The following is a 144179-nucleotide window of genomic DNA, read 5'->3' as shown; positions in this document are numbered from 1 at the left end:
ATCATTTCTTACAGCACAGTAATGTTCCATTACATTCATGTACCACAATTTATTCAGCCCCCAATTGATGAGCATTTACTTTATTTTCAATTCTTAGGTACAAAGAGTGCTGCTTATAAACATTTTTGAAGTATATAGGGGGCATTTTTTTCTCTTATTAATGGCTTCTTGGGTACATAATGAAAATGAAGCTTTTTATTCAAAGAGTATAAATATTTTAGTCAACTTTATTTGAATAATTCCAAATCAACTTTCCAAAATGGTTGGATCACTTCACAGTTCCATCACATAGGAAGTCAGAGCTAGAATTTGAACCAGATTTTCTTGACTCTACATGCAGGAGCTATTCCTTTTACTATATTGATGTTTGATTATGTTTAATTGTAAAGGAATTCTTTTTGTCTCTTTTAATATGTGCTTCCAGTACTTACTGTATTTTTTGTATCTAGTGTAGGTTCATTAAATACTTACATGACTGACATAAAAAGTGATAATTCTGTAAAAAGATAATATAATCCATAATATAAAAACTCCCTAAATAATTAAATAATTGGTTTAAATTATAAATGATTCATGTTCTTAATTAGCAACAATCAATAATGCCTATTGGTAGTTGGAATTTTCAAAGATGCTTTTTTCTTTAAAAAAAAATAGGGATCTCATTAGTTCTTCTAATTTCTTCTCTAGTTAACTGAGGTATGATTTTATTTTCCCTAAAAAACTTTGAATTATCTAAAAAAAGAGGTAGAATTTCCAGATTTCATAGAACATTTTCTGTGAAAATCCATTGGCTTATGATTAAATTATTTAATTTTGTAGGAGTTCATTTTTAGGTTTTTCATATTTGCTTTGTTCTATCAAATCTGGAAATTAAATTACTGGAAGCACATATACTCCAAGAGCTTAAGCTTGCCTTTTCTGGCTTGTGAATCTACTCGACTGAATCCTCGCCGAGGCTCCAAAAGCTTCTAGTGGGCTTCTCCTTTCTGGCCTTGAGACCTCCAAGACTACAGAAGGCCTCCAGAAAAATTCCTGGTTCCAACATACCTCTTAGAACAACTTTAAACTTGAAAGAGAGAAATAAAACATTAAGTTATTAACACCAAGTAAGTATAGGCTATTCCTTTAAACAATATAAGCAATTAGTATTTCGACCAGCAAGGGGGAGGGGAGCAAAGAGTTGCAGTTTGTTAAAAAGCAGTTGCACCACACCTAGTGGGGAGAGAAGGAAATTAGATTGTCACCTGACAAGATCCTCTTATGCTTCCTCCATTCCACATGGCATTTCTCCCAATTCCACTATTCTTCTTGACCCCCCACTTCTCACAGCTAACTTTTTTTAGGGTACCAAGTTTCCCAGGATCCAACCTGCCAGCCAGACATGCCCCAGCCTCATGGGGTGTCTTCTTTCCTCCTGGCAAAATGGCAGGTTCCACTAGGAGCTTTCACCTTTTCTGTCCAACCTAATTCTTTTGCCCCTCTTTCCAACACACCATTTTCCTCTTTCTTCCTCCTTTTTCTCTCTCACACCATCTCTTCCCCCTGTAACTCATCCCATCTCTCCTCCCAATTCCAACATATTCTCTCCTCCAACATGCTATCTCCCTTTCTCTAACATGCTCCCAAACTATATATCCTTTTTAAGTAGATTACTCCATTTAAACTATTAATTGCTTTTGCAAATCAATCTCTTGTCCCTTGTCTTTAGATCACCTTTTTTTTTTTTTTAAACTTAAAACTTTGATTCACAACTAAATAATTTTGGACCAAATTTCATAAAACTTATACATATATCCAGCAGAGCTGACAAAATTTAATTAGGGGGATACAAACATTACCTCCCCTAAGGTAAGCTATTGGAACTTTGTTTTAATAACCTATATTTTAACTTAAAATCAAATAATTGAAAACTGCTTTTACTATTGTATCTCAAATAACAAATTTCACTGAACTAATTGAGTATAGTTTCTTTCTCTTTTGGATCCACATGTCCCTGCTGTAGTCAAGGAATGGGTTAAAGGGGAAGAAAGAGACTCTTATGTATTATCTTCTTCCAGGAAGCCCCAATTTAATTGAATTGCTTTGGAATCTTGAAATCATCAATTGCCAAATTCCCCAATGATTACTCAATGGACTTGTCCTGCAGTTCCAACTTTGAGTTGGAGTCTACAGGAAAGTCAGCCCTTTCTCTTTTTAATAAATTCTAGCTCACAGAACAGACATGACAAGGACACAAACACAGGCAAAAATTACATGAAAGAGGACCATCCCTTCTCCCCACATACAACAGAAATACCCAATCAAGTGCACTTTTTTTTCTTTTTTGCTCTGAAGATTTGAGTTGAACTGCCTCCTCTCTACAGAGCATCCAATCTCACAGCCTGATCTCTTGTAATACACAAAGTTAATCCCTTGGTGAATTGGCAGACCAAGGCTCAGAAGGAGTTTCCTATCTTCTTGGCCAACCATACAGCACTACTGTCTTGTGTCGTTAACAGAACCTCCTTCCTGGCTCACTCCTTTCCAAGGGCCCATGCTACCTAAGGACAGCCCAAGGACATTAACAGACATTGCCCCTGTGGATTATGCATGCATAAGTTACCTGGCTTACTCTTACCCAGGCTTCCTCATCTTTGGAGGCTTGTGTGCTTCTTTTATATCTGAGTGTCTTTACTAGGCCCATTCTTCACAGAGAGGGAGGCTGAGAGTCTGACCTTAAGGACTGTCAGAGAAAACCCAATCTGGCACCTATCTTGAAGCAGGATCCCAGCCTCTCTCACTGGGAAATCACAGATCCTAGATGAGCCCCCATAAACTTGTGAGACAGGTGCTAGACTCCCTTTCCAAATTAATCAGAAATATTTTCAGGAACAAAAACATTTATTTAATCCCTGCAGGGAAAGGCCTACACACACCTGGGGGTCATCCCAGCTCCCACCATGTGCTGGTGGAACCTGACCAGCTTCTGACTTATTGGGATTTAAATAGTAAAAGATTCAAGCCTTTTTATTGGATTGACTAAAAGGATGTAATCATCCTTGACTAATGGTCACCTATGTTGTTTGCTTCCTGTGGGTCACATTACTTCCTATAATTTCCTGTGGGTCTGACCTTTAGAGATCATGTGACTTTCTTCAGTCTAGGTCCAAGACCTGACCTTCTAGTTCTAGGAATAGGAATCGTGTAACTTCGTCTCAACTGAAAAAACTTCATCCTGTCAGTCTCATTCAAAATGAAGCAGGGATCATAAATAGCTGCTCATGTGGCTTCATCAAGAATAGCTCATGCCAGACTTCATTCACATTTATTCTTTTGACATAGTAAGTTGATTTATTAGGGAAACACTAGAGTTATCATTTATCTAGTACAGTTAGATGGATTTGGAACTAAATGAATGATTGGATTCTTAGATTTGTTATTTTTGGTTCTGTCATCTTGAAAGTTTTCCATTTGAGTCGCTCAGTTATTTGTGCTTAACCATTTTGGGGGGGTACTAACATTCTTATCAATAAAAAGCATACTTGGCATGTTTATCAAGTTTGCAGATAACACAAAGTTAGGAGAGATAGTGAATACTGGATGAGATCCAAAAAGTTCTTGACAATCTCATTGGGTTCAATCTAATAAAAATGTTACTAAGGACCAGGGTACGATCTTGGATTTAAAAAAAAAAAAAATCAGTTTTGCAAGTATGTTTTGGGAGAAGGATGTTTAAAATTTTCAAATTAAGTTTTATTGAAACCTTTAAGAATAACACCTTCATTTCCAAATGTGTTCCTGAAGGAGTCTTCCTTTGCAACAGAGACTTTTAAAAATAAACAGAATAACAAAATGAACCAATGCAGTTAGACATATCTAATATCACAGACCAATATTCTACACCATGGTGTGTCCCACTTCAAGGGAAATAGGGAAGTGTCTTTTTTTTTTTTTTAAAAACACTTCTTTGGGGTTAAGGTTATTTATTACAGGAAGTAGAGTTTCATTTTTTTAGTTGTTGTTTATACTTAAATCATTGCATGTTTACATTTCCTGGGTCTGCTTACTTTACTGGCTCATCTGTTCTAGTCTCATCACTTTATAGATGAAAAAAATTAAGAGCTGAGGTGATTTGTTTATAATCACATTGGTAGTAAGTAGCAGAACTAAGATTTCCACCTAGGTTGTTTGACTTCCAAATCAGTGTTATTTCCGCTGTATCATGATGTCTCCATGTTTCTCTGAATTCCTCATATTTGTAGTCTCTTATAGAATAACATTATTCCATAATATCCCTGTACCAAAATGTCTTCATCAGTTATTCAAGCAATACTTTTTTTTTCTTTTTTCTTTTTTTTTTCAACTACCACAGAAATACTGCTTAAAATATTTTGGTACTTAAAAGACCTCTTCTCCCTTCAGTCTTTAACCTCATTGGCATATTCTCAGTAGTGGAATCTCTGTCAGAAGTTACAAATGTTTCAGTTACTTAGTCAATAAGCATTTATTAAGTAAGACTGGCACTATTCTAAGACATGGGAATACAAATACAAGGTAAAAAAAACCAATTTTTCGTTCAAGGAGCTTAATTACAATGAGGAAGAAAACATAAAAAGAAGTTGAAAAGGTGAGAGGGAAGTTAAATTCAGTAACAGTAATATTCTAACAATCAACTATAACTGTGAAAGACTGAGCTACATTAATCAATACAGTGATCCAAAACAATTTCAAAGGACTTACGATGAAAAATACTGTCTACTTTCAGCAAGAGAACTGATGAACTCTTAAGTGCAAATTGAAGTACAGTTATCCCTGCAACTTTCTCCATCTTATTTTCAATATATCATGGGTCAGCATAAGAAATTAAATGGGAATTTCTGGGGAGTTTTGCAGGAGCTGCATTCAAAAGTCAGCACGCAACACAGAGCTTAGAAACTCAAAAATGCATGAAATGTACATATAGTATTGAATAATATCAACCCACATTTTACCATAAGGTACAATTCCCTCCATCACCATCCCCATTCTTTTGCTCCCTCTCTTCCTTTTTTTTTTTTTTTTTTTTTTTTTTAACATAGCTAATGTGGAAGTATGTTTTATATAATTTCACATGTATAATTAATATGTTGCTTATCTTCTCAAAGGATGAGGGAGAGGGTAAGGGAAGAAAGAGAATTTGGAATTCAATAAAAGAATGCTAAAAACACACAAATAATAATAATTTTTTTGTGGGGGGAGGTGTTTTCAGGAGGAACTGTCCAATTAGAGAAAAGGGCTATATGTGTAGAGGCATTTTTCTTAATACTCTGGCAGAGTTGTATAATCACTGTTTTGTTTTTGTTTTTGTTTTTTTTCCCCTGAGGCTGGGGTTAAGTGACTTGCCCAGGGTCACACAGCTAGGAAGTGTTAAGTGTCTGAGACCAGATTTGAACTTGGGTCCTCCTGAATTCAAGGCTGGTGCTCTATCCACGGCGCCACCTAGCTGCCCCATCACTTTTTTTAAAAAGCATGATTTCCTATTTTCCAAAATCATTAGAATTATAGCTTAGTGTGTTAGCATGCTTTTCTTTCCACAACCTTTCCATCTTTGAGTATTTTCATTTTTTTTGTCACCTTTGCTAATTTGCTGACTGTGAGATGAAATGACTTATTTTAATTTGTATTCATCTTACTAATGATTTGCAATCATCTTTCATGTGATCATTAGCAGTTAGCAATTCATCTTCTGAGAACTCTTTGTTCAAATTTCTTGACCACTTATCTGTTTGGAACTGACTATAGCTAATGTGTAGTACATTAAGCAGCCTTGAAGAACAGTTTATTTGAAAGGCAAGAACCTTATCTTATTTGCTGCCATAAAATGGTCAAATCTTTTTCTTTCATTTCTTGACTTCACTTCAGTAAATCAACAAACACTTATCATTTATCTACTGTATGCCAGGATCTAAGTATAAGAAATACAAGACTGAATATACAAAGCAAAATATACGAAGCAGTTCTTGTTCTTAGGAAGCTTACAGTTGAGTCAAGTGAAACAACATGTAAAAAATATGAGTTTACTTACTAAACAGATACTAGATAGGAGGGGTGGAGGAGACACTAGCACTCATGTATATTGGTATTCTGGGCTTTTGCTAATCAAGAATAGCAATTCATAATAAACTTTTCCATATTTTTTCTGAATTTTATGCATTATTTCTCATAGAATAATTCTATTCCATTATATTCATATACTGCAAATTTTTTTTTAGCTATCCCTCAGTCATTGGATAGACACATAAATTGTTTCCAGTTTTTTGCTATGAAAAATAGTACTGTTAGAAATATTTTGCCACACTTTGGATTTGTCTGTCATTCACCTCCTTGTTGTATAAACCCAATAATGGAATCATTGACTCAATTTAGGAACTCTTATTTGTCTAATTCTAGCTTGTTTTCTAGGATGGTTAAACTGATTCACAATCCTGCTGGTAGTAAATTAGTATTCTTGAATGAAGGAATGAGAAAGTATTTATTAAAACACTTTATTAAAGTACTGTATTAAGTATTAGAGATACAAATAAAAGCACATAAGATAATCTGTCTTCAAGTAGCTTAGATTCTAACAGGAAAGAACAAAACAAAGTTGTGGTCAATTGGATATACAATTCTGATTTTGCTATTTCACTTTCTATATTTCATATAGCAGGTTTTTCTGTATTTCATAGTATTTGTTTTTCTTAAATTATCAGTTGAAACTTGTCACTTTAACTTATTTTTGAATTTAATACTTTATCCCATAATCTTTTAATTTGACTCTGGATAATTAAATTTATTAATTAAATCCTGATGATCTATGTGATTATATGTATTCATTTTCATTGCAGAGGGTGAATCTAGAAATTGGATGTGCAGGATAACATGTCCAATGTTTCTGAGGACAGAAGAAACAGGCAACAGGATATTAAGAAAGGACTGCAGTTTATACAGTAAGATTTTAAGCCTTAACATTATTTTGAAAGGCAACATATGATACATATGCTATAATTATAATGCTTCCAATAACATACACTTGTATTTCTTCATAAAAAGAAAAGGTAGGAGCAGCTAGATGGTGCAGTGAATAGAGCACCAGCCTTAAAGTCAGGACTCCCTGAGTTAAAATCTGGCCTCAGACACTTAACACTTCCCAGCTGTGTGACCCTGGGAAAATCACTTAACCCCAATTGCCTCAGCCAAAAAAAAACCCCAAACATACAAACAACTGATTAAGAATTAAAGGTAAAATCTGGTTTTATTCTGTGATTTCATATTAAAAATGGTCAGTGACTGACATTTGCAATTTCCTTTTCCTTTTCATCTCTATTATAGGAAATCATAAGATTTAAAAGGCCTTAAAGATCAATTATCGTTTAACCTTACCATTTTACAAATAAGGAAACTAAAGTCCAGAGAACATTAAATAGCTTCCCTAACATTGTACCAGGTAGTAAGTAGCAGAGCAGGATTTGAACTCACTTCCTCTGATTCTTTAATACATTTTCCTGTACATTTTATATAATCACTTTCATGACTTTAGTGTCCATATTTATGAACCTCCTAACACTTCGGCTTTATGATTCATAAATTCTAGTTATATCTTAATTTATTCTACTTTAGTAGACAATTACTAAAAAAAGCTTTGCATTAGACCTTATTTGTTATCTCTTGGTTTTCCATCCCCTCAAATGCTGAAATTCATTAGTCTTAGTCATAGTCTTCTAGTCTACTTTTTCTATGTTGTGACTGCTACTGAACCTCCTCATCTTCTTCATCATGATCACAAAATACTTAATTTTTCTCTATTTTCTAGATCATCACCCCTATCCTGGTTTTACTTGTTTCCTTACTAAATTGATTCAATTGTCAGACTTCAAAAGACAAAAATTGCTTTAGTTCATAGTCCTTTAATGCTTTTCTATGTCCTAGTTGCTAATCCCCACATTAGAATAGCCTTCACCATTAGTCTTATCCAGTCCTGCTACCTGACTATTGAAGTTTAACTTTGCTTATTACAGATTCATGTTTTCCCACTTTAGTAGGTCTCTTATTAGGTGTCAGAGCAGTCTTTTTTAGTTCCCTATTTATTGCATTCTCTACAACTACTTTTCCAAACCTCTAACTCCAACTTTGGTAATCTTCCTGCAAAACTCTCTCCTTGATGTTTTCTTCTTTATATTTTTTTTTGGCAATTTCATCTCTTTTCAAAGCATCAACAATTGCCCAGGCAGATGACTCAGTTCTGTATATAGCTCCACCCCTTTCCTGGTCTCCAGGTGTACATTTGAAACTGTTCTATGGCCTTCTCTAAATTGAACATGCCCTTTTCTCATATCTTCTCTTATCCTTACTTCACTATTTCTGCTAATGGTCCTTCAGTTCTTCTAGGCAGGCACCCAACTTCAGAACTTTATAGTTATCTTTGATTTCTCCTTCACTATTATCCTCCATATCTAATCAGTTGCCAAGGCCTGTTAAATCTTTCATGGTGTCATTTGCATCCATCCCCTCCTAGTTTCATTCTTGCTGTTAGCACCTTAATTTAGATGCTCATTACTCTTTGCTCTAGTCTCTCTTCTTCAGTCCTTTTTAAATTTTACAACTGGAGTAATTTTCCAAAAAGCCAGCTCTGATTATGTTGTCTGTCTGAAACAATTCATTGGCTTCTCTAGCACTGTTTCATAGATTTGTGAAATCTTAATATTAGAAGGGATGTCAGATGTCTTTAGGTCCATCTTTTTATCCGAGATATGAATCCCTTTTAGTGTCCGTCATAAATGGACATAGGACCTTGGTTCAGTCATTGTTAGTGAAAACTCATTATGTCACAAAGGAGAGAGGGAAGAGAATAAGCATTTATATAGCACCTACTAAGTGTTTTTTAAAACAAATAACTCATTTCAGAAGGTGCCTTATTCCATTTTTTTAACAATTGTAGAAAAAAAAAAAACAACAATTGTGGGAAGTTCTTTTACTATGCTCAAATTTGCCTTCCTGTAATTTCTGTTTATTGATTCTAGTTTTGTTCTCCAGTACCACATTTAAATATCTCATTTGTAAATGCTTCTCAAATATCCAATATGATACTCAAAACAGTCTTGACTCTAGGCTCTCTGCTCTATCTACTGTACCACCTAATGTTTTCAATAATAAATGCCTTTGTTATGAGTTCTAACTACTTATTTTGGAAATTAAAGACTCTGTATTCTGGATCCCATCCTATATTTCCAGACTTGTTTCACATTATATTTCACATATGCAGTTCTCTAGACAAAGTGGATTAGCCATTGCCCAAACTTATCTTGTCCTCTCCTATCTCTCTGTGTTTGCTTATATCATCTGTCACCTAGTATTCTAACTTATGTCATATTTTTTTATATGACTTATGACATATGAAACTTACCCATCTGGATTGTAAAGAACTTGAGGACAAGAAGTATCTTTTTTATTAAAATATCTTGCATGTGGTAGATGCTTAACATCTTGAATTGGGTTTGTACATTTATAAATTCTACTTTTAGATATCATTGTTTTTCCATTATTTAGTTTCTGTAATCTTGTCAGTTTTAAATTGAAGTAGATCTTTCTTTCCCTATTTTAGTTGTTAGTTTTTCTTTTTGTATTTTCTAAAACACTGGATTGAAGAATGTAAATATGCTCTAGTAACTCATGAAAAGTTTTACTGATTAAGCTGTAATGAAGAAATTGTTTTTGAGAGTATTTTCATTTAGTTTCTTTTCACTTATTAGATCATAAGGCTTTATTCATATAATGATACTTGTCAAAACATACGCAATTGATTTATTCTTTGAAAGCAACCAGATGAATAGATCATTGTTAATGTAATGAATAATAGACTGACCAACTGTTACTTGGAGTCTTCTAAAGTTAAAATCTCAGAAGAAATAATTTAAAAACCTGTTGCTACCAAACATTGGATCAAATAAAATAAATGTATGATTTTATGCTGTTTATAATTTTTTTTTTAATTTAAAACTAGGTTTTTAATAGTTGCTTCTGGCATAATTTGAGACATACAAATTCTACATTTTTAGAGTCTTTGTTGAAATGTGAATGGTGATTGAAAAAATTAGCATAATTATATTCTTAATGTAGAAATAAATTTAGTAACTTTAGTGTGAAATTGAAGAACAGCCAAATAAATGCTGGAACAGACTGGTAATGAAACCTTTGGGGAAATTAATTTTTGTTTCTCATTCTTAGGTCACCTTTGCCATACCGAGGAACACAAGAACAGTATGAGGTAACAGATGCTTTAAAGTTTCATTACTTTATATTTCATTGTTGATGTGTGGAGATAAAATACCAAATACTTTTTATATTCCTATATTTACTCTTTTCTAATGTGTTATTTCTTTTTATGAAATCTTTGGAAACTAAGTTAAAGATTATCACATTTACCATTTAATTTTTCCCTAAAGACAAATGTGATAGCATTTTAAAATACCTTTTTAGAAATAGGGTAGTATATTTTTTCTTTGTTTTATTCAGATATAAACTGAGAGGTAAGTTGAAAATATCACAGTTACAAAAAGAAAACAGTGATATAAGGGAGTTCAATCCGCATACATATTTCCTTTGAAGTCTGGTCCAAATATGGATTTTTAAATTTTTAAATTTTTTTGATCTTTTAATGTATTTTTGTACATGTATTTTTTGACTGTAGAAGTTCTTCATAATAGTGTATTGATATTAGTAGACTCTTAGGGCTCATTGCTAAAACAATGATAATTTGTTTCCAATTTATTCATTTTGCAAGTTTCAGAATAGGCTTGTAGAAGTTGAGTAACCATAGTCTCACTGAAAGCCAGATTTCCTTGTCCATGTTGTGATCAATAATTCACTCAGTCTTGATCTCTTTGATTGTTAATAAAGTTCCTATAATAAATTTTGTATAAATATTTGATTTTGTCAAGTTGGGCCCCTAAAATGTTAGTCATTTCATAATTTTGCCATTTAAAATTTTTTCTCTTTCTTAGGTGTTTTTATGGACACTTATAAAAAATCTCTTTAATGAAGGAAATGATATATATCAAGATTGTGACTGGAATGGCTCATTAAGTCAGTATACAGAAGCTTTAAACATAGCTGATTATGCAAGATCTGAAGAAATTGCAATTTCTAATGAAATATTAGAAAAACTGCATATAAATCGTATTGCATGTTATTCAAATATGGTAAGTTGTTGAATTTTTTTTAAGGTGAGAAAAAACACATCCTGTGAAAGCTGATACAGTATTAAATACTTTCAGAACTAATACAGGAGCTATCAAAAGTAAACCAATTTCTTCTCTTTTCCTTATTTACTCTCTTAAGGCAATCATACTTGCTTTTGTAGGTAAACAAAAAAAAAAGTTTTGGCCTAATGTTGAAAGATTTTCTATTATAAATGTCTCTTAACTATTAATTTCACCTTAGAAATGGCCCATATAAAGGGATTCTAAGGATGTATATGTATGGAGAGAAACATTATGGGAACATGTTCCTTGTTAAGCATTAATTTTTGTTTTATTTTGTACCTGATTGAAATGTCATTTAACTTAATGATGTTTGATCAACTCTCCTCACCAGGAGCTCTTAACATATCAACAAAGGTACTAGAAAAAAAATAAAGGAACAATTAATCTGAAATTAAACTATCACAGTACAAAGGACAATTTTAGTCTTGTAAAATGTCACCATTTTGTTTTTTAATTAACTAAATCATTGTTTAACAGTTCTGTTATACAGTGTAGAATGTTAGACTTGTAATAAGGAAGATATGAGTCTGAATCTTCTCTTAGATATGTTCTATGTGTGTGACCCTCAGCAAGTCATTAAGCTTGTTTCCATTTCCTTATCAGTAAAATAGGATTAATAATAGCCTCTCTGTAAGAGGGCTGTTTTGGGAATCATGTGAAACAATATACACACACACACACACACACACACACACACACATATACACACACATATATGTATATATACATATATATACACACATATATACATATACATGTATATATACACATATACACACATATATACATAAACGTGTATATATGTGTGTGTGTATATATGTATATATGTGTGTATATATATTTATATATATATGTATATATGTGTGTGTGTGTATGTAAGGCAATTTTCAAATCTAGAAGTAATATAAGTTTTATAAATCAATATGATTCTGGTGTTAATAGACATTGATCAGTAGATGAAAGATATTTAGTATAATGGAAAAAGCACTAAATTAGAATCTTAGAACCATTATTAAAATTCTTCTATCTCTCTGATTTTTGCAAAGTGCCTTTACCTTCTTGACCCTTAGTTTGCTCATCTATAAGTTGTGAGAAAGTTGGCCTTTTATTCCTTCGAGCTCCAAATCTATGATTCTGTATTTGGTAGTGAAATATATACTTAATACTTTTGACTTCATAAATCGATCAGCAAGGGAGTCTATCATATTTGTTTTTTGTTTTGATATTCAGTTCTTTCAAAGAATAGAAAATAACTTTGAAGGAAAATAATCATGTAGAAGATTCAGATATTTAAAAAATGTAAATGGCTTTTTAAGGCTTAGTAATTTAGCATTTTATAAGTTTTATGTTTTGGCATTATATAAGTTCATTGTTAATTTTAAATACTCTTTTTTTATCTTGTCACTTAGGGATTGAATGATAAAGTTCTAGAAGACTGTGATAAAGTTTTAAGTTTAAATCTTAATAACTGTAGAGCTCTCTATCGGAAAGCTAAAGCCTTAAGTGATTTAGGAAGATATAAAGAAGCTTATGATGCAATAGCAAAATGTTCCTTGGCAGTACCTCAGGTATGGAATTCAAAAGAAATTTTTTTTTTTTTTTTAATATTAGAAAGATTCATTTCTCATAAAAACGTTTGTCGTACTAAGACTACTTAAATAATTTAAATGTTAAGAGTTCATCTAGTTTTAGTTGGTTATAAGGATTAAAAAAAAACATTGCTGGAAAATGATTTCTAGTTTTTCATATTTGTCATCATCTTATATTGTTTCCACTCCTTTCTTTCTTTTCTCAGTTTAATTCTTGTCTTTTCAGGATGAGTGTGTAATAAAACTAACTCAAGAACTAGCCCAGAAATTAGGATTTAAAATAAGAAAAGCATATGTCAGAGCAAAGGTAACATAAGGCTTCTACTTTTAATATCTTGATTTTCATTTTGTAACTTTAAGTCAATTTTGTTTTAAATGTGGTATATTTAATTTATTTCAGTTCTCAAATTCAGTTCCGGGGGAAGTAGCAACTAAGGTAAAGTTAAAGCTTATTCCAAAAATTAAATGATAAAATTTTCCTTTAATTTGAAATAAGCAATTAATATTTTCACCTGTTATATATTGTCTTTTTTTATAACATCTTATTCCACAATTTTATTTTTTAATTGTTTTCCTATAACTAATTCATTAAATTATTCCTAATATCATATGTAGAAAATAGTTTAAGTAATAAATTAATACTTTTAAAAATATTAACATATTGTTTGCTTTATTTTTCAGGGTTTAAAGAGCTCTATAGAAGACATAGAGTTAGGTAAGCTTTGAGCTATACCACCAAACTAAAAGAAAATATAAATTTTATAAATTTTACAAGTTATATTTATTATAAAGTATTATCAAATTAAATTTCTGTATTTATCCATATATAAGCGCTATAAATAAATTATATTTATTTTAAGTGTCCTAATCAACTCTAGTCTAATAGGATTGACCCTCCCTTTAGTAGTTGTACTAGCAAACAGTTAATATGGCCAACAGTTTGGTCATTCACAAGTGAAATAATCAATCTTTGAATGATTAAAAATCATCTTTTTAATTGTACTTTTCCCCCTTGTTAGTCCATTTGTCTTCTGGTAGTTGTTTATTAGGATGAATGGTATATAATATTAGGAATATTTATTAAGAAACAGAAAATGAGATGAAATTTAAAAAACTTCTATTCTTTTATAGATTTATCAGATCCAAAGCAAGAAGATGCTCCTGTTATTTCTCTTCTCCCTCCTGACTTTGCTCCTGAATTATCAAATGAATTAGCTTCACTTCCTATTACATCTTTAACTCCTGTTTTACCATTACAAATGGAAAAGAGTCCTCTGCCTTCTGCAATGCTGGCAAATGGGGGAAAGATTTCCTTTACTTTGCCTGAAGCATACTTAGATGATGGAGATATTGTCCTTGGTGATGAAATAGATGAACTACTTGATTCTGCACCAGAAGCTGATGAAACTCTTTTGGTAAATTTTAAAATTTTGTTTACTTTGTTTCTCTAAAGGGAGGATTAGTGACAGTTATTTTTTGGTAATACAAATTAGCAAAAATCTGTACATTGTAGCTTAAGCCTTAGGTTTCTTCTCTTTAAAATTACTTACCTTTAATAATAACACCTGGATAATTTCAGTATTTTTAGACTTTTACAAAAGCCACATTATCTATTGTAATAATGTTTTCAAGCCATGTGATATTTGGTGGGGTCCTACTGGTGGAAAGGTAAGGATCAAAACAACATGAATACCACTGAAAATACAAATTGATCTTGTCTATTGTACTTCCATGTTTATAAAATGTAATTCTTTTATCTCATCAAAATCTTTGTCTTAAAATACTTCATCATGTTCTTCAGATTTACTGTTGATTTTTAATCCTTCTATCCCTTAAGTCTTTCTTAGACTATCATCTCTTTACTGACTACACTCTCTTCCTTCTCTGTATCAATCCCTTGGTAAATCTTTTTAACTCTATAGTATCCTTTACTTAGAATGACTAGGTTCACTTTAAATATGTTAATATAATCTCACCTGGGCTCTCAGTGCAATAAGGACATACTTTTAGACCTCCCCGATCAATTTGATATCATATTCACTTATGATAGCTGTTTCAAACATTCTCTCTCCTTATTTTATCCATATTATGTCCTTTATCTGCCTTCTCAGCTGAGGAACTCATCATATTTCACTGGAAAAGCTCCCTCTTCTTCCTCCTTCCTTACATCACATTACTCATCTTCATCCTGGTCTCACATGAAGAAGTGGCTCTTTTCTTTGCCAGTGTTCTAAACTGTCTAAGCAGATAGGTGGCATAATAGATAAAATACTGATCAGGAAGACCGAAGTGCAAATGCAGTCTCTAACACTTGGTAACTGTGTGATTCTTGGCAAGTCATATGACTTCTTTTGGTCTGTGTAAAATGTATTAATAGCACTTACTTCCTAGAATTGTTCTGAGATTCAAATGCAATAGTATTTGTAAAACACTTTGTTGAATCTTCATCCAACTGATGTCTACTAATTGTGGTTATTCCTTGAGGTTCTGTCCTAGTATCTGTGAACTAGTTTTTTAAAAATGCTTTTGATTTCAATATAATAGATTTCCTTTGCAATCCTATGTATTTTATATTTTATGCACCTAAAAATATCATTTTGAGAAGGGGTCCATACGTTTTATTAGACTGTCACAGATTCCATGACAGAAAAAAAAGGTTAAGAATTCCTTTTCATTAGTGATCTTGGTGACTCCTGTGGGTTCAATGAGTATCTTTATATATATTTCCTTTAGCTGTATATCCAGCCCTGTTCTCTCTTGAGCTAATCTTGCATTACCACCTGCTTTTTGCACATTTTTTTTCCCGAGATAATTGAGGTTATGTGACTTGCCCAGGGTCACACGGCTAGAATGTGTTAAGTGTTTGAGGCCAGATTTGAACTCAGGTCCTCCTGACTTCTGTGCTGGTGTTCTATCCACTATGCCACCTAGCTGCCCTCTTTTTGCACATTCTTTTTGGACATTAGGAAATCTTGTTGCCTTCTTAAACTTGCCATATCCCAAACAGTGCTTTAATTTTCTCCCCTAAACTTTCTCCTCTTTATAGCTTGTCTTTTAATTCTGAGGGTAAAACCATTCTCATTCTCAGTTTTTGACTTGTGTGGCCTCCACATGTCTAGTCATTTATTTTTTGTAATTTTACAACATTTTTAATATATGATCCATTCTCTACACCGACAAAGTTATCACTCTGATTCATATGCTTATCACTACACTTTTAAGTCTCTCCCCATTCCAGTTCATCTTCCACTCAGCTGCTGTGTTGATCTTCTTAAAATGCCAGTCTGATCATGTCTCTATTACTCCCTCATTCATAACTCTAGTAGATGTTTATTATTTCTAAGATCAGATATAAAATTCATTGCTTAGCATTTAAAGTTTTGGTATTCCTTGAATATGACACTTCATTTGCTGACTTCAAGTGTTTTCATTCATTCTCCTTCATGCCTAGAATGTCTTCCATACTCATTTTAATTTCCTGTTTTTTTTTCCGGCTTCTTTCAAGACTAAGCTGAACTACTAATTTCTGCAAGAAGTCTTTCTTCACTGCTAACACTTTCCTGCTGGGATTAACTTTCTTTTAGACTGTACAAATTATGTTTGTATATTGTAATTTATATATAGTCTCCCCATTAGAATGTGAGTGCTTTGAAGATAAGGACTTCATTCTTGCTTTCTTATATTTCTAGTGCTTGGATCATAACTTAGGAAATGTTGTTAAACATTTGCTCATCCCAAACTGGCTAGGCAAATAGCTCTTATTTCCAGAGTTCATAGTCTTATATGTGTCCATATCATCTGCATTTACATTTTAAATGAGCAAAGCTTTCTTAGTCTTAAATATATATTAGGATTAAAATCCATGTGTGTTAGGGAAGGATGCCATGGAGGCCTGTAGAAAACAAAAGGAAAAACATTGGGTCTCTTGAGAAAGAGAGTTTTAAAGGACTTTTGTTTTATCTCTTTTTCCTAGGGCCTTGTTTAGGGAATGGCATATTGTTTAGAATTCTAATGTCTAGAGTTACAGGAGTTTTATCTAGAATTTCCATACAAAGCATAGACTTTTACAATTAAATTCATCTGAATGGGTATGTTCCTGAAATATTGCTTCTTTATATCACAGAGTTTGGTTCTGCATGTTGTTAGTACTTTTGTGTCCTTATGGGCCTTCTTCAACTTCATAAAACTATTCCCATAAGACTTTTTTCCACACATGAACACTTCGGGAATATATAAATAACCCTACATAAATATTGTTGTTAATACAGACAGAAATGAACTTAACTTTTGGACAAGATAACATTTGCATTCCATTAGATATTAACACAAATCTTCTTGTATCTTACCTATAAATTTAATTTAAATCAAATTAAAAAAAAAACAAACCTCAAACTGGGCAAAGTGATCTCTAGTTGTTGGTCTTTGATTTAAGCTTTGTAGCTTGTATCCTTAATCTAATGACTTGTCTAAATGTTATCCTTTTCATATAAAAAATTATATTCTATAAATTATATGTAAGCACATAAACATAATAATTTAATTCCCTTTAAAAATCCTTTTCTGATCTTCTTGGATAAAGTATCTCAGAATATTCTTGTAGAGAAAATGGAGATAAAAGAATTAGACAATGGTACAATTAGACATACTCAGAACTGGTTAAATGACAGCACTCAAAAAATAATTGTTAATAATTCAGTGTCATTGTGACAATAGGTCTCCATTGGAATGCCTTAAGGATCTGTGCTTGACTTTGTTCTGTTTTGTATTTTTATTGATTATTTAGATAAATGCAGTTTGCAGATGACAGAAAATTGGATGAGATAGTATAACATATTGGATAAGAATCAGAATCCAAAAATATCTTGGCATCAGGTGGAATTTAATAAGATAAAATTAAATGATGGATAAATGTAGAATTTTCCACTTGGGTACAAAAAAAATTTTATACAAGGTGGAGAAGGCATGGTTAGATAGCAATTACATATTTGGGGTTTTATGAACTGCAAACTCTGTGGATCAGCAGTATTATGTGGTAGCCAAAAAAGTTAAAGTGGTCTTCCTATACTGTGGTAGGTAACTCAGGTTTCAGAAATCGAAAGATAATATTGTACTTTGGCCTCATTATGTTTAGTTCTGGCTTCAACAGTTTTAGAAAAACATTAACTATATGTATGTGTATAGTTTAGTATTATAGAATTGTCATGTGTCTTTCTCATTTTTTTTTTTTTTTTTGCTTCACGTTATTCCACACATACCCCCAAATTTCTTGATATTTCTCATTTGTCATGCTTAATAGAGATATAGAACTCTATTATATCCATCTTCCACAGTTCAGTCATTTCCTTTCTGTTGTGTAGGAAACAAATAGACTACAGATAAACAACTTTTCTGTTTAGATAAAACAACTTTAGGCAGATTTCCTTTGTAATTATATCTGTGGGATATTTCTTATAGTGAGATTAGTGGTACAAATATGTGATCAGTTTGGTAACTCTTGTTCTGTTACCAGGTTGATGAAAGTCAGTGTAATCTTTTTGTAGAGCAATGTATGGCATCTGATTCTCTCATAACCTTGCCACCATTGAGTTTTGTCATTTTTATTTGATTTTGTCAATTTTATTGGTATTAAGTATTATTTCCATGATAATTTAAATGTGCATTTCTTTCTTTTTGTGAAGGTGAACACTTTTATGTGTTGTATATCATATTTCAAACAGTTAAGTCTTAAATATTTTTCTTTGTAGATACTTTGTAAAAATACTTTTTTTCTTTTGGTTTTCTTCTTTAGACAGCCACAGTAGTCAGAGGATCCATTCCAACGTCTAGTGTTACTCCTAGTATACCTTTTTCTGCACCTTTATTAGGAACGTGTGCAGGGTATGTTCCTGCATCTTCCTTTTCAGAAATATATCCACAGCCTTTGACTTCATCATTGGAAGATTTTTGTTCTTCTTTAAATACATTTTCAATGACTGATTCCAAAAGAGGTAAACAAAGAGTCATATTTGAAATATTTCAAATTTATTTTTGAAACAATAAAATTGTTGTTTGGTAGCTTTTTAAAAAACAATTTTCCTCCTAATAGTAGATAGTAGGAAGATTTCATTATTCAATTTTAAAGTATAGAAACATAGATTTAAATTTAAGTTAAAACTTTTTTTTGAAAAAAGATTTTTGCTTGAAATACTAATTTTCAATTGTAGTTGCCAGAATTAAATTATTGTCTAGTTAATATTTTATTTTTGTCTTTTCTGCCTCATTTATCCAGAACATTGTATTCTGAAAAGTGAAGTGATTTAATAATTTACATATAATGATTTGAATTAATCCCTACAATAACTAATTTTAAATTTATTTAAAGAAAAGGAGTGAGGCAAATAAACTCTAGAAAAATCAGAGTAAAGGAATTAAAGGTTTGTTCCACTTATTGAGGAAAGAAAAATTTGGAAGCTTTTTTGTATTGTGTTAAGAAAAACTCAACTTTTAGATTTTTCCCTTCAAGCAAAACACTTTAGTGAGTTATAGAAATATCTACATGTATTCTAGCCAATTTTATAAGTTGCCATATTAGATTACTACATTAGATATCAGTAGTAGAGAGAAACTTATTAAATGAAAACAGTGTATTTTAGGCTTCATTTGTATTTAGCCAGAAACCATGAAATTAGTTACTGTATTTTAACTACTGTATTAGGAATTAGCTGTTTGTATTTTCAAGGGCCCACTTAGTGTTTGTTCTGACTGGGATAGTATAAATTTAGAATTTAGAACTGGAAGGAACCTTAATGATCATCATCTTATCCAGTCCCCTTATTTTATAGAAGAAACCAAGTGGATTCCTTTAAAAAAAAACAAAATTGAATTATAGTATATTTTTATATACATAGATTCATGGCAAAATTTAAATGACCAGGTAATAGATGGGAGAGGGGAGAAAGAGAATAGGGCTTCGCTGTTAATGAGAGAAAGAAAAGGAAAACAACTATGAACTTTATGCATTGTTTGTCATAAAATACTTTCATGCTTAATGGTTTATAGAGAGGCCCTTTTGTACTTTCCACTTTTGCCATTTGGGGATTATAGTTCTTGGTGATATATCTGGTACATCCTGTAGTTTTTGAAAGTATGTCAAATACATCTGGAAATTGCGACTCATTCATAAATTATCGGCATGATTTGTATATGATTGGGTTCCAGAAGAAAGGATATATCCATTAAAACCAGAGGGTTTAATAACTTAGAAACCTGTAAAATTCAGTATGCCTTGGAATTGAGCTATAAGAAGGCAATTGTGAAAAGAAATACCTGCACTGAATTACTAAATCACTGTGTTCTAATTGCATATTAGGAATAAAAAAGTCCATTGAAGCTTTTTTTATTGTTATTTTTAGATCTGCCCACATCAACATCTAGAGAGGGAGCACTGCTTAACAACAATAATTCTTCCATTTTACTTGTAAGTGACTTTTATAAATGTGTTTATTGTAAAATAGAAGGAGCTTAAATATTTGAATAAGTTTTTAAACACACTGGTGTTTGTTTATGATGTGGATAATGTTAAAATAACTTTCTTTGGGGATTTTTGTAGTAAACTCTTCAAGTGTGGGATATGCCTATCATAATTGAATTACGTACTTTACTAGACAGAATTGTTTAAACATACACTTTAAAAATACATAAGGATTTTGCTATTGATATAAAATATACTTTATTTTAAAGAGAGAATGTAAAAGTTAAATGAAATAATTGTTCTTTAAAAAGAAACCAAAAAATTCCAAACCCCTAGAAATGGGAGTTTGAAATCTAATTTTATACATTTAAGGGGCTTAGTAGTAGTTCAGCATGAAGCATTAACAAATGCACTATTTATAGGGAATTTGTTTTATTTTGGTGTTTTTTGCAGTGATATTGAAACTATAAGTTGGTGACAACATATCCTTAAATCCTTTATTTCTGTCACAGATGAATGGACCAACTAGTTTGTTTGCTTCTGAGAGTTTCCTGGGAATTTCAAGTCAACCTAGAAATGATTTTGGAAATGTTTTTAATAGTGGGTCTCCTAAAATAACTTCAACTGTAGCTGGAAGAAATCCACTTGAAGGAACTCATGAATTACGGCAAGCGTGTCAGCTCTGCTTTTTAAAATCAGGTAAGGATCAGACTGTGGAAGAGATTGTATTTTCTTGGATAAATTAAAACTTGCTGTTGAAAACTGAGTTGATTTGATAAATACATAGTACAAAGCACTGAAAATGCATTCTCCATAGTTAACAGTGACCCTTTAATTTCCAAATTCAATGACTTTTTTTTGTCTGTCCTCATTCTACTTGACCTCCCTGTCCTTTGACACTATTGATCACTCTTTTTTTTTTTTTTTTTTTTTTTTTTTTTTTTGGTTACTCTGTTTTTCTTGATACTTTTATCTTTAATTTTTTTTTTTTTTTTTTTTTTTTTTTTTTTGATACTACTCTGTCCTGGTCCTCCTCCTACCTATCATAGACTATTTCTTTTTAGTTTCTTTTCCTTGGTTTTCATCCAGTTCAGGACCTCTAATACTAGTCCCACGGTTCTGTCATGGATCCTCTTCTATACCATTTCATTTGGTAATCTCATCAATTCCTGTGAACTTAATTCACCTTAATGAAGATGATTCTCAGATCCACTTTTCCTGCCCCAGTCTCTATTGACCAATTTAGATTCTCCAAACTGCCTTTCAGACATCTCAAGCTGGATATTTAGTACACATCTTAAATTCAACTTGTCCAAAGCAGAAATAATTATCTTTTCTTCTATTCCTTCTAACTTTCCTATTACAAAAGAGAATAGCACCATTCTTAAAGTCTCAGACTGGTGACCTGGCTGTCATCATTGACTCCTCATTATCTCTCCCTGTTTCCAATCTTTTATAAAGGCTTGTTGATTTTATCTTTGCAATATCTCCTAACTGTGCCTCTTTCTCTCCTGTGACATTGCTATCACTCCGTTCCATGCTACTGCTACGTCTGCTGTTCAAGTCTTTCTCCCCCCATTCCAGTACATCCTCCATTCAGCTACCAAAATGATTTTCCCAAAGTGTAGGTCTGCCTGCTCATTGGCTCCAATGGCTCTTTTTGCCTCTAGGGTCAAATATAAAATCCTCTCTTTGGCATTCAAAACTCTTCTTAATGTAGACTCCCTTATGCTTTTATTCTTCCTGTACCATAGTCACAAACTTTTCAGTATAGTGATACTGCCGTTTTTGCTGTTTCATGAAGAAGACATGTCATTTCCTGCTCTGAGCATTTTTGATGGCTGTCTCCCATGCCTATAATGCTCTCCTTTGTCAACTCATTCTCCAAATTTCTCTAGCTTTTTTCCAAGCCCCAATTAAAATCCCATGTTTTACAGGAAACTTTGTTCACTGCTTCTCAATTCTAATGCTTTCCCATTTTTCCTGAACATAGCTTGTTTGTGCATATTTGTTTGCTTGCTGCCCCAGATATTAAACTTCTTGAGTGGCAGGACTGTCTTTTACCTCTTTTTGTATCCTGAACCCTTAGCTAATAAATGTTTATTGATTGACTGTAGAATAATTTGTAATAACCAGTAATCTTTTCATGCCAAATGTTTATTGTATTTTTTTCAAATCAATTCTAGATAATTACTAGGCTTTTTGACTGAAACAACCATTATTTACTTTCATCTTTAAGTCTTCTTTACTTTGGCTTTTTTGTTTTAATCTGAGTTTGAGATGCTAGCTGTGAAAATTACTGTTTTTATTTGATAAAATATATATATATATATATATATATATATATATATATATATATATATATATATTGTTCTTTGTTTAAGCACTGTCAAAGTATCTCTTATTTTGAAATGCTTTTTATTTTAGATATATCAGTTTTTTGTTTTTTTTTTTTTGTTTTTTCCCCTGAGGCTGGGGTTAAGTAACTTACCTAGGGTCACACAGCTAGGAAGTGTTAAGTATCTGAGACCAGATTTGAACTCGGGTCCTCCTGAATTCAAAGCTGGTGCTCTATCCACTGTGCCACCTAGCTGCCCCCTAGATATATCAGTGATCCAATATTTGTTAAGTTCATCATGTCTAGCATGATAGAAATTTTAGGGAGGAAAGAACAAAAGTAAAACAGTCCTTACTCCTAAAGAGCTTATATTCTCTCAGGAGTGGTGTATGTGTGTGTGTGTGTGTGTGTGTGTGTGTGTGTGTGTGTGTGTGTTCAAAATATTTACAAATAAAAGCAAGATAATTTGGAACCTGTAATCAGGAAAGGCTTCATGTAGAAGGAAACACTTCAGCTGAAAGTTGAAGAAAGTTAGGGATCCTAAGAGTTGGAAGTGAGGAAGGAGTGCATTCCAGGTTTGGAAGAAAGACTGTACTAAGCCAGAAATGGGGGGGGGGGGGTGTATTGGTGTTTGTAATGAAGTTCAGAAAGGTAGTATTAACTAGAGCAAAACTGGAAACGTAGGTTGAGGCAAGGTTTTGAGTATCTTTAAATACCAAACAGGGGACTTTATATTTGACACGGGAGGCAATGGGAAGCCATTTGGGTTGATTTATTATCGGTCATATGGTTATTCCAAAACTTTAAGAAATTCACTTCAGTAGCTCTGTAGAAGATGAATTAGAGTGCCACAGCTATAAAGAAGAGAGATCACTTAGGAAACTATAACAATAGTGATGAGGTGTGGTAATTTATGTGTGTACAGAAAAGGGGATGGATCCAAGAGAAGCTGTGTGGGTAGAAACAAAAATATTTGGGAGCTCATTGTACATATACAGTGAGAAATTGAAGATAATGTCAAGATTGTGAGTTTGGGTGACCAGAAAGATGGTAGAAGATAGAAATAGCGAAATTTAGAAGATGGTACAATTTGCAAAAATGATTTGAGTTGTTTTGGCCATGTCAATGCTTACTAAGATCCAATAGGTAGTTGGAGATGTGCAGTTGAAATTCAGGAGAGAAATTTGGTCTGGATGTGTGTATGTGTGTGTGTGCACACTCACATATGTGCACATAAATTTTGTAATCATATAGAGATAAACTTTATGATAGCTGATGAAAACACTAAATGAATGCTAAATGGAGAGAAAAGAAAGAAAAAAGAGCTTATGACAGACATATGCTAATTGTATGTCAAACCATACAAAATAAAAACAAAGTAATTGTGGCAGGCACTAGCAATTGAAGGTATGTCATCAGAATAGGTTTCATTGTAGACAGTAGTACTGGAATTGGGACTTCAAGGAAGCTAGAGATTCCAGGTATGGTGAAAAGTCTGCAGTATAAAAGGATATGTCCACAGTGGGGTGCAACATGAGTGATATAGTAAAAGGCCCTTCATAGGACTGTCAGTAAGGTGAAAGGAGAATTGAGAAATACTGTTATGAACATTTAGAGAAGAGAATGATCAACAAGATTGAATGCTGTGGAAAGTTTGAGACAGATGAAGATTTGGGAAAAAAAAAGTCATATTTGGCATATATAAAACGAGAATGATGTCCCTAGTTATTTTAAAATAAAAAATAATGTAAAAAGCAGTCTAGGCACTAAAGGGCAGTCCTGGATATATAACTGGTCTCTTGTCATAACCATATTACATAATGTTTTGAACTTCTTTTCTCTACATTTTTCTGGAATAAGTTGATATAGTGACTATCTTTCCTGAATTGGAAGTTTTAATCACCAAGAAAAAAATGGGTAGATGATATTTTATTTTATTTGTCCCTTATTGTATTATATCAAATGTGTGAATTACTTGTTAATTTTTCATTTCATAGGATCATATATTTAGAGCTAGAAGGGACCTGAAAGGCCATCTACATCTAGTCCAGCCTCCTTCATTTTACAGATGAGGAAACTGAGGCCCAGAAGAGTTTAAGTGACTTGCTGAAGTTCATATAGTAAGTGGTAGTGCAGGATTTATGGCTAGATTATGAAGTGCCGATCAGCAAATTTACCTTGTTTAAAGAAGTGAATTTGAAGTGATATGAGCAGAATTTTAAAATATACTTTGATAATGTTCCATAATCCAGTCTAATACAGACATATCACTTGAAAGAATTATTTTACCAAAGTTTTGTACCAGATCTAGTTTCATAGCCATTGTACAAAATATAATCCATATTGTTCATAATCAAATTTAAGACCTATGTGACAGTTTTCAAATTTAGTTTTTTTAATCATCTAACAAAAACTTTGTTTTTTCTCCTTTCCACCTTCTTTGCCCTTCAATCCCTCTATCAAAAACTCTTGTAACAAATATGCACAATCTAGTAAAATGAATTCTCATCATTTTCCCAAAATGCCTCAATCTGTATCATTATTCATTGACACCTTTGTCAGAAGATGGGTAGCATATTTCATCTTGTTTCCTCTAGAATTGTTAGTAACAATGTGCCCATTTTCCTATTTTCATAAAGTTTAAACTCAATCTGTGAACTAAGTTAATGTGAAAAGCACTTGTGCACTTTGCCAATAACCTGATAAATTAAGAATTTTAACAATAGGTTGATCATATCAGTTGATTCACATATTTGGCAAGTTCAGTGAAAATATCAAAATTTGGTTGAATTTGAATTGAATTCAGAATAGTTCATTTAAAATACTTGCACTGTCCGTGTACTTTTTTTTTTTTTTTTTTTTTTTTTTTTTTAAACTTTAGAGAGTAGATCTTTTTATAGAAACCTTTTCTAATAGTATATATTTTGGTTATGTTTTAATGACATACTTCTCATACTTCTCTAGTATGCTGTGTTTAGGAATAAAATGAAAGGATTAGAATGTTGAATTGTTTACTTCATCTATATGAATATGAATTCTTTTGATCTAATTCAGCAAACATTGATTAGCTGTCTGTTATATACAATTCATTATGTTGGGCCCTGGGCAAAGGCACAAAGGTTAGGTAAATCAACTTCTTGCCCTCATGGATCTTACCACCTACCAGGTGCTTATGACCCTTAATTACTTTATATGGTAGTTATTCCATCATGTGTTTATTAATAAGTAAACACGTGGATTCTGATGTGAATATGACAATAACTGGAGAAATTAGAAAAACAGCGCTGGCAGAGCTGGCATTTGACTTGGGTTTTAAAGGAGAATGGTTAAAAATAAAAGTTAGATTCTTATCCTGGGATCTGTGAATTTATCCCAAAAATTGGTAATTGTGTATCAGTATAATTTTGTATTATCCTTTGTAAATAGTATGTGTTTTATTTTATGCATTTAAAAACATTTACTAGACTGCTAATAGGGCCCATGACACATTAAAGGTTAAGTAATCCTCTATTAGGCTGAGAGTGGGAGATTAAAACAAAAGTACAGTCAGGAAAATGCAGGCTGTTTTAGTATGGGGATCAGGTGTTTTAGTTTTACTGGAACATGGAAAGGAAATAATTATAAAGAAGTCTAAAAATTCATGGTGCTATCAGACTGAGAAAAAAATTGATTGCCAAGCTAAGAAATTTATATTCACTTGGCAGGCAATAAGAAGCCATTGTAGGGATTTGAGCTGAGGAATTACATAACCAGATAATGGATGAATTGAGGAAGCCTATTTGTTAAAGAAAAGCATAAAAAAGTGGATAGAGAAGCGGGAGGTTCTTAGTAGAGAATATTTAATATACAGTTATGATTTTACATAGCAGTTTTTTTTTTTTGTTTAGAGGGATATCTGGAAACAAAAAGATGCCATTTAACTTCATTTTATTTATTTTTTTAGGAAGAGTAAGCAAGTAAGCATCAGGGTGACAGCACCTCCAGGGGTCCTGTCAGGTACTGATAATGGTCTAATAATTTAATTTTTACCCTTAGTATGTATACTGTGAAAGAGAATTACAGAGTAAAATATGCCTCCCCAAGCCCAGAGGAAAAAGCAAGTGAGTAGCAGCTTGGTGAGGATCAAGTAAAGGGAGCTGTGTGGCACCAGAATTGAGCAGAGAGAAAAGTGACAAGTACACTGTGAGAATATATTTAGGAAACAGAATCCAAATTAAGAGTAGAAGGTGATTGGTTCTAAGCAATCAGGGACTATATTTAAGAAGTTTTGTGAATACTTTCTTATGTCATTGATATAAGATATTGTTTTTTATCAAAATAAGATTATACTTAGATCTTTCTCCAAAAGAATATTGAAAATAAAACACAAACTATCCTTGTTTAAAACAGGCTGTGGGAAATGCAATGTAATTGAAGAAAATTAAAAGGATTATTAAAATAATTGAGATGGTGGTACTATTGTGTAAAGACAAACTTGGATTCTTAGATAACAGATTCATATTGAACCTTATTTTTAAAATTTTTGAGTTTTATAAACCATGAACATTTAAATTGGTTCTTTCCTTATACAGAAGATGGAATGATAGAATGATGTCTGGTATAATCTAATATATATTTACATTGTGACACTTTAGCATGAGAGCTGTTTTTTTTTGTTTGTTTGTTTGTTTTTTAAATTTGGGTATTTTCAGTGAGAATTTCATAATTCATATGAATTCTGCTTTCATATCATCTTGTGATTGCAACTGGCTTAAAACATTTATGTTTTATATTTTTTTTGTTTCTTTAGGTCCTAAATTAATGGATTATACCTACCTTCCTACTTTAGATCATAAATGTAAGAAGGACATTTTAATTGGTAGAATAAAGAATGTTGAAGATAAATCATGGAAAAAAATACGTCCACGACCAACAAAGACAAATTATGAAGGGCCTTATTATATATGTAAAGGTATTTTATTAAGTTAATATTATTCATTTAGCTGAATAAAGATAAGTATTCAGTTATTGATGAAAATTAAAAGCAGCTGTGAAGTAGTACAGATAGGAAGACCTGTTCAAGTTTAGCTTATTACCTGTGACTGGAGCTAAATTCATTTAGCGTCATTGACATGATTGAGGCATTGGTGAAATAGTAGCTTTGAGACCTTTGTTGTCCATTATTTAGAGACGAACACTCCTTTCAGAGTGTTTATTTCAGATATAACTTTTGCTTATTAGATCTCTTGAAATGTATTGTTCCTTCATATCAAATAACCCTAAATAACTATTTGCTTAGGACCAGCAAGATTTAGGCTTATAGAGGCTTTCTTCTGTGACTTAACTTAAAATGTAAAAACTTGATTCTATTATAGACAGCATTTTTTTTTTTTTTTTTTTTTTTACTGAGGCAATTGGGGTTAAATGACTTGCTTAGAGTCACACAGCTAGGAAGTGTTAAGTGTCTGAGACATATTTGAACTCAGGTCCTCCTGTTTTAAGGGCTGGTGCTCTAACCACTATACTACCCAGCTGCCCCCATGGATAGCATTTTTAAAAACTTGTTAAAATCATGCCTAAAGAAGTGTGTGTACATGTACTATTCCATAAAGTTAAAAGGATATTGATGTTGTATTGGAAGTTCATCCTAAATTATGTTAAACTTTATAAGTTGTTTTTTTAAAACTTGACAAAATGCCTTAAGTTCTTTAAATTCAATAGATGTTGCTGCTGAGGAAGAGTGTAGATATCCAGGTCACTGCACTTTTGCCTATTGCCAAGAAGAGATTGATGTGTGGACACTGGAACGAAAAGGTGCATTTAGTCGAGAGGCTCTTTTTGGTGGCAGTGGAAAGATAAATTTCACAGTGTTCAAACTTCTTCAAGAACATCATGGAGAATTTATATTCCTTTGTGAGGTACATTTTCCAAGTTTTTCTTCTGCTGACTTTGATTAGCTTTTTGGCAGTCATCAGTTTAAAATGCACATTTTCTTTGCAAGCTTTTATGAAATTGAATCTTTCTTTAAAAAAAACAACTTTATTTTGAATGGAAAAATTAGTGAATGTCTACTGTGAGTCATTAGAAATACTGTAATGATAGAAAAAAATTCTAAGTAGTTTTATATTTTATCTTTATGATAAACCTTACTATCTTATCTGTTTCAGAAATGTTTTGATCATAAGCCTCGAATAATAAGCAGGAGAAACAAAGACGTTTCTTCTTCTTGCTCTCATCCAGTTACAAAGCATGAATTTGATGACAACAAGTATGTTGCTAGTTTTTCTTCTCATTTCTATCATGGAAAAGTAGAAAAGTTTCTTTGCTAATACTAAATAGGAGCAGTGATATTGTCATTTTTTTTGTTCTTCTTTGGCATTATTTTGAAAAATAGTCAATAGAAAGGAATTTTTAGGGGCCTTTCCAGGTGAAGAAAAAAATTAAAGTGATATTTTATTACTGCAAAAAAATCTTGTTATAAATATAAGAAGTGGGATATATACTGTGAGTCAGATCACATTCTTTAACCTAATTATTGTATAATATGAAAACATATGACAGATTACTTCTAACTGTTTAACAAATAATATAAATAATAAGAGGTTCATCAATTTTTAAGGTTACTATTTATTTTTATATGACTTAAAATATATTTTCAATAAAGATCTTTAATTTTGTTGATTTTTTTTCAAATATATACTTTTGTAAAAATTGAAATATTGTCTCCATTTTCACTCCAGATGCCTTGTTCACATTTTACGAGAAACTTCAGTTAAGTATTCTAAAATCCGTGCTTTCCATAGTCAGTGTCAACTTGATCTGTGTCGGCATGAAGTTCGCTATGGCTGTCTAAGGGAAGATGAGTGTTACTATGCACACAGTCTTGTGGAATTAAAAGTCTGGATAATACAAAAAGAAACAGGTGAGTTAGAACTGGAAATGTGCTTCACTAGAAACAGTAAGGGAGCCTTATAAAGCATAACTGTATACTTGTAGCTTAAAATTTAAGAACTGTGAAAGCTGTCATTAAGATAAGGTTAGTATACCTTGGGTTAACTTAAAATTTTTTTTCTTTTTGCATTGAGCCTGATTTAAAGTTGTTGCTACAAATTAGTTTAATATCCATTTCTTGGAAGGAAACGTTTCTTAGGAATTCAGAATGATTGTTGTTTTTCCTCCAAATACCTTATCCATTTAGCATTAGATAAAGAAGTAAATTTAATTGAACATTTAGTTGGTGTTGATATATTGGATTTCTGTTGTAACAGAAAAATGGGGTTATTATGGAAATAATTAAAATGTAGGCTTTTGTACTTCCTAGGTATAACACATGATGCCATTGCTCAGGAATCTAAGCAATATTGGCAAAACGTGGAAGCAAAAGCACATGGAGCACAGGTATTTTCATTTGAATGCTCTGCATTTGACATCCTATTTGGGACTAATATGACAAATCATTTAAGTTGGATTCAGTATAGGATAAAAGGAGAGACAGGATGGAAAGAGCATTGACTTTGGAGTTGGCAGGACTTGCCTCTTCTGATGCTTACTACCTGTGTGATCTTGGGCAATGAACGAATGAATGAGGAATCATTTTTTAGCACTTACTATTTACTAATAAGCAGGGGACATAGAAATACATGCAAACAAGGCAGTTTCTTGGGGAAGAATATTTGTAAGAAAACTAGAGTTGGAAAAGTAGGCAGCAAATTGTTAGGAAGGACTGCAGGTAGTAATTTCCTCATTTGTAAAATGTGGCAGTGGGACAAGATAGTTTGCATTATCCATCTGGCTCTGGAGCTAGATGCACATCCTGCATATGGTACCATTCTATTTCATATTTAAGTCAGGTCAAAAAACTCACGTGAAAAATGATGTTTTTAGTTCATTATCAGAGTATTTTTTTGAACATTTGCTTCTGTTTGTTGCATTGGTAGTTACTGCAATAGTTATATTTCCTTATACATGCCACTACATTTTCTGTACCTCGGAGATGTGGGAAAGAATTGTAACTTTGCTTTCTTTGGAAATTGATTTTACTTTGATAATAGGCAGCTAGGTAGCAGTGGTTAGATTGTTGGATCTGGAGCCAGGACGACTTAAAATCTAGTCTTATTAAATTAGTAGTTATATAGCTTTGGGAAAGTCATATAAATTCTTTGCTTTAATTTCTTTAATTGTAAAATGGATACAATAGCATCTATCTCTCAGGATTGCTGTAAAGACAAAATGAAAAAATATTTATCAAGTGCTTAGCACAAGGTCTGGGATAAAGTAGGTACTAGATAAATACTAGCCATTTTTACTGATTATTATTATTATTATATAGAGTTTTGTCATAGCTAAACATTTTTCTTTATTTTAGAGTGAGTTATAGATGTTATCAAAATTATTTAAAACAAATGCATTATTTAGTTTGCATGTATTCATAATTGTACTTTTTTGATTTGGGGAAAAATCTTGATGGATTTTCTATAATTTTGCTCTTGTTTTTTTCTCATTTAAGGTCCCTGGAAACCAAATAAAATATGGATCTCTTAATTTAAAGATAAAATTTGTATGTGCCCAGTGTTTGAGAAATGGTCAAGTCATCGAACCAGATAAAAACAGAAAATATTGTAGTGCTAAAGCAAGGCATTCGTAAGTAACATGAACAAAGCACATGTCAGTTTTATTATTATCCTCTTTATAGGTTGGAAGATATGTTAAGAAATTATACATTATACAGCTACAATATAGAAAGAAAAGTTAAAGCATGGAAGAGGGCAAGGGGAAAATAATTTAGGAAGTCAGAAGCAAAGAATTTTTAGAATTATCACTTTAAAATTCTTAAATTTGATTTTTTTGAGACTAATCTTTGTTTTTTCTTTAATTTTAAATGCAACAGCAAAAGTTTTAATGTAAATATCAGTATAAAATGAGGTATTATTGCTAACATTTTGAAATAAAATATCTTATGGTCCTTGAGGTACAAACTTTGTATCTATTTCTATATGTTGTACCTATTGCCAGTGTGTCTTTGTTTTTCTGAACTCCATTTTTCTTAGGTGGACCAAAGACCGTCGAGCGATGAGAGTGATGTCTAATGAACGTAAGAAGTGGATGAACATCCGTCCTCTTCCCACAAAGAAACAAATGCCTTTACAGTTTGATGTACATACGTAATTTTTAAGCCACTTTTTTTTTATTAGGCACCTCAAATAATTGCAAAATGACATTAGAGGGAAACAAACCTTTTGTTATTAGTGAATTTACAGTGAAATTGAAAATATTTGTTCTATGATATTAAAAAATGTCTTTAATATCTTAAATGTTAAAAATAGCTTAATTTAATAAGTAATATTTATATTTTCATAAAGTATACTTTGACATCATATTTGGTAACAATCAAGCCACTGGCTGAAAAAATTATCTTGGTTAGTAACCTACAAATAACTCTTAAGATGTGTATAAGAACATTTTGTTTCCTTTATAAAGAAGCAGCATAGTATAAGTAAGACTGGCCTCAGGCTTGGTTTCAAGTTCTTTGTTTGTCGCACTGGCTATGTGACCATGAGCAAGTCACTTAACTTCTCAGTGCCCCAGGTAAACTGATATTATAGATTTGTACCTATCCACTTCTCCCTAGCTTTCTCCCTTTCTCTCCCTACCTCCCCCAGTTATGCAAAAAACAAATTTTTGAGGGGGATTATTGAGAGAGGCAGTATAACATAGTGGCTGGAGAGCTCAGCTTACAAATCATGACATCTTCTATGTACCCCAGTTAGCTATCTGCAAAATTGGTAGAGAATTTTTTCACTGTGAGTTCACTATAACAATGAAGTCTCAGGTCTGGTTCCCTCTCTTTGACTTATGCTCCCCATCAAAGAAAGACAGATGGAAAGAAATATAAAAGTTTTGGAGGCAAAGTTATCAGATAGCCTTCCCATATTAACTGGCTAACTTGCTAAGAGATACTGCACATTAAGACTTTGCAACTTATCCTTTGTGTTTTGTGTTATTATTATTATTTTTTTAAATTTCAAACATAGTTATCTAAAAACTATTATAAAGAGAAAACCAGATTGGTCTAAATAGAACTACTTTAATATTTCATTCAGATTATTGCTACTTTCAACCTAAAAACTCTTTTAAGATCTTATTCTTTGTTGTTTTAATGCACCAATGCTGTATCTTTTAGATAAGAACTATTTGTCTTTAGGATATTAAAAAAATTTTTTTCTTTTGGCAGGATAGTCAAAATCAGATTTCAAGTATTGTTTATGATTAAATTTGGCTATTTGAGATGTATATTTTTTAATCTAACAAGATTAAGCATGATCCGATTTTGTCACAATCTATGTAGATTAGAAAATAATTTCTAGTAATAAAAGAGGAATATTGTTTGTCAGAAGAGAGTATGAGAAAATTTACTGTGGATTAAGATGTTATCTGTAGGATTGTAGGTTCATAATTTACATTTGAAAGGGAACTTGGAAATCATCTAATACAACACCTTCATTTTATCAATGAGCAACCTGGACCCATCAACTTTAGAAGGGTTAAGGAACTTGCCTAATATCAGGTAGATGATAGTGTACCTTCACCTGTTATTTGAACCCAGGTCTTCTAACTCCAAATGCAGTGCCCTCTCTGTGTCACCACGCTGCACACAAATCTCAATTTAGTTTGGAAGTAGCAAGAACTGTTCAGGTAGTACAGATGAAGTGGAGATTTTGTTAGCAAACTAAGCTGTAGTCTTTGTTTAAATAGTCCATAGATGTTTAAAAAGATATAGAATAATTTCATTTTATAGAACTGAAGTTCTGCAAAATTTATACTTTGCAGATTTTGATATGAATCATTTTTCATTGTAAATCAAAAATTTAGATTTTTATCGAGTTTTTTTGGTGTTTTACCTAGAACTAATCTATGTCTATAGCCACCTTATGAATGACTGCTGAATTAATGAACATTGGCAGTTTGAGATATTCACTGAATTATACTTAAGTGTGGTAGGAAAAATCCTAAACATTTGCTTGTATTTAATAGTTATCCCATAGCTATTATCCTTTTTAAGCAAAAAAAAAAAAAAAAAAAGTTCTTTAATAGGACTTATAACTGTCTTAAGTTCCTATGATAACTAATTGGAAGACTAGTTACTCTTAATCTTAGGAAGGTGTTCCCTCATCCCACATTTATTACTAATCTTTCCTTCTTGTATAATTAACAGAAGGTTCACCATTCCAATTGGAATAGAAATAATTCTGTTTGTGTATGTATGTGTTCATAGACACAAATACATAATATACTAGTATGTGTGTATATGTATATGTAGAAATATAATGTGTGTAAATAATGAAAATTATTTACATATGTGTTTATACATACACAATTATGATAAAACAGTACATTATAGTTCAAAGTCTGATCTTTTTGTATATACATTTTGATTTATTTTATTAATCAGATACATCTATTATTAGAGGTTATAGAATTGAATGTCTTATCTGCCTGGCTGTATAACAAAGGAAAAGAGAGATAAGACAAGTGGACAGATGTTAAAAGCACACTTGTATTTGTCACCATGTTCTGTCTCTTTTAGACACAATCTATGGCAAGAGGTGTTGAAAGGCAGTTTATCTTTAGTGGTACTCTGTTACAGAAGGGCTTGAAGTTAATTAACTTGTTTTCTCCTATACTATGGACTTGTTCAATTTCAGTCCATAATCGTTGAGGTAATTAAGTTTGTAAGTGACCAGTGTATAGTCTTCAATGACAGAAATATGGCTAATAATACCTTGTCTGCAGGAAGGTAGGAGATTGAACTGATTGCTTGAGGGCCTGTCCAACTCTACTTAATATTTACTTAGAACTCTTTATTTATTCCTCTGAATATCACCATATTTGGAGTGCTTTTTTTTTTCCTCTTTGTTATTCTTGGTAATCTCAAAAACAAATTATTAAAACATATTTCTTTGTGGCATCTGACCATTTTGCTTTATTTATAACCAATTACAGAATATAATATGGCACATGAAAATGATGTTACTCTGCATGGAAAAGTAATTTTTTTTCCTGTTGAATAATGTGTCCATTTAACTATTACTTATTAATTGCCCTTGATTCAAATGAGTGGACACATAGAGTTAAGAGTTTGAATACTGAAAGCACTTTTAAAATTCCATATAAGCAGTAATATATTTTAAAAATTACATAGGTTAATAATACATAGATAAATAATGATGTGGATCTGATGTTACTCAAATAAAATATAAATTGGCATAAACTGAACCAGTAGTTGTACTGGAGTATATGATATAGAAAAATGACTACAGTTATTTGATAGAGATTTAATACAGGTTTTTAAATAATGCCAAATGTTTTCTTGTTTCTTGGCAGACATGATTCTAAGGCAAGTCTTTAGATTTGTACCTATCAGTATAACACCTATATTTTCTACAAAATAACAGGAAATGGCATTATAGGAAAGCTGTAATGTCCTAATTAATGTAATAATTATCTTCAGATAATGTACATCTAGTGAGATAGAGGTAATCTGCTATCATTTTAAGTAAGTTAATGGTAAGGGTTTAGTGATGTCTTATTATTTAGTAATTTTGGGGATAGTATGTATATTTAATATTTCTTCAATACCCCGATATATCCAGTTTATATACTAACAAGCTGAATCTTCTCATTTTTCAAATAAAAGTCCAAAAAGTTGTTTGTCCTAAATTGGAGACTTGGAACTATAAAACCCAAAAGACCAGATTGTATTAATTGTTAAAGTGATCTGCTATGTGGAAAACTAAAACAACAAATTTGAGTATTTAAATATTTGTATGTAAGAATAAGGTCTTCCGTTTATGACAGTTTCTTTTAAAAAGCTGGAGACTTAGGGCAGCTAGGTGGCGCAGTGGATAGAGCACCAGCCCTAAAGTCAGGAGGACCTGAGTTCAAATGTGACCTCAGCCACTTAACACTTCCTAGCTGTGTGACCTTGGGCAAGTCACTTAACCCCAATTGCTTTAGCCAAAAAAAAAAAAAAAAAAAAAAAAAGAAGCTGGAGACTTAATTGTATATTTTAGATTACTATTTAAAGTAAAAACTTCATCTAAAAATTTTTATTTTTAAAATGTTATTTCTCATTCTTGAGTAAAATATAGTCATTCTATTCTTATTAAATGTAAAAAATTAAGTAGTTTCACTTAAAGCTTTAAACTTCAGGCTTAAGGAATATTTTTTCTTTCATATAGTTGTGCAATCATATTGCCTCTGGCAAGAAATGCCAGTATGTTGGAAATTGTTCATTTGCACATAGTCCTGAGGAGCGAGAAGTTTGGACTTATATGAAAGAGAATGGAAGTGAGTAAAAATGAATTTTTTTCTTAAATTTGACCTTAGAATTAAGTTTTCATTTCATCTGAGTTTTTCTCCTCTTTATAATGTTGTTGTTTATTTTCTTTTACATATAGCAAGTTACTCTTGGTTTTTTTTTTTTTTTCCAACTATTTTTTTTTTTTCTTGTGAGGTCATACATTAAAGGCATTAGTGAAACTCACTATCTAAATGATACCTGCAGTGATTTTTTCAGTAAATCAAGGGATCTAATATATTTTGTAAACTTTGAATTTTTATATATAGGGTTTCTTAAATCAATGCATTCTTTTAATATATCAAGCTAAGTTTTTTAAAGATATCATTTGTCTCTAATAGTCACAATTTAGTTTTCATAGTTAAATTTAGCATATTTACTAAGTACTTATAAAGACATTGTGTTAAGCCCTGATACAGTGCCAAAAAGCGATCCTTCTCTTGGGGATAAGAATGAGAGAAATATTTGAATATTTAACTAATGTAATACTTGATGTAATTAAGTTGCAACAATGAGGTACATTGAATCATTAAGAAGAAGAAATAAGTGGATAGAATTATATTCAATACTAGAGATCAGCAGTCTATAGGCCATCATGTTCACCTCACTTAACAAATATTAACTATTCCATTTATAACTTTCTGAAGGCAAGAAAGTATTGAAATCGTACCACCTTTTTTTGTAGTAGAAAGTGCATTCTTATCTCTCTCGTGCTTATAAGTATTTACTGAGTAATTGAAGACAGAAATAGAATTCTAGATCTCATAAAAGAAAGACCTTTCTTCATATATTTAAGTAAATCTTATAATACTTTTCTGTTTTTGAGAAAAGAAAAAAAAAACTATTCTCAGGTTGCCTATGGGCAGTTAGGTGTTGAAGTGGATAGAGCACAAGACCTTAAGTCAGCAAAATCTGAGTTCAAATATGGTCTCAGACACTAGTTCTGTGACCCTGGACAAGTCACTTGACATGTATTTGCCTAAGTTCATCTATAAAAGAGGGACATACCAGAAAAGAAAATGGCAAATTATTTAGCATCTTTGCTAAGAAAATCACATACACAAGTCTTTGGAGTCATGTAGAGTCGAACACAGCTGAACCACTGAACAGCAATAAGAATGACTTCATGAAACTATCAACTCATCACCAGATTGTATAGCATTTGGCAATAATACCAAATATATGCATTTTTACCAGAGAAAGCAACTCTCAGCTACTATCCAAGATCATTATTCTTGGCAATATTACTTTCATATGCATTCTAGCTTTTGGTCTCTTGTAGGAGTATGTTTGATTCTAGGATTTCAGGCAAATTAAAAATCTTGATCATAATTGTAATCTTTATGAGTAAAGTAACAAATTTCAAACCATCCATGTTAAGTAAATTTACAGGAGTATGGTGGTGATAAGACCTTTTAAATTAAAAAAAAAAAAAGCAATATAGACTTGAAATTGTCGCTTAATGGTAATATCTGGTGATATTTTCTGGCTTTAAGACTAATTATAGGAAAGTATCTTGCAAATGCAAATAAAATCCATAACACAGAAAGCTCACTTTTGAAGTTCTGACAGCCTCACATTTAGCCTTTAAACCTTTTTTTTTTTTTTAACTACTTTCTTCTAAAAATTGAATCCATTATCAATTCTTATGCTTTTCTATTTTCATATGCTTATGCTTAAAGTTGCATGTATTTCCACTGTTGTCTGATGACTGTTTTTTTTTTTTTTTTTCCCAGTACAAGATATGGAGCAATTTTATGATATTTGGCTCAAGAGTCAAAAACCTGAAAAAACTGATGATGTAGCTGGCCAGTCAAATAAGGAAAATGGGAAACAAATTCACATGCCAACAGATTATGCTGAAGTTACTGTAAGAACAACTTAATTATAAACTTTTTAAGTATGTGGGTGGGATCTGATTCTGATTTTATCTGTATAGAAAACTTCTAGTATGACAACTCTTTAACCAATAAAAAATCCTCAGTTAATCTATAACTTAAGAGTCTTAAGAGTGCTACCTGGGGATGTTAAAAGGTGAATGCTTCATCCATGTTCACATCCACAATCATTCTTTTTATCAGAGAAATGACTGAAACCAAGTCTCCTCTCCCTATATTCCCTTATGCCATGCTTCTCTTCGGTGGTACATATATTAAAAAAAACATTCCTTCAACTTAATTATGGCTTCAACTTGTATTTGTATTAGTTTAAAATTGAAATCTAGTGTTAGAGGAATTGGAAGTTGACTTTGGCTTCTAGTACTAATGTAATTATCTCAGTTTCCAATTTCAGGTCAATCACTCTCTGATCCTGAGAGTTTCTTTAATTGTAAAAATGTAGACAAACCGAATGTGTTACATGCCTATGACTTTTCCAGTAAAGTCTTATTAGATGCCACATTGTAGCAAGGAAGTAACCCTAGATTTTCAAAAACTTTGCTTAAAATACACAAACTTGGCAGCTGGAAAGTGTTCAAACATGGGTCCAATAATGACTCAGCTAAGAACAATTAAGTTTTCAGAAGCTCATCCTCGGGGAGTTGGCCAAAAGGGGACCATTTTTAAAAAGCCTTTTTAAACACAGAAGGGTTGTTTGTAGCGTGCATCATTGTGTCTGCATTGATAAAAATATAAGTCCTTGAAGCATTGAATTATTAAGGTACTTTAATGATATCTAAAAGGATAAGAGTCAGAAAATCAAATGGTAACAGAAAAGAAATGAGTATGTTTCTAATGCTAAATTTTTCTATTTGAATGCTCTCAAATATGTTATTTGTATATTATACATTTTTAAACGATGTTTTTGCCCATCATAAATTTTTTTCTTATTTTCTTAGAATTTTCCCTTTGTCATTTAGTCTTTCAGAGTAGTATTAATCTTTGTATCTATAATCAATTTAAAGTTTCTTTAGTTATTCTTAAGCTGGCATTTTTATATATATTCCTCCCCTTGTCTTTAGGAAAACATTTTTATTCTAGGGCTTTCTAGATGATTATGGGTAAAAAGTACTTTTAAAGATCTATACTTTTTATCTTTTGTTACTGTCATGGTTTGTTGAGGACTAGGAATTGACTTCCTTTTGTGCAAATAAGTATATTGCTTTTGATTGAATGCTTTCTATCCTATTTTATGTGCTAAATTATTATTATATATAGTTTCTTAGTGACTTTTACTATATGTTGGTTCACACTAGAAAGGGAGGGAGTTAGATATATTTCCATTGGAACTTATTAATCTGTATACAATTAAAGTTCCTAATGTAAGTAGTCTTCCAAACTTGACTGGAGTAGACCAGAGACTGGACTTAAAGGTTTTTGAGAACTTTTTCTTACTTTTTTTGCACATTGTACCTCCTTTTTCAATAGGATCTAATTATTGCTAGTAATTAATTGACCATGTATGTTTTAGAAGTTGAAGATGAAATGTCAAATAACTTTTCAGACATCAAATGATTGGATATGAAATGATTGAATATTCAAGGATATTCAAGGCTTTCTGGAGCATGACTAACTATCATCTTAAGGACTATTTAAGATTTGATAATATATCTTTAGAGCTTTTTCTCAAATTAACACACTTTTTTCTTAATACTTTAAGGAAGGCAGTTTTCTTCAATAAGTTTAACTTTTTAAAAAAGCAGCTTTTATGTTATTATATGTTAATTTTAACTGAGTAATAACTTTTATTATTTTTATGTAAATAGGTAGACTTTCACTGCTGGCTGTGTGGGAAAAATTGTAATAGTGAGAAACAGTGGCAAGGTCACATTTCTTCAGAGAAGCACAAAGAGAAGGTTTTCCACACAGAAGATGACCAATATTGCTGGCAGCACCGTTTCCCAACAGGATATTTTAGTATTTGTGATAGGTATGTAGGTTTTATAATTTTGGACTTGAAAATTATTCATCTCATAATTTCTTTTTTAATTTTTAATTTTTATTTTTTTGTTTTCATATAACTTATCTGAATATATCCTTTTCTTTACAAGAAAGAAAAAAATTAATAAGGGGGGGAAAAGCATTCAGTAAAAATACCAGTGATTAGCTACCATCTGATAACTGATGGGGTTTTCCACATTTATAGTTCCTCAGCACTTTAAAGAAGGGAAGGGAATGCCTTTTTTTTTTTTTTTTCATCTTTTCTGGGCTAAACCTTGTCCATCCCATTCAGTTTTGTTTTCTTTGCATTTATATTGTTAATGGATATATTGTTCTGCTTACTTCATCTAGTACCAGCTCATTTATCTTCCTAGGGTTCTCTGATTTTTTTCATAGTCATCATTTTCAGCAGTATAAAAATGTTCCGTTACATTATTGTACCATAATTTATTTTTCCATTTATGGGAATTTTTTTTCCCATTTGTCTGCTACCAGAAAACAGTGACATTATGAATATTTTGGCATATATGAGTCCTTTCTATATTTGACCATCTCCAGTATATTGTTGAACCATGGGATCCCTTGATAAAAGTGTACGGGCAGTTGTGTCCCTTTTTTTAAAAGCATAATTTCAAATTGCTTTCCAGAATAGTTGGGCCAATTCATAGTTTTTCCAGTAGTATATTAATCAACAAGCATTAATCATGGGCTAGGTAGTAGAGGTACAAAAGATAAAAACAATCACTTAAAGCTTAAGGGGTTTATATTCTGTTACAAAAGACATATAAATATAAATTGGATAAAATCTTTTTATGTGCAGATTATAGGGAAAAAATGAGGCAATTAAATAGAGCTGTAGTTGGAATTTTAAAAAAGGCATCATATAGAAAATGGCACTTGTACTTCATCTTAAATGAAGTTAAGGATTCTGTGAGGCAGAGGTAAGGAGGGAGCTCATTCCAGGCTGGATTGTAAATTTCAGGAAGGATAATGTATATTGAGGCTGAAAACAGATTGGGACCAAATTGTGAAGCGCTTCAAAATCAAAACAAAGGGGTTTCTGTTTGATTCAAAAGGCAACAGGGAACCACTGGAATTTATTGAGTTGAATAAAGCAGTCACACCTAATGCTTAAAGAAGATCATTTTGACAGCTGTGTGAGTCTTTGAGCCATGGAGAACTGTAGGAGTCTATTGTAGCAAAGTTCAGGTGAAAGGAAATGAGGGCCAATTTAAGATGGTAGCTATTTAAGGACAGAGAAGGATTAAATGAAAGAGATGTGGAGGTAGAAACAGCAAGATTTAATGACTCATTAAATATGTGGAGCAATGGATAATGAGGAGTCAGTGATCATGCTGAGATTATGAACCTAAGAGACTGGAATAGTGGTTATCCCTTCCACAGAAATAGAGAGGTTCTATAAATGTGGAGGTTTTGGGGGGAAAGAAGAATTCTGTCTAGACAAATTGAGTTTTAGATGGATTTGGATAATTCATTCTGAAACATCTAATTGGTAATTGCTCATATAGGACTGGATGGAGCTTAGGGGAGAAAGTTAGCCTGGATATATAGATCTATGAGTTATTTGCATAGAAATGCTGATCTCACATATGAGAGCTGATGAGGTCACTAAGAATATAAAATTAGAGACAGAAAAGGAGTGTGCCCTAATCTTTCTTTATCCCCTCTATCATTAAGCATTTAAATTTTTTGTTATTTTGGCTAATTTTCTGGGTATGAGATAACATGTCAGAAGTATTTGTATTTCTTTTTTAGTGGTTTTATTATGTCTTATATGTGGTTGTTAATAGTTTGTGATTTTTGGAGAATTGCTCATATCCTTTGATCACTTATCCATTGATAAATGATCCTTGGCCTTGTATTGGTTCCCTGTAAATCTTTGATATCAAATCCTATCAGAGCTCTTTAATGCAAATGTTTTCTACCCTAGTAACAATTTTTATATCAGTTGCATTGATTTTGTTAATAACAAAGATTTTCAACTTCATATAATTTTAATGATCACCAATATTTAATGAGAAGAAATGATGAATATTAAGAACCTGGGGACATTTATATGAATTGATAGCAAGTGTAGCAGAACTAGCAAAACAGTTTGCACAGTGACAACAACTGTGTAAACAAAACAAAAATCCCAAACTTGAGGGTGTGATTATAGTGACCAACTTTTGCCTGACAGAAGAGTTCAGAAAAATGCTCATCTTTCCCTTTGGAGAAGGGGGAGATTTTGGGTGTGTAACTTCATATATTACATCATGCCTAGTATTTATGTTGGTTGTTTTTCTCAACTGTTTTTACCTCTTCCTTCATTGGTACATGGGATGAAAAGTTGCATGGTGGAAGTGAGAGAGACTATATATTAAAACATGATGTAAACAAGAGTTATTAATTAAGATACCAGGAAATATAAGTAGATTACCTTTTTTTTTTTTTTTTTTTAGTGTATTATTCTCTATCCATGTTTATCTGGATAATTTTTCAGGATAAACATATATATATACACACACATGTATACATAACATGGTGTGCACACATGTGATGTGTGTGTATAAATTAATGTATTTTCTGGGGTGACTGTTTACAATGTCAAAAAGTAGAATCTTCTGGTGGTTGTCATTTTTTCTTCATTCCATAAGGGGACCATGACAGGTGATGCCATGATATGTAAATAAATTGGATTGGAGTGAGGGAGGGCCATGCAAGGTCACCTGCCTTAATCTTCCCTCCAAAGCTATTTGAGATGGCCCAGGATGCGATGAGAGACCTTGGCCTTTTTAAGCTAATATCTTCAACAGGTATTAATTTGACTGAAGCCACACCCATTCAGTGATTAAGGCTAGATAGGAATTGAGGCAAAGAATAGCCTCTTTCACCTTATCAAAAAATATAATCTAAATAAGTGAATCTAGAAGGGGAAGAACTTCAGTGTTTCTGGCCAAAATAGAAATGATTGCTATTTATATTCACTGTGAGTCAATCAGGACTGAACGATGACCAATTGGGACTTAGCCTGGAATCTATTGTTGGCTAATCTATGAGAGTCAGAGTAGTTTTGGTTTGTCCTCATACACTTATTAGGTGTGTGACTTTGAGCAAGTTACTTAATTTGTCTCAGTTTTCTCATCTAAAAAATGAGCTGCAGAAGGAAGTGAGAAACCATATTAGTAGCTTTGCTAAGAAAATAGATCACAAAATCAGACATGACCAAAATAAATGAATAGCAACAATATAAGTGGAAAGAATGACAATTTAAAAAAAAAAAAGGCATTTAATGTTTTGAAATTATACTCACAAGGTTTGCCCTAAAGAAGAGATATGAGAGAGGGAGGATACCTCCTCCTACTTCTTTGAAAAGGTGGGGGGTGGGGGAACAGTGTGGGAGCTGGGAGCATTTTATATAATGTCAAACTTTTAAAATATGTTGGTTAGTTTTGCTAAGCTTTCCACTCTTAAAATTCTTATTATAAAGGATGGTTCTCAAGGAATGGGGCAATTGGAAATTGGAAATGTAGATTCTTGTGGTATACACTAGAAAATTTAAACTGTTTTAAGTAGTTTATATTTAATGCCTTTATTTTCCTTCATTGGTAATGCACAATGCCTTATGTATCTTTTAATTTATATTATCTTTGTTTGAAATCAAGATCAAGATTCTGAAGCAATTCATTAACCATTTGAGCATTAAGAATCTTTATGAAAGGTCTTATGTAAAGGGATAAGTTTGATTGGTTATAAATATGTGATAATTTGATAGTACAACAAATTGATTAAGCTTCAAGTGTTAACTTCTTTTGATAGATATGTGGCTGGTACTTGCACAGAAGGAAACACCTGTAAATTTGCCCATGGAAATGCTGAACTTCATGAATGGCAAGAACGAAGAGATGTTCTAAAGATGAAGCTTAGCAAAGCCAGAAAAGATCACTTGATTGCACCAAATGATAATGACTTTGGAAAATATAGTTTTTTGTTTAAAGATTTAAACTAATACTAAAAGTGATATGTTTCCTAATCAAAGCATCAACTTGAAAATTTCAAAGTATTCAAAAGCATGTAGCAGAGAAGCTGCAAGTTTTCTGCTTGTATTGGCATATATATTGTTCCTCCTGAACAACATTCTACAGTGGTTATGAAAATGGGGTGTTTAACAGATCTGGCTGAGCCGTCATGAAACCAGATGGTAAAGTGACAGGCTGCCATAAAGTATGCCCGATTTGCCATCTGTTGAACATAATTTTGGATGGAAGGTTGTTAGGGGGGAAAGGATGAGGAAAAGGAAAACCTCTCTTGAGTTGGTCCTTAAGCTGAGACCTTTAAGGTAAGATAATAAACCAGTGTTCTGGAATAAGAAGACAATGATGGATGAAATAATATAAGTGTTTTAATGGAAAGAGTCTGTTTAAAAAGAAATAAAGTTTGCTACTTATCTGTATGTAGGTTGCTTAAAAGGATTTTCTTAATAAAGATTTTAAGCAAAATAACCATTTAACACTAGTATATGTTGAATGGGGTATTTTTTCTCTATTTGTATGTTTCATTATCACTTACTGAAAAGAATATTGAAGAAAATGTGCACTTAAGAACTTTTGGAAAATTGGCTGAAATTTTGATTTTTTTGGTCTTTGCTGTTAAATGATTTTGAAAGATTTTACTTGTATTGTTGGTATTGTGTATTGTATGGACCAATATTGTCTGTAATAAAACTTTATATAAATGCCTTTTTGGGGGGAGGGGGGACCAGTCCTTTTTAATGAAAGTATTGAGGAAACATTTTATTTTCCTATTCAACATTGATTCCTCAATTTTTTTTTTTTTTTTTTTTTTTTTTTTTTTTTTTTTGTAGTCAGGAAATTATGTACTAAATGCTTAAACATTTACCTGCCTTTTTGAATGGATACTTTTTCTTTCTGTATGCTTTCCTTTTGAATAAGAATCTTCTGTGTTATTGACTTACATGCAGTTTCTTATATTAGCTATAGTGCTGTTTCATGTTTTATCCTAAAAGGAATGCATGATGTCTCTGAAAAGGTGAAATCCAATATTATGTCATCTTTAGCTTTTAGTACCGACTTTCATATCGATTTATGAAGCCATCTTATCCATGCTATTTTGAAATAAAGCAGTAATGTAATTAAAATAAACTACTACTCATTGCTAAACTGCTACTCTCTTCTTTTAAAAATAGATGTTTAAAAATTCATGTTTAGGATTGTGTGTGCATTTAATGTTTTGAACTTTATTTTTTTTTAAGTCTTTGTTAGCAACCATTTTAAATTCAGAGATTACAATTACTTTAATGAGGATACTGAGGGAAAAATTCATTAGTACATACTTTCTTTTGAAACTAGTATTCATTAGAACACTTGTTCTTGAGACATATACAAGTCTAGTATTTTTCCAAAGGCTGGATAGCAGGGGCAGATTTTTGACAGTGACTTTTTGAAACAATTACAAAATCTTTTGGAATTGAGTTCAATGAATTTATCTTTGATTTTGTCTTTTTCCATGAAATATTTATATTTACTTTCTGTGAGAGACTAGAAAATGATTTGAAATCCTTACAAGAAGCATGCCACATAAATAACATTGCTTCCCTAGAGAGTTATGCAATACTGCTGCCAGACTGAAAACATTTCTATTAGAAACAGTAATTTTTAATAATTAAGGAGAAAAATGTATAGGTCAAGGACATGAGGAAATAAGGTATACTGAAAGAAGTGGTATGATTTGATATGGAAAAAAGTTTATTCCCAATTTAGTTATGTAATACTTCACTTGACTATTGAGGCTGTGATGAAGCCACCACATAATGCTAAAATATAGTAATGCATGCCTGTTGTCATTAATGATCTTTGATATCTTCAGAAAAACCTCAGGAATTTTTTTTCATTCCAGGTTTCTTTGCCTTCCAAGATGATCGACTCATTTTTTTCCCTAAATCTTGAGGGAATTGTATAGCAACTTAGATGTTTTATATGGAACAAATGACAAAATAAAAAATGGTCATTATAGGTATATTTTTTGTAATATCCCAGTTTTAATATTATAAATAATATATCTTTGAAGTAGTCAGGATCTTACATAAAAGCCTAGTTTTGCTATTTAATACACTTGTGTGAAGTTACTTCTGTGGACCTCAATTCAGATGAGGGGATTAATGAAACTAGTTCTCTGTAGTGTCTTCGAGTTTTAAATATTTGACCCTATGATCTTGCAGTATATTTGTAATCTCTTCCAGCTGAAGTACTTCCTTCACCAAGACATTGCAACCAATCCAGGAACAACCCAGGTATATTGTCATCCAGGCACTATTCCTAAATCTTGCTTACTATCTTCTGATCTGATTGTATCTTAAATATTTTATACTTCTCCCCCTATGTGCAATTCATTGTTTGAAATGTTTTTTATTAATGTTTTCTGTGGTCCTTTGAGTTACTTTCAACCATAATACTTTATGGACCATGGTAGTAGTCCCTGTCACTGTGGAGCATCACTGGGAGAATATTATAAAATAGGCCTTTGTTATATTTCATAATTTCAAATCATAATTATACAGCATAAGCAAAATTTATAAACATTACAAATACATATTTATGCATACTAAGTAAATACAATTAAGTTTGGGATCAAGGCACTTATCAATTGAGATTAGGAAAGGCTTCATGTAAAGGTGATTTCTGAGCTGCATCTCAAAGAAAATGCTTGACTCAATTATAGTTAAGTAGAGAGCATTCCAGATAATGGTGAGAACAAATGTACTGGCAGGTATTTCGTGTCAGTTGTGAGGAGGAATGAGGAGATAAATTTAGCTAGTTTGGAGATTTTAGAGGGGATGATAATTACCAGTGAGGCTCGGAAAGCTAGTTAAAGCTAAGATATATGGACTTTAAAAGTTAAACAGTTATATTTTATTCTAGAAGCATTAGAAAATTATTGGAGCTACTTGAATAGGGGAGTCACAAAAATCTGTAATTGATGGAAGTGGTGAAAAGTAGGGAGTCCAATTAAGAAACTATTGCAATAATCAGTGAGAAGTGATAGGGACAGTAACCAAAGTTTACTAATGGGAGGGAGAGAAAAGGGCTCTGATTTGATAAGTGATAGATGTGAAAATAAGATTTGGCTAACTGGTTGGTATTTAGTGGTCAGAGCATGAAGAGAGCAGGATAATGCTGAGAATACGATACTAGATAGTGATTTCCATAGGAATGGGTTTGTTGAGTTTAGTTTTAGATATGGTTTAAGTTCAGTTTTAAACCTTTAAGTTTCTGGGAATTTATAAGAATATTTGCTCTACTAAGTCACAATAAAATTTTAAGAATCAGATTGATATAATGGTTGGAAAATGCTTTTTAAAAGTATAGCTATATGATTGGTGCCAGTTCCAATGATCTTGTGATGAAGAGAGAACTATCTACACCCAGAGAGAGGACTGTGGGAACTGCATATGGATCACAACATAACATTCTCACTCTATTTGATGTTTGCTTGCATTTTTTCTTATTTTCTTTCCTTTTTGATCTGATTTTTCTTGTGCAGCAAGAGAACTGTATACATATGTTTATACATATTGTATTTAACATATTTTAGCATGTATAACATATATTGGATTGATTACTTGTCATCTAGGGGAGGCGGTGGGGGGAAGAAGGGGAAAATCTGAAACACAAGGCTATGCTAGGGTCAATGTTGAAAAATTATGCATGCATATGTTTTGAAAATAAAAAGCTTTAAAAATAAGTATGTCTATACACACATGATGTATATTTTGAAACCCTCAGATAAGGCAACTAAATGTAAATCTTAACATTTTTTGCCATGGTTAGGATATGGCAAAAAATTTTGCACTTGTAGTCCCAATCCAAAACCCTCTCCCTCTCCCCTCCACTGAATTGTTCTGGGCCCAATAAGTCAAATGACTCACCTTAGATCATTTGCAAAAAAAGAAAATATTAGTCTTCTGTACTTGAGGGATTATTGAGGATAAGATAATTTGTATAAAAAGCTCTTTGTAATTTAAAAGTGCTTTATAAATGTTAATTATGTTTTGATTTCCTTAAAACTACATATTTTGTCAAGTCTTTTCAGGTATTTCCAGTGAAAATTAAATCATGAAAGTAAAGACCTGTTGTACTTTGTTCACTCAGTTACTATAATCTCTGCTCCCTTAACTCAATGAATATTTATATTCCACTTTATACTTGTGAGCAATAGAAGCTTCAGTTTTTCAAATCAAAATCATTTGATCACATGGATTTTTCTGATTTTTTGGGGGGGTGGTAAATTTAACATTTTAATAGAAAACAGAATAATAGGAAGAACGTCCTACTAGACGAGTAGGGCATAGTTTCTTGTCTGAAATCTGCTAATACTATATTATAGCCTCAATTTCCTCATCTGTAAAAGGGGGGTGGTGGGAAGGAAGACAGGGTTCTACTAGATTATCACCAAAGTTCTTTTCAGCTCTGATAAATTTTTAGGCACTTTTTTGTTTGAACCACTCCTGCAGGAAACTTCCAGAGTGGAACCCAGTTCCCATTTCCCCAATCAATGTAGATGAGCAGCTGCTGTGTTATTCCCATGGGAAGGATTGAAAAGGAAGCAAGCAGTTAACTGGTATAAGTCTAGGTGTGGATCAATTATTTTCTCTCTCCCCTCCCCTCTCCTCCCTCCAATAATCCACTTACTTCAAGTGTTTCTAACTCAAAGAATTTTTTCATAGATTCCTTTTTTTTTTTTTTTCTGTCTCAATTGGAATTAAGTGACTTGTCCAGGGTCACCCAGCTAGGAAGTGGTATCTAAAATCCAATTTGAACTCAAGTCCTCTTGACTTCAGACCTAGTGCTCTATCCACCTAGCTGCCCCTCATATTACTTTTAAAGCTATGTTGTAATATTCTAGACTTCCAAATATATTTGCAACTCATTTACACAGAGAACTGGAAAGTGTGATGAGCTGAGTGCCACGGATTAAATTGGTTTAAATTGGTTCAGTTTTGATCTGGGTCAGTTACGGTGAAATCCCTTTTGGCATTGCTATCTGTATTTCCCTTCCTAACCGATTTCCATCTGAGTTCATTGTTTTACTTTCCAGCCAATCTCTAGGGAGAGATTTAAGGATTCATGCAGATTTGTCTGCAAGACAACATGCATACAGAGAACATTATTCATTGGCTGTGTAAAAATAGCATTGATCCTATAATGACTCTGCCATATGGTGTGTCTACATTCATTAATAGGACTTAGGGGAAACGAGTGGGTCAGTTTAAAAAACAAATATCCAGTCTTAAAAAGAACTTTAAAAAAAAAATACCTAGTCTTAAAAGTATTTCCCTTTACACATTAATATAAAATGCAGCCTTATTCCCTTCCATCGCTCTTATCACAAAATTATCTTTTTATCCTCTTCAGTTTTATTGTAATTGTAAAATATAATGCCTGTACTTTAGTAGCATGAATTCCTTTTATCAAAGAAACCACAGACTCTCTTCTTGTTTCTCTAATGCCTATAACTGTTTAGTCTGTGACAATATAGTTGCTTGTATTCTCTGGTGTAGTGTGTTCAAGGCTTCTGTGTAAATCTGCTCCGGAATACAAGACATCCCCAAATTGTGAGTTCATCATTAAACTAAAAAGACTTTTGGGGTGACGTCCTAATTAGGTAGCTTTAGGACAAATCACATAACGTGGTCCCTATTTCTTCATTGCAAATTAATGGGGACGATAGGCCATTCCCAATCCCTTCTATTCCCTAATCATAAGACTCCGTGATGTTTTCTAGTTTTAACTCTTGTTATCCTATTCCTCCCCCTTTCTCCACGAGCCTCCGATAGCGAGTCTCTCCTATACTGGGGCGCCCAAGTACTAAAAAAAAAGAAAACGGAACCCGTGTACAGATTGGGACAAAGAGACCCCAGGGGCTCGAGCATCCTCATACACCGACCAACGGGTCGCGCAATACGACGACTTCGGCCCGAGGTCTCCTCGCCAGGGGCTCTTTTCTAGGCACCATTGCTCTCCAAACCTCCCCGTCCTCACTGGCAGACAGACGCAGCACGGGCCCGGAAGTCCCTTACACCTCAGAAGCAGCCCTCTAAGACAGCGAGGTCCTACTCCAACTGCCACTTGGCCCGGACGCTCGCTCGCTGGGGGCCAGGCATAGAAATTGACTGTTGGGGCAGTCCAGGTACGGGGAGGGGCCAAGTTTCCAGATTAGTAGGAGCACGGCCTAGGAATAAATGCTGTTGGGGCGGGGCCGACCTTAAATTATGAAGGGGGTGGAGCCGGGCTCCAGGCGCAAACTCAGTGGGAGCGGGGTCCGGGTTCAGATTCTGGGCATATATTCCGTTGGGGCGAGACTGGGTCGCCGGTTCCCTGGAGGCGGGGCCTGAGCTTAGGTGATTTTTTTTGGGGGGTGGGGCCGGTCCCACGGTGCAGGCTCAATGAGAGCGAGACCCAGATTCAGGTTTTTTTAGGGGCGGAGCCCGGGTCTAGATTCTGTTGGGGCGGGACCGCGACCCCGGTTCTCTGGGGGCGGGGCCGGACCGCAGGCTTCCGTTAGGGCGGGACCGGGCGCAGGCTCGGTGTGGGCGGGGCCCGGTGCGGGCCTGATGGCGGGGCTGACGTGGCGGCCCCGGGTTAGCGAGCGCTAGCCGCTGCGCGATAGGGGAGCGGAAGGCCGGGCTCGGCCCTCCCTGCCCGGCCCCAGGCGGCGGCGGCTGAGCTGTATAAAGCGGGTGGCAGGGAGAATGTAATGTCGTTATGCGGAGGCCGCGGTGGCGGCAGCGGCGACCAAGACGGCGGGGACGGCGGCGAGGGCTCCGAGGGCTCCGGTGGCAGCAGCGGCGGCTCCTCCAGCCCAGCCCCTCCCGGCCCCACGGGTCTCCTCTGCCGGCGGCTACGCGGCGCCTCCCTGATGGCCCGGCGGAGGCCCGAGCTGCTGTGCGGAGTTGTGGCCGTGGGCTGCGCGCTGCTCCTGGCCCTCAAATTTACCTGCAGGTGAGGTCCGGAGCTGGGGGAAGGAAGAAGCCCCGATGGCCCCCGTGACATCCGGGCCGGGGCGCGAGAGTTTTCGGCAGAGGCGGCCCCAGCGCGCCCCGGGGGAGGCGCTGCCTCCCCAGCGAGTCGCTTCACTTGGAGCATGTGGCAGGAACGCTGGGTTGGGCTGTGAATGACATTGACCTGCGGGAAGTCCAGGCTGGGCATGAGGAGCTAGGGCAGGTACTTGGTTGCCAATCGGACCCTTCTAGTCAGGAGAGAGGGTGCCCCCGACGGTCATTCCGACCGCGGTCATGTGTCTGACGAAACTAAAAGGGGATTGGATTGGTCAACCGTTCTGCCTCTGTCACCCAGTCTGTCTTTTTCTCTATTTAATAAACTCCCTTTTTTTCCTGCCCGCCCCCAACGGTCTTCCTGTTGCCTCCCCTCTGTTACCGCCGTCTCCTCTCTATTGCTTCTCTTTTCTGTTCCTCCTCTGGCTGCCAGTTATCCTTTTCTGTTACTCTCCTGTGTGTTTACCTTCTTTCTCTATTGCCTCTCCTTATGTTGCTCTGCTCTCTGTTGTCCCCACTTATATCGCCCTTTCTCACTTTATTGACTCTCTCTCTTTTGACCCCATTTGTATTACTTGTCTGTCAATTTTTTTGCCTCTGCCACTTTAGGCTCCCCTCAACTGTCTCCCTGTTGCCCCTTCCTGTTATCTCTCTCTGTCTCTTTGTTGACAATCCTCCCCGTCTCTTTTATCTGTCTCTCTATTGCCTCCCCCACTCAGCCCAGCCCCCCCAACTGTGTCCCTTTTGTCCCAATTGATCTCAATCTCTGTTTCTGTTACCCATCTATTTTTCCCCCTCTTTCTCTTGCCCTGTCTCTAATACACACGTCATCCTAAATCAGAAACATAACAGCATACCTCTTGCTCTTCCCTCTTCTTGCCATCCCTCCCCCTAACTAATAATTCTATTACTTGATTTTCCTTCCCTCCTTTGAACTTTTCTCTCCATATAGAGGAAGTAGGAGTTCTCAAGTTTGGGGAAGTAAAATCCTGTACTTTGTGTCCAACATTTCTTGTGATTAGTGAGACCTTCAAACTTCTATTCAATACTTGATCACAAACATTTGAAGTGGATGGTTGCTTCTCTGGTTTTTTTTCCTGTCAGATCCCATCCATTTCTCCATTGTCGTGCTTTCAGTACCCACTAATTACATAATCTAGTCTTTACATTATCAGTCAATATATGTAGAATGTTTTTTAAAAAGGCAGAAACAACTTGGGCTCAAGAATCTTACATTTTATTGAGGAGGAAATATAAATTACCAGGTACATACAGCACATGTGGAAGGTAATCCTCAAGATGAGAAACTGAAATAGTGGTTGGAGGATACTGGACTATAGAAGAAGGTGGGATTTGAGTTGAGTCTTGAAGGAAAACCAGGTTGCTTAAACTTCTCATTGCTTCCTGTTTGCAAAAATGAGGTTTAAGAATGCTTACTCCCTTTTAGCTAAAGATACATTATGAAATAATTGGGTGCCCCCAGTACAGTGGAAAAGAACCCATTTGGACTGAGAAGTCCACCTTAGATTCAAATCTGTAGGGTGAGGAGTTGTATGACTTTAGGCATTTCACTTGACCTCTCTGAGTTTCATCTGTAAAATGAGGAGGTAGGACTAGAAGGTATTTGAGGTCCTTCTAAGTCATTGTATGATTTTATGAAAGCACTTTGAATTAGGGAGAGGAAAGGTATTTTATAGATCTAAGGAACTATGTCATAGCAGGCATACCTGTTCAGCAATTTTTATAATAAAAAATTAGCATAAAATTAGAATAGAAAATGGTTCTTTTTTATTTTTGGAAATAAGTTTTGTAATGCCTCATTTTGCCAGGGTCACACAGCTAGGAAGTGTTAATTGTCTGAGACCAAATTTGAACTCCAGTCCTCCTGAATTCAGGGCTGGTGCTCTATTCACTGCATCACCTAGCTGCCCCAGGAATACAATATTCTATATAAACATTGTTTAGGGAACTGAACATGTCATTTAAACACCAATTATAAAAAAATATGAGTTAGCCATTTTTGATGGAAATTATTTGCTAAAGCCATTTTCCAAAGCCTCATCATGATAAGGAAGTTACAGTAGGTTTGTTCTAAGGTCATATTAGCAGAGCACAAACTCTGGCAAATCTTACCAAACTGCACAGCTTTGATTATGGACCCAGTGATGAACTATATCTATGCCTATGTTTCAGGGCCCAACTTGAGCTAGGTTCAAAAAAAGTTAAATTACCAGGTTGGTTTCAATGTGATAAATTTTGCCCAACACCAACTCTTGAATACCATTGGCTTAGTTGTAGAGCATGAAACCTGCCTTGAAGGGACAATTGACATAGAGGAAATGTCAGTTTGATAGAAATACCTTACAAATGTATTAATATATTCCCTGCCTCCTTAAACAAGCCTTTTCCAACAACTATGTAACAAAATTAACCATGTTTCAGTAAATAAGGGGAATGTTTTGTTTTTTGTTTTGTTTTTTTTTTAAACTGGGCTATAATATAAGAATTGATGTATAGGGAACATTTGTATTCTCCATGGCCTTTTGAGTTCTTATAACCTCTATCTTATAGTTTTTCTATATCTTCTCTTAATTTCTGGCAGTTATTTCTCACTTCTCAGAGAATCTGCCTTCAGTAGCACTTTTTCATTGTCTTAGTATATTAGCTACATGATCAGATATGTCATTGTAAAACAAAGGTAGCATCTAGGAGAGTTTGAAAAGAATACTTTTTGGAGTAAAGTACATATAGACTTTATAGCACTTATTTTGACTACCCATAAACGATTTTGAAATTTTGGTATTGAGGATCAAATGGCAAGTATGTATTACTAGTAGATATTGTGCTAAAAGCTGAAGAACTTAAGTCTAAGTTCTGTTTAAATGGAGAGTTCCTGTCTATTGAAAAGACCCCTCTTCAGAAAAAACACAGTATCTTGTATCTGGAGTATTGTATTGTAATGTAATATTGCTACAACTCTTCATCTAATGCGCAGTGTAAATATATTCTGTATACTGAACTTCCTCAGGTTTCATAAGTATACTGTTTGCTAAGATGAACATTTATGATATATAGTTGTTGTTTTTTTTTTCATTTTCTGGGATAATGTCTTATCAAGCAATGTTCATTATCATTTTTGATTCTGATTAGCATGTGTGAGAGAAGATAAGATGGGCTAACTATCAAAAACTCTTCTAGTCTTCTAGAATTTTTGGTGTGAGAAAGGAGTGAAATGTTTATTGTATAAATTTCAAAGAACTAATGATAATATTGATACAACATATGGCCAATATTGACTTTAGAAGATTATTGAAGACTTCTTGCCTCCTTTTTCTTTACAGTTGTGGAATATAGATATAGAACAAGACATGTTGTTAAACTTGTCTAATGTATTTGTTCCTGGTTATAAACTTTTGTTACAAAGGAAATTCTGTTGTGGGATAGTCATTTGGGAATGACAACAAAGTTGTTGGTTTTTAAAAGTATAATAAAATGTTACTTTTAAAAGTAATATACTATTCTCAATTACTGTTTCAATATAAAATATTAGGTTGGTTAGTGACAGTGCCCCTTCATGACCTCATTTACTTATCCCAATCAAGAGCACCTTTTTAAAGATTGAATTTGCTTTAAGTTTTTCTTGTTTGTTGAAAGGAAATATTGTAATTTTTTTTTCTGTTTGTGGGGATTTTTTTTAGTCGTGCAAAAGATGTGATAATACCAGCAAAACCACCAGTAAATTTCTTCTCTTCGAGATCTCCTGTTCTTGACCTCTTCCAAGGACAGTTGGACTATGCAGAATATATTCGTCGAGATTCAGAAGTGGTATTGTTGTTTTTTTATGCTCCATGGTGTGGACAGTCCATTGCTGCAAAGGGAGAAATTGAACAAGTAGCAAGCAGGCTTGCAGACCAGGTAATGCCAATGAAGATACTATGGGAAAATAACTTTTCTGGAATCATAGAATTAAAAAATTTGAATTATAAAGAGACCTTAAAAGTCTTTAGAAAGCTTAGAGATAATTTTGCTTTCATTTTATTAAAAAAAAAAAAAATGTATATGTCAGTAGTTAATCTAGCAGCAGCTTGGAAGACAGAGGCACCATTGGATAGTTGGGTTAGACGAAAGAAAGGGAAATATACCACAGGTAAATCAAAGATTTTCTGTAGTTCCCCAAGTGTCCTAAACTGGAGGGGAAAAAATGGCATTCTACATAATGAAAAAAGCTCTAGTTTGGGCTGACCTTACTGCCATTTTGTCTCTTAAGTTGTAAGATAAGGATTCGTAAATAAAAGGACTAATATGCCTCAAAATATGTTACACATTCCAAAGTCTTCTCCCTAGGCTGTGCTACCATTCTTGAAACATTGTTAAAATTTTTTAAAAAATTGCCTTCAAGAATTTGAGAACATTGTTTGAAAAGTTCAGTGACAGAAATGTCTTGCCTTGGAAAATCAAAATTCATTTAGGAAAAAGTCAGTGAGCATTTATTAAATACCTGCCATGCATTAGAAGCTTGTGCCAAATACTAGGGATACAAAAACTAAGATGAAATGGACCTTGCCCTCAGGGAGCTTAAATTTCTTTGGGGTGATGATGTCTCTCTGTGTGTAGGCTTGTTGTAATTTGGGGAGAAGACTGAGGAGATCAGGAAAGGTTTCATAGAAAAAGTGGTGCTTGAACTGAGCTTTGAAGGCAATCAGAGATTTTGAGAGGCAGTGATGAGGAAATGTATCCAGAAATGAGGGGAAGGAGAGGTAGATGGACAGCCAATACAAAGGCTTGGAGACAGGCATGGAGTATCCTTTGAAAAAGGACAAGAATGCCAGTTTGGTTGGATAAATTTGGTGTGAGCAAAGAGAATTAATGCACAAATAAGGCTGGAAAGGTAAAAGTTGAGCGAAGTTAGATGATCACATTGAATGTAATACTCCCATTGATGAGCTCTTGTAGAACTTCCATTTTGGGGAAGGGGTTTCAAAGGGAAGGGAAATGAGCCATACTTTTCTGGATTTAACCACTATATTCTCAGATGGCTATCTTCCTTCTTTCACTTATTACCTTTTTTAATGTATTGCCTTCTCTCATTAGAATATAAATTCCTTGAGGTTAGGTACTAGATTTTTGCTTATTTTTGTGTCTCTAGTATTTAGCCAAATAGTTGTTTGGTATATATTAAGTCCTTAATAAATACTGACTTTTGAGCCAAAAAATTAGTATAATAAAGCAATGAAAGAGTTTTTTAAAAAATGAGCCAAAAAAAATCCCTTTTTTAAAGTGTGTTCCTTGTAGAACTTTTTTCTGATCTCAGATGGCCAATTTACTTATGTACTTATCTCATTCATGTGAGATGTTTCTCTTTTTATAGTAAATTTCAGTACAACTATCTGTCTTTAAAGTGAATGTTCTCACTGTGCTCAGTTAGGACATATATGTTTCATTGATTTTTCACTAGTTTATGGTTATGGAATTTTCCCCTGCCAATTGAATGGCACAATATTTTCATTTGAAAAAAAAACAAAAAAAACTTTAACTTTAAAAACTTTCTTTTCAGATGTTCTAATTCATAGTTACTTGAAAATTGTTGTTCTACAGGTGCTGTTTGTGGCAGTTAACTGTTGGTGGAACCAAGGGAAATGCAGAAAACAGAAACACTTCTTTTATTTTCCTGTAATATATCTGTACCATCGGAGGTAAGATTTTCATTTGAAGTTCAATTGGAATTAATTTTCTATTATTAGTTTTGATAATGTTTTGAGGCAGTAAAATATAAGGACAAATATCCTGTATGTTGTTATCCTGATAACCTTTCAAAATCACATTATTAGTATATTATGCAGTTTCTTGCATATAATTAACAATTGTTTAATTTAACTGTAACTATAGCCATCTGTGATATTATGAAACTCTCTTGTATATCATCCATTATACAGATCTAATGGTGAGAGATAATTATACCACAGTGCTTGAGCCCAGTGACATTATCTTTCATGAGCATCATTATATTTCCCATCCCGTTTATAAATTTTTCAACTAACTGTCCTTGTAACATTGTTTTTACATATATATATATATATATATATATATATATATATATATATATATATATATGTTGAAAATCAATAAATAATAGACATTTTTATAGAAATATTTTATCTTGGAGTGCTGTTGTTAAAGTATTTTGTTATACTTTCAAATGTAATACTTTGTTATATTTATTAATGGCTCAACTAGTATGAAGCTTATTGTAGTAGGTGGTATACTTAAAAGTAAAATTGAATTGGGAAAATCTTTTTATTTTTGTCTTGAATTTTTCCACTAATGATAGTTTGCTATCTCTTATAAGCAAAGTCTCTTCTAAAAACACTGAATATTGGTTTGGTATTTTTAATTTTTGTACACTCATGCTTCAAGATAACTTTTATTTCTAAAAAAAGAATGGTCATGGAACATTATTGTTTTCTAAAGAAGTGATAATAAATGATAGATGGATTCATTACATCATCATTTCTCTTTAGATAATCATACAATTAAATTTATGCAATTAAATTTCCAATATAGTTTAGTTAGCTTTATTTTGAAGTTGTTGGCCAACTTTATTTTCTTGGCCAATATTTTGAGTCCTGCTGTTTTAAACTTTCAGATTAAAGTGCAATTAAGGAGTGCTTTGTTAGGTTACAAACAAGCCTTTATTAAGCCTTTTCCAACAACTATGTACATATAAGATGAAAGATAATGTCAGAAGGAAAGCATTAGTAGGATGCCAGGGGCAAGGGGAATGAGTAGGGACAGGAACATCGGGAAAGGTCTCCTGTAGAAGGTAGCATTTGAACTGAGTCTTGAAACCAGGTGCCAAGGTAAAAGAGTCCTTGTCAGACCTGTGCTTTGGAAAAGTCATTTTGGCAAATGATGGATTGAAAAAGAAAGACAATTGAGATAGGAAAACCAATCAGAACACTATTGCAGTTTAAGTGTGAGGAAATGAAAGCTTGTGCAAGGATGGTGGCAGTGTCAGTAGAGAGAAGAGGACTTAAAGAAAATATGTGTAAACATAATAATGACTAGTCTGGACAACAGATTGGATATGTGAAAGGAGAATTGAGGTTGATACTGAGATTACAAACCTACTTGACTAAGATGATAGTAGTGCCTAAAGTGAGGAAGTTTGGAAGAGGAAAGAACTTTAGGGGAATGTTTGGACATGTTGAGCTTTTAGATGCTTTATAGGATCTCTACTTCAAGATATTCAAAACACAGTTGGTGACAGTTGGGAATTTTAGTTCAGTGTGGAAGATAGAGTTGATTAGAGAGATCTGGCAATCATCTTCATAAAAATCATACTTGTACCTATGGGAGCTGGTGAGATCGCCAAGCCAGTGTGAGAATATAGAATGAAAAGAGAAGAGAACCGAAGATGGAGCTTTGGGGCATATCCACAGTTGTTTGGTATATCCTAGACAAAGATCCATTAAAGTGTATCAGATCTTAAAGATAAAATTCAAGGTACTAAATTCAATTTAAATTCAAGACTACTAAGTAAATATTATGTAATCAAGGTTTAGCAGTAAAAAGGAAGCTGAAGTGTATAGCTGTGAGCTATATATGAGTTTCTATAGCAAGCTTAATAACGTAACCTTTTACAAATATTAAGTATTATTATAAATAATAATTTAAAGGGCACTTTTGCAATGTACTTTTCATATAGTATCTCATTTGAGCCTTACAATAACCTTGTGTGGTGGACGCTATAGGTATTAATAAGATAATTAATAGAATCAAAAGAGATAATATTTATAAAGCACTGTGTCTCGTGTGCTTAGTGTTATATAATTGTTAATTCCCTTCCTCTTCCCCTATTATTAACTCCATTTTACAAATTAGGAAAGTAGGACTCTATATCTTATATGTGGTCATATAGTTATAGTTGGGATAGTAGAAGTGGGATTGGAACCTCAGATCTTTTTTTTTTTTTTTTTTTAAACTTTCTATTTTTGGATCCACTCTGCTATATTGGGTCAAATAATTTCAGTTTTGAATTAATAGTATGGTGATGCTCTTTGCCTTTTATAATAGAATTACTAGTTGGAAGAGACTGTTGACTGAAACGTGACTTTCTCTACAACATTTCTAACGATTGGTCAGTCAATATATACTTTCATTTTAGAGTATGAAAATTCTTAAGGGTCTTAAGAACCAACATCTTGTTTCTTTTTTTTTTTTTTTAACATTAAATTTTTTTATTAAAGCTTTTTAATTTTCAAAACATGCATTGATAATTTTTCAACATTAAGCCTTGTAAAACCTTATGCTCCAATTTTTCCTCCCTTCCCCCCACTACCTTTCCTCAGTGGCAAGTGTTAAACAAACAAAAAAAAAATAAACAATATGTTTATTTAAAAAAAAATAAAGAATATGTTTATTTAAAAAAAATAAACAATATGTTTATTTAAAAAAATATGTGTTAAATAAAACAATTGTTTTTTATACACTTTTGTTATTATTGTTGTTTCAGTTGTGGCTGATTTCCTCATGACTCTATTTAGGGTTTTCTTAGTAGAGACATTGTACTACTTTGATATTCTCTTCTAACTCTTTTTACAAATGAGAAAACGAGCAAACTGGGTGAGGTGACTTGCTCAGTATTTAGTGGGTAAGAGCCTTGGGTGTTTCTGACTAACTATATAGTTACTTGCAACTCAAGATCTCAGGCACGTTTATTTGAAATTAGATTGTCTAGGGCAGTGTTGGCTGATAGTGATTGCAAATATAACTCCAGTACTAGTATCAATATTTACAATGAATTTTCTAGCAACAAGATGTTATATGTAGTAGAGAAGTTTTCCTCTTTTTATTACAGCAGAACATATTGCCAACTTTAAAGTTGCTCTATAAGTGCCAATTATCTGGTTTTCTTAGCTGTAAAATGGGGATCATAATACCTCTAATACCTACTTCACAGGGTTGTTGTGTACTTGATGGTTCTAAACATAAAGATTTAAGTTGGGCTGAAACAAATATTTTTCAAATTATTCCCAGTGAAAAATTGCCCTTGGAGACAGTTGGTCCCATGGTATGGTAAATTTGGTAGAATATCCTATGTATATCTTGCATTCTGGGACTTCTATAAGTTTTGTAATGAGGCATCCAGATTGTTCTAATATATTATTAGATTGAAAAAAAAATTAAGCAAAATCTTGAAAAGATGTTTCTAGATTTCATGGTAACTTGTTTTGAAGGCTGAACCATAAACTAATGCAACTTACATGAATACAGTTAAAGCAGTTAACAGGTCTTCATATTTGTAAACTATTTTATTGAACTTTGTAAATATATTGAAAAATATATATTTCAAAATCTTTGTTAATATGCATAATAGCTAGGATTCCTTCAAGAGAGAATATGGCATGGTGGGTAAAGTGTTAGACTTGGGATCAGGAATACTCAGCTTTAAATACCACCTCAGACACCTACATAGTTATGTGACCTTGGGGAAATCTCTTACTCTCTGAGGCTGTTTCTTTGTCTCTATGATAGAAATGATAATAATACCGACCTCTTGAGGTGGTTGTGAGAGTCAAAAGAGAAAATATGTGTAAATTCTTCAAGTGCTATATAAATGTGAACTTTTATTTCTATGTTACATAAAATAGCTTGCATTGTATATATTTTGGTTTTGCTTTGTTATATTAATGAAAAAAATTTAAATAGAGTAATAGCAATATTAGTTAAACAGTTAATACATCTTATGTATAATATTCATTATTTATAAGCTCTCTACTATCCTCCCATCATCTCATGGGATAATGCAGGTTGTCACTCTAAAAATGCCTGCACTGTATAAAGTAAGAGCTTCTCACTTTATGTTGGTGATTTCATTTGTGCGTTACAAGCTTAATGCATGGTATGGTTTTTTTTTTTCCTTCCTTTTTGGCACTAGTTTTGGACCAATTGAATACAAAGGCCCCTTGCGTGCTGTTTACATTGAGAAGTTTGTTCGCCGGGTGATGACACCACTTCTCTACATCCCCGCTCGGTCAGAATTACTAGATTTTCTCTCAAATTATGAGGTATCTTATTTCATATTGATTTTTTTCCTCTCTAATTTCAGAAGTCTTTACTTTCTCTTACTTATTATAAAATAATGATGTCTGTTTATAGCTTCTGATTTGCAGCAGTTAGAAAATAGAACTGCATTCAGAATTGATAAATAAAATCCCATTTAGATAATTCCAGTAGTAGTAATTTTTGACACTTTCTTCCAGTGCTAAACTTTTTTGCATTTCATAATGGAATAGTTATAAAATCTTATCAGAATTTATTTCTGACAGTAATAATTCTGACAACTTTTAACTTGTTGACATCTAGAAGTAAAGTAGATTATTTGAAAATTGTGTAGCCTAAAATTTTGTTAATTATTCTGTAGGATTTTGTTATGTACCTAGGTTTCAATGTATAAATTATAGATTAATTTTTATTTTACACAAAAATGCTTTTATTGCATTTTTAACTTTGGGGAGGTTCACTTCTACTTAACAGATTACTAGAGTGGTTGACATATGTAATTTTATTTCTCCCTCCCCCTTTTTACATATACATTTTTTATCATTAGTGAATGAATTAACATTAGTTATGTGATAATTAACCACTGGGAGACTAATGTACTGACAAGTAATTTACTAAGTACCTATTTGTGCCAAGGGCTCTTACTATGTACAAAGAATATATAGATAAAAACAAAATATTTCCTGCCTTCAAGGAGCCAAGATTCTCTTGATATAAACAACACATACACATAGAAATGCATACAAAATGAAGACAAAGTAAATTGAGTGTATAGTAGAAGGGAATCAAGAAGGGCTTTATATAGGAAGTGAACTAAGTTTTCAAGTACATTGGGGATCCTGAGACTTGGAAGTGAGGAAGAAGTAGAGTGCCTTGAAAGCATGAAGGAGAGCCAGGGGAAAACCATTGTGGCAGGAGATGAAATATTTTGTTTTCAGAACGTCAAAAAGGCCAATTTGGTTGGACTATAGATAAGTGAAGGGAGCACCATATAATAATCTTGGAAAAGTAGGCTGGAGCCAGATTATGAAAAGGAGTTTTTATTTCTTCCTAGAACCAGTAAGAAGCCATTTGAGCTGGGAATGATGTGGTCAGACCTCTGCTTTAGTACTGTCAGTCTCATCAATTGTATGGAAGATGGATTAGAGAGGGAAAAAGCTTGAAGCAAGGGCATGAAGAGGTTAATTAACAGTTCTGATCTTGGTTGATAAGGACCTGAACTAGGGTTATAGTCATGTGAATGAAAAGGGAACTCATGAACAAGTTTTTGTAAAGGTAGAACAAATAGAACTGGCAACTTGATTATATATGTGGAGGTGAGGTTGATAGAGAAGGCAAAGGATAATTCTGAGGTTGTGAGCTTTGGTGACTAGAAGGATAATTGATATCCCTGACAGAAATAGGAATGGTCAGAAGAATGAGTTTGGAGTAGGAGTTCTGTTTTAGCCTGAATTTGAAATACCTGAGGCTATCAAGTTTTAAATGATTTGTAGGTACTTGAGCTCTGGGGAGAGGTTTAAGGCTGCATATGTATTTCTAGGAGTCATCTGCATAGAGATGATAAACCCATGGGACCTGATGAGGTTACCAAATGAAAGTGTATAAAGGGAGAAGAGAAAAGGACCTTGAACAGATCCTTGAACAGAACCTGGAACAGAAGAACCTTGAGGTTTGCCCACAGTTTGATGACAATCAGGACTTGACGAGGATCTGGTGAAGGAGATGTAAAGAAGTGTAAAGTCAGGTTAGAGAAATAAAAATACCATGAAAACTCTGAGAAGAGTGAATATTCAAAAGGAGAGGGTAATAAATAGTGTCAAATACTATTGGAAAAGTTAAATATTTGAGCTGAAAAAGTTGTTAGAGATAAGATGAGAGTTTGTTAAGTAACTTGGGATTGATAAGTGAAAGTGAGAAATGGAAACAGAGCAGATATAAACAATTTTTACAAAAATTAGATGGCGTTCATTAAAGACAGTATTAATTGTAGAGTATTAGAAAAAGCATTGGATTTAGAGTCAGGACATTGAATTGGAATCTTGCTTGTGAGGTATGTATGTAATCTTGACTAAATTACTTAGTCACTTTATGTCTCAGTTTCTTCCTGTATAAAAAATTAGAAGTTTGTATTAGATAATCTCCAAAGATTCCCAACTTTAAAATCCTTCGATTCTATCCTAAATACAATTGGTAATATACTTACATAGGAGAAATATAGGTTAATAGAAACCTACAAAGTTCCATCAAACCTCATAAAGTCATATGCTACCTACCTGCTGATTTATAATTTATGAGAATTCAGACTTTTTATTGTATTTATACTACGTGTGGAAAAAATTAGTTTGCTAAGAATATTAAGCATTTTCTCAAATTTCCTTAATTTAAAAAATCAAGTATATTAACATACTAATTATAAGTCATTCTTATCTGTTCATTAAAGAAGTTTCTCTAAGTAGCTATTCAATTGTTAGTTACTCTATGCTTGAAAGAAAAACAAAAACCTACCATTTCTTTAAAATTTGTTAAAAAAAAAAGATTAAGATTCTATAATAAAAATTCATTAATTCATGTTTGTTTTTCCCAATTGATATAGCAGAATGATTTTTGCTTTAGGATTCAAAGATTATATAGTGTTTTACCACTGTAAGGAACTTTAAAGATCACCACCTCATTTGCTAGATGAGAGAGGTTGTGCATTGCCCAAGATTACACCACCAGTTGGTGGTAGAATGATTCACAGTCAAGTGCTCTTTCCTCTACAGTGTCTAAACAGCAAAAATGATCAAAGTGAGAAGAAACAGGTCCTATCAGGAAAGGTTAAAGAAATTAGGATTATTTAGCCTAAAGAAGAGAAGACTAAAGGGTGAGTGACATTACAATCTTCTAGTATAAATGAGGGTCCTGTATGAAGATGATACATGTTTATATACTCTTTATTCACAGAAGAGGATATATAAAAATACAAAGTAGCTTTCAGTTCTAATAATAGGTTTGAGTTACTGTTGAGGTAGGGAAGAAATAAAGGTAGAGAGGTTCATGAGTATTACCTAAAGAGAAATGATAGGAACTGCTATAAATATCAGTTAAACAGTCTTGGATGTGTTTAAAGAATTTCCTGGAGGACTTAAAAATTTTTGAACATGAGGCAGCTAGGTGGCACAGTGGATAGAGCACCAGCCCTGAAGTGAGGAGGACCTGAGTTCAAATATGGTCTCAGACATTTAACACTTCCTAGCTATGTAACCTTGAGCAAGTCACTTAACCCCAATGGCATCAGCAAAAAAAAAAAAATTTTTTTGAACTTTTCTCATAAATTTGAATTTGCATATTGATTATATTTTGATCCCTAAATGTTGATGAAACAATTGACATGTTTTTATGATAAATTTTACCCAAGAAATTTTTTTGCCTGCTATTTTTTTACATTTAATTTTAATTTTCTTTCAATTACACATAAAAATATTCAACATTCATTTTTTAAAATTTTGAGTTTCAAATTCTTTCCTTTCTCTCTGCCCTCTCACTTCTTTCTTTAATATAGATTATACATGTACAATCATTTTTGCCTTTGTTACTAATGATTTACTTTTCAGTAGCGCTTTTATGTGTATATATATATATATATATATATATATATATATATATATATATATGTATATATATATATATATAATATGATGATCACAAAAACAAAATATCATGAGCTTTATTTAACATCTTCTGTATCTTGATTGTACAGTTAATTGGAATTCTATATTGTAATAAAGTTTGTTGGGATTATGGTTTGTTCTTAAATCTGATTATAAAAATCAAAATGAAGATAAGAGTAATATCTAGATAAGCTCCTTTAATTCTGCAAAATGATCTCTAAAAATCATGATTCTTCTCTTATTGGCATTTCTTCTTGCTATGATACCCTTCAAAAGAAAAAAAAAATTTGACATATCAGTATTGCTTTGGGGTAATTAACATAGTATTTATGGTAAGATCAGTGACCCCAGATAAAAATGACATGAAATAGAATTAGATTCCAGTTAGACCTGTCATTCAAACTGTGATAGCTCCTAGGTACATACTAGGGGTTTTTTTTAGTATATTTTGTATAAAACTATTAAAGTTTTCTTAATGGAAATTAAAAATATATTAGCATCTTCTCACAATCATGAAAGTTGGTAGCAAATGCTTTTCTATCTCTTTCATAGTGTGCCACATTATGATATAGCTCTGTTGAAGATGATCTCATGAAAAGCATGATCAATCGAATAGTGTTTTGACAGCCCAGTTATGGTGTGATATCTATGGCTCTGTGGATTGAAAAGTATGCTATAGTTAAAGGAGCTGCCCTGTGGCTAAATCTTTGATTTCTTTCTGTTATATAATGATAGTCAGAGTAGCTATCTCTTGTCAGAAATATATACTTGCATTGACTAAGACTGAAGAAATTACTTATTTTCTGTATAGTTCTGCTTTAGACAAAGCATAGTTTTTATTGAATACTTGAATACAGGTATGATGACTCTCTACACAGTGATTCAGAGAAGTTATGGATAATTTCTTTTTCTCTATGAAAGAGGTAATCTGTTTTAGTGATTTAAAGTGTTGCACTTGGAGTTAGGAGGACCCAGATTCAGATTCTGAAGCTAATATTTATTTACTTTGGAATTAGGGAAAAATTGCTTAGCATCTTTGACCCTTGATTTCCCTCTTATATAAATTAAAAAGTTAATAACTATCATAACCTATTTTATAGGATTGTGAGATATAAATGGGATAATATATATAACTTGCTTTTTAAAATTTAAACTCTTATACAAATATTGATATTAGATCTTGGTAAATTGATTTAAGTTCACTTGGGAGTTTCCTATTTAAAGCCATCCTCTTTAAGTTTTCCATTGTGCCTAAATACTCCTTAATTTTTCATAAAGCTGGATCTTTATGTATAGGGTATGCTTAAATTTAGTTGTTGTGGAAAATTTAGACTTTTTTGTTGGTTGCAGTTTGTCACAGTGACAATGGTTTCAGTTTAATCATGTCAAGCCTCTAAGTGTATATAAACTGGCAGATGTTAAAGTAAGTTGTTATTAATTGAACATGTTAAATTTCTTTAAATTCATTACATACTTTTGAAAACATAAATCATGGAAAACAATTGTAATTGAATATTAATGCTTCTCTCTATCAGTAGAGGGGGCTTCCCTACTGGGAGCTCTTTGTACCCATTAAAAGCAAAGGTCTGGACTAATTTAATGGATGGATTCATAAACATTTACCCAAAATCAGGGCAGATAGGTGGCACTGTGGATAGAGCACCAGCCCTGAAATCAGGAGGACCTGAGTTCAAATGTGATCTCAGACACTTAACACTGCCTAGCTGTGTGACCCTGGGCAAGTCACTTAACCCCAGTTGCCTCAGCAAAAAACAAAAAAGCAAACTAAAAAAAAATATTTACCCAGATATGTTCTCTAACCATAAACTTTTGTTTTTCAAATATGATCAGGAGTTGAGAGCTACTTTATAATAATTTGATCTTTAACTTATTTAATTATAATAGAAACGGCAAGTATTTATTAAATACTTGTTCTGTGCCAGGCATTGATATCCTGTCAATATCCTGCTTTGCTTCATATAGGCTACTTTTATCTTGTTTGAAAAAAAGGTTTTGACTATTTTTTGTCTTATAAATTATATAAATTTAATGGTGAAAATTAATTTTTTGAACAAAACTTACTATGATTTCTTAACTCTTCAGTCTATTCTACACAGAAATTCCAAAGTGATATTTCTCAAGTATAAATCTTCTTTGCAATGACTCCCTGTTGCTTTTAAGATGAAATACAACCTCCTTTCTTTGCCATCTAAAGTCTTACTCTGTTTCTATTCTATGTTTGTTGACTTACTACATGTTACTCCCCCTTAAACATTCTGTGGCCTCTTTGTTGTCCCTTGCACATAACTTTCTGTCTTTTGTCCCTGTGCCTTTGCACGGGTTGTTTCCCACTTTTGGAATACCCAGCCTCTTCAACCTCACCTATTAGAATTCCTTGCTTTCTTTAATGATTAGTTTAATTGCTACCTTCATGAGGTCTTTCTTGATTTCCTTTCTCTTCTCCCTTCTCTTCCACTAATATCCTTTCAGAGATTATTTTGTGTTTTCTTTACATGTATATGTGTTGCTTGCTACCAATAAAATATTTTGCTCAGAATATACACCCACACCCACCATTCACCCATACACACATATCTATTTATGTAACAGTTTGTCTAATTACTTAAGGTCAGAGATTGTTTTGGTTTTTAATTTGTATTCTGAATGCTTGGCACACAGTAAACATTTAACAAATACCTGTTAATTGAGATAATCCAGTACACTATCTATACATTGTCAGTATGATACTGCTCTGAATGTTGGACAGAGGATGATGGGATAGTTACTTAAATTTAAAGTTACAGTTTAATATAGTTGGGGAATAAAATGACTTCATACTTTAAAAAATGTGATTTGTAACTTTAGTTAGGAATATCAAATATTGAAAGAGCCAAAAAAAAAAAAAAAAAAAAAAAAAAGCCAAGAAAAGTTGATCCACTCTTAAAACCACAAGAGGGTGTACAAACCATTTGCTAAAATTTACAGAGAACTGCAAATACTATACTTCCAAGAGAGAAGTGTTTTTTTTTTTTTTTTTTGGTTTTGTTTTTTGGTTTTGTTTTGTTTTTTGCTAAGCTATTATTGAACATTTGTTTTCCTGGCAAACTTTAATCCATATAAAACAGCCTATGCATAATGGTAACTACTTTCCATCATGTACAAGTTAAATTTTAAAGAATTTTAAATATGAAAAATTTTGCATAGATGTGAGTCTGTATATATATATATATATACAGTGGATCTTTTAGAAGTTGGAAGACTTCATTACATCTATTTTTTCAGCTAATAAAGCAATTGCTAATATAGATCAATGAATAGAGCTGAGGGACAGAAGCTAGATATGGATGATTGACTCATTAGTACAGAATGAAGGTCAGTCTATAAGTAGTATAACCAAAAGCCTTATTTTTTTAATGAAAACAGGTTGACACATACTGGGTGTAAACATATACCTGAGTAATCTGGTTTATTCTTAGATTAATATTCTAAAATATAATTATTGTGAAATTGAGAAGGGATTCAAATAGCTTGGTTTTTTTGTTTGGTTTTTTTTTGCTGAGGCAATTGGGGTTAAGTGACTTGCCTCCCGGGTCACACAGCTAGGAAGTGTTAAGTGTCTTGAGTTCATATTTGTTTTTTTTTTTTTTTTTTCTTTTTTTTTTTTATTAATTTTATAACTTTTTTTTTGATAGTACATATGCGTGGGTAATTTTTTACAACATTATCCCTTGTACTCCCTTCTATTCCAAATTTTCCCCTCCTTCCCTCCACCCCTCCCCTGGCAGGGCAGTTCCATACATGTTAAATATGTTATAATATATCCTAGATACAATATATGTGTGCAGAACCGAATATTTTGTTGCACAGAAAGAGTTGGATTCAGAAGGTAAAAATAACCTGGGAAGTAAAACAAAAGTGCAAACAGTTCACACTCATTTCCCAGTGTTCCTTCTCTGGGTGTAGCTGATTCTGTCCATCATTGATCAATTGGAACTGAATTAGATCTTCTCTCTGTTGAAGATATCCAATTCCATCAGAATACATCCTCATAGAGTATTGTTGTTGAAGTGTATAAAGATCTGGTTCTGCTCATTTCACTCAGCATCAGTTCATGTAAGTCTCTCCAAGCTTTTGAGTTCATATTTGAACTCAGGTTCTCCTGACTTCAGGGCTGGTGCTTGGGTCTCCATGCCACCTAGCTGCCCCAAATAGCTCATTTTTTAATTTATTAGTTTCTAGATATTTACAATTAAACATATAGGAGTCATAGAATAGTCTGCATATTTTGTGGGTTGGATATGTTTGATTTCTTTTACATCCCCTTTTTCTCCATGGGGAGGATAAAAAAAAAAAAAGCATTTGCCAAGAATCTGTGATGTATGTTTTTAAGTGTTGTTTTCATTTCTTAAAAATAATCTAGTCCCATGAGAGGGGCAGATTTAATTTGACAGTGTTGCAAAACATAGATTTCCCCAAAGTTCAATTAAAACTGAGAAACTTTCTGTTGTTGTTGTTTTTCTTTAGGGCTTTTTGTTTTTTAAAAGTATTTTTTCTGTACATTTGGCTTAGTCATGGATATATCTTTTTGATTTCCTTGATCTTTTTCTCCACTCCAAACAGGTAGTTTTTTGATTTGTTGTTGTTTAGTGTTTTGGTTGTGTCTCCCTTCTTTTAAATAGTATTTTATATTTTCTAATTACTTTGTAAACACAATTTTTAACATTCATTTTTCAAATAAAAATTTGAGCTTCAAATATCTCCCTTTCTTTCTCCCCATAAGCAATCACAGGTTGTAAATGAGCAATTATATAAATATATATTTCCCTTTTAGTCATGTTCTGAAAGAAGAAACAACAAAAGGGAAAAAAATAAAAATAATAAAATGAATATAGTATGCTTTGATGTCCATTTAGATTCCATCACTTCTTTGGATGTGGGTAGCATTTTCTATCATGAGTCTTTTGGAATTGTCTTGAATCGTTGTATTCATTAGAAGAGCTGAGGCAGTCATAGATGATCATCATCCTTACAGTATTGCTGTTAAGTGTGTTTTACTTAGAGAAGACATTATGGTTCTCCTGGTTCTGCTCATTTCACTTTCTATTAGTTCATGCAAATCTTTTCAGGTTTTTCTGAAACCATCCTGCTCATCATTTCTTATACCACAGTAATATTCCATTACATTTTATATACCACAACATCCGTTCCCCAGTTGATGGGCATCCACTCAATATCCAATTTTTTGCTGCCACAGAAAGAGCTAATATAAATATTTTTGTACAAATAGGTCCTTTCCCCTTTTTTGTGATTTCTTTGGGAAACACACTTAGTAGTGGTATTGCTAGGTCAAAGTGTATGCAAAGTTTTATTGCCCTAATTCCTCTCCAGATTGGTTGAATCCATTTATAACTTTATCAACAATGCATTAGGGTCCTAATTTTCTTACACATTTCTCCAACATTATTGTTTTCCTTTTCTGTGTAGTCAATCTGATAGATGTGAGGTGGTACCCCACAGATGTTTTAGTTTGCATTTTTTTAATCAATAGTGAATTAGAGTATTTTTTTCACATTACTGTATATAGTTTTGATTTCTTAATCTGAAAACTTTTTTAAAAATATTCTTTGACCATCATTTGGAGAATGACTTGCATCTTTATCAATTTGACTTAGTTCTCTCTATATTTGAGAAATTATACCTTTATTAGAGATACTTCCTGTAAAAATTGTTCAAATTCAGAAACTTTTAATGTTAAATTACCAGGAAATAAACAAACTCTTTGTCTTCCCATTCTCAAATTGCCCCCTTTAAGTGTCTTTTTAAGAAGTATTACGTTATAATCTCAGAAATATTATGTTTCAAAGTTATATATTATTATATTTATATGAGTGTTTTATAGTCATTTAAAACAGGATAGTTAGCCATATTAATTATTAACATTTTATGGAATTTTTTTTCAACTTTTTTGCCTTCTGTTTTTAACTCACAATCTGAAAGGCATCTAGAATAGTTATTTAATCTTGCTAATTATTTTCATTTCTTTGGCAGTATGTCTGTGAATAAATGTAATTGCTCATCTAGATTTGCAGCACCTTTTTTCAGTCACGAATACCCCTCAAGCTTTGTATTACAGCAGTATATCTATTTAAAAATCTGCCCATTTTTCATTTAACAAAAACTAATGAGGTAATCTCTTTAAAGATTTACTTGGAAGTTGAGAATTAAATGTATTCCACTGTTTTCACTGAATATAAGGAAATACATGCATTATAATGTTTTATTCGGTAACAGTCACATTGATGTTATAAAGGAGATAGCTATAACAACAATCTTATTTAATCTCTAATTGTGATACTTTCATTACTATTTAGAATGAATTTAATGGTTTATGTAGATCTGTAAAATGAAAGCATAAACTTAAGTATAGATCTTGCTAGGTATTAAAATAGATTTCTCATGCAAATGAAGATAACTCTGATATTCACTATATACCTCTCAGATTGGCTCAGATTGACAGGAAATCAGATAATGACGAATGTTGGAGGGGATATGGGAAAACTGGAACACTAATACATTGTTGGTGGAACTTTGAATGGATCCAATCATTCTGGAGAGTAATTTTGGAACCAAAGAGTTATCAAACTGGGCATATCCTTTGACCCAGCAGTGTTTCTACTAGGCTTATATCCCAAAGAGATTTTAAAGGAGGGACCCACATATTGCATCCACATGTGCAAAAATGTTTGTGGTAGCCCTTTTTGTAGTAGCAAGAAACTGGAAACTGAGTGGATGCTCATCGGTTGGAGAATGGCTGAATAAATTGTGGTATATGAATATTATGGAATATAACATTCTATAAGAATGTTCTATAAGAAATGATCAGCAGGATGGTTTCAGAGAAGCCTGGAGAGACTTATTTGAACTAATGCTGAGTGAAATGAGCAGGACCATGAGGTCATTGTACACGGCAACAACAAGATTATATGATGATCAATTCTGATGAATGTGACTCTTTTCAACAATGAGATGATTCAGGCCTGTTCCAATGATCTTGTGATAGTGAGCGCCCTCTACAGCTGGAGAGAGAACTGTGGGAACTGAGTGTGGATCACAACATAGCATTTTCACTCCTTTTGTTGTTTGCTTGCATTTTATTTTCTTTCTCATTTTATTTTTTTATCTGATTTTTCTTCTGCAGCAAGATAATTGTATAAATATGTCCATACATATTGGATTTAACATATATTTTTATTATGTTTTAACATTAAAAAAGTAAAATAGATTTCTCTTCTCTTTCATAAGAGATAATAGTAATAATTATTTACATTTAAGTGGATAAAGGGCAGGAGAACCCAGGTTAAAATCCTCCCTTTCATATGTGCTGGCTGTGTAACTTTGGGTAAATCACTTGGTGCTCTCCATAGCATTCCAAGTACTATAGAACAGCTGTTGTTCTGCTTTGATAGAAGTAATTTCCTCACCTGGAGTACTCAATATTAATGAAAATGCAGGTCTGATTAAAAAAATTCCAAAAGTAATTTTATTTTGTTATCTTGAAGTCTACCAATTGGACAGCTCTATTAACTATTAATTACTGTTTTCACAGAATAGTGATAACTGATATTTATAAAGTTATCCTTGAGGCAATACAAGAACATAAAATATCCTCTAAGTCAAAGAATAAGTTATATAATTTTAGTTTTAGTGAGAGTCAGCATTGTGTAATGAGTAGAAAGCTGGCCCCAGTCAGAAGGTGTGGATTCAAGTCCCAGTGTGATACAGATTTTGGCTGTGTAATCTTAACCTGAATTTTTAGTGCCTCACTCCCCCACAATTAATCAACACTTTTGAGTTACAGAACAGGTTCCTTCAATTACATCTTATTCTCATAATAGTCTTATGGGGGTAGACAGAACTGAAAGTATTATCTCCATTTTACAGATGAGACATATAAAGCTTAAATGACTTGCCCTTAAACCTAAGAATTTTGCCTGGAAATTTATAATTCTTTCTATTCTGCCACATCATTGTGCTGAGCTATGGTTAGTAGGTAATTAAACAACAAAGGGCTATACCATGGAATTATATTAAAAGTCTGATAACTTTATATGGCTTTGGGTTCCTTTTCTCCTTTTCACATGACTTGGTAGCCTTATATACCATGATGCTGGGAGGCAGTAGGTGGTGCAGTGCATTGGATGTAAAAGCAGGAGTCCAGAAAAAAAATCCTTACTCAGATGTTTACTAGTTGTGTGCTTCTGGGCAAATCATTTAATCTTAGCCTCAGTTTGTTCATCTGTAGCTTGTAGGATTGTTGTGAGAATCAAGAGATAAAATAGGAAATGACCTTTGCAAATCTTAATGCAGTATATAAATATTAGCTAATATTAATGATTGTTATCTATTCTGTCTCTGAAAATAGCTATTTTAAAATACTATTATTTTACTACGACTACTACTTGGGACTATCTAGGTGACACAGTCCATAAAGGCTGGCCTGGGATTAAAGGATCTGAGTTCAAATGTGTTCAGACATTTATTAGCTGTGTGACTTTGGACAATTAATCACTTTACCCTGTTTTACTCAGTTCCTCATCTATTAAATTAGCTGAAGAAGGAAATGGCAAACCACTCCAGTATTTTCCAAGAAAATCCCAATTGGGATCACAAAAAATTGAGTACATCTGATGAGAGATTGGAAAGGGGGAACCCCGTTTGTAAGATAGTCCCATGAGGCACAGTGTCCCCTGTAAATGAATTTACAGGCCCGAAAACCTAGACTGATAAAAAAGGTTTATTGTAGGAATTTGGAAGTAAAGTTTAGTTAGAAAGATGCCAGGGCCAAAGGTGGTTGCTGGGCGGGCAGGAACCCTTACATGGCTGGAAGGATACCATGTTTGGGGGGAAGGGCTCCTGCAAAGAGAGAGCTCCAGCTTGGCTCTTTTATACCTAAAAGGGGCTTGTAGGCGGTGCCAAGTTCTTGGCAGGCTTTTCATATAAGGAATCTTAAAGGGACCTCAACCTCTATCACATCTGGAATGCCACCTCTACTACCACTATATTAACATAATTTTAAACTTGTCTGATTGTAAGCTCCATTAAGGAATTGACCCTAATGAAAATTTTCTCTCTTCCAGCTTCTAATAGTGACTGTAGTGGCATAGCATTATATATAAAAGCCACTTTATAAATGCTTGCTTAAATGAATTTAATTTGAAGAGTCCAAAAATGGAGTTAACCTTAATCCAATCCCAAGTTTACTCAGTTTTTTTTTTAGGTGTTTTTTTTTAAGTGAGGATATATGAGAAGTTAATGATGCCCTTCTTTGATTGTGAATATATATCCTAATTACTTTAGCTGATGTTGAAATTCATTTGATAGATTTTCACATATTTTTGATTACTTGCCTTTGCATAAAAATATGCATGCAAACCTTAATCTTTTTAAAAGGAGCACATGGTTTGCATTAGTAGTGTTAGTGGGCTCTGTTACAAATCAGAATTTTAAATCATTTATCAAAGAGGCCAACAAGTGCTACACTGGGCTGCTGCTGCTTTTTATAGGAATTCTGTTGAACTAGGAAGAATAATGATTACATGAGTTGGAAGAGAAGGGGGAAATATTCTAAATTGGAAGAATCCACTTGAGAAAAGGTATAGGAAATGGGAATGAATGTGATATATAGAAAAGAGCATGACTGGAGAGATCATGGATTGAAAGTCATCCCATGATACTTAACCACTTTTGTAATCTTGAACAATTTACCTCCCTAGACCTCAATTTTTTTATCAGTCATTTAGCATTTATTAAGTGAATCCTATGTGCTAAGGATATAAAGAACAGCAAACAACAGCTCTTGCTTTTGAGGAGTTCACAATCTGATGGGGGAGACAGCCTACAAATGACAGGGGTGAACCCTGAAACTGTCCCCTGACTTTTTTATGGGGAAGCCATGGGGGTGAGCTCTGAATCGCTCCTGACAGAGACCCACCCTTAAGGGCAGGTAAGTGGTTTCTTTAAGATTAGCCCAGACCACTCCCAGTAGCTCAGTTGGAGAGTATAACTTATCCCAGTAACTTCAGTGGTCTCATTCAACTGGAAACCTAGGTCTGAGGGCAGGGACAACATTTAAGGAATCTCATTCAATGGAAGCCCTATTCCCAGACTGCCAATAAAAAGGACTATTCTGAACTCCAAATCTCTGCAGAAGTCTGAAGTGGAATTATGCTTTGCCCAGGGACCTCTCTTTTTGGCACAGCTGCCTACCAGACTCTTGCCTGCTGTGAAGATGCCCTCTTCTCAGTGATAACCTCTATTTCTCGGACAAGACCTTGACACTAAGAAGTCTATCTGCCTAGCAAAGCTGGCTTCTCAGTGGCAATAAAAATCCCTTTGCCATTCAGACTTTTCGGGTTCGTGAATTCTTTCACGTTGGACCTGTGTCAACCAGAGGGGATTCCCATAACTCTGCACTGCCACTAACTGCATCACAAATAATTGATGTATGTACTAACAAGATCTAGATAGGATAAAACTGGGGGTAATCTTAAAAAGAAGGCATTGAGTTTAAGAAAAGTTTCTTGCTGTTTCTAGAGTTAGGTCTTTAACTTAGGCCTAAAGGAAGCAATGAGGTAAAAATGAGGAAGTAGAGTGTTTTAAGCATGGGGGACAGTGAGTGAAAATGCATAGTATCTGGAGGGAGGTCAGTGTTATATTGCAGTTTGTAGAAGGTGGAAGAAGACTGGAGAAATAAGAAGAGATCTTTGTTGTGCCAATGAGAATATGGATATAAAGTGCTTTGTAAACTTTAAAATGCTAACTTAAACAGGAAAATTAACGACAAGCCATGCTATCTGTGTTTGAATTATTGCCCTCTAAATTGCATTAGATTTATTCTATATTGTTAAAAAAAAAAAAAAAAAGTGAAATAAGATTTGACTCTGTATAAAGGAACTGTTTTCTCCCAACAGAAAAATAAACTGGATTATGAATAAGTGAATCCCCCAACATAAACATTTTGAAACAAGACTGACCATCTGTCAGGAGTATCACAGAAAGAACAGCTTTAATTAAGAAGAGATTCTTAATCATAGGAGTAATATGATAAAGGAAAATTAATTTGGAAGCCATGTACACGAAGAATTGAAAAAGTAGAGAGACTAGAATGAGGGAGAACAATTTGGACTATATTGATGTAATTCAGAAGATAAAGAGCTGAACAAAGGGAGTTGGAGCTTGGAATGAATAGAGAAGTATGACTTTTAAGACACTGAGGTCAAACTCACTGCTATAGCCCATATCCAGAGAGGGTTAGATAGGATCCAGATTAAAATGTAATTGGGAGATGTTTAACAAAATAAATACAAATATAGTATAACATAGATAATATTAATTTGTGATGTCCAAGGATCCTTTTCTATTTCGTTTTGACACTACTGCTCTAAGACAGATTGCAGGAGGAAATATTAAAAGAGCAAGGTCATTGAAAGTTGTGAGGCTAGAAAGAAAATTCAGAGTTTTACCATTCCCAATCCCAAGGTTTTGATCTCAGGGAATTGTGAAAATGTTTGTGCCTATAGGAAAGGTGTGAAGGGAAAATTATTTGGGGTAAAGGCAATGAGTTCAGTTGGGATATGGCACAATTTTTAAACTACTGAAATAACAGTTACTCTGCTATGTGTTTCAATTCTTATCTTTCCTGAACCCAGGTATCAATTATATTTTAAATTGTAATATTACTTCTTTAAAAAAAAAAAAAGAAAAAGGAAATTGCACTAGTGATTCCATTGTTATATAAGAAACTGTGAACATATTTCCTCTACCAGTCTGCTTTGCATCTTAAAGTCTTAGAATTACCTAAAATACCAATATAATAAATAGTTTGGTCAGGCCAGGTCTTCCTGACTTCAAGAACAATTATCTACCCACTAGATTTTCCCCTTTTTACATTAATTATATAATTTAAAAAGTTAGAGTATTTTCATGGTAGAGGCAATAAACACTATATATCCTATTTTTGCCTACATAATGAAATAGTTACATCCTGGCATTTAAGTCTGTCTACAATTTTTCTCTAAGCTATCTTTCTGGCTTTATTCACATGATTCCTGCCAAATTGTTGCCTTCATTTGGCATGCTATTTCTTGCCTTCGTGCATTTAGGAAGCTCTCCTCCTTACTTAGAATATATCTCATCCTCATATTTGTTTAAAGTACAACTTATTTATGTGTAAGTCTTTCTATACCCCATTCTCTTGCTTGCAAGTGCTCTTTTCTTCAGATTTTTAAGAGTACTTTGTCTTCTTTTTCTTGTATTACTATCCTTTTGTTCTACTTGTAAGGAACAAGAGTGTGTGTGTGTGTGTGTGTGTGTGTGTGTGTGTGTGTGTGTGTGTGTGTGTGTGTCTGTGTCTGTGTCTGTGTCTGTGTCTGTGTGCGTGCACGTGCGCTGCCTGACTGTGCCCATGGTTTAATGTCAGAAGCCAGCCTACTCCATAAATTCCAGAAGTTCCCTATCACCTCCAAGATTGATGCTGGTTGTGATCCCTTTAAGAAACCAGTCCCTTCAGATTTATGATTCCCAACCCCTCCTAGCTGATGCATTATCAATTCAATGAGCTAGGACCTTTGATTCACAAATCCTGGTCAAAAGCATCCCTTTGAATTCCTATAGGTGATATCCTGGCTCTCACTACCCCCTCTCCTCCACTCTCCCCCAGGATCTGAGCCAACTTGGGACTCCATCCAAGGGCCCCTTTGCTAAATCTCTTATTATAAAAGAGCCAAGCTGGAGTCCTCTCTTTGCAGAGGTTCCAAACATGGCAGCCTTATGCCTGACATGCCAAGGATCTCTGTCCACTGGAACACTGTGTCCGGTGCCCTCTTATCTCTACCTTCATCTTTACTAACTAGACTTTAACCTTACTTCCAAACCCCATAATAAACATCTTTTTATCAATCTAGATTTTTGGGTTTGTAAATTCCTTTACAGGGGACTCTTGTGCCGCAACTAGATCTCATTTAACTTCGTATCCTTGCGCCGAATCCAAAGGAGTTGCAGGAGAGCTCTATTTGATTCCCTGTACTCCGAACCTGCCACTAGACCTCAATTAACCCCTAATTTCATTTAGGTACCTCAGTTCTAGACTTCATCAGGATCATATATAAGGTCCTCTGAAATTTCAAACCTCTTTTCAACCTGGTCCATTCTTCTTACACTTTATTTTCTCTCTCTCACATCAATACATTCTAGGATCCAGCTACACTAGCCTGTTTGCTAGATATGAGACCCTGACTGTATACTTGCACTAACTATTCTCCATTTCAGGAATGTTTTCTTTTCTTACCTTGACCTCCAGGTTTTCTATTCAAGACTCAGCTGAAATCCTGCCTTATTACCTTTTCTAGTCTTCTTTTCCCAATCATCATCTTTCATTTACCCATATATAACTTGTTGGTACATAGTTATTTCCATGTTCTCTCTACTCTTATATAATGTGAGATATGCTATTGAAAGTGGGAATTTTTTTTGCCTACCACACTATGTTTTACTAAATGCTTTTTGGCTAGCTGATTAGCCATTCTAAGTATGAGTAACAATGTTACAAGGAGCCCTTAGACACACACACAGCAGACCCTTTACCTTTCAGCTCACAGGCTTCTTTTTTTTTTTTTTTTTAATTGTAAAAAAAAAATTATCTTTTATTTCAATATGATTTTAAAATGGTATTTTATATTTCCAAATACATGCAAGATAGTTTTCAACATTGCCTTTGTAAAACTTTGTATTCAGAGTTTTTTCCCTCTCTTCCCCCTTCTGCCTTCCCTAGACAGCAAGCAATCCAACATAGGTTAAACATATACAATTGTTTATCATAATGCACAAGAAAAATCAGTTCAAAAGGGGGGAAAAATATGAGAAAGAAAAAAAAAAGTAAACAACAGTTCTCTCCCTGGAGTCAGATGACTCTTTCCATCACAAGTCCATTGGAATTGCCTTAAATTACCTCATTGTTAAAAAGATCCAAGTCATCACAGTGGATCAACACATAATCTTATGTATACAGTGTTTTCTTGGTTCTGCTTATTTCACTTAACATCAGCTCATAGAAGTCCTTCCAGGTTTTTCAGAAATAATATTCCATTACATTTATATGCCATAATTTATTCAACCATTCCCAAACTGATGGGCATCCACTCATTTCCACTTCCTTGAAAAGTTTTTCTTCTGGATTCTCAAGTAGCATTAGTAGGTACGGCAATGTCCAAAAGACCAAAAATGGAGAAATTCTCTTTAATAATAAATAATAAATTCTCTTGGCTGCTTGAATTTAAAATTGAATATCTCTTTGAATTCTGAGTTACTACACCTATAGAACTGCACAAAAATCATTGTTAATGACTGTGTATATAATTGAAGTAGCAAATAGTATATATGTGCAGATGTTAAAACAAGATATAGCAGCCTGAAGGGTAACTTGAATCTGAGAAGTTGATTTCTTTCTTTCCTTCACAGCCCCCAGTCCTTTTCCTCACCAATTAAAAGGGAGAAATCCAGAAAACAGAACAAAACATATTTGTACAAATAGAAGGAATCACAAGTTTCCTTGAACAGCTCTCAAGGAGATAGGGGAAGCAAATGTGCTTTAGTCATTTTTGCCAACTATGTGCTGCTGTTTTGAGTTCATCTGTTTTTATTGCCTGTCCCAATCTGCCTGTGCACAATAGATAAAGCGTCTTCATTGCTTTGCTTCTGCTCTGGGTCTGATCATTTCTTTTGGATTTGACAGGAGAAGCAAGGAACCTGAATGTGACTTAATGTCCTTATTATCCTCCACCTCTCAGGATTGCTTGGCTTCCTGTAAAGGAAGTACTTGAGACCAAAAGCCTTGGAAATCTAGGGGACTTTAATAATCTCTATGTACAGACATTTTACCAGCCCACCACATCTGTATAACAATGTCTTTGGGGGAAGAACAGTGCAAATTCATCATAGCACATATATATCTTGTAGATCTTCTAATAAGTTTAAGGGGAAATATTGTGTTGTGTTTTATCCCTAGGACTTAGCACAGTGCCTTAAACATAGTATATGCTTACATGAAAATTTATTGAATTAAATTGTACATGGTGCACTTGCTTTTTCACATTAAATAAATATATTTATGGAGCATCTAGCTAGCTAATTTTTACTCTTTATTTTATAGCCTGGAGTACTTGGATATTTTGAATTCAGTGGTTCTCCTCAGCCACCTGGTTATTTGACATTCTTCACTTCAGCATTACATTCATTAAAGAAAGGTAAGTTTTAAAGAAAGTTTAAAACAATAAAACACTTATATAAAAATTTGAGCAATGCCATTCTTCTCTTTATGGTGTGCTCTATTTGTTTTTGAAAGTCTGATTAATGATTATTACTTCAAATAATTAACTGGATCTAAATGTGCTTTTGGATATTTGACATTTGAGCCCAATTGACATTGCTACTCTTAAATAGTGGAACTATGAATAGTTGAATAGTGAATCAGTAGTTCAGCTATTCAATTCAGTTCAAAAATCATCTAATTGTGTTATTACCTAGTTGACATTTCTCCATTCTTTCTGTAAGAATGGATATCCTGTTAAATGCTTTGCAGAAATCTAGGTAAATTGTACATACAGCATTCTCCTGACTGTGAATTTTGTAAGCCCCTTACAAAAAACATTAAAATTAGTCTGGTCATGCCAGATGAAACTATACAGACTCATTGTAATTATCATTCATGTTCACTAATTTTCTCTTTTCAATAATATTTTATTTTCCAAATACATTTGTAGTTTTTTTCCCCTATGGATATTTTCTTCTATTTTCCCACCAACCTTTTCTTCCTTCTTTATCTCATTCCTAATAATCTATATACTTTATCCCACTCATATTAATCTAAACAGTCTTTTGTACCTCACCTTATCCTATGCTACCCTTTCTGTCCCATTAATTTATATACCTTATTACACACTCTTCCATATTCCAACTTGTCCTAATTCTCTCCCCCCATATTTCTTTGTAATTTTTGGAGAGTGCTATATACCCTTCTTGATAAGTACATGTGTGTACACACACACACACACACACACACACACACACACACACACACACACACACATAATGACAGAATGAGTGCTATTCTTTGTTTAATCCATTCCTGATGTGGGTAGGTTTTCAGAACTATCAGTTCTCCTTCTCTCCCATCTATAATTCTTCTGTGTTGGTTCTTGTTGTTGTACTTCATTCATATAACATAATTACTATTTTTACCTTTTTCTAAATCGTTTTGCTTTTTAGAATCACCTCATACTCAGACTCTACCCATATTTGCTTTTGGACTATCCAATTATTAGTGTCAATTTTATATAATTTATATTTCCTCATATAAAACATAAACAATTTGCCCTTATTAGAGCCTTCGATGTCTGCTCTTATATGTTTTCTATTGTTCAGGTTTGTTTGAAACAAAATCCTGAAAATCTGAGAGTTTGTAAATGTCTTTTTTTTCCCCATTCAATATTATACTTAATTTTGCTGGACATAATATTTTCAGTGGTAATTCTAGTTCTTTGGTTATTATTTCAGGACCTGCAGTCTTATTATAGTTGCTGATAAATTCTGTGCAATTCTTATTGTTTAACTTCAGCATATTTAAATAGTTGTTTTCTTGTTGTTGCTTTTAAAATTTTCTTTTTGATTTAAAATTTAGCAATGATGTTTCTATGTGTTTTCCCTGTAGGATTTCTTTTGAAGTAGTAATTCTATTTCTACTTTTCCCTCTCTTGTTCTATCACTTCAGGACATTCATTTAGTTATTTCTTGTATTGTTGTGGCAGACTACTACTTTTGCTCATAGCCTTCAGGTAGTCTACTTACTATGTTTTCTCTTCTTGATCTGCTTTCTGGATCTGTTGTTTTTCTTACAGATTTCACATTCTCTTAAATTTTTTCATTCTTTATGTTTTGTTTTATTATTTCTTGATCTCTTATAATTTCATTGGCTTCTCCTTGATCAAATCTAATGTTCAGTCATTTTCTTATTTAAAAATCTGAATCTCCATTTATAGTTGATTTTCTTTTCATAATCTTGTTTTTCTTGTTCTTTTTTTTTTTAAACTTTCATTTGATTTTAAAAATCTTTTGTATTCTATGGGACAGGTAACCATTTAACATTATTCTTTGAGGTAGAGGAGGTTTTTTTGTTTTTTTTGTTTTTTTAAATTTCACTATCCTCTGAAAATGAACCTTGGTTTTCCTTATTCCCCTAATAACTTTCAATAATTGCATTCTTTATCCTTTGCTTTTTTTTTTTTTTTTTTTTAAATAAGATCTTAACAGTGTTATCCCCTCTAATCCTGGAATGGTTGGGATGGTGCCTCTAGCTTCAAGTTTTCCTTTAAGTTCTCTTCTCTCCCTGCCCCATAGCTTCTACACTCACCACTGATTTCTTCTTGCCTAGGATCTCTTCTCAGCAATACAACTGGGCTTGGCAATCTTTATTAGCAGGGGTTCCATCAATTTTCCTGGACCATGACTCCTCTCACTATTCAGGAGGTTAAAGTTCCTGTGGTTTGGACTGAGGATATCTCTGAACTGGCCCAACCCTGCTAGTCCCAGGACTCTCTAGTGCTATTTTAGTGGAGCTAGGTTATACTTTATATGTGTTAATCTACCATCTTGGGGTCTTTCTTAGGACTGTCCCAAGTCTTATTTGTTTTTTACTGGTTTATGCTTGCCTGAGGTGAAATTCTGGTTTATTTGTGGGGGAAATTTGGAGCACTTGGAATTTTCTGACTTAATTTGCCATCTTTCTCAAGATAGTTTTCAATATTCATTTTTGTAAGTTTTTGAATCCCAGAATTTTTTCCTTCTCTTCATTATCTCCCCTCTCCCCAAGACAGCAAGCAATTATACATGTACAGTCATTTTTAAAATTTCCATATTAGTCATATTTTGAAAGAAAAATCAGAAAAAAAGGGAAAAAAACATAAGAAAAAGCAACCCCCCCCCCAAAAAAAAGGTGAAAATAGTATTCTTCCATCTGCATTCAGTTTCCATAGTTCTTTCTCTGGATACAGGTGACATTTTCCATTCCAAGTCTATTGGAATTGTTTTGGATCAATGTGTTGCTGAGAGGAACTAAGTCTAGCTAAGTCATAATTGATTATTACATACTCTAGCTGTTAGTGTGTACAATGTTCTCCTGGTTCTGCTCACCTTTCTCAGCATCAGTTCATATAAATCTTTTCAGGCCTTTCTGAAATCAGCCTGCTCATCATTTTTTATAACTCAATAATATTCTATGACATTCATAAACCATAATTTATTCAACCTTTCCCCAATTGATGGGCACCCCCTCAATTTCTAATTCCTTGCCACAACAAAAAATGATGTACAAACATTTTTGTACATGTGAGTCCTTTCCCCTCTTTTATGATCTCTTTGGAATGCAGATCCAGTAATGACACTGATCAGTTTTGACATAGTTCCCAATTGCTCTCTGGAATGATTGGATCAGTTCACAACTATCAACAATCAATTTATTAGTGTCTCAGTTTACCCATATCCTCTTCAATATTTGTCATTATCTTTTTCTGTCATCTTAGCCAATTCGATAAGTATGAGGTGGTATCTCAGAGTTGTTTTAATTTGCATTTGCCCAATTAGTAATGATTTGGAACATTTTTTCATATGATTATAGGTAGCTTTAATTTCTTCATCTGAAAATTGACTGTTCATATCCTTTGACCATTTATCAATTGGAGAATGACTTGTAGCATAAATTTGACTCAATTTTCTATATGTTTTAGAAAGAAGACTTTTATAAGAACCACTCATCTTTCTGTTTCCCTTCTAATCTTGGCTGCATTGGTTTTGTTTGTGTAAAACCTTTTCAATGTAATGTAATCAAAATTATCCATTTTGCATTTCATAATCTTCTCTTTCTTGTTTAGTCATAAATTCCTTTTCCATAGATCTAACAACCATTCCTTGCTCTCCTAATTTGCTTATATTATTACCTTTTATGTTTAAATCATATACCCATTTTGACCTTATCTTGGTGTGAGATGTTAGGTCTGTAATACTATTTTCTAATTTTCCCAGAAATTTTTGTCACATGGTGAATTCTTATCCAGAAGCTGGAGTACTTTGGATTTATGAAACCGTAAATTACTATAGTCATTGATTATCTTGTGAACCTAACCTATTCCTTTTATTCACCACTCTATTTCTTAGCCAGTACCAAATGATTTTGATGATTGCTGCCTTATAATATAGTTTTAGATATGGTACGACTAGATTGCCTTCCTTTGATAGTTTCTAATCATTCAGAATCCTAAAATTCCTGACCAGTTTTTATAGGACTCAGGTCTTGTATTTATCCTCTTTAATTGTTTTTATTAATATCTTTCAAACATATCTTGAAAGTCCATGTTGGTTAAGATTGTGTGAATTCACATTGATCTTTTCAAACAACTCCTTGGAAGTTGCCTTTCTCCATTCTTTCACTTTTTATTCAAGAAAATCTCATTTTTCCTACTCTTGAGTTTTCATATAGAATTTAAATCCACAATCTCCTTGTGAATTCTTTGAAGCTATTTTCCAAATGAGTTTTCCTGATACCAGGCTTGGTAGTGCTCCATTCACTGCATCATTGAGCTGTACCAGAGTAATCTTCCTAGCATACTATTTGCAGCATGCATCTCCTGTTCAGAAATCTTCTGGGCCTACCATTGCTTTTGAAATAAAATTTAAAATCCAGAACCTTACATTCAAAACTTCCCATGTTCTGGTTCCATCTACCATTCTGTTAGGTTATTTCATTTATTCTGTGTTCTAAGCAAAATAATCAATCTCTGTCCCTTACTTTTGTACTAATTATTCTTATCATTTTACTTTTACTCATGCCATCTCCCACATATCTTTAATTTTTTTAAATTAAAAATTTCCAAATTCTCTCCTCTTCACCCTCTCCTCCATTAAAAGGGCAAGTAATGTTATGCATAAGAAATCATGCAGAATATTTTCATAACAGCCATGTTGTAAAAGAAAAACAAGAAAAGTAGACCAAAAAAATAATGCTTTAATCTGCACTCAGAGAGTATTGCAATTTTTTAGACAGAAGTCTATACTGTGGCCTGTTTTTGAGAAGTACAAAGTACTACTAATACAAATATATGGGCAGCTAGGTGGCACAGTGTATAGAGTACCAGCCCTGAAGTCAGGAGTACCTGAGTTCAAATTTGATGTCAGACATTTAATACTTCCTAGTTGTCTGATCCTGGATAAGTCATTTAACCCCAATTGCCTCAGGGGGGAAAAAATCTAGATATAATACAAAAAGGTTTTGAATTAGGTTTTGGTATAACAAACAAATCATAATGACAGCATTGTTAAGAATAATAATCACATGTTTGTTCAGCTATGTCCTGTCTTTTGATTTCCCTGAAGTGCTGAGCTATATACTACTTGTGTGATATACAGTTGAAAGCTCTAGGTATAGAATCAGAAAATTCAAGTTATTATGTGATTACATACCTCTGACCCAGGCCTCCATGACCACTTGTTTTTCATTAAAAGCAAACTGAACAAAATTTATTCTTTGATTCAGAGGGTACTTTGTGTTCTTAGAGTCCCTCATGGTTATCTTTATGGACATCACATCATTCAGAGGAAACAAAAAGTATTAATGGAATTTTAGGTTAGCAGAGTTTAATACTAACTTTTTTTTTTGCCTATCTTTAATTTTTTAACATGGATAAATATAATCATGAAACTGGGCACTTTTTCTAATGGATTTGATACTGAATTTACATTTGAAAATATTTTCAACAAATCAGTTGTAGTAAAATATTGAAGCTCCATTATTTTCAGAACTGAATAGCTTATTTTATTAGCTATAAAAGCCCCTATTATTTTAATCTTGGAGCTTATTTAACAGAATGAATGTTAAGAATATGAAAATGTACAATGATATTTGTTGGTATGATTCTTCATTTAAGAATGTCCTATGCTAAGCTAGGAACTAACTGTTCCTAATTAACTGAAATTTGAATTTCCTTCTTTAGTAAGACTTTTATTAAAGATATTTTAAACTATATTTTGGGACTCGGCTAGAGTTTATTAATTTTTCATTGCATGGGGAAACAAATATTTTGCATAGGTAATAACATAGTTGAGCACTCCAAATCTGGTCTAATTTAGATGAGCTATAAGAATGAATTAAGTTGTTGTTTAGTCATTTTCAGTTGTGTCTTTATGACCTCTTTTCTTGGCATAGATACTGGAATAGTTTGCCTTTTCCTTCTCTGGATCATTTTACAGATGAGAAAACTGAGGCAAATGACTTACCCAGGATCACACAGATCGTGTCTGAGGCCAGACTTGAGAAGACTCAAGTTCAAATCTATCCTCAAACACTTAATAATTGTGTCATTTGGGTGAATCACTTAACCTCTGTTTCAGTTTCCACATTTGTAAAATGTAGTAACACTACTCTGGATTATTGTATTGCTGAGACTAAATCACTCACAGTTATTCATTATTGTTACTATGTACAGTGTTTTCCTGGTTTTGTTCACTTCACTCTGCATTGCTTTTCTGAAATTCACCTGTTGATGGTCATTTCTTAAAGCACAACAGTATTCCATGACAATTATGTGCAACCTGTTCAGCCATTGCTCACTTCATGGGTATCCTCTCAATTTCCAATTCTTTTGACACCACAGAAAGAGCCACTGTTAATATTTTTGTATAAACAGATCCTTTTTCTTTTTTTCTTTCTTTTTTTTTTTTTTAAATCATCTCTTTGGGATAGCTACCCAGTAATAGTATTGCTAGATCAAAGGGCATGCACAGTTTGCATTTTGGACATTCCAAATTGTTTTCTAGAATGGTTGTGTCTGTTCAGAACTTCATGTATTAGTGTCTCAGTTTTCCCATAATCCTTCCAACATTTGTCATTTTCCTTTTCTGTCATATTAGTCAATCTGAGAGCTATGGAGTAGTAACTAAGAGTTGTTTTAATTTGCATTTCTCTAATCAATAGTGATTTAGAGTATTTTTCCCCATGACTTTTGATAGCTTTGATTTCTTCTACTGAAACTGCCTCTTCATAACTTTTTAGCATTTATCAACTGAGGAATGATTTGTATTCTTTAAAATTTGACTCACTTCTCTATATTAAGAAATGAAGCCTTTATCAGAGATAGTTGTCATAAAAAAATTTTTTTTCTCAGTTTACTGCTTTTGGGTTTTGTTTGTGTAAACCCTTTTTAATTTAATATAACCAAAATTATGTTTCATAATGCTCTCTGTTGTTTGGTTCTAAATTCTTCCCTTATTCATATATCTAACAAATAATCTATTTCATGCTCCCCAATTTGCTTATGTTAACAACTTTTATGTCTAAATCATATACCCCCTTTGACCATATCTTGGTATTTGGTATGAAAAATTGTTCTAAACCTAGTTTCTGCCTTACTGTTTTCCAGTTTTCTCAGCAGTTTTTGTCAGATATTGAGTTCTTGTCCAAAATCCGAGGTCTTTGAGTTTATCAAAATTATGTTCATTTATTACTTTGTATTGTGGGCCTAATCTGTTCCACTTACCCACAACTCCATTTTTTTAGTCAGTGAGATTACTGCTTTATATTTTGAGATCTGGTACAATTAGGCCATATATATAGTTATATACTATATTATATAAAATCTGTGTCCATATTCAGGGTCTTAGGACTGACTAGGAAATCCACACTGATCCGCTTATGAATGCCTGTTTTGCTAATAGATTTTTTTAGTTCAGATTGCTTCTTCGCTAAATTGTCAACTACACAATGTAAAGTTTAAGTTGTTAACAGCAGCCCAAGGAAGGAAATTTTGTGAGGCCAGAAAAATGAAGAATAAAATAACCAAAGGTTTAGAAGAGAGAAGGCACAAGGAAAACTGAAGAGAGCTAAAGAAAACCAGATAGTTGTGATCTACCTATGTTATCTACCCTTTTTTGTCATTGGGGTTACCATTTTCTTGTCCTCAGGTTTAAAATTTTGGAGTATTTTTTTTATTCTCCCTCCTTATGTTTCCTCTACCCCCTTTTACCCTTTCAGAAAGTTATTGAACCTTAGTAATTAATTACTCCACCCCAATATTTCTTAATTTTACTTTCCTTTTTATTGCTACTAGACCCCATTACCTCACATTTGGATTCCTATAACAGTTTCTAAGCTGGTCTTCCTCTAGTTTCTCTTTATTTCAGGTTATTCTCCACATATGATAAACTGCACTACTGGAAACACATATTTTAACATCAAGATCTGAGGGTTTTCTTGATGTCCATTTCTGGTTTATCTTGGTCCTGAGCTCTTTATGCATTAAAAGACTTACTAGAAATTTGAACCTATTTGACGTTGGACTGGTATATTTCAGAAACTCATATCTGGTATACTAAAGAGTGTGTTGTGTGTATGTGTGCGCATGTGTGTGCGTATGCGCTTGTGTAGATATATACACACACACATATATATCTGCACATTTGAACATCATTTAACAGTTAAAATGTGTAATTTACAGCATAACTGTGTTAAGTATATTTTTTATTGGTCTCATTGCAAAATGACAGGTTAAAAAATTGGCTCAAAAAATAAACCATTTCATGCTTCCTTTTTCCTTTCTAAGTGTTACTGCTTATCTTTAACAATGAGAATTTGAACTAAGGATTGCCTTAACTTGGGAACCAACATTCATATACTGTATTACTTTTCCTGAAAGTAGGACATTTTAGAGCACATGGATAAGGAGACTGACCAAGTGAGAAAAAGATAATTAAAATGAATTGAAAAGTAATTCTGCTACTTTTCCTTCTGAGAAGTGAGAGAGAGAGAGAGAGAGAGAGAGAGAGAGAGAGAGAGAGAGAGAGTGAGAGAGTGTGTGTGTGTGTCTGTGTGTGTGTGTGTCTGTGTGTGTGTGTGTCTGTGTGTCTATGAGTTGTTTTTTGTAGCATATTGTTCATTACAGGAACAATATTTTTAATTTTTGTTCCAGTGATTTTGAAGGCCCAAAGAGGAGAATTAGATCCCAGTTTAGTTATTAAATAATAGTTACTTGTCTTAATTTTTTGTTCTCAGATTTAAATTTTGATATTGGCCTTGAGTTCTTAATCATACATTTAAATATATGTTTTTGCATGCAAATATATATATATATATATATACATATATATATATACATATATATATGCACATGTACATTTTATTTAAACATTTATGTAGATATTTAAATATGCATATACATGTATAAAATCATAATTCTGTAGTGAAAAACAGTTTTTTAAAATGTGAATACTCTCCAGCTTGCCATACATTGATTTTTCTATTAAACTGTAGTTTATTTCTGCCTTTGTGGTTTACTTTTTTATGGAAATTAAAAAAGGCAAACATTACTATTCAATTCAGTATTGCTTTTGTGTATTATGTACATTTGATTATTATTATATATTTACAAAAATAAATTTATTTCTATTATACCTTATTTTTGCTTCTGAGGTTTACTTTGAAAATATTTTAAAATTTTATTATAAGGTTTTATGTTGTTTTGCTAAACATTACTTTTTAAATTTGTTAAATTCAGGAAATATTGGCTATAGCCATAAAAATATCGTGGCTCTTTCATTTTCTAAATATTTGTGAAATTTCATTTTGATTTTTATTGCTGCAATTTTTTTCTTTTTTCCACCAGCCAAAGCAACTACAATAATATATTCACTTTACTCTTAATTGTTTAGCATTTGGATAAGAATTACTTATGTGAATTACTGTGATTATACTGTAAGAAATATTTGAAATATATTATAGTTGTGCATTTTGTTGTCTAGGTTTAGTTGTCAGAGGTGGCCACATGTAGATTTGGTTTTGGTTATAGATTTTCTCTATAGGGTACTTGGGTAAAAAAAAAAAAAAAATACTTTGCTGCCACTCAGGGATCTGGAGGCTTCCTTTGAACCCAGGCCAATTTTATTAAAAGAAGCTCTATTTTTAAAGAATTCATTTAGCTTTTGTTCCCTCTATTTTTTGTAAGCATTTTTTTTTTTTTTTAAACAAAAGAACATCTTCTGTTTCAGATTACCTAGGAACATTACGCTTTGGTGTTATCACAAATAAACATCTTGCCAAGCTAGTGTCCTTGGTGAACTCTGGAAGTGTTTATTTACATAGACATTTCAACACATCACTTGTAAGTATTCATTCTTCATTATTGATACATTGTGGTGCCTTGAATTTTAATTGAACTTTGTACTTTTGTGTTCTTAGGATTTTCATGAAATCTTATTTTTCATTTGATATATAAAATTACCAAAAATGTCTGTGGAACATTTTGTGCTTAAATGCCCAGGAGTTATTCCCTACCCTTTATGCAGAGTAAACTTTGTACCATTTATCAAGAACAATAAAATAATAAGTTTCTCTCCCAAGGCGATCTGATAGATTTTTAAGCCCTTTTCATTTCATCCTGGACAGTTTCAAGAGTTTATGGCTATTTGATATCTGGAGAACTTTCGGGAGCTCTTAAATTTTCCTTTCAACTTAATGTTTCTCGGTTTTAGCTGTGTTTTGGAGAGATAACCTCAAAGCAGTTATTTTAGAGCTTTGACATAATCTTTCACAGCTTTTTTTTTTTTTTTTTTTTTTTTTGCTACTTAGTCTTCTTATCCTCTAGATAGGACGGTTTTCATTTTATTTTTCTTAGAATTGTGTAACTTTGTTAGCTCTAGTGATGTCTTCACCTTAGGCCATAAAGATATTTTCCTGTATTTGTCTCCCTATGTCTTTTACCAGCTGTCTGCTTCTCTTTCTCATTGTAATGTTTGTTTCCATCACTGGTAGTATTTTCTGTATAACAATATAAATTAGATTATTTATCTAAAAAACTCAAGACTATTTTGATTTACTGACTGTGTAAACTGAATACTTTCTTATTCTGCAAAAAGAATTCCAGAACACTCTCTCATTATGTATTTATTTCTTACAGTGTATATTCTTATATGATCTTCTGGTTCTTGTTGAGAGTTTTTGAACATTTTGAACATTAAAGTAAATGGTGCCAACTAGCTTGATGGTTGTATATATTAATTCTGTACCTTAAGAACAACCAAGCCATTTCCATCTTTACAGTAGCTGAATCCTGCTATATATGTTGTCTTCTCCAGGTAGAATGTGAGCTTTTGTGATCAATAATTGTCTGACTTTTCTGTTTCCTCAGCAGTTGGCACATAGCAAGATTTATAATTTTTTTTTTCTTTCATTTGTTCATTATAATCTGCTCTCCACCTGCAACTGCCTTGCTATTATTTGGCCTATTTATAACATTATTCATATAGAATTAACTTGCCCTTGTATTTTTTTTTTTTTTTGGCCTGAAGTTTTATTGTTGTGGAATAATAAAATTAGAAAAAATAATATAATTGGTTTTATTTTCTTAGATGTATATTGACATATATGTAATATACATATCTATGGGTTCATTATGCATACTTGACAACTGTGTGAAAATTGCATCTAGATAAGGTGTTAGAATAGTTATTTGTAATATCAGTGATAAAAAAAATTCATCTAAGATTCAGTAGTGAGATAATCAGTGTGAATTAATATATCCTGGTACTATCAAATTTACCTTAACTTTTGAGATAAAATTTAATCTTATGTATAGTTTCCATAATCTGATAATGATATTGGTTTGATTTTATCATGTTTTCTTTTATACAAAGGTCTTTCCTAGAGAGGTAATGAACTACACAGCTGAAAATATTTATAAATGGGCTTTAGAAAACCGAGAAATGCTTGTTCAATGGCTGCGACCACATGGAGGGAAAAGTCTTCTCCTGAATAATGAACTCAAGAAAGGACCAGCACTTTTTTTATTTATACCTTTTAATCCCTTAGCAGAAAGTCATCCTCTATTAGATGAGGTAAGATTCATAATATAAAAGCATAACTCAGAACTATTTATTGTATAGTAAAACATCATTATTTGTACTATGTTAATTCATAATTAATAATAATTCTTAGGAGGAGTCAAGTCAGTGCCAGTAACAGTGTCCATAGCTTTTTTTTTTTTCTTCAGTTAAAAGGTCAGAACCTGAGGCCAGTGAATAACACCTCTTGGCTCAGCTCCATCCACCATGTAGCTCAGTAATGATTAAATACACAGAATTATTTGATAGTGGATGAGGGTGAAGAAAGCAAAACATTCTTAATTTCCTTACATAAAGTGATTGAGATTATTTTTGCCTTTTATTATTAATTATTACCATCATTGTTGCTATTACAACTAAGAAGATGGAAGGACAAGCACAAAAGAGTTTGGGAGATACACTCTATACAAAGTAAAAATAGAAGTTGACTTGTTTCAGTTCCCCTTATATATCCAGAATGAGAGAAGTAAAATCCTAGCACTAGCAACAACATTTTTTGGCTTTTCTATTTTCAAGTCAGACAACCAAGCCAGTTCTCAAGTGACTGCCAACCATCAGCAGGATTGGATTTCCACTTTTCCCCTTGCTTGACTTCACCCAGTTTATTCCCTTTTTCTGTAAGTTTATTTTATACATAGTTCATTTGTAGTCAGTTACAGGGAGCAATAATAAGTTGTAGAAAACGTGGGGATAGTTACTAATTGTATTTTCTATCTCTTTTATTTTTTTCTTACCCGAGAATGGCTTAATTGATTAAAACACATTTCAGAGACTCAGTGTACTTTATTGTAAGCTAACTGCATACTCCTCAGTTCCTTCAGAGTGAACCTAACTTATCCTTCAAAGAAAGCAGAACTTAATACTACATGTCCAGCTAACACCATTGTTTTGTTGCTATAATCTCATTTACACCATTTCTAAGGATCATTCCATTATTTGGCACTACTTTGTATTGTGTGGAAAATTAAGAGAGAAATGAAAGAGGAACAAATGAAAAGCTTCCTTGTTCAAGGCACTGTGATGGAAGATCTGTGAATAAAAAAATTTAATTTCTTTGAAATATTTTGGCCATTCAAACTTTTATCTGCTCACCTTCTAAATTAATTGAGAGTTTATTCATTTAGACTAGCACTAACACTTTAGAGCACTGTGCAGAAAAAAAGTTTTATGTTCACCTAAAGCAATAGCAATAGTTCTAGGTGTAAAATATTTATGTAAATCTTAGCTTTCAATGTTTAATATTTTTAATGTTTTCAGTTTCTGATCAAATTAGGTGTGGATTAGTTGCTGTGAAAGGGGAATAGGAGTACTGTTTTCCTGTTAAAATGAATGTGGATATACTTAGCGATACAGCAGAGAATGTATTAGACTAGTAATATTTTTTTCTCAGACAAGCATCCTGTCTGTATTTGTGTATCTACTTTACATTATCATTACTTTTCCTATTGAATTTTTATTTAGAGATCATAACATTCCTGTGAATTTAATTAACCCCTCTTTATAATTGGAAAAACAGGTTAAGAAAACTTGTGATTTACCCAAGGTAATGACCAGCTGAAACTAGAATCCAGATTTTGTTAATCCCCATCTAACATGTCATTCACTCAACTCTTCTTCTTTGTTCTCAAAGTGTCAGACATATGAGCAGATTTGATTGATAAAAGCTATACATCTAATTTCTAAAAATTTAATTTTTAAATTTGTTTGCTCTTGTGGATGAAATTTTTCCCTCACTTTTAAGGATCCAAAAAATTATCATTGTCATGTTTTAGTGCCCTGACAAAAAATATAGGTTTAGCTTAATCCAGGTTTAATTGTTCAGGTTTTGTTTTTTGTTTTCAAAGTAGTTAAAATTTTTTTGTTTATTTAATTTCACTTCTAAATATATATCTCCCTACTGTATCTAATGAGTCATGCTTTTACAAAAAATGAAAAAAAAAAGGGGGGGGGGAAGAATTAGCAAAATTAACATACATGTCAAGAATATTTGTGTAATATTCATAGTCCCTTTTTCTCTCTCCCCTCCCTCCCTTACAAAGAAGAGAGAATAGGGGCATTTATTTTCTCAGTTCTTCTCCAGTGGTTGAACTTGATCATTATTATTAGACAAAATTTAGCTTCCTTTGTGTTTCCATTTATATTGTTGTAGGAAATGTGTATATTGTTTTCTTGGTTTTCTTTTATTCACTCAATCTTAGTTCATAAATTTTAAGATGATGTGATAATTCTTTTGATTAGACCTACACATTTCACTGATTAAAGTAAAACAAAGTAAAATAAAGGCAGTAATTACAATGCTAACATTTTTAAAGTTGCTAAGCCTTCCTTATCTTTTTCTGTATAATAAAATATGACATCAAGCACTAAGTGACTCTTATATAGTATAGTTTGACCAAGATTTTAAAAATACTGTTTGTAAAGTAAAAGAACAAAAAATAAGAATCTCCTTTCTTTATTGTCATTTTCTTCATTTTATTCCATTTTTTTAAAAGAAATTCCATGTGATTTAATATCTTAATATCATATCTATCTTTGGCAGATTTAGTCCATTTTCACTTCCTTCCTGTTACTACAAATTGATATCTGCTATGTTATTATTTCTCTTTCTTTTACAACTAAAGAAAAGCAAGATTTATTGTGCTGTTTTATCTTATCTACAATAGAATGCTTTTAGGTTGAGGCAGCTCATCTAGCCTCAGTCATTTACTAACTAATATTTTCCATGTATGTGTGTGTACATAATACATACATATGTATGTATATGTGTATATATTATATATGTACACATTTGTATATCTGTTTATATATATCAAATGAAATTTGAGTGATATCTAAGTTTAAATTAGTATATAGTATTATGGTGATCATAAATGAGATATAATAAAAAAATAAGAGAGGTAAAATTATCCAGTGAATTCATGTTGTCTGTCTTTGATTTTGGAAACTAGTTCACTTGCTACTAATATTTCCTTAGGCGTTCTGAAAATTTTCAGAATGAAGTTATTTTGGAGTATCAGTGATAAGATGAAGAATAAAGCTGTCAGATTCTTAAATATCTTACATAGTTTGAAGCTTAACAATACCATGTAAAGAGCCTGGATAGGAGATTTGCTGCTAATTTCCCCTGTGACCTGGGCAAGGCATTTAAACTTTCTGGGCATTCACTTTCACACTTGTAAGTCAAGAATGTTGGAGTAGATTTCTTCTACTTAGAAAAAATATCTGTCAGTCTGAGGGAGTAAGATATGGGACCTTACAAAGTCTCTTCTGGAATTTAGATAATTGGCATATTAGTAAATCTTTGCACAACAATAACATATGCTTTCAAGAATTTATATTTAAAACAATGTTTATTCACTTATTTATTGCTAAGGCAATTGGAGTTCAGTGACTTGCCCATGGTCACACAGCTAGGAAGTGTTAAGTGAGATCACATTTGAACTCAGGTTCCCTGACTTCAGTGCTTTAGAGGACACTGTGAGGACAGAGCACTATCCACTATGCCATCTAGCTTCCCTTTAAAGCAATATTTATTGCCAGAACTTTTTCATGGAACTTTAAAATGTCTTATTTACACTAAAATTAGAAGGGGCTTATTTTAAGTCAGTGGTGTACAACTCACTCATTCTATTTCCCTTATGACATTTTCTTTAGATTACCGAAGTGGCCTTGGAATACAACAACTGTAATAAAAGTCAAGTAGTTGAACAACTACTTCAACACCTGAGACATGTGGATTCATCAACATTGGGTTCTCTGGTATCCAATTCCCCAATCCAACTGGCAGAATCATCTTCAATAACCGAGTCCCCATGCTGCAATACTGTGGTGCTTCCTCAGTGGCATTCCATCTCAAGAACCCACAATGTCTGTGAGCTTTGTGTCAACCAGTCAATTGGAATTAAGCCAAGTAAAGTCAGTGTGCCACAGTGCAGTTTTTTTGAGATAGCAGCAGCTTTGGATTCATTCTACCTCAAGGAACACACCTTCTATCAAGTTACATCAAATAGCATAGAATGCAGCAATTTTTTAAGTTTCTATAGTCCTTTTAGCTACTATACTGCATGTTGCAGGACAATGAGTAGGGGCTTGACTAATTCTGAAGAGGATATCTTTCAGTCCCCTAACATCGCATTTTCTTCCCATGAGAAGAAATGCAAAGCTGATAACCCAAGTTCTGTTCCTCATATTGAGGAGAACACCCCTCTCTTTCCTGATGTTGATATTAATAGCACAAGTATCACAGGCCTGAGCTGCAGGACCAACAAGACCTTGAACCTTTATCTATTGGATTCAAATTTGTTCTGGTTGTATGCAGAAAGGCTGGGTGCATCAAGTTCGACTCAGGTTAAAGAATTTGCCGCTATTGTTGATGTAAAAGAAGAATCTCATTATATCTTGGACCCAAAACAAGCTCTTGTAAAGCCCACTTTAGGTACTGTAGGTAGTTTTACTTCTACAAATATTATATATAATACTATTTCTGAATAGAAATGACCTCTTAATGTTGTTGGTAAAGTACTGCTTCTTAACTGTGATGTGTTAAATTGGTTAAAAAGATGTTGTCAACCTCTACATAGTTTTTCACTCTTTTTGCCTATAATGTATTGTTATTTTTTAAATTACTAAATTAGCTTAATACCAGAATGACAGAATTGAGTAGTGCTAAAAAGGGACATTACAGTTCCTGTAGTCCAGACTCTTTTTAATAATGAAGAAACAAACCCAGATTTCTTGTGACATGCCCTTTGTCACCCAACTAATAAGTGGAGAGCCTCTGAAACCTAATCTAGTGTAATTTCCATTGTTCTGCACTACTTCCTAGCCTCTAAATCAGTGGTCCTCAAACTTTTTAAATAGGGGATCAGATCACTGTCCCTCAGATTGTCGGAGGGCTGGACTATAGTAAAAACAAAACCTCACACTCTGTCCCCAACCCTCAGCCCATTTGCCATAACCCAGCAGGCCGCATCTGGCCCTCGGGCCATAGTTTGAGAACCCCTGCTCTAAATTGTAGATCAATTTGTTACTTAGTTCTATATTTTGTGAAAAAAATCAAACAAAAACATTGATAGTGATTGTGAAGGATTGTGAAAATATTTCTAAGATGATATCCAGTGGAAAGAGAATATCCTCATGAATTAAGAGATACTAGTTTTTGGCAGAAACATATCATTAAATAAGAAATGTCCACAACTATATCAATTTCATTCTTCAAAATAATAATAAAAATACTTTGTTTAAGTTAATCTTTTTTCTCCCTTTGCCTCAAAGGTTCAGTTTATGATAGTCCATACCATTATACCGATTTGACCAACTGCTATATTTATAGCATTGTACTGATGATATATTCTTGCCATTATAAACCTAGATCATAAGAATAGGCTATTCTTATGGCAAGTGGACAAGCAAATGATTGTTTTCCTTTTCAAAGAATTCAAAAAGAAGAAATATTTAAACTTAGCCTATCTCTAGCCTCAGTGAATTAATTAGGCCCTGTGGGTAGGAACACATTTGACTTGTGTTCAAACCTATGAATTCCAAAGCTATGTTAATTCAGCTTTATTGGAAACAGGAAAGTCATCCTTTTCCCAAGTAGACTGGGAGGAATTTGTGAAAAAAAAATTTTTTAATTTGATTTTCCAGTGTTAGAGATAATAAAAAGATCATGAAAAGTAAAATTAAGCCCTCTTCCCATAAAGAATGACCATTTTTATTAGTAACTTTCTTTAGGCAGGTTCATGACAAGTTGTATACATTGAACTTTTCTAAATAAAATATACTTTACATGCACTTAGGAATCTATTTACAAAGTTTTTGATTATAGGGTTTCTTTAAAGTAAAAACTATTAATAAAGAAAAATAATTATCCACTAATTTCTGTTTTCTAAAATATTTTAGTACATTAGGTTTTATTAAAGGAATACCCTTTTTAAGAAAAAGGTAGTTTTAAAAATGTTTCCCATAAAATGGTATTTAACAAAATTAATTTGTTCAATGAAATTAGAACATTCTAACTTTGAAATGTTTTTTGGACAGCATCCTTAGCTGCCTAATTATTTTCTTGCATCTACCCTAAACATTTCAGCTGATTGCTTGCTCAGCATTGACAAAATCAGTAGTGAATTATGGGAAGTCATCTGTTGTACAGGATTATTATATCCTCAGAGCAGTTATTTAGAAGCTGTAGAATTTGTGTTTTATTCACATTAAAATAGTGATCCTTTTTTGTTTGTTTTTTTGTTTTTTTTAATTAAAAGTCACTAAGATTCTGGTAAGCTCTTCACCCTCTTCCTATTGCTTGCTCACTGGAATATCCAGTGAGGTTGATATTTGGCTCAGAATTTAAACAGATTGAGGATATTAAAAAAAAAAAAAAAAAGATGAGAAACAATGTTGCTATAATATAGCAAAACAGTATTAGATAATGAGTTAATAATAGGGTTGCTACTAGCTAAAGTTAGGCTTTTGAATATTTGTGGATTTCATTTCTTTGAATCCTTATAAAGTGTAATCAGAAGCTTAATTTATGTTTCACTAAGCCACAGGCTAGGGAAGGAGAAAAAAAAAGCACAGTGCTTTCAAAAAAATTAGCCCTCAAAAGCCATGACTAGAATGCTTGATTTTATTCATTGTCATTGTAATTCATTTGAAAATCATTTTATTTGTAAGTTGACATCTCTTAGAGACTGTGTTATTTTGGAAACTCTTTTAAACAACCTTACTTTTGAATTTGTGAATTGGCCCTTCTTTAAAAAAATGGCAGAATTTCTAATCCTCAAACTGACAGTTTATAACACTATGGAAAGCGGTCTTATGTCGACCATTAGTAGCTTATGCTACTAGGTAAAGTTGATGCCTTTAATTGAGAGTTATCATCACCTTTATGGATTTTCAGGATGGGACAGTTTTAAAATCTGATCCTAGGAATGTATTTTAGCTTTATAAAATGTAAACATTAAAAAGATAATCTTATTGTTTCTTTTTATAGAGTCTTTTATTCAGAACTTCAGCATTCTCTACAGTCCATTGAAAAGGCACCTTATTGGAAGTGACAGCGTCCATTTTCCTTCTCAGCACCTAATCTCTGAAGTAACAACTGATACCTTTTGGGAGGTTGTCCTTAGAAAAAAGGTATTTTCCTGAAAAGGAATCTCCTTTCTCTTTACAAAGAGGTTTCCTATCAAAATACCTTTGTGTGAATGAGTGGTATTTAGCTTTTGATCATTAAAAAAAATATATTGACATCTCATTTATTAAATCCAGTGATTTTTTTTTTTTTTTTTTTTAAGTGTAGTATTAATTTGCTGTTTTCTCTTCCTCTCTTGAAATCTATACAACTTAGAAATGATCTAATTTTCCCCAGAAGTTGAGATGTCTGATTTGGAACGACTTGGTGAAAAAGATAAGGTTTTATTTATCTTTCTCTAGTTTTAGTAAATCCTGCATTTCTTCCCTTAGGATGTTTTATTGCTGTATTATGCACGTTGGTGTGGATTCTGTGCATCTCTCAATCATATTTTCATTCAGCTTTCTCGTCTCCTGCCTCCAGATAAATTCACTGTGGCCAGGTAAAATAAACTTATTTTCTACTGTGTGCTTTGCTAGTATGCCTCAACTTATTTTTTCATTGATTTATATATGAAATTATAAATTCTGTTCACTGTTCAACCAAATTTATGCTAATATATCCATTTAACTAGTTTAAGTACAAATTCATTATGTTCAAGATTATTATAACAAAATACACTTGGTTTCTCATATTATGTGTGTGTGTGTGTGTGTGTGTGTGTGTGTGTGTGTGTGTGTGTGTGGTACTTTACCATATTAATATATGTAGGAAAAAGTCCAATTTGGACAGATCAGTTCTGAGTTATCCATCCTGCCATATTATAAGCCTCATGAGGGCAGGAGCCATGTTTTTTTTTTTTGTTTTTTTTTTTTTTCCCCCAGCACCTAGGATAGTGCTTTGCACATAGCAGATGCCTCTTAATGGTTATTATTGACTTCATTGATTATGAAGTAGTAAGCATGAAAGGGATCAAAAAGCTTTGCTAGCATTCAATGTACTACTTTGCCTTAAAAATAATAACTTGAACATTGTATTCTCTGTTAAATTCAGAATACATCATTTAATTTATATTATTTTGCATATCTTTAATTTGGTTATACCTCTTTTTAAAAAATTGGACTTTTAAACAAAAATATAAGACCAATTTCTATTTAATATATTTTGTTAAACTTAGAGAGATGCTACCTCAGATTTTGCTCTGTGTATGGATTATAGAAGCTAATGGACTAAAGAAACTTGTCTTTACAAAAGGAAGGGAGCTTTTTGGCTCTTTCTTGATATGCTGTAGTCCATACGTATTTATTCAGCAAATATCTCTGAACTATCTGCTACATGTTGCTCTGTCATGAATACAAATAAATTAATTTACTTCAAGGATCTGTTATGGGTACTCCCTCTAACCAGAGCAGATTGCAATTCATCATCAGATCTACTAGGTGATCTCTCAGTTTTTGTAGATAAAAAAGACATTATTTCACATTCAACCTGTTTTGATGGTATTATTTCACATTCAACCTCCAGTTCATCTGGGCTTGTCTTAAATGAAAGCTATGTAACCCATCACCAGGCCCATATACAGTGTTTTAGATTGGCAAAGAACCTAATAGATTGTGGAATAAGCTTTTCACATCCCTTGTGAAGAATCAGAGTGAGACTTTAATGGAGGACAAAAAGGGCAGTTCTGTTATTTAAAAAAAATTTTTTTTTTAATATTTTGTAATAATGGTAGGTAGCATTTACAGGTAACTACATTTGGCAGCTAGGTGGTGCCGTGGATAGTGTTCAGGGCCTGGTGTCAGGAAGACTCATCTTCCTGTGCTCAAATTTGGCTTCACACTTAACTAGTTTTGTGATCCTGATCAAGTCACTTCCACCCTCTTGACCTCAATTTCCTCATCTGTAAAATAGCAAACCTCTCTAGTTTCTTTGCCAAGAAACCCCAAATGGTGTTACAGAGTCAGACTTTACTGGAAAAGCATTTACATAGTACTGTCTTAAGTTTTGTTAAGTTTTTTATGGATTTTTTTTTTCTATTTGACCTTTCTTTCCAAGTTAATTTCTGTATAAGAGAATGAATATAGAAATAACTGATAAAGAAATGTCTTTGCCAACGCAAATACATTGTTATTTTGCTTTTAAGTTTTCTTTAAACTGCTAAATTATGATGTAATCATGCATCATTCTAGAGGTACTTAATTTCTGTCGAGCCAGATCCTAGCAAGTGAGCAAACTATTTTTTAGGTATAAGAATAGTATTGATATAGAAGCTAATTTATACTTACTTAGCACTGGGGTCTTTATTAAAATAGGTTATGGGCACACAATAGTACCAGTTGATCCTATAGTAGTATTGTCTAACATTTCTAGTTGTGTTTTCACTCAAAAGTATCTGGCACAGCCTTTTTACTTTTCCATATTCTTAAGGCATGTTAGGTGCTTTTTTGTTATCCTTTTTTTTTTTCTGTTCCTTTATTATTTTTCTATTCTGTTTCTCCTTATCACTAACAGGATTGATATAGCTCAGAATGATCTTCCCTGGGAATTTATGGTTGACCATCTCCCTACCATTTTGTTTTTTCCATGCAACAGGTAATTTTGGATTTTTTTTAATTACTCAGGAGTGATTTGTTTGGTATAGTCTAAAAATTGAGTGTTGAAATACTTTTGAAGAAGCTAAATAGCAATAAATATTATTATTTTTTAACTTTTTATGTGGATAAGGTGGTGTTTATAAAATATACCTTAGGAAAAATAAATAATTGAACTATAATGTCAACTTTTGAGGTTATGTGTTTATTTTGTTAAAATAACCCATTTTCCTGGCAATATTAGGAAGTTAAAATACAAAAAGTATAATTTTATATTCAGTCTCTACATTTATGAATCGGAAATTTACCTGTATTTGAATAAGTTGATTTTCTCCAAATGTACTTAGGTTTTTCAATGTGTTTCCACATTAAAGTTGTTAATTGCCGTTTTGGGACATTGACTTAGAGGAGATAATAGTAAATCCTAAGAGCACCAGCTTAATTCCATTATGGAGCTCCAGTGAAGAAGAAGGGAATTTTTGAAGGAAGAGCAATGAACTCTTCTGTACAGCAGAATTAGCAAATGTCAATATGATGTGGTTCATGTAAAGACTAGTTGTGCCAGTAGTCTCTTAATCTTTACTATTCTTATTGTTGCTTTTATAAGTTATAAATATTGTAGGGCAAATTAGTAGTCTTGTATATGGAATCACATTAGAGGGCAACACTTTATTTGTAGAATAAAAATGTATTTTGGGGGATCAGATGTGCTAGTGAAGTTCACATATGTGAACCAGTATGTTATAATTTCACGTGCTCTTAACGTGGTAATTGTAATGGTTGTCTCAGGTATTCTCATCCTAATTTTTCAAACATAGAAAAGTCATGATACTTTTACAAAATCATTTCCTTGCTTTGTTCATGTATTCTGAATCCTTTATGAGGAGTTAGCTCATCAGAAAAAAGTCTGCATAAAGTTACTGAGGGGAACTTTTGAAAAATATAGGAAAAGATCATTCCTTTCCAAAGAATTTTTATGTTGTGATTGATTCACAATTAAAATGGTATTATCTGGAAATTCTATAATTTGAGTTGAACAGATCTCATAGGAAGTACATAAGTATTTATTTGAATAAACTAGGAAAAGAATTGTTTTGAACTCATAAGTCTAGACTAAATAATTTTTATATAATATCAGTCTCTAGGCATATAAATATTTCAGTATTCCTTTTTTTTCTGTATGAACTCAGTGTAAGAAGGCTTTTGATTTCTTTTTCAAACCTAAAATCTTAAAATTTTAATGTGGTGGAATGATTTTCTTAAAGGTATGGCTGTGGAGGGGTGTGTGTGTGTGTGTGTGTGTGTGTGTGTTTAATTCCCCTTAAGAAAAAAAATGAACGTTAATAATGATAAACTGGATTGTAATGAAATTCATAATGAATGTAAGGTTTATAACATCAACCATGCGAGTGTCCTTGTGGCCTTGACTGTAACCAAGTTAAGGTTTCCCTTTCCTGGGGCAGCTAGGTGGCACAGTGGATAGAGCACCAGCCCTGAATTCAGGAGGACTGGAGTTCAAATCTGGTCTCAGACACTTAACACTTCCTAGCTGTGTGACCCTGGGCAAGTCACTTAACCCCAGCCTCAGGAAAAAAAAAAAAAGGTTTTCCTTTCCTTAGACTTTTAATGAATATGATTGTTAGACAGATTATACTTTCTAAAGCTATTTGTTCTGACAATGATAATATTTATCATCTTAATTTTTTTTAAGGTTTGCAAAGACTTAACATGTATTTTCCTTGTGAAGTGGATGCTATTATTATTATCCCCATTTTAAGAGGTGAAGAAACTGAAGCTGAGAGGTTGTGATTAGCTAAGGGCTATATAGCTAGTAAATGTCTGTGACAATTTGAACTCGAGTCTTCTTTTTAAGTTCAGCACTTGTGAGTTTATTCATTTCAGGAATTGTTTGCGGATTTGTTTACCATTACTGGGGGTTAGTTCATAGACCACATTAGTGAAGTTTCTTATATTAAGCTTTATTAATTTTCTAGGAATGCATAAAAATGATATATGATAAGTTTGTCTTTCTGAGATACACAACAAAATTTTAGATGAAATTTCCATAATGTTCGTTAGGCTTTATCACTCACAGCTTTCTTAGAAGATTGAATCGGCTTGTAGCTGTAAACTCATTGGGCTGGGGACAAAGCAGGGTGACTGTGTGTGTGTGTATTATTAGACTATATAGTAAATTTTCTATATATTTAACTATTACTTTATACTACCATTTAACTATTACTTTTTAGCTGTTACATACATTAACATATATCAGTTTTTCTATTGACAAGCATGTCCTACCTTAAGAAAAATCTTTAAGACCTTGTGTGAATGTCATTTGATAAACAGTACAGTTGGGCCAGAATTAACTGCTTTCTTTATACAGTGCAGGTAACTTTTGTAATGATTTAACTAATTAAAGTGCAAAAGTTAAATACATATTATAAATGGTGATTGGCAGAAAAGTTTCAAAAGGAACCTTCATAGTAAGTTTGTAGAAAATCTCAATGGAAAGGGAAATTATAGGAGTGTCCTTTTTCTCTGCCATTCTAAAAGAAGTCTAGCTTTAAATCAGCCTGGTTTGTTTTTCTTTAATGCATTAAGACCTGGATAGCAGCTCCCCTAGCACATTTTCAAAGATGGGAAATTGAGGCCCCAGCTGCCTTTGCTAAGTACTTAAAATTTGTTTAATTGTTGCTTACTTTAGTTATCCTTCTGAGCAAATTATTTTAGTCACCTTTTAGAAAACATTATATGCTGTTCTATTTAAAGAGAGTCAGCCTTTGATCAATGGATGTTAATGATTTTTAAAAAGTAATGGATAGATCTCTTAATTCTAGGTGGTTGGAACCAAAAGATTCTAAGGTGGTATTTTGTTTTCTGTTGAGTCTAGTTATGAATGTGTGTGTGTGTGTGTGTGTCTGCCTGCTGTATGTAGCATTTTCCCACACTCCTAACTCTATTCCTAGCCCCCAATAGTAGCGGAACCTTTGTTTTTCAGATTATTTGGAATCTGAGTTCTTTTCCTCCCCAAACTCCTCTGAATAAAGCTAGATAGCTTCTAGCCAGTTCTTTTTGTGGACTTGGACTGAAGTTCATATAGTTCTAGAGAAGGGGAGTTTGGCATGTTAATTAATAGACATTAAACTTTCTTATTCTGGTACTTCATGATTGTCCTGGGGATGGGTGGGGAAGATTGGTCTAGAAAAGAGTCTTTTCTCATTAAAGCTTTTCTGAGCTATCTTCTTGAGTGTTTTTTTTTTGTTTGTTTGTTTTTTTAAACCTGTTGGCTTTATCTGAAAGCATAAATCACCTCCTTGGATTTATTTGGAAAGATAAGAGTATTGCCTTTAAAGGATAGTGACCCTGGCAGTAATTAGTAATGTCCAGAGGCCTGGAACTGTAGTATTAATGTAGAAGTGCCTAATGCTGCTTAAATGTGTTCCTGGAAAATTACATCCAAATCTAAGAAAAATTATTACTAAAAAGTAATGCAGCAACAAACAATCCTTTATTTTTTTATTTATTTTTTCCCCCCGAGGCTGGGGTTAAGTGACTTGCCCAGGGTTACACAGCTAGGAAGTGTTAAGTGTGTGAGACCAGATTTGAACTCAGGTCCTCCTGAATTCAGGGCTGGTGCTCTATCCACACTGTGCCACCTAGCTGCCCCTATTTTTCAAATTCTAATTTTCATATATTTGCTCTAGAAAACCAGTATATTAATTACAGTATGATACTGTGGGACTCCATAAACCCTTCTTATGAATTGTCCAAAGGGTTGTCCTAAAAGAGGTCTGATTAATCATACCTATTTTCCTGTTCCCCAATAAGATGGAACAGCATAGGCTTTTTAAGCCAAGGCCCAATTATACTAAATCTATTATTTAAGATTATAAATACATGCTATGCATATAAATACCATAGGGTAGACACAGACATTTCAAAGAAAATTAAAATTGTTCTGTTATTTTTAACTCAGCTGTCTAAGCAGCATCTGCAACATTAAGGTATTATATTAGTAATTTATTTGTTTTATAATTTTTTCAAACAACTTTGTTAGATAAGCTCATATCATTGTTTTTTGCTTGTATAATAATAGTACAGCAAACATTTTGTGGAGGGTCTGAGCTTTATATTTTTGACCTTGGTTATCAAATATAAACAAGAAAAAGCTTTTAAGTTCTCCAAGTCAAATAAATTTCAATATTAGGCTTTAGGTCAATGCATGTCAGTTCTAACCAAATACTTCGGTTTTTCCCCTAGGAAGGACTTGAGTGTGAAGTTTCCTGAAGACTCTCCCATCACCCTTCCCAATCTGCTGAAGTTCATTTTGCGTTACTCAGACCCCATTTCTGCTGTTGGGAGCTCAGCTGATCCACAAACCAAAGAACGTCTTCAGAATGAGGCAGTATTACAGAAAGGACACATATCCCACTTAGAGAAAGAGATTCATAAATTAAGAGCAGAAATCACTGCTCTTCATCAGGCTCAAGCCCAAGTGGAATCCCAACTTTCAGATGCCAGGAGAGATAAACACAGACTACAAAAGCAAAAACAAACACTGGAAAAGCAACATAGTGTTCTTCAGCTCCACAGTGAGCAGTTAGAGGCCCTCTATGAACAGAAAACCCGAGAGCTGGAGGAAATGGCACTGAAGCTTCAAGAATTAGCAGATGCATCAGAAAATCTCTTAACTGAAAATGCTTTACTGAAAATCCTGGTGGCAACAATGGAAGGAAAATTAGAAAGTAAAGAATCTGAAAAATCCAATACCCTGCAAGAAACACTTTCCCATGGAACTGAACTCCCGTCACGAGACAACACAAAACTTGCCACTAATATGAGTTCTCCTTTGGCTTCTGAACAAAATAATGAAAATAGGACAGATTGATTTTTAAGCTAATATGAAGAAATCAGAAGGGACAGTTGTATACTGGGAAGATAATTTATGCAAATTTTATTGAAATTCATTGTAAATAAAAATTTTTCTCAGTGGTCTAGAAAATCAAAGTGGATGATCATTCAACTTGGGGAAACATTCCCTACATAATTTATTGCACAAACTTGGTAGGTTTGAGACCAAAACAGTAGTACAGATCCTTGAGGATAAGAATCTGAAAAAACAGGTTCAATTCAAGTGACAATAACAAACAATTCCCCCTTACTTGTTTTTAATCATTCCTTGTCACCATTTCAGCAAGTTTTTGAAGGTGATAAACCATTTAAGAATTGCTTTGAGAGATTAATAAAGCAAATGATTTGAAGGGCTTAGAAGCTAAATATTTGATTGGTAAGCATGGCAAAAGCTGCTATTTTTGCCTGGCATTTTATTGGTATTCCCATTTTAAGCAAAGCTTAAAGCTAGTAAGTGGTAATGCCACTTTTCACCAAATATAGTCTGCCTTTAAGAAGTAAAATAAAAATAAAAGGCAAAGTTAAAAGTTGTCCTTGGTGACCAAGTGGAGGGAAAAAAAGGATTTCCCTAAAATTTGAAGAAATGAACAGTATTTCATAAATTATTAGTCCTATAAAAACCAGATATGGTTCTCAAAAATGGGGTTGTTAAAAGAATTTGTTAGATGACCTCAGCGTACTTCATAAAATGCAAATAAATGTGAAGTTGCCTTTGGATCACTTTGCTGGATTAGCTGGACTAGGGACTTGTTTTACCTACAGAGCAAAATGAAGAAGAGGTAGAAAGCTTCAGAAGTTGTTGATGTGATTAATAAATGGCTTGTCCATTCTAGGATTTGCTCATCTTTGGCTTATGCACTGCTGTCTCACACCCCTAACTCCATTCATTTCATCCTTGGGCTCTTTTAATTCATGAACCATAGGCAGCCATTAAATTTACACTTTCAATTCTTTCTAAACCTAGAATACCATCCAGCATCCCCATCTTGAGTTTCCAATGAAACCAATATTGCCCAATAAAGAAGGCTTTACTGCAGAAGAAGGGTTCTTAACCTGGAATAGGAGAGTGACATGAACTTAAAATTATTTTGATAACTATATTTCTATGTAGTTTTATGTATTTTATATTAATGCATTTTAAAATATTCTGATGGATACCATAGGTTTTACTAGACTACCATGACAAAAAAGGTAAAGAACCCCTGCTGTAAAAATCTAAATCCCTCCCACCAAAACAAAGTTTTTAATAGTAAGGAAATGATGGAAACCCATTTTAATTTGATTTTTTTAAAACAACATTATTTGCTTAGTACATAGTCAGCTTTCCCCACCATAGTTCTGTTATTTCCATATTTTTATATGCTCAATTGACTAAGCTAGTGATTCTTTAAAGTTAGGCACTGATTTTCATTAACATTTAAATTAACACTAACATTAAAATTTTCACTGTGCCTTGTTAAATCTATGCTCCTCTTACAAAATTCATAGCAGTGTACATAAATTGACTTAAAACAATGGGTTAAGCTTTGTGGAGTTATTTGTTTGTTTTTTTAGGCGACAAACATGCTAGATTGTGATTAAAGTTATTAAACTCAAAGTCATTAAAGTCAAAACTGAAATCCTTACCTCCTAAACTTCCCTAGTACTTGATAAGCATTAAACTTATGTGTCCTGCGTGCATGCGCGCACACACACACACACATGATTTTGAATGAATGTTAGGATAGTTGCCTACAGGTTATCACATGCTTGCTGAATGTTTTTGGAGCCTGATTAGAGAATTACAGTCATGCTTACACTGATTTGCAGAGGAAGGTAAAATTCAATACGTATTAGTGGGATAGTAACTAGAAATTTTGTTTCTGAAAAAAAAAAAAAAAAAGACATGTCTCTTTTGCCATTCCTTTCCAGTTCAGAAAATATTAAATAGCAGGAAATAGTCTGTTGCTGGCTATAGTGGGACAATTGGGTTTGTTTAGACTAAAAGTGGATTTCATATCTTCATGTGTAAATCATAGCAATTACAGCAAGCTAACACTAAGTAATGCCAGTTGTAGGGAAAAGGCATTTCTATACTTTTAACATGCTTTTAAAAACACATAGGAAAAACTGCTCTGCTGCTATAAATTAGCCTGGCAACCTTCTGGACTATCCCCATGTAGATTACATATCCTTCACTGGCTCCCAGATAATACAGCAGCTTCCTTGCAATAGTTTATACAGTTAATGTTAACAATATTCATAATTAACTGCCTCATCTACCCATAAAGGAGAGAGACTTTTTTTTTTTTTTTTTTTTGGCCTATTGCTTCCTGCAATAGAAGCCAACTTCTAATTAAGTATCTCTTATTTTCTATAAATTTAACCAACAGGACTAAAAAACAACAGCTCTTTCTTTACATATTTACATTTGTGATTCCAAACTACCCAGCTGATGGCAACTTGAGTTTTCCACAATTAGTACTTTTCCATGATCATGGGGCTCAGTCTTTAGTACTGAATTTACCATTACAATAACTTCAGACCAGCAGCTCCATGTGCTAAATTATTTTTTAAAAGGAAAACAAAAACAAAAACCAAGTGCTTCTGGTGCCTATTTACAGTTCACAGTTTTGTTAGCTAGTTCACATTACAGTAGTAGCTCCATCAAAAACAGGCTCAGCTAAACATTCAAGTAACAAAAATGCTTTGATTTCTTTTATACCAGCAGGGCCTGGTCTGTCCATTGCCTGCAATGGACAGTACCATCAGAAAGATTAGCCAACTCCCAAGGCCAAGGAGTTTAGGTTCAAGACACAGGTCTCAGTGCATGCAATAACAAAACCCAGAAAGACCATAATATAAATTTAAACTTCGTTCTTCTTAGAGAGCAGCATGTCCAAGTTGTTCTCCAGTTTTTCTGCTGGTTGTACACAAGGTTTGGTAAGTACCCATGATCATTTGTGCCAAGGGCTTATCCATGGACTTCTGTGCCATTAGGAGTCAGCTTAGCTTTTCGCTCCACACAAGGACCTTTAGCGGAATACTGGACCAAAAGGAAGGGTTCTTTGGTTTCTCCATCACCCACAATGCTCTCTTCATCTTCTGACTGGCTGATCCGCTGTAGGCGCAAATAGCACCAACAGCCAAGGATCAAGGCCCCTAGGGCAGCAATGGCAATGAGAATGACAATGACAGTAACCACTCCAGTGGTGGGGCTGTGGTCCATAATAGACATGGTCAGTTCTTGGGGACAGCTCACAAGCTAAAAAGGACGTCTTTCCACTTCTGTGGACTTAACGTGGTCCTGTCAAATGCATATCCTGAAACAAAAAGCAAGATATATGTGAATGCAGCTATGTTTGCATCCCATTTCCAAATGATAGTTAAAAACTCTATAACAATTGCCACTTAATTACTCTGGGATTCTTGATTTGGATCCAGCTTTATAAAGGAACAATAATTTCCTATTCTTGCCTATCCATCCATAGTAGATTGCCCTCACTAGATGAATTGCCTTTTTGTTCCCCTCTGGATAAGAGATCCTAGTTTTTAAATGACTGGATTTCCCATTCTAACCAATTAACATTTTTTTCTCTTCACTCCCCTAAGAGTTCACTGTCATTTTTAGTTTGGGAGTGGGAGGGGAAGGCCACCTCTTCATTTGACTTTTTTTTATCTAACTTGTAGATGTACTTGATTAAGGAATACCTTTAGCTAAGTAACAGCCATTAAGAACCAGATAAATGGAAAGATCTATAGTTGTGGAAGTTTCCTGTGATTTATAGCTTCAATAAGTGGAGATGGTGATAATTTTACATTTTAGAAAATAAGAAAATTTGAAGAAAAAAAAAGATTCAGTGGCATTTAATGTCATAAGAGAGAAAGTCAAACTACTGCTTTTAGTGCTAAAATAAAGCTTATATGTTTGTGCAGATCACCAACAAGTATTTAGAGTGTCTGGTACAGCAGACAAAAGTAAAAAATATAGTAAATGTCAATAAAACAGTCTGGAAACACTAGCTTTGCAAAATAAAACATTTATAGAACACAACTGTACACTACTGTTCTGACATATCACATATAGTAATAAGATAGTAAGGGAAGGCTTTTAAATGAATGGGGTCTTAGCCTTAACCCCAACAGAGAGATGAGAGTCTTCTGTTCTAGCACAGGGAAGTGACAATAGCTGAAGAAAAGACCTCAGCTTGACTAGAACAAAAGGTTCACATTGGAGTGTGGAAAATAGATTTGCCAGGATTTTTTTCTTAATTAAAACATTTGTATTTTCAAAACATATGCATGGATAATTTTCAACATATACCCTTGCAAAACTTTGTGTTCCAAATTTTTCCCCTTCTTTTCCCTATTCCCTTCTCCAGACAGCAAGTAATACAATATATCTTAAATATGTACAATTCTTCTATACATATTTCCACAAATATTATTCTACACAAGAAAAATCAGATCAAAAAGGGAAAAAATGAGAAAACAAAATTCAAACAAACAACAAAGAGAGTGGGATTGCTATGTTTTGATCCACACTCAGTCCCCACAATCCTCTCTCTGGGTGCAGATGGCTCTCTCCATCACAAGTCCATTGGAACTGGCCTGAATCATCTCATTGTTGAAGAGAGCCACATACCTCAGAATTGATAATTACATAATCTTGCTGTTGCCTGGTTTTGCTCATTTCACTTAGTATCAGTTCATGTAAGTCTCCCAAGGCCTCTGAAATCATCCTTATGGAACGATAATATTCCATAACTTACTTATTCAGCCATTCCCCAACTGATGGGCATCCACTCGGTTTCCAGTTTCTTGCCACTGCACATGTGAGTCCCCTTCCCTCCTTTATGATCTCTTTGGGATATAATCCCAGGAGAAACACTTTTGCCAGAATTTTTGATTTTAGTTTGTTGAGGCAGCATGGGGTAGTGGATAGAGAATTGGCCTTAGACAGGAAGAACTAAATTTCTCCTGACATAAGGATTCTGTGACTGGGTAAGTCAGAGGTTCTGAGTAGAGTTTTGTCTCCTGAGAATGAGGGAGTAAAAATGTAGGTCCAGTACCTATTCCCTTGTTTTTATCATAAGAATGGAAGCAAGCAAAGTAATCAGTTTCTAATCATTCTTAAATATGAAATTTCCCCTTCTATAGAAAGGAAAATTTCTCAGAAGCTTAAATTTGCACTATTAAGTCTGTTCTAGACCTTTGAGAAATCACAACCAAGAATAGCACAGTCAGAAATACTACAAATCTAGTATTGCTAAACACTTGGTATACCAAAACAAAAAAAATGAAAGTCTTTACCTTCTATCAATTGAAACACACAATTAAGTTCCAAATATATATAAAGTAAATACAACGAATGCTTGAAATAAGGGACAGCCTCATGTAGGAGATGACACCTAAGTTGGACTCTGAAGGAAGTTAATATTTTTAAGAGGAGGGACAGCATTCAAGGTATCTATCGTTTGTGATACACAGCAGGGCAGCCAGTTTGGCTGTCTTTAATGTGCAAGAGGGGCAATGCACAAGGAGTCTGAAAAAACAAGCTAGCAACAGGTGGTGAAAGGCTAGCAATTTCTATCTTACCTACTTAGGTAGGAGAGAGCCAGTGGAGTTTTTGGTCAAGAGAGCAACAGAGACTTGGACTTTAGAAATATCATTTTGGCAGCTGTGTGGGAGATGTATTGGAGAGAAAGTGAGAGGAAGATGAGTGGAGAGGCTAGAGTAATAGCTTAGCCAAGAAACTACGGAAGCCTGACCTAGGATAGTGACTGTGTGAGCAGAAAGAAGGGAATACCGAGATGGATGGCCTGAAGATAAAATCAACAAGACTTGGCAACTGACTAGATGGAGGAAAGACTTATGGACTCAGGTGAATAGTCAGTCAGTAAAAAGTTAAAAAACTGTTTCTTGAAATAACAGCAAAAGTTGATAAATAAGGCTTATCTCCAAGGAAATGCTGATAGAAGGTATTCAGTATTTTAATCAAATCATTTCCATATACTCAGGAAAAAAAGGAAAAGGATCCATACAAAACAAAAATATTTGTAGCAGCTTTCTGCATAGTAGCCCCAAACTGGAAACACTGGGGTATCGCTATTAAGATACTAATCAATGACTAATCAAATTATCATATGTAATATAATTAAGTAACTATTACCTGTTTATTATATGTAATAGAATTACTATTACACCATAAGAAAAATGAAATGGATAATGTCGGGGAAACTGGAAAGGTTTGTATGAACTGGTGCAGAGTAAAGTGAGAAGAACAATTGTTCTTCTGTCACTATACAGCGACAATGGTACTACAAGAGAAACAACTTTGAAAGAATAGGACTGTGATCAATGCAGTTATTAAATACAAGTAGAAAGGACTGAATATGAAATGTGCTAGCCACTTCCTGCCAAAGACGTGATGGACTTCAAATTCAGAACAAGCAAAAATATTTTTGAACATGCCAATATGATTTCTTTTGATGGGTTATGCATACTTATCAGAGTTTTATTTTATTTTATTTTTGTTGTTGTCGTTGTTTAATTGAATGAACAGTGGGTCAGAGAAAGAACAATTATTTGTATAAATAAACTTTTTTTTAACAACCCCAAAATCATTTTCACATCCACCATCCCCATTTTATCCTCACAACTACCCCGAGATAGGAAAAAAGACTACTGAAAAAGAAATCTGAACAACTTGCAAATTTAGGGATTTTTATGAGTACTTAAAGCATTCTGAACATCAACTGGAACAAAATAATTGTGTCTAGTGTGTAGTGCAATGACTAACAAGGTATTTCTAAGTGAGTTGTTTTGTAGTTAACATAATATTTCCTTTTTTTATAATTTAATTTTTATTTTATTTTATAATTATAACTTTTTTTTGACAGTACATATGCATGGGTAATTTTTTACAACATTATCCCTTGCACTTACTTCTATTCAGATTTTTTCCCCAACCCCCTACCCCAGATGGCAGGCAGTCTTATGCAGTTAACATAATATTTAAAGAAAACTTACTTTTAAAACTTAATTCTATATTATTATTAGTTTTTCTGTACAAGGGAAAAAACTATAAACACAGAATAGTAGTTCTTCATCTCTGAGACATGGGCACAAAAAGGTAGTGGAAGTAATCTGGGCCATAAGCTTTCGGTCTGTTTCTTCAGGGGAAAGTGGATAATGAGGCTCATATTTCTATAGGCCCTTATATTTACAGTGGGCTTCATTACAAGGGCCCTGTAAAGTAATCTGTGTATTAATTAGTCCCATTTTACAGATGGGGAAACTGAGGCTGTGACTTACCAAGGATGACACAAGTATCAAGCTTAAATCTGATTTGATCTGGTGCTCTTTTCACAACAATGCCTTGATTTTTGACCTACTACACATGTTGTGAGCATCTAATGAGATAAAAACTATGAAAACATAAGAAATGTAAGCTGCTATTTCTAAGTGCCTAGGGCTCTGGAATAATTCCTATCCTCAAGAAGTAACATTCTACTGGGGAAAAACAGTATGAAAACAAATATAAATAAGACACAGTAAGACATTCTTTAATATTAAAGCAAAGTAATCTGGGAATATTTGAGGGAGAAAGTATTCCCAACTGTTGGGAAAAGGTGGTATATGAGCTGAGTCTTGGAGGAGGAAAAAAGGAGTCTAAATGACAGAGATAAGAAAAGAACATGTTTTCCAGGAATAGAAGATGGGCTTGTAGCAGAGAGGACTGAAATGTTAAATTATAGTGCTGTTTGACTAAAAACATGAGCAGGAAGAATAGATTGAGACCATACTGGAAAAGCCTACTGTCAGAATGAAGCCGTTTGTATTTGATCCTAGAGGCAACATGGCAACAAAGGAAGTTTTTGAGGAGTGAAACTCCACATTTAGACGTAATCTTAAGAAGGTTAATTTTGTTGTAGTTTATCCTTTGTTCTTTGCAGAGGTCCAATGACTTCACAGGATGCCGTCTTGACTCATGAGTGAATTGTATTTTGCACAAAGTTGTCAGCTTCATTTTTCCAGAGTAGCTATACAAAAAGTCTTGGTGACCAGTGATGGGGCAGGATTCAGTGGATGACCTTGACCTCTGTGCTGTTCCACCTTCACAGCCATTGGAATAAATTGTTCTCATCTGAGTCACAAGGAGAAGTGTTCCCATGCTTGAGGTAGATACCCCCTAACTTGCAGATGAGTTTGAGTTACTCAGGTTGAGGGAGTCTGTCAGTTACTCTCAACTTGGTTTAGCCCAAAAGCTGAGACTGGTGGGTGGCCAATAGGTAAACTACAGGACCCTAGATAAGACCTTAATGCAAAGGCAGACAACCATAAGGAGATGAGCAACCCTGAAAAAGGCTCTTCAAGCCTTCGTGCAAGAAGTGCTGTTCTTCCCTGAGCACCCCACACCCAAAAAGGTTCCTTTTTTATTTATATGGAAGATCGACTAGAAAAGGTCACGCTCCACTAAGAAAATGCTTGATATTTATATGAAGAAAGGGTGGTGGGAGTAGTGTGCTTTCTCTGTCTCCCCAGCAAACTGGAAGAAGCTTAGAAGCAATAGAAGAAATTATGTACGGGGAAAATGTTGATGCTAGTAATTTTCACAATAGTGAAGAGAGACCTAGTTTTGGAGACAGGAAGACTTGGTAGCATTACTGCCTGAAGTAATTTTTCTTTAAAAAAAAGCTTACTTCTGTTTTGTCCTAAAACGTCCTTGACCCCCTTTTATTCCAGGGAATGTGCCATCCTTCTCCTCCCTAAGCATTTACCGGTTCAGGCTGTATATTTTCAAGCCCAAGGATTCTGAATCCAAATTAGTTTGGGAAATGCTGAGCTATATAAACCTTTTCTAAGTAGTTGGTGACAATAACATCTAGCCTACCACAATAACCCAATTTGGAGCTCACTTAACTACTCAAGTGAAAAGCGTCAAGGGCATCAACTATTTCACAAAAGACAGGAGAGTATACGTAATCCATGAAGCTTAAAAAAAAATTTGGAGAGATTTAGATATGAGGTAGAAGTTCCCAATAAGGTTATCAAAGAAGAAGAATGGATAAGGGAGGGAAGTTATAATCTTCTTCATCAATATTTTAAAAACCAGTGATTTCGGAGTAGGTACTTTATGCCAAAACAATTTAATTAGCATTATAGTACCAATAAAGTAGAAGACACTGTACTAAATAATGGGTATATATAGCGAGGGAGGGGGGTGGGGGTGGGGAATCTCTGCATTCAAAGAACTTACTTTGTATTGGAAGGAAGAAAAGAAGGAATACAATTCCCCCCTCCCCCCTGAGGCTGGGGTTAAGTGACTTGCCCAGGGTCACACAGCTAGGAAGTGTTAAGTGTCTGAGACCACATTTGAACTCGGGTCCTCCTGAATTCAGGGCTGGTGCTCTATCCACTGTGCCACCTAGCTGCCCCCAGGAATACAATTTGTAAGAAAAGATTATTAAAAGAGAGAGATATCATTAGAGGAAATGAGAAAAGACTTTCCCTTTGAAGATATCACATAAACTGAAGTCTTTAAGGAAAATTATTCCTTTGCTACTAATGCTCACCTAGTCATCATTCTCATCATTCCCCACCTAGGATAAAATCATTACCACCATCCTGAAGATCTGAGTTTAGAGCTTTGTTATTCAATCTCATTTGTATTCTCAGTTGTTTTTTCCTTTCTGATTGGGGGGCTATAAGGGCAGAGAAAAATATTCCTTTTATATAGCCTTTTATAGAAGGTTCAAAATCCTAGCCTTTATCTGCAGAAGTTTCAACTCTACCATCATCTTCATCCTGGGTACCCTCCAGCACTTTTCTTGTCTCCTTTCAACTTCCTTTTTTTCTACTGACTTCCTCCATTTGATTGTAAGCTCCTCGAGGTCAGAAGCTTTCATTTTCTTATTTATATTTCCAGTGTTTACACAGAGCTTGGTAAATAGTAGGCTGTTAATAAATGTTGATATGAAAAATTAAGGCTTCTAAGAGGGCAGGTGATAAGGAATTCTAGGCACATTCAGTTCAGAGCTGAGAGAAGGTAGCACTACGCCAGGGAACACAAACAGGCTAGTCTGGTTATAATGGAAAACGCCTGAAAAGGAATCTTACACTACATTTGGAAAGATGAGCTTTAAAGATTTAAAATCCCACTGGATCTATTGGCGGGAGGAAAATTTGACAACAATTCAGGAAAGTTGGGTGTCTAAAAGGATGGTGGTATCTTCAATAAAAGAATGAAAAGTTGGAAATTTAGAGAAAAGGAGGAACAAGATAACGTTGAATTTGAGACAAATATAGGATACCAAGCAGCCAACTGGGACTGCAGAATTACAATGCAAGACAAAGATTAAAATTATATATACGTAGATTTGGAAGTTAGATCAACAAACTGATAAAAATCACTAAAAGAAGGTAATTTGTAAACAGATTATTAAAAAAAAGGGGCAGTTAACCAAGTTTATAGGCATTTGTTAAAGCACTTACTATGTACCAGACACTGTGCTAAGTGCTAGAAAGAATGGCAAAAAGTTGTCCTAGCTCTTAAGAAACTCTCAGTCCAATGGGGGAGATACATGGAAACAACTATATGAAAACAAGGTTGAGAGGCTATTCAGATTAAGGAAGACTGAGAAAGGCTTCTTGGAGAATATGGAACTTCAGCTGAGACTTAAAGGAAGCTAGGAGATAGAAATCCAGGCACAGGGAACAGCCAGTTAGCTCAAATGCCTGGAGCTGGGCGATGGAGCTGTGTTGGAGAAAAAAGGTGGAGACCAAAGTTTTAAGGGACTTTGGATAAGGATCCAACAAAAGAAACCAAAAAACAAATAGGTAAGAATAAGAAGGAAGATTGTCACAGAAAGTGAAGGAAGATAAAGAATCCAAAAGGTCAGTGTCAATAAGGATGAGGAATAAGAAAAGGCCTTTGGATCTGGAAAGCAATTTCACTAAGAGCTACCATTTGATTGGTCAGAAAGCCCACAGTAGAGTTGAGAAATGAGTGGGAGTGAGATAAAGGAGGCAATGAACAAAGGAGGCTTTTTGCACAAGACAAATAAGATACAGGAAAAAATCTGAGTAAGTGATGGGGTCAAGTGAATATAAGGACAGAGAAGATACAGGTGTGTGTGTCTGATACCTTCCCTGTAATCAGGTCAAGGTCAAGCCAAGGTACAGGGAAGGTATCAGGGATAAGGAGAAGATCAAAGCTGGAGTAATGTCGAGCTGAACTCAATCACAAGAAGAGAGGCTCAGGTCACACAGGAACACCTGTGTTCTCATTGATCTGGAGGCTGATCTAGCCCAAACCCAAAACAAGCAAGGGTGGCCAATCTTCTGATGACGAGGTCACTAACTCATATTCCAACCCATTATAACCCAGTAGGATCTCTTAGAGCCCCATGGGGGTCCAAGAGTCTAAGGTCATCTCTCTCTGCCACAAAATATGTATTTTCTAAGACCTTAAGAAACAGACTCTTCTTCCTAGCTAGCTCCTAAATGGAGGAGAGGGCATATGATAAATAAAGGTATGAACTTCCCTGTTATATATAGGATCTTCCTTCAAGATGCTGTTTTTTTGTCTCATTTAACATAAAACAATCCATAACAGGATTCCTTCCATGCTTACTTGGGGGGGGGGGGGAAGAATTCACCACACCCACACAAATTCCTTGCTGACTCAAAATCACAGAAGAGGCACGCCACTCAGCATTTATGGAGAAAAAGTTTAGAGAATTGGTTCAAATCATACTGTAAAACAATTTGAAATTACATGAGAAAAGTTACCACATATTTCATGCCATCTGGCCCTCTGATCCTACTACTGGGTTTCCTTCAGCTCAAGGAGAGAAGAAATGGTGTTCCGATATACAGTGACGGTCATACCAGTTCTTTTTGGAGATTTAAAAAAAACGAAACAAAGTAGCTTCTGGCATACCAGTGGATGACTGAATAAACTGTCATACCTGAAGGAAATACTATGGTCTTAGAAAAAAAAAAAAAGGAATTCACAGAAGCATAGGAATATCATGTAATGATTCAGAGTAAAGCAAGCATAAGAAGGAATATATATATGTATGTGTGTGTTTTATATATATATATATATTACAATAATGTAACACACATATACATACACTTAAAGGCAGTCAAATTCAGATTATATGAAATGATTAATTTGGGGTCCAATGAATACACTTCTTGTTAGTAGAGAACTTAGAGGATTATGGGAACTGAATGCTAACAGAGAAAGTGAATCTTGCCTAACCTCTGTGAATCTTAATCTTACAGCAAATGGAGAGGGAAATGAAATCTATCAGCAAATGTGGCTTAAAAAAACAACAACAAAAGGACAGCTAGGTTGTGTAGTGGGTAGAGCAACCAGCCCTTAAGTTAGGAGGACCTGAGTTCAAATGTGACCTCAGACATATAACACTTCCTAGCTGTGTGACCCTGGACAAGTCACTTAACCCCAATTGCCTCAGCAAATAACAACAATAAAAGGGTATTAATAAAATATTTTAACAGTGTGAATCCAAAAATAGCATAAGCAATTCCATGAGTTTAGGGTAAATATTGCTCTCCAAAATGGCTGGATCGTTTCACAACTCCACAACAATGCATTAATGCCCTAGTTTTCCCATATCCTCTCCAACATTTATCATCTCAGCCAATCTGAGAGGTATGAGGTGGTACCTCAGAGCTGTTTTAATGCACTTCTCTAATCAAGAGTAATTTTGAACATTTTTTAATGTGACTAAAAATGGCTTTAATTTCATCACCTGAAAATTGTCTGCTCCTGTCCTTTGACCACTTATCAAGTGAAAAATGGCTTGTATTCTTATACATTTGACACAATTCTTTATATATAATATACAAATGTATATTATATATATATATTTAGAAATAAGATCAAACAGATCTTAAATGAAAGACCTTAAATCAGTGGTCCTCAACTTTTTAAATAGGGGGCCAGTTCACTGTCCCTCAGACTGTGGGAGGGCCCAACTATAGTAAAAACAAAAACTCACACTCTGTCTCCGCTCCTCAGCCCATTTGCCATAACCTGGTGGGCTGCATAAACGTCCTCAGCCTACTGCATCCGGCCCTCGGGACGTAATTTGAGAACCCCTGCCTTAATTTTTTTGAAGAAGCACTGGGCTTTTTAAAATAGGTAGTGATATGGTCAAACCTATGCTTTAGGAATAGCTAATTCCAATAAGAATCAGCAGCTGAATTTTCATTTTTTCATAAGAATTTTCATATTTTTCATATGGATTGGACAAGGGTGATAGTCCAAAGGCCAAAGAGATTAAGGAGTCTATTGCAGGAGTCCCAGCTGGAAGTGATGAGGTTTTAAACTGAGATAACAGTTATGAGCACAATCAGGAAGATGTGAGATGTTTGGAAATAGAATTGACAACATTTGGCAACTAATTAGATGAGGGGACTGGGAGGGAGGGTCATGGTTGTCCAAGGTTGACAATAAAGATGTTTAGCATATCAACAAAAGTTAGAAAGAAAAGATTTCCAGAGAAAGATAATGAGTCCTGTTCTAGATATGTCAAATTTAAGAAAACTGGCTGATAGCCAGTTGGAAATATCCAGTAGGCATTTAGTGATGGATGATTGGAGCCAAGGCTGGGGATATAGATTCAGGTATTGTCTCATGGAGATAACTGAACCCATGGGAACTGATGAGGTCAGTAAGTAATAAAACATGAGAGGGCCTAAAATAATGCCTTAGGGATTACAGGGTAGCACATAGAGGCTATTCTAATAGAAGAGACTAAGAAGGAGCAGTTAGAGAGGTAGGAGAACCTTTATGTCATGAAAACCAATAAAGAGACGGCATCAAATGTTAGAGAGGAACGAACAAAAAGACAAATGAAGAGAAAGGACTGATCAAAGGCCAAACAATAGAGCAATTCAAAGATCACTTATCTTGCAAAAGGAACTGTTTTTTTTTTTTAATCCTCAATCCCTGACACACAGTAACCCCTTAATAAATGCTTATCGAAGGAAGTTTTCAGAAAAAGAAATCAAAATGAAAATTAAAACAACTATGAGAAACATATCCCACTTCTCATATTGGTTAACATGACAGAAAAATAAAATGATATGTTGGAAGGAATGTAGAAAAATTGGAACAGTAATGCACTGTTGGTGGAGTTCTTAATGTATCCATTATGAAGAACCATTTGGAGCTATGTCCAAAGGACCATAAAACTGCGCATACCCTTTGACCAGCAATACCAATACTAGATCTATATCCCAAAGAGAAAAAAAAGAAAAAAGTTTATGTGTACAAAAACATTTATAACAGTTCTTTTTGTTTTGACAAGGAATTGAAAATGGAGAAGATTCCTATCAACTAGAGAATGGCTAAACAAGCTGTGGTATATGACTGTAAAGGGATATTATTGGGCTATAAGAAATGATAAGCAGTATGGTTTCAGAAAAACCTGGGAATTCGTGCAAAGAAAAGGGAACAGATCTATAAGAAATTATCAGCAGGAAGATTTCAGAGAGGCCTGGAGAAACTTATATGAGCTGATGCTAAGTAAAAGTGAGTGGAACCAAGAGAACATTGTACACAGCAAAAACAATTCTGATGGACATGGCATGAGGTGATTCAGGCAATTCCAATAGATTTGTGACAGAGAGAGCCATCTGCTTCCATGGAGACTGAAGTGGATCAAAGCATAGTGTTTTCACTTTTTTGTTATTGTTGTTTGCTTGCTCTTTGGGTTTCTCTCTCTCTCTTTTTTTTGATCTGATTTTTCTTGTGCAGCACAATAAATGTGAAAATACAAAAATTGTACACGTTTAACACATACTGTATCTCTTGCTGTCTAGGGGAGGGGAAGAAGGGAAGGTGAAAATTTTAGAACATAAGGTTTTGGAAGGATGAATGTTGAAAACTATCTTTGCATTTATTTTCATAATACAAAGCTATTATTTAAAAAAAGAAAAGAAAAAGGAACAGAACCAAGAGAACATTGTACATAGTAACAACAATAATGTAACTATGATCAATTATGTATGACAAATTACTCCAGGACAATTCCAAAGGCCTCATAATGAAAAATGCTACTATCTGCCTCAAAAGAGAAAACTGATGAACTCTTAAACTAGATTGAAGCACCCTTTTAAATTTTTCTTCATTTTTATTCCTTTTGTCTGTTTTCTTTTGCAATGTGACTAGAACGGAATTTTGTTTTGCATGGCTTTATATATAAAATTGATATCAAATTGCTCACCTCCTCATGGAAGGGAAAAGGGCATAAGGGAGGGAGAAAATTTGGAACTCAAAATAAAAAAAAAACCCAAATGTTAAAATATTTTTACATGTAATTGAAAAAATATTTAAGGAAATAAAAATATATATTTTAAAAATGCTTGTTGAATGAGGGATGAGACCACATTTCCACTTGGACCATGAAGAAGACAGAGAACTTTTGGTACATCTGTCTTTGCTCACTTGTGACAGGAAATTCTCCTTGGGAATCCCTTTCAGATTTCTGCTTCTGCAGGCCAGATGGCAGCTGGATCTACAGCAGCTGGATCTACAGACTGAGGTGTTCAGCCAATTACAAACTGAAGGACACTCGAGACTCATTTCCCTGTTCTATGAAAGTCACCTAAAGTCCTCTTCCCCAGAACTTCACATAGGGACCTCTGGACCTAGAATGGCTTTTGGCTAAAACACCAAGATCCTTTGCAATCCTGGGATAATAAAGACACTAAGAGGACACATCTCTGAATAGTTACCATCAAACCATATAGAACAGCTTTCTACCAATCAGCACAGAACATTTTTACTAGTATCCAATCCAAGTCCCTCCCCTAGTACTTTACACCCACTTCCTTTTATCTTATTTTTTATTTTTGGTTGGCTCCAAAGCAACAATCCTTTCACATTGCACAGAGATAATCACTGCTCCGATCTTTCTTCTTGCTGAGCTCACAAAGCTGGGCCTTTAATAGCATGGCAGGGTGCAATACCTCCTTCTCCACCCCGAAAAGGGAAGCAAGTTAAACACTAGCCTGTTTCTATTTGGAAGGCAAAGGCAGGAGGGAAATCAAGCATCCGTCCCAAAGCTGGCAGGAAATGGGAAATCAAACAATGGAACTAAGATCGGCAAGGACGAGGGAAAACCTGGCCAAAACCGCCTCCAATTAAACCAATGTCTTCCATGTCATTATGGGGGAGGAAAAGAAAGGGAAGGGGGAAAAGGAGACCTGCAGACAGGCGTAACAGCTCAGATTGGCTTCCCTGAAGCTGGGAGGAATATAGGCTCAAGTAGGGCTCAAAACAGGCAGCAGGATTCTCTTTATATCAATTCTTACTGCCTCCAATCTGGAGGGAGAGGGAGGGGTCCTTCCGCCATCTTGTAAGGAGCCAGAAGGTGAGACTTTTGAAAGACTTGTTCTAGTGGGACCATCCAAGCAACTCAGTAAAGACTAAGTCCTTCAAAGCAGCTTAGCTTTTTTCTTATCACTGGGCCCTTTTGGATAGGCTACTGAAGCAGGTGGGCTGCTTTTCAGAAAGTTTAAAAATACCTAAAATAAAAGTTATCCCTTCCCCATCTTGATTGTGATGTATGGTAGGTGGACTGGCATTAGAAATTTAATGGAAATTTGGGGGGAGTTTTGTGGATGTCACAGACAACATGAGAAGGCCACGAATGGACAAAGCAGAAGAAATTTAGAAACTTAGTAATGCATAAAATGCATATATAATATCATATAATATCAACTCAAATTTTACAATAAGGTAAACACCCCACAAAAGAAAAAATTCGGACTTCTTTACTGGTAAGAAAGGGAGAGCCAAGAAATTTTACATTGACTTTACAAATTAAGGGGGTGTCACGTCCTCTAACCCCCTCAATGAAGGGATAGATTACAAAAGAAAAGCACTATAATGAATTATAATTATCAAAATATCTAATATGTATATTTTTAAGTTTATGGATTCTAGTTAAGAACTCCTGATTTAAAGATCCTTTCTGTACTATTGTGATTCTACCTTTACTAAGATTTGCAAAACTCAAGCAAGAAAGGGTAGTGGCAAGTAGAGCTCAGGTTTGTGCAAAACTGACCTTTCTTTCGCCTTCTAAAACTGGGTAATTACAGAGTGCAAGCATTTGAACCCCAATAAAGTTCCCTACTCCCAGGCTGAGGGTGAGTTGGAGAAATCTGTCTGATCTCTCTGGACAAGGTCCCGTTGCTAAAGCGGGCCTATCTGCACTGGCTCCCTTAACACCGAGACTGGGACAGCCATTAGAATTGTACCTTGTTCGCCGAGGGTTCTGACAATCTGTTGCTACAAAGCATCTTAAAAGACGGAGAGGGGCATGAGCAGCTCACAGCTAAGCCGCCTTTTGGCAAATGGCTTCTGGAAGAGGCTGCTCAAACAGCAGGCACAGGAACTAACCGCAGGCAAAGCTAATTGGAAAGCTCAATCAGCTGTTTCTCCCAAGAGAGAGCCAGCACATGGCTTTCTGTGAGAAGAAACTGAAAAACCCTGACCCTTCAGAATAAATGCTGTGATGGGGGAGGGGAAAGGGAAGTGGCAGAAGCATTCAGCCTGAGGAGGTCAAAAAGTAGTGATGGCCAGGAGCCGCCCTGAGGACTTTTAAATGCCACATGGCCCATCTCAGAGGCTCACCAGGTTGCAGATGCTATTAGCCACCATCTAAAAGCTAAGGTGACTTTTCCTCCATCAGAGCTTGAATTTGGAGTCAAGTTAAATTATCAGGGCAGCAAGATGGCACAGTGGATAGAGTGCCCACCCTGAAGTCTGAGGAAGTTAAAATCACACACGTTAATCTACTCTGAAAAAGAATAAGAGGTAGGATTTTAAAAAAAGAACTTTTAAGATTTGCAAAGTGCTTTATAGAGGTCATTTCATTTGATCATTAAAATGATCTGGTGAGGCAGGTGATATTCTCTCCATTTTACAGATGAGGGAATCAAGGAAGATTAAATGACTTGTCCAAGATTGCTCAGTAAGAACTGAACTCACTTCTTTCTATACACTAAGCATGTCAGATTTGGAAGTAGAGGACTCTGGTGAAAATTCCAGTTTGGCCACAGTGTGACATTAGGTGAATTACGAAATTTTATCTCAGAACCTCAATTTCTTTATTTATAAAGTGAGGGTTTGTACTGCATGACTGCTCCAGGTCCCTTCCATCTCTAAATCTCTTACCCTGACCCTTTCCTCACTGTGTTATTACAAAACCCTCATGGAAGTAAAACTGAACTTGAGGCTGCAAATTGTTCCTGAGGGACATGTTCCTGAGTGACCTTTTTATGGAGGGATTCAAGGGAGCAGATCCTGAGAAATGAAAAACAAAACTTTGCACCAGACCAGTTCAGGAACAATACCACTCAGAAATACACTTACAGATTCTGACTAAAGTTGCATTAACTACATACCCTGCAGGGTATGTGCTATTTTTTTTAACTGTGAAATCGGATTGTGCTATTTTTTTAACTGTAAAATTTTGTGCAGCCCTCCTACCCAGTAGTTGATCTTCATGAGTTGCAAAAGAAACATCATTGCACCATTTTTAAAATGTAAACCTTTAGCACCCAAATTATTTGCATGTTGCAATTCCCCTCTCCCTCATTACAATGTGAACTTCTTGAAGAAGGGAACTGGGTTTTGGGTTCCTCCTTTCTTTCTTTGTATCCCCTAGAGATTAGCAAAGCATCTAGGCACTAAACTAAGCTGATGGCAAACCAATCAGGGTTTGAAAATTTAAGGAGAGTGGTAAAACACCACCACAGAACTAGCCCAGGAAAAGATAAGCCTTTAGGAACCATTTATCAAGTACTCTGTGTCTGTGTCCCCCTTACTTCAGAGATCAGGCTTCTAGAGTCCCCTTTCCAACCAACACAAGCTCAGTACTGAGCATATTCTCTGGAACTGAACTCAGCAGAGGAGGACAGACTGGGAGAGGGGGAAAAGTCTTTTGTTCTCGAAAATTCCAAGTTTGATGTGATAGAAAGGAAGAGAAACCAAATGACTGGGGGCCTCAAAGGCAACCTAGTCTAATCCCCCCACTTTACAGATGAGGAAACTGAGGCCTAATAAGTTTAAGTGACTGGCTCAAGGTGACACAGAAGTATCACAGGTGGGATTGAAATGTATGCCTTCTCATTCCAGCATCAGTACTCTTTGTACCATACTGCACTGCCTCCAAGTATCTGGGTGAAGGGACCACAGAGCAAAACAAGGAAACAGATTATCAAATACAGACAATTTATGGATAAAATGCCTTTGTTCCCACTAATCAACCAGATACTGTTTTTTGTTTGTTTGTTTTTTTAATGAATGTTAGATTGTAAGCTCCTTGAGAGCAAGGGTTGGCTTTTGTCTCTTGTATATCCAGTGCGAGGCACATTTTTATTTTTAAGTCATCTGCAACACTTTTCATGACCTCATTTGGGGTTTTCTTGGAAAAGATGTGATTTGCCATTTCCTTCTCCAGCTCATTTTACAGATGAGGAAACCGAGGCAAACAGGGTTAAGTGACTTTTCCAGCGTCCCATAGGAAGTGTCTGAGGCCAGATTTGAGCTCAGGTCTTTATATGTTGTTATCACCTAGCTACCTTCAAGCATATAAGAATAAACACTTAAATGTTTGCTGATGGACTCCACTGCACTGGCAACCAGGGTCTCTCTCTTTCCATTAGGAATGGAAACCCAGGAAAGGCCAGTGAGGATGTAGGTGCAGAGATGGAGTATAACTAAATTTCAGAGTTAGAAAGGACCCTAGCAACTCATGCCTGTAAAAGACTCTTCTACAACAAACTCAATCAATGGCCATCCAACCTTTAATTGATGATCTTTAGTGATTCTTCAAACAAACAAACAAACAAAAAAAGATTGGACTTTTTTTTATTTTATTTTTAGCAAAGATTTGATAATCTGGATAAATCTGGGCATGGAATATTTTGAATATTTTCTCTCTCTCTCTCTCTTTTTTTTTTCCCTGAGGCTGAGGTTAAGTGACTTGCCCAGGGTCACACAGCTAGGAAGTGTTAAGTGTCTGAGACCAGATCTGAACTCCAGTCCTTCTGTATTTTGAATATTTTCAAACAGTTGGTGTTGATTGATTTTTAGGAATTATTTTCTCTATTCCCCCACACATATCCACATATTCTTTTATTCCTTGTTAAAAGGGATGGGTCAGACCAGCCCTGAAGTCAGGAGGACCTGAGTTCAAATTTAGCCTCAGACCCATCCAAGCTGTGTGACCTTGGGCAAGTCACTTAACCCCAATCTCCTCAGATATCTATCTATATCTATATCTATCTATCTATCTATCTATCTATCTATCTATCTATCTATGTATATATGTATATGTATATGATGGTTTATAAATTCAATTCACATAGGTTCTTTGTGATTACCTCATCCTAGGCTAAGATCTTGAGACGGCTAGGTGGAACGATGCATAAAGCACCAGGCCTGGAGTCAGGAAAACTCTTCTTCCATTTGCCTCTGTTTCCTCAACTGTAAAATGAGCTCGAGAAGGAAATGACAAACTACTCCAATATCTTTGCCCAGAAAACCCCAAATGTCATGAAGAATGATACATGATTGAAAAACGACGAATAACTATGTTAGATGTTGATGACTATCCATGTAATGCTGTACAGCATCCTAGAATTTCATCAGAATTCAAAGTCAAGCTCACTGGGCTGTAGTTTAAAATATATTTTTTTCTGTGACTCTGCCTCTCTCCCCTTTAAAAAATTATGAAAAAGAGTTTTATCTGTCAATCTCCATGAGAGGAGAGGAATTTATCGAGTCAAACTGAACAGGGGATAGAGAATGGAGTTTTGTAAATCTCACTTTATCTATCCATCACAATAGCCAGGGTTAGATCCTCATGTTTCTGGGAAAGGACTAGCAACAATGGAAAAATATATTACTTATGCTACTTACTTCATAGAGCTGTTGTGAAGAATGGTCTTTATTAAAAACTACGGTAAAGTGCTTTATCCACGCGAGGTATTATTAAGATGTCTAATGCTGTATGTTCAAATTTCCCCACAGGAGCTATAGATCAGGTAAAAACTATCAAAAGGGGGCTTTTTAAAGTCAGGCCATGACTTAAGCAAAGCATAGTTTATCATTCCTTTCACACTTACCCTAAATATCTTCCTTAGTCCTCCCCCCCCCCAAAAAAAAAACAACAACAAAGGAAAAATAATCCAAATGTTAAGGACTTCTCAGGGTAAACACTGTTCTTTCTCCTACTTCTTCCCAAGCTTTAGCAGTGGATTTTGCTAGGAATTGGATCCCTATTTGTGAAATATATTTGCATTTTATCTGGGGGCTCCAAGGGACAGAAGGGGCTCTTCCCAAAGGAAAAATTACCTGAAGGTCAACGACATAAATAATTGGGGGAAGAGGTAGGGCCTGAAGCCTTTAAATCACACAGCCTACTCCATTATTTACAAGCTCAGGACTGACTATTCCTTACCAAAGGCCCCAAGGAACAATCTTCTGGATGGGCCTTGGTATCTCTAGCCACAAGCTGCACAGCCAGTGAGTCTGCACTTCACGCCAGACGCACCAGCAAAGGGCCTTTCTCCTCATTATCCTTTCTGGCAGCTTTTTCCTCTCCCTCCACTTGGTGCTAGTTCATTAGGATTAATCCCCAGGAGTTTTCCAGAATGCTAACGGAGGCTAAGTTCTACAAATAGAACTCTCCATCCCAGGAGCTGCCAATGTCATTTTAACTTAGCTCAGCCCCCACCAACATGGCTTGCTTGCATCAGGGGCCCAAGTTTCTCTCTCCCCCACTCTTTTCCCCTAAATTCTTATTGAGGGGTTACAGTCATAATACTAAGTCCCTCTGAGGAAAACCAGTCACTTGGAGCTGGTTTGCATTAAGTTGTTTGATCATTTATCCTCAGGGGTGGGGTGGGAGTGAAGGTGCTGGAGTAGACTTTATAGTGAATAATCAAGAATTCTTTATAAATTTTAACACATTCCAAAAATCAGATATAATTGACAGATTCTCTGCATTCTTTGAATGCACACACAATGATTGCAGTAGGAAGTACAGCAAAAGAGACTACGGATTAAGTTTTCTTTCCCCCTAGGAAATCCACAGAGTAGGTAATATAGTGAAAGTTATACGGAGACCTCAACTATACCACCCGCCCTCCTAACTTTCTCCTTTTATTGCACATGTTTAACATGTATCAGATTGCTTGTTGCTGTCTTGGGGAAGGGGAGATAAGAGAGGGAGAGAGAAAAAAAAATGAAATACAAACTCTTACAAAAATGAATGGTGAAAACTATCTTTACATGTATTTGGAAAAATAAATTACTATTGAGAAAAAATAAAAGCTTTCTCCTTTGTCTCTTTAAACATTTAAATCCGTAGCTGAATGGATGAGAGTTGTAGTAGGAAAGAACTGTCACCTCGACTCAGACTGTACCCAGCCATGGGGTGGGGGAGGGGGGAGGAAAGGGGTAGGAAGGCAGCGCTATAGCATTTGGCTTTACAGTGTAACACACAGCACCTTCATGTTTACTTTTTCCTCATAAAAGCCTTATTATTCTGTATTTTAATATCCTTAGAGGCAACAAAGCAGTTAAAGAATATAGAGGACTGCTATTGGAGTCAAGAAGACATGAGTTCAAAATCTTCCTATGACATTGGCTGTGGATGAGCAGCAAGTCGCTTAGGCTGGCAGGGCTCCAGAGCACAGAGGCCGGCCTGCATGGCTGTGGGAGATGCTCTGCCCGGACAGAGGGCCCTGCTATCGGTGAAATTAAAGATCCAGACTCTCCATCTCCCCTCCTCACCAAAAACAATTCCCTTATGTATGGAAGGTAGATTATTTTAAGCTACCAAACACCTTCAAACTTTCTCTTACAAGTTAGCTCGGTTCCGTCTCCAAAAACGTACCGGAGACTTCCCCCGCACGAGACACCTAGGGCATAGGAAGGAGTGTGAAGGAAGGAAGCTGAGCTAAGTTTCCCGGGACCCTGGTGCAGATCGCACTCAGGATCAGCCCTGCACGTTAGAGGAGGAGGGAAGAGCACTCAGCATCTCCTCTCCTCCCACCCGCCTCTCCGGCTCGTTTTATACGAACAGCACCCACTACAATTCGGTTGCTCAAGAGCCGACACCTCCTAGTCTGAGGAATGGGCAGCCGGTTTCTGTGGCACAGCCGCCTCTCCCTGCCTCCCCGGGCGGTTTTTGGAATTTTTAAACTGTCCCATGGAGCCTCGAGAGGGAGGAGGGGTGCGCGCTGTGGAGCCCTCCCAGAGTGAGGCGAGAAAGGCGCGTCTCCCGGGGGAGCGCAGCCTCCGCAGGAGGGGCATCTCCACTTCTCGGGAACGCAGAGCCGAACGCACGCTCCGGGGAAAGGAGGGCGGAGGAGAAGTCCCCGAAAGAGGAGAGGCGAGGGGAAGAGCTCCGAGACCCTCTTCGGCCGGTTATTCAGCTCCACCCCAGGGGGGGATGCAGTGGGAAATCAGCGCAGGGACTCAGCCCAAAGCAGACGACCCCACCCCAATCCCGCGCAGCCCCCTAGAGTGCGCTCCGCAGACAGCGGCGTCGCAGCTCCCTCCTCCCCGTCGCCGCGGCTTCCTTTGTCCCGATCTCTCAGCGGCCCGGCCCCGGGCCGCAGAAACAAAGACCACCCCGCCACCCTCCGCGACCGCTGCTTGCGCTGGAAGCACCCACCCACCCTTCGCAGCCGCTTCGGAAAAAATGCGCGCTCTCACCCGGCATGGCGCGTCGCAGCCCCCGAGCCCGAAGGTGCCTGGCTCCCCCCGCCCCACTCGTCATTGTGCACGGTTCCTCGCCTCCCCGACCCCTCGCCAGTGCGCGCGCGGTTCTCCTCCAGCCTGACAGCCCGCGCTGCCCTCCGCCCCCTCCCCCTCCGCCGCTGGGTCCCGCCACCACTCCCCCGTAGCCCCGCCGCCGTGCGCTCCGTGGGACAGCTCCCAGAGCCCCCGCCGCCCCCAGTCTCTCATGCGGGGCGCTCACCATGGCGCTGCTAGACGCGGCCACCCCAGCGATACCTCCGCCCCGGTGGCTCAGTCCCAGCCGTGCACCATCCCGGGAGGGGCGGAGGGTGGGCGGGGGGAGGAAGGAGGGACAAAGCAGACCGAAAACTGCTCTGCGGCGGGGAAGCAGCCCGGCGCTGCCTTATAGAGGGGGGAGGGGCGGGAGGGGCCGGGGCATCTGCCAATGGGAGCGCAGTGCCTGTGACCGACGGCTAGAGAAGCCCGACCGGGATTGCTATACGGGGTGAGCCAGTCACATGGGCCGGGAGAGAGGGGGTCTGAATCGCCGAGTTGGAGTGTGAGAGCTGGGGGCGGGAGGCGGAGCCGGGAGAGAGGAAAGAAGCTGGGGCTGGGGCTGGGGGAGCTCGGAGGGAGGAGGGGCTCGGGCCGGGGGAACAATGGAGCAAAGAATTTCTGGGGAAGAGGAGGGGGAGGAGGAGGAGAAAAGGGGTGGTGCTGGGGGGGGGCACGCTGAGGAGGAGGGACGAAAGACGAAAGTGGGCATTTTATTGGCTCCGGACGCGAGAAGGCGTGGCCGATATCAGGTGGTTAGCATACACACACACTTACACACCCGGTACGCGCATATTGTTTGTATGTATCTATGCAGACCTTCCTAAAAACAAGAACGGAGGATTGGAGGGTCCCTCCCGTCCTCCGGCTGAAGGACAGACAGGAGGGACCGTCTCATCCAAGGACCGCCAGTCTCCCGTCACGGGCTCCACGGAGTCGGTCACACAGTTCTCTCTCATCCCGCTCCACCGAGGGATTTTCTCACCGCTTCAGCCCGACTTACCCGGCGGGGACAGAAGCCCCGCCGAGGTCACTGCGGTACCCCGGAGCGGAGAGAGGAGCCGAGCGGAGACTGGCTGTCCTCAGAATTTATGACTGTGAGAGGAGAGCTGTTACCCGTAATGCAGCACAGTCGGGTGAAACTTTCTAGTCAAAGGCCCAAGGTCCCCTCACACTCCCTCCCCAGTACTTAACGCGGGAGACGAGCATCTCAGACCGCTGCCAGCTCAACGCATGACCTTGGACAAGTCGAGTCACTCCTCTCCCCGGGAAGGCCTCCTCCTCTCCAGAACGAGAGTACCGGATTGGGCGTCTCAAAGGCTTTCTCCTTTCTCTATAAATCCCCGTGACGCAACCTTTGTGGTTGTCAGCTCCTGTCAGGTAGTGCTATTATCGTCTGTTCCTCCCTTGACGACTGTGTCATGCGAGAGATTTTCAGGCCGTTTTGACATAGTTCCACCATGCGATCAGCTTCTGAAGGACTGATCTCTCATCCTCTCTCACCTGGAGGGGGAGAGGTGAGTGCTATGTGCAAAAAAAAAAAAATAAAAATAAAAATAAAAATGTGGAAGGGAACCATTAGGGCCATCTTCTTCATCCCCGGGAGCCAGGAAATAACAGACGCGCACTTCTTCTTAGAAACTCAGATACTTCTGTTTTTGAGAGAATTATAGGTGTTAAGTGGGGCTTTCTTTTCTTCTGAAAGAAGATCTGTTATAACTCATCAGGGGTGGTAGAAAAGAAGATAGGGGTCAAAGGAGAAGGGGAGATAGTAGTTATTCAGAAGAATATTTCTCTTGTTTGGAGAGCATCAATTTAATCTGAGTTCTAGTCTAAAAAAGAGCCCTAAACCATAAAGGAGAGAAGAGGACCCACATGTGCAACAATGTTTATAGTAACTCTTTTTGTGGTGGCTAAGAATTGGAAAATGAGTAAATGCCCATCAATTGGGGAATGGCTGAACAAGTTGTGGTATGTGAAGATCATTGTTCTATTAAAAATGATGAATAAGGTGATTATAGAAAGGTCTGGAAAGATTTACACGAACTGATGCTGAGCTAAACATGCAGAACCAGGGATACATTGTATACAATAACAGCAAGAATGTGCCATGATCAACTATGAAAGACTTGGTTCTTCTCACTGGTTCAGTGATTCAAAGCCTCACTTAAATCCAATTCACGTGTACGTCATGGTCCTCTTCAAGAAGGAAGGACAAACAACAACTACAGAACATCCTCTTATCCAGTATGAAAAAAAAAAACCCTGGAGCCTGACTTAGGTGGGAATAGGAGAAAGGCACCAGGGCTGAAATACTGTATGGCATATGAGAAGTCACCCTCCCCTCCAGAAAAAGAAAAAACCTCAAATGGAAAAGAGCCTGGGGAGGGTCAGAAGTTCCTCAAGAGGTCAGGAGCCTTTGGCTTTAAATACCTCAGAGCTAAAGCAGAAAGGAGAGACAGTGAAGAGAAGTTTTTAAAAATGAGACAACTCCTTATCTTCCATTCACAAAGGATGAAAATCTGACATCCTCCAAAGCAACCACTGCAATAGTAGTTTCTAGCTCCCCAATATCTTCCCATGGAAAGACAGGGGAAAACAACATGGAAAGGGCTCTGATCAATACAAGAATGATTCGTGTTTCTGAGGACTGACAGATGTCTACCTTTTGTGAGAGGTGTAACAGAATGTGGTATATTTTTTCAGACTTGACCAATGTCATAGAATCATAAATTTGAAGTCATTTAGTCCAACTCCTTTATCTTACAGACGAAGGAACAGACAGAAGTTGTGACAAGACCTTGGTCACACAAGTGACAGACAAATTTTGAATCCAGAGGTTCGAGTTTTGAAGCCCATTCTGTTGTAAGAATAGAATTTTTAAAATGTCATTGTTATTTCCTCTTCCAAAATAAATTTGTGCTGGTATATTTTGGCTAACTATATATTTTGTTATAAGGGAGTGTTCTATGGGGAAAGTAGAAGTATAGGAAAGTGACAGTAATGTTAGAAAGAAAAAAATGAGCATTAAGACAATTTTTTAAAAAAAATTAAATAACGAAACTACTTTTGAAAGCACCAGCAGGGAGATCTGTGCATCTGGATTTTAGGAGGACAGAAAGAGTAGAACTCCCCAGACATGAACAGATTCCGGAGACAACTTCAAAGTCTCCCAGTTTTCCTTTTCCCAGGCTTACCCCTCTCCTCCCTCTGGAGCTCCAGGAAGGAACTGAAACAGGTTCTTCCCACAAAGCCAGTTTTCTTTTAAAAGACTTTGGAAGCACAAAACCTCCCCAGGGTTAGGCCTCCACTGGACTCCATCCTTTGCAGAGCCTTCATTAGTGGGCACCGAGGTACAGGGATCCCTGGGCAGATTCAGACAAGCCTGGCACAGCCTCAGAAGCTGAATAGGACCTTAGAAATCATTCAATGTAATCCTCTTGTTTTACAAATGGGGAAACTGAGACCAAGATGATAGAAGGAACTTGCTCAAATCACATAACTATTTAAAGCAGAGTCAGTATCATAACTCAGGCTTTCGGAAGCTCTCTTAAATGTAGGCCAATGTATACTATTACCCCAATCTGAAGAATAGAGGGGTAGGTTGCCTTATTTCTGCATAGCCTGGATCCTCCCAACAAACTCATGAGATAAGTGCTTCAGATATTATTATCCACATTTTACAGAAGAGGCTCAGAAAGTTTAATTGAGATATTGAGCTAGTGTCATTTAAATCCAAGTTTTCCTGATTTCACTCAGTTTTAGTGCTGTACCTATTATGAAAAAAATTATGGAGGAATAATTAGTGGACCATGGATCCTTGGGTGAAATAGAAAGGGGAAGTAGAAATTGCAACCTTCCCACACATAACATTTAGATTTGTAGGACCTCACCACTAAATTCTGTTGGCTCATTACCATTTCATAAGGACCAAGGAAGCTGTGGGTCAGTTTCTATGCAAAAGAGGCCTAGGATACAGTGTCTAGCCTCAGTGTAACACTTGTTCTAAGGTAAGCAGATGTGTATCTTATATAAGCATTTTGCATAATCAGCCTGCCAATCTGCCATGCCTAAATCAGTGCTCTTTTCAAAGTGAGTGCCCAGTGGTGTTTGCAAACTGACTCACACACCATGTATCTTGGGAAGTATTGGTCTCAATGTCAGCCAGGGAAAGGGCAGAAGTACCCCAAGTTCTTTGTTTCAAGCAGTCTCTATTCGGAACAAAGGGAAGCACTCTCCAGGGAGGAGACCCTCACCTTTCCTGCCCTCCTCTTCTAAGTTTTGGCTTTACACACTGGGTCACACGCATCTGGCATTCTGTGGCCAGAGCAGCCCTGGCTGCCAAGCCCGGTCACGAGGTCCTGATGAGCTGACAGGAATCCGTCACCAGGTCTTGGGGAAAGGCTGCCAGGAGGCTGGAATCTAGGAGAAAGGGGCTCAAAGCGCTGCATCTCCAGTTATGTTAGGATAAGAAAAAGAGGGAGGAGGATGGTGTGGAATGGTAGGGATTCTGTGGAGCTGGTGACCAAATGTTGTTTCCTGTAGTGTAATGCAAGGAGAGAAAGCTCTCAAGCTGAGGGGAGAAAAAAGAAATTTGACTGCAGTGATATATGGTATAGGGGCAGGGGAGAAATTAAACTGGGGGGAAGATGGTGAGACGCAGGTTTGGCCAACTGAACACAAGGAGAATTGATTTCAGAGGGAGACTCCAAAAGGCAAGCTGGACGGATTCCCGGGAAGCCAGACTCTCTCCTGCTGTTCTCTACCACTCCACCCCCATCCCCCACTAGAAAAGGGACAAAAAGTACCAGTTATCCCTCCAAGTTTCATTTCATAATAGATGGAATACAGGAATTAAAATCTGGAGACATGAATTCAGATGTTAGCTCTGACGCTTACTAGTGGTGTGATCCTAGGTAAATAACTTAACTTTTCTGAGCCTCAGTTTTCTTATCTGTAAAATGACTGTAATAATGTCGAAGTATCTTTCACTCAAGGCTGTTGTGAGGATCAATGAAGTGATTGTATTCGCCACTTTCAGATTTTAAAAGGCTCTATTATTAGTAATCATAAAAATTTAAAAAGTGTTTATCATGATGTTTTTCTTTCTTCTATAAGACTTTCCAGGTAAATTTCCTATTACTAATAATTTTTGTTCAGTCATGTCTGACTGTGACCCCATTTGTTTTTTAGCGGTTTTTTTTTTTTGGCAAAGATACTAAAGAGGATGCCATTTCCTTCTCCAGCGCATTTTACAGATAAAGAAACTGAGGAAAACAGGGTTAAATGACTTGCCCAGCATCACACAACTAGTATAAGATCAAATTTGAAGTCAGATCTTCCTTACCCTATTCCTGCTGCTCTATCTACTTCACCACCTAGCTGCCTTAATACCAACAATACTAGCTAGCATTTATATAGCACTTTAACGTTTGCAAAGTGATTTATGTATATTACATCATTTGATTTTCACAACAATCATATGAAATACATGCTACTATTTTTCCTATTTTATGGATGAGGAATGTGAGATAGCCTTTTAACTCGTCTTCCTGACCAAATCCAGTGTTTCCAGTCCATTAAACCACCTAATTATCCTTTCCTTTCCCCTTTTGAGGGAGCCTCCTCCAGTTTCTACTCCCAAGGGCCCAACTCTTTATTAGAAAGCTTTTCTATTCTAGCTTTCCATTTGTCTTTGACAAGAAAGAGGTTGCTAGATACTAATATTTGGAGAAGATAACAAAAATCTCAGTCTGACTCCCTGGATGCTGGAGTTCTCTGCTGGTAGTTTCTCTACAGAGAATTGAAGACAACTCTTGCTTTTTCCAAGTAGGTCTGAGCCTGTTAGATGGAGATGAGTTTAGGTTATGGTTAGAGCTAGGATTGGCGACATAGAAAAAATGGGGGTACCTAGATTGTACAGGAGATAGAGCATTAAGTTTGGAATCAAGAAGATTCATTTTTCTGAGTTCAAATCTGGCCCCTGACACTAACTTTGTGATCCTGATTAAATCACTTAACCTTAATTGCCTTTTCCCTTCCCCAATAAGAAAAAAAAAAAGGAAACATATTAGGTTCATTTTTACCTCATTTTCTGCTTGATGCTTTCCTTTATAGGAAATTAGATTTTTGGGCTCCCTTAACTCTGCATCTCTTTTCTGCCTGGATTTTTAATTCTATGAAACAAGATACCATCTGTAGCAACCCCCATCACTTTTCCTACTTTTTTCTTGTACTGTTCTCCTTTTCTATTAGATTATAAGCTCCTTGAAGGCAGGGACTATCTTTTTATTAATTATGTCCCTATCACTTAGCATAGTGACTGACACATAAAAAGAGCTTAATAAGTGTTTATTGGATTGGAGTTAATAAATTTGCTGAGCCCCAAGTCTCCCTGATCCTTTTTAGTATGTAGAAGACTCTTCCCTGAAAGTAGCAGAATACATCCATAAGATGCCAGGCATGAGAAACTCAGTCTACTACTGCTCTCTCCTTCCCTCCCAACATCACTTGTATAAAACATTGTCTTTCCTGAAGGAAGATGACCCACCATCATCAGTCAGTTGTTCTTTTCTAGCAATCATGATAGACTCATATTGAGTCATCTACACTCTCATTCTGTCCCCCTTGTGATGAATGACACATATTTATGACATTGTGGATGGATTAGAAGTCATAGGGCAGAGCTTTTTGCTCTGTGCATAGCTAACTGGCCTGAATAAAAATCAAACCTATTCAGTCTTGGTCTCATTTAACATAGGCTCCAGCCTTTTTGTCCATTTCCAAGTAGAAATGAGAATTGAGAGGTCTTGCTTGATTCCTATCCAGCTTCCCCTCCCTCTATCTCCCTCTTCTCACATGAGATTTGTTTGGGCTTCTTTTAGGATAGGGAAGGGGAAGGAAAGGGATGAGAATAAGCATTTATACTGTTCCTCTTCCATGCTGAGCATTGTGCTAAGTAGTTTTTACAAATATTATCTCATTTTATCCTCATGGCAATTCTGTGAAGTATCTACTATTGTTGTCCATATTTGATACTCATGGAAACTAAGGCAAACACATCTTAAGTCACTTACCAGAATTACATAGGTAGGTAAGTGTCTAAGGCTGGATGGAGATGGCATTCATTCTGGAAAAGAAAAATTAGCCTCATAGGCTGACATAATACAAAGATGAAGAGTAAGGTGAGCAGAATCAGGAGAACTTTATGTACTATAATATTAATATTATAAAAATGAACAATTGAAGATTTTTATAAACTCAGGGAGAATGAAATAAACAGAACCAGATCAATTCATTCAATAACAACACTATAAAGTCATTTTAAAAGCTACAAGAACTATAATCAATATAATAATTATCTATGATTCCAGAAGACCTATATGACAAAACATACTGTTCACCTCCCACAACAAGGTGATAGATTTAAGGTACATAATGAGACAGATACATATACATTGGCCAAATGTGTATGTATATATATATATATATATATATATATATATATATATATATATATATATATATATATATATATATGCATATGTATTTGTATAATAAATGTGTATAATGAAAAGGTGTATGAGGTGTTGAAGAAGCACTAGCATCTCTGGTATCCAGGGGCTGCTCATCCACTTTTGGTGTCTACCTGAGACCTATATCTCCTCTGTGGATTCAAGAAGCTGTAGTATGAGCAGCAGCCACACCCTAGCAAATTGTCTGGGCAGACTGGCTAGACCAGGTTGGGGGTAACTGCCTCAAACTCATTGGTGAGTTGGGGAATGTCTGCCACAAGGTTTCCCTGGGTGGGATGGGGATAATTTGTTCCTGTAGCTATGGACGCAGCTTCTGCAGAGCCTGTGGAGATCCTAGAGGTTGGCCAGACAGCAAAGATGTCAACCACAGAATACTGGGCTATTGCTAGTTGTATTCACTTTTGTCTTGCTGTTGGACTTCAATGACTCTTGAAAAGAAGGTAAAGTCAACACACATAGTTGTCAGGTAAAGTTGATAACTATGTGCAAGTGTGCCTCACTTAAATTCATTTCAACCATGAGTCATGAATTTAGTTATACATGTTTTTGTTGTTTATCCTACATATTCAAACAGGACCAGATATCAAGGTCATACTGGTTATCCAAAGCAGACCTAGGATTTAAACTATGTGTTTTAACACTTAGCCCTTCCAAAACAGGACAAATTTTAGCTAGACTTTTTAGTCTCTCCTCCTATGGCTGGGGAAAATAGAGCCTTGGAGTAATAAGCCAGAATAATCAGGTACCTGAGTCTGCCTGATTTTCCTTTAGTCTTTTGCTTCCAGGATAGGGATGTGACCCGTCTTTCATTCACCCATTTTCACTGAGAATAATGGTGTTTATCTGACAAAGTAAACAGCATCTGGGAAGGGGACAGGATCTGTGTCCATTCAGTGAGAATGGGTAGACCTAGCTTCTGTCTTCCTGCCATCCCCAAGGCTGATGATTCCATTCCACCAGCTGTCATTCACTTCCTTTTGCTCCCCTCCCCCTAATTCAATATAGCATGAAATTCCATGTCAGTTCTTGTCATGGCAAGCGTCATGATTGATCATTGTGTTCCCAGGGCTTTCCCAAACCCAGCCGGTCCTTGGAGAGGCCTGAAAAATGTCTGTAGTCAGTGAGAGAACAGCATTTCTGAAATCAGGGCCCCTATGTCCTGTGGAACACGAAAGCACGGTTCAAATCATTTCTCTTTACTCTGGGCACTGGATTGGGAATCAGGAACACCTGGACTCACATTTTATTTCAGACATTTACTAGCTGTGTAACTGTGGGCAAGTTATTTAACCTCTCAGCCTTAGTTTCCCTTTCTTTAAAATGAAGGTCCCTTCCAGTTTTAAATTATGATCTGGGCTCCTCTTCTGCTCTTGTACTTGCTACTGTATTTACTAGAGTTTTTTTTTTTTAATTAAATCTTTTCTGATAAACCTTTCATTCATTTCTTTGCATCTTTTTAGGGGTTCTTGGTGTTTGAAAGGAGCCAAGTTTCTCCCATCAGACCAGAAGCTTCCTGAAGGCTTGATCTGCATCTCTTCCTCTTTTCTATATCCACTTTATGGTGCCCAGAACAGGGCTCTTTTTGTAAGTGGGGAAGGAAGAAGAGAGATTTTCCTTTTGAAAAGATCAATCTTCAGAGGTGGTCCAGGCTGCTCAGGACTAGAGGAGGACTTGGATGTCAGATAATTCCTCCCAAGAATTTCCTGAGACCTTGAGAAAATTCTGATCCCAAGAATGACTAAAGAGGCAGAGGAATTATCTTGAGATCACCTGGAAACTTGTGGGCAACAAGAGAACGGAAAAGGAGATTAATCTGATAAGTCCATGTTTACATTTGGCAAATGAAGAGGCCTGGCTTGTACAGAGCTATCCTGGTTGATTTAAAAAACAGCCTTGAAATCTCCTTGTTTGCCCACGAGAAAAATTTACCCAGTTTCTTTAGACTGACCATTATGATGTTCCATAGAGTTTGGACCTTGCCTCTTGAAAGGACCCTCTAATAGACTTAGCAGGACCTAAGCAGAGACAGGAGAGAAATGAGGTAGGTGGGACCCCAGAACAGTCAGTGAAGATCTCTGCAATGAGCCAGTTTAGAAGCTGAGGTAGGGGTAGCTAATGAGATTTTAGGGCTAGAAATTCTTTTCTTTTCCTAGCTTAGGAAAAGGTGGTAGGGTAGCAGTTACAGTTTGGGAAAGAGACAAAAACAAATACCTCAGTGAATGGAGAAAGTCCTTGGGGAAGGTGACTTTGATGGATGAAACCTGGGATCAATAACTTCTTTGTCACTGGATACCCCAGAATTAGCAGACAATTTTTTCTTTGGTCCCTGGGCCCCTCCTCATATACATAGAGGCTCGTGAATACTTTGGACCAAGCAACATGAATGAATATCCTAGAAGTGAAATGAAACAACAGTAATCCACCAGGGTCTGCTTCTGCTTTCAGAAAAGTACAGCTGGACTGGACTCTGTAAAGAGGCTTGTATATATATGTGTGTGTTCTGGAATATTGTCTACAGATGACAGAACACTTTCCTTTATACAAGGGTTTGTAAGTGCTCGTTAAAAATAGGTAAACCTTGGCCACCATTCTATCTATCCCAGATAGTGAGGATTCTCCCTCAACTCACTCTTTTTATTTCTTTGTGCATATTGATAGGTAGCATGGAGTGAAAGGAACATCAAACTTGAAGTCAGGAAAAACTTGGATTTAAATCCCGCCATTGACATATACTAGTTCTGTTATAACAGATCAGTCACTTAACTACCATCTGCCTCATTTCCTCATTTGTATAATGGGGATAATCTTCCATACCTAAAAGGATTTCTGGTTTCTGTGGGGGTCAAATGAGATAATAATGTATGTAATGCACTCTGTGAACTTGAAAGTGCTAAATAAATTAATGTTCTGATGAAAAGGATAATGATAACTAATTTTTATAGATTTCTTGAATATTTGCAAAACACTTACTTTACAGGTATTATCTCATTTTATACTCACAAAAATCCTGGGAGGTGGGTGCTCTTGTTATCTCCATTTTATAGATGAGTAAACTGAGACAGAGGAGGTTAAATAAATTGCCTAGGATCATGCAAAATTAGATGTCTTTGAGGCAGGATTGGAACCTTTCTGACTGCCAGAAGGAATCAGCGCTTAACACATCATTCCATGTAGGTCATCACCTAATTGCCTAAATTATCACTATCTTTTCAATAAAATGAGAAGCCCCTTGAAGACAGAAACAATTTCATTTATTGTCTTTTTATATCTAGAACCTAACACAATGTCTTATACACAGTAGGTACTTAATAAATGTTACTTCATTTGAACTGGCTATCTGCAAGGATTCTGCAAATAGCAGCGCTAATCTGTGTTAGCTGGTAATGGATACATCATCAAAGCAGATTAACCTTATCCCTGAAATGTGTCTAAATGACACATTTAGAGTGTCATTCATTTGGCTAAAACCCTTTGAATCGAGAAAGTCAATTTCTATACTGTTCTGTTTTTGAATCAGGAGAAACCTCAATGACAAAATCTATTATCTTGCCAAACCCCAGGCCATTACTTCTATTAGTCTCCTTTGCTCACAAAGACCCCTGAACAAAACTAGAGGAAATCTCACAACTGTGCTGAATGGTGCATTACAAATTCATGTTTTCAACTTCAACTGTACTCTTATTGCAGCTAATTAATTCTTTCCTATCTCACTAACTACAGAAACTCTTCTAAATCTTCTCTAATCTCCTCAAGCCCCTACTCAGGGGTGTATTGGTAAAAATGTTTAACAACCATTTTTCTTTTAAAATGTTTTTAAAAAATACATATTGCTTTATGAATTATGTTGGGAGAGAAAATCAGAGCAAAAAGAAAAAAAACATAGGAGAGATAAAAACAAAAGAAGTGAACATATCATGCGTTGATTTAAATTCAATCTTCATAGCTCTTTTTCTGGATGCAGATGGCTTTTTTCTGTCCAAAGTCTATTGGTATTACTTTGGATCAATGAATTATTGAGAAAAAAACCCAACCAGCTTTCAAAGAAAAAAGTACACAAAAAAAAAAGAAAAGAAAAAAAGTACACATGACACATTTCAAAGTTTAATCTACAAATTTATTTTATTTTTTGCTGAGGCAATTGGGATTAAGTGACTTGCCCAAAATCACATAGGTAGGAAGTGTTAAGTACCTGAGGCTAAATTTGAACTCAGGTCCTCCTGACTTCAGGGCTGGATCTATCCACTATCTATCCACTATACCACCTAGCTGTCTGTCTCTATTTCCTCCATTATTTTCTTAAATCAGACAATCAACAAACAATAAACCAAGCCCTAATGTGTACCAGTTGTTGACTTTGAGGGGTAAATATTCACTTTGAACATTTAATAATTGGGAGGCAGAACAAGCTGGGTCCAATACTCATGCTTCCATACTTTATCCTAATCTCACCTCTTTTTCAGCTGAAGACTTTGCCTGTTACTTTAATAGGAAAAAATTAAGGCCAATGTGAGCACTTGCATTTTCTATTCTCTTCATTTAAAAACCCTTTGACATTTCCCATTCTCTTTTCCTTTCCCTCAGCCATTGACAAAGAGGTGACTTTTCTCCTTACCAAGGCCAATCTCTCTACATATACACTTAATCCCATCACCTTCCTTTTTCTCCAGATTTCATCTTCAATCACTTCTCTCCCCTTGAATCTTCAATCTCTCCCTATCAACTGGTTTCTCTTTCCTCCTGACTTCAAAACAGGCCCAAATCTCCCTATTATTAAAAAGCTTCACTATATAAAGGGGATGTAGAAAAACTAGGGCACTAATATACTATCAATGAAATTGCAAATTGGCCCAACTTTCCTGGAGAACAATTTGAATAATATTTGCCCAAAGGGCTATAAAACTGTGACATAGCAAGACCACTACCAGTTCTGTATTTCAAAGAATTTTTTTTTTAAAGGAAAAGGATCTATTTGTATAAAAAACATTTACAGCAACTGCTTTATGATGGTAGCAAAGAACTGGAAATTGAAGGGACGCCCATCAATTGAGGAATGGTTAAACAACTTGTGATATATGATTGTGATGAAATACTATTATGCTATAAGAAATGGCAAATAGGAAGGTTTCAGAAAAAAAAAAAACTTGGGAAGGCTTATATGAACTGAACAGAACCAGTAGAACATTATCCAAAGTAGCAGTGATACTATAACAATGATCAAGTATGAACAACTTAGTTATTCTAGACAATGATCCAAGACACTTCCAAAGGGCTCATAGTGAAATGTCCTGCCTTCAGAGAGAAAACTGATGAACTCTTGAGTGCAGATTGAAGTATAATTTTTCAATTTTTTTGCTTTCTTCTCTTCTTCTATATTCCAAATATTCTTAACTTGGGGTCCACAGACTCACTAAGATCTTTGTTAGACTTTAAGAAACCCATGAATTTAGATGGAAAAATCTTCCATGTTTATTTTCAGTAACTTTGAACTGAAAATTAGCATTTCCTTCAATGGTGAATTTAAAAACAAATAATGAAACATTATTTTGAGATGTTCATAAGCTTTACCACACTGCTAAAGAAATCCATAACATCAAAAAGTATAAGAAATCCTGCTGTTTTCTTGATAAAACTCACAGCTCCTGTGGGTTTAACTATTATCTCTGTGTAGATGACTCCCAGATTTATATTTCCAGAGCCAAACTTTTGTCCTGCCAATTGTATATCTTGTCCTGCTAATTACTATTTTTTTTTTTTTGCTGAGGCAATTGGGGTTAAGTGACTTGCCCAGGGTCACATAGCTAGGAAGTGTTAAGTGTCTGAGGCCAGATCTGAACTCAGGTCCTCCTGACTTCAGGGCTGGTGCACTACCCACTGCACCACCTAGCTGCCCCCCTGCCAATTACTTAATTCAAACTGGATATCCGAGAGATATCTTAAACTCAACATGCTAAAAATAAACTCCTCATCTTTCCCTCTAAACTTTTTCCTTTTCCAAATTTCTCCATTTTTGTTGAACACATCTTTCCCCAGACTCAGGTTCAGAATGTCAGCATTATCCTAAATTCCCCACTTTCCCTTGGTCTCCATATCCAATCACCAAATTTTGTCATTTTTAATTTCATGTATTTTTCAAACATTTCTCCCTTCTCTCCATTCAAATGGCTACCACTTTATTTAGGTCCTCATTAGCTCTTACCTAGATAATTGCAATAGCCTCTTCTTCATTGTTTCTCACTATGCAACATCCCACACACTGGTGAAAGTAATTTTCCTTAGGTACAGATTTGATCATGTGATTCCCTTCTCAACCAACTCTAGTTGTTCCTATTGCTTCTAGGACAAAATATAAACTCTTTTGTTTAGTTTTTAAAGCTGGAAAGATAAGTTGGAGGCTAGGTGGTACAGGCTTTCCAGCGTTGAAGGGATGCCCATCAATTGAGGAATGGTTAAACACCTTGTGATATGCCTATATATTAGGGATTATTTAATTCCATGTACTTGTATCTAAACTAGTGATGCCATTTTGGCCTTCTTCAAGAATGAAGGACAACAACCAACCAATCAATTTAATTCTATGTGTTTGTATCCACAGTACCTAGTATCTGATGCTT

At 34.8% G+C, this 144179-nt stretch overlaps 3 protein-coding genes across 9 annotated transcripts in view; 2 read left to right on the top strand and 1 right to left on the bottom strand.

Moving 5' to 3' along the window:
• The window catches only part of ZC3H7A (zinc finger CCCH-type containing 7A), a 50685-nt gene extending 6401 nt beyond the window's left edge, over window positions 1–44284 (top strand). For both annotated transcript variants that reach the window (XM_074280558.1, XM_074280559.1), the window contains exons 2-23: window positions 6846–6947; window positions 10222–10261; window positions 10998–11195; window positions 12668–12826; window positions 13074–13154; window positions 13248–13283; window positions 13529–13562; window positions 13979–14262; window positions 18636–18834; window positions 20239–20303; window positions 20810–20996; window positions 27425–27586; window positions 28336–28532; window positions 28782–28882; window positions 29355–29536; window positions 29936–30012; window positions 31121–31254; window positions 31662–31767; window positions 35853–35961; window positions 37708–37841; window positions 39675–39838; window positions 43669–44284. In XM_074280558.1, the coding sequence (XP_074136659.1) occupies window positions 6880–6947; window positions 10222–10261; window positions 10998–11195; window positions 12668–12826; window positions 13074–13154; window positions 13248–13283; window positions 13529–13562; window positions 13979–14262; window positions 18636–18834; window positions 20239–20303; window positions 20810–20996; window positions 27425–27586; window positions 28336–28532; window positions 28782–28882; window positions 29355–29536; window positions 29936–30012; window positions 31121–31254; window positions 31662–31767; window positions 35853–35961; window positions 37708–37841; window positions 39675–39838; window positions 43669–43858 (2907 nt within the window). In that variant the 5' untranslated portion in view covers window positions 6846–6879 and the 3' untranslated portion in view covers window positions 43859–44284. The remainder of the gene's footprint in view (window positions 1–6845; window positions 6948–10221; window positions 10262–10997; window positions 11196–12667; window positions 12827–13073; window positions 13155–13247; window positions 13284–13528; window positions 13563–13978; window positions 14263–18635; window positions 18835–20238; window positions 20304–20809; window positions 20997–27424; window positions 27587–28335; window positions 28533–28781; window positions 28883–29354; window positions 29537–29935; window positions 30013–31120; window positions 31255–31661; window positions 31768–35852; window positions 35962–37707; window positions 37842–39674; window positions 39839–43668) is intronic.
• A 5874-nt stretch (window positions 44285–50158) lies between these two features.
• TXNDC11 (thioredoxin domain containing 11) lies at window positions 50159–106285 on the top strand. Of its 5 annotated transcripts, none has more exons than XM_074280562.1 (12): window positions 50159–50266; window positions 54619–54835; window positions 56516–56613; window positions 60858–60987; window positions 79838–79931; window positions 89770–89882; window positions 91414–91614; window positions 95275–96055; window positions 98612–98754; window positions 99082–99191; window positions 101201–101281; window positions 105544–106285. In XM_074280562.1, the coding sequence occupies exons 4-12, from the start codon at window positions 60925–60927 to the stop codon at window positions 106169–106171; spliced, it is 2214 nt and encodes a 737-aa protein (XP_074136663.1). In that variant the 5' UTR covers window positions 50159–50266; window positions 54619–54835; window positions 56516–56613; window positions 60858–60924; the 3' UTR covers window positions 106172–106285. The 5 variants fall into 5 exon arrangements, with proteins under 5 accessions (XP_074136663.1, XP_074136661.1, XP_074136662.1 ...); XM_074280560.1 differs by lacking the exon at window positions 50159–50266 and adding an exon at window positions 50396–50867; XM_074280561.1 differs by lacking the exons at window positions 50159–50266; window positions 101201–101281 and adding an exon at window positions 50416–50867.
• Window positions 106286–108543: 2258 nt separating this feature from the next.
• Window positions 108544–130372, bottom strand: SNN (stannin). Of its 2 annotated transcripts, none has more exons than XM_074280566.1 (2): window positions 130221–130372; window positions 108544–109496 (listed from the first exon to the last, which is right to left on the bottom strand). In XM_074280566.1, the coding sequence occupies exon 2, from the start codon at window positions 109409–109411 to the stop codon at window positions 109148–109150; it is 264 nt and encodes an 87-aa protein (XP_074136667.1). In that variant the 5' UTR covers window positions 109412–109496; window positions 130221–130372; the 3' UTR covers window positions 108544–109147. The 2 variants fall into 2 exon arrangements, with proteins under 2 accessions (XP_074136667.1, XP_074136668.1); XM_074280567.1 differs by lacking the exon at window positions 130221–130372 and adding an exon at window positions 123481–126149.
• Between the last annotated feature and the right edge of the window lie 13807 nt (window positions 130373–144179).

Source organism: Sminthopsis crassicaudata, chromosome 1 (genome assembly GCF_048593235.1).
Source record: "Sminthopsis crassicaudata isolate SCR6 chromosome 1, ASM4859323v1, whole genome shotgun sequence".
Classification (NCBI taxonomy): Eukaryota; Metazoa; Chordata; class Mammalia; order Dasyuromorphia; family Dasyuridae; genus Sminthopsis; species Sminthopsis crassicaudata.
The sequence above is the reverse complement of the archived record's forward strand: the minus strand, read 5'-3'. Positions and strand labels throughout refer to the sequence as shown.

Bases quoted from the DNA above. Each gene is read 5' to 3' on its own strand.
- TXNDC11 (XM_074280560.1), top strand. From the start codon at position 50,623: ATGTCGTTATGCGGAGGCCGCGGTGGCGGCAGCGGCGACCAAGACGGC. The intron at 50,868-54,618 runs GTGAGGTCCGGA...GATTTTTTTTAG, and splicing joins GCCCTCAAATTTACCTGCAG to TCGTGCAAAAGATGTGATAA. The intron at 91,615-95,274 runs GTAAGATTCATA...CATTTTCTTTAG, and splicing joins GTCATCCTCTATTAGATGAG to ATTACCGAAGTGGCCTTGGA.
- SNN (XM_074280566.1), bottom strand. From the start codon at position 109,411: ATGTCTATTATGGACCACAGCCCCACCACTGGAGTGGTTACTGTCATT.